The sequence below is a fragment of the Candoia aspera genome, chromosome 4 (genome assembly GCF_035149785.1).
Source record: "Candoia aspera isolate rCanAsp1 chromosome 4, rCanAsp1.hap2, whole genome shotgun sequence".
Classification (NCBI taxonomy): domain Eukaryota; kingdom Metazoa; phylum Chordata; class Lepidosauria; order Squamata; family Boidae; genus Candoia; species Candoia aspera.
Genome location: NC_086156.1, coordinates 72,016,287 through 72,138,182, shown reverse-complemented (window position 1 = coordinate 72,138,182; position 121,896 = coordinate 72,016,287). Strand labels below are relative to the sequence as shown.

Here is a 121,896-nt window from a genome sequence, read left to right as displayed (position 1 = left end):
GGAGCCGTTCGGGATGGCTGGTTTAAACCAGACCAGGCCATCCTGAGCGCAACTGCAGCTGGACTCTGCTCTCCTCTCGGAAGGAAGTTCAAAAGCGGAGCGAGAATCGAAGGTCCCCCAAAGGTAAAATCCAGCCACCCCTTCGAAAGAACCGACATTCTGAAACCCACAAGAAAAACATTTAAATAAATGTTATAAATTTAACTCTCGCTCGTGAAACATTTACCCCTGCCCTTACTTTCAAAAATGATTATTTGGGAGTCCCCCAGCAGACTTCCAGAATCCGAAGTCCTTTACTCCGGACTGAAAAGCAAACTACCTTCAGTATCCTCCCGGCCTCGCTAGGCACTTGGCAGTTTGGTTTTAAAGTCGTCTGTTCACAACACCCATCTGGAATGGTACCCGGCTGTCGCTAGATTTCAGCTGGATCATTTCTCACTGCCAAGAAAGACAATCCGCAACATTCCCCTGTTCCGTTTCCATTTTGTATTTTATTTTATTTTCGTTATTTCTTTCATGATCATGGATCCTTAAGCCACCAAGGGTAGAAAAACTGGATCTTATGGATTTAGATTTTTAGAAAACTATTTACTATAGGTAAAGCGTATGGTGTCTAAACACGTCCTGAGACCAAGAACACAGACACCTGGGGAAAATAATACAGTAGACTGCTACTTTGTCATTCAGTTACTATTCCTCCCTCGCGTTTTTTTCTTACATTCGTAAGCCGTCAGTTCTGATAACTGCTTTGACCTATGGAGCGAAATTGTCGCGAAATGCTATTTAGATTTTTTTTTGCATATTTCATTCACGAGGCAATTGTTCAGATTTCAAGTCAAGGTCCTGGAATTCAATACAGCTGGAACCAGGGAGAGCCCACTGTCGATAAATTAACCGGAGGCGCGCACGTTTGTGTATTCAGCATCCAAAGACTACACGGTTTTTATTGCAATTTAGCGGATTTTCCTACACGTCTTGTCGCCGTCTCCTTTCTTCCTCGCCTTCGCCGGCACCTCTCTCCAGCCGACGCGAGGGTTTGACTGGGGGAGGGGAGGGAGGAGGGGAGGAGGGGGGGAGGGGAGGGCGCACGAACGCCGCGGCTTTTGTTTCTGTTGGCTTCATCCCCGTACAGCTGAGCTATGGCTGCTCGTTCCGGTTCGGTTTTGTTTCGGCTGGGCAGAGAAACTTCGCGCCTCTGCAGCCTGGCTGTAGCTTGGGGGGCATGGACGGGTGGGTTGCTTTTTGTCTTGTCTGGCTGCGAAGTCTCTCTGTCTGTCGGCGGCGGAGAGAGAAACCCACCGATTCCTCTCCCGCCGCTCGCCGCTTCTATTTATTATTTTTTTAAAGGGACTTGGCTCTTTGGCAAACACCCTAAAGGAATGGAATCACGTGGGCCCCAAAGGGGGCGGGGCTTTCTGTCCGGAGGACGGGGGGGAGGGCCCTTTTGTCGATTTCCCTGCCCTCCCTCCCGTAGCCCAGCCGCAAGAGGAGGGGCGGCTGCTCCGAGGAGCCCTGCTTGGATCTATTATATACATATGTATATATTTAAATTGGAGATTGAGCAGTATAAACGGGGCGGGGGGTGTCCTTTTTTCCCTCTCTCTCTCCTTTCTTCCGTCCCATATTTTGCTGCCTCGGTGCGCCCCTAGAAAGGATCCGGGATCAGGTAGGGCTTGAACACTTTCCGCTCCCAAACCAACTCCCCTTTCGCCCGGGAGAGCTCTCTCTGCCCCCCGGCGGCGCCTTTCCTCTTCCCCTTCCCCTCTCCCTTTGTCACTCCGTCGCTCCTGGTCGCCGTTTTCTTCCTCTTTCCCCCTCCTCACTTCTCGGTCTTCCTTTCAAGATGGCCGATCTCTCGCTCGAAATTTGTTAGCCCTTCTCGGCTTTCTTTGTTGTGGTGGTGGTTGTCGGCGGGGGGATTATTCGCTGTTGGGAGGGAAGCTGCGGAGGATTTCCAAACTGGCTTCTTCGGATTTCCCGATCTTGGGATCTTAGGGCCCCCGTCCCCTCGCCGCCCTCCCCCGCCCCGCTTTGCAGCTAGGGCGCCCGGCGGCAGCTCCAGTTCTCTTCCGCCGGTCCCTTTCGGCGGCAGCCGGGGCTTTCACCGCCTTTGAACTCGAGAGGCCTTCTCGCCGAGGGCCGGAGCGGCGGGAACCGAGCTCGCCTGCTACAGAGCCGAACGTGCTGTGGGGGCTAGAAAGCCCATTGGACGGGGAATAAGCTTTGACAGCCAGCAGCCTGTAGTCGGCGAGCTGGAATCAAAGGCTCGGCCAGGGATCTCTCCTCTCCCGCAAGAGGAGAGGAGCAGCTTGCGAGATCCAAACGTCAGGCGCTCGGTGAGCAAGTATGCGCGCAGTTTCTCCTAGGCCCGAGTGACGTTCGGGTGTCTGTGTGTGTGGTGTGTGTGTGCGCGCGTGCGTATGTGCGGGGAGGGGGAATAGGGGGAAATACAATCAACTCTTTTAAAAAGACTGGTTTCCAAAATTCGGGCCTTCCAGACCAATAGGACTACAATCCCCCTCATCCTAGGCCACCTCCATGGCTGGGGGGCGTGTAGTCCTGCGCGCTTGGAAGTGCCAGGCTTTGGTGGGCTGGATTTGATAAGCGGGAGGGGGGCTACAGCCACAATATGGCGCATTATGTCGAGAAAAGTGGGGAACGGGGGAGAGAAGGAAGAGTATAATAGTTCGCTTCGTGTTGAAGCAGCATGATTTTATATGTTTGCCTCTCTGTCTTTCGCCTCAGGCCGCAGCGGGTTAAAAGTCTGGAAAATCTAGACTGGAGCGAGAAAGGGGTGTGTGTCTGTCATTCCCAAATCACGTGGGAATACATTTTTCGGGGTGGGGGGTAAATTAGCCGGGGCCGGGGCCCCGGCCGGGTTGCGGTGGGGGTTGAAGGAAACTTCCTGGGGATTTTATGGGAGGAGGCTTGAAAGAAGCGGGAGAAGGCAGAGCAGGAGTGGGGCTTTACTGTCGCGAGGTTTGTCGGATGAAGGTAGGATGGAAAGTAGGGGCTGGGAGGGAGAAGCCCCGCCGCGTCCCTGCCCGGAAGCCCGGTTGAAAGGAATGGAACAGACGCGGCTCAAGGAGAGTTTTAATGGGGATTTTTCAAGGGCACCGGCTGCTTAATCTGGGTCCGACCGCCGCGCACTGCTGTACTCACCCCTCCACCTGGTTCCCTCCAGACGCTGTTTGGGTTACAGCTGCATTCGCCCTGGGCCTTATGGCCAGATGTGGCTGGGCGTCCTGGTCAATCCCACCTCAGGGAAACGCCGGATGGAGAAACAGAAGTAACATTACCAGATATGTGGAAACAGAAATAATTTGCCTTCCTTTCTCAGTGAATGTCGGTTGTCCATTCCTCCTCACAAAATTCGCCTTCCTGTCTCGGATTCCAATCCTATTTTTTTCTAAAGCGATAATTTCTGCTTTGTCGAGGAGAGCAGAGATTTTGTTTGTTGCAACAAGTTAACTTTCGGTACTAAAAAGGAGTAGAAATATATTTTGTTTTCTAGAATTCGAGAAAGAAACCATATTTCTCGCATTGAAAGGGGGCATACGCGCCCATATTTCATATCCATTGAATGAAATAATGGTTACCATCTTTTGAATTTCCTTTGAAAAGTTAGGAGGGGGAGGAGGGAGAGTTGTTAAGCAGCTTTAGAATTAAACAAGGAATTGCGTGCCCGCAACATCATCAGCCAATTATTCGCCCTTCACCTGGAGGAGGGGATATACCTGGAGTGAGTTTCCTTAGGTCTGGGGTGCCTGGAACAAATCGGCCCCCTTCTAAACTTTCGAGGGAAACGTTTTGATTAGTTTTCACGTCTTTTTGCCCTAGAGTTCAAAGCAAGGATTTTCTAAAAAGCCTTTTTAGAAATTCTCCTCTGTTAGAAAGAGCCCCAGAAATGAAAAAAGCATCCGAAATTCCAGCTGCCATGAATAAATCACAGCCCAAAGTTCTGTGCTCCTTAACGACGATTAACTTATGTTCTTGTGTCTCCATCAACGTTCCCTCAGCATTTTCTCAAGTTTATCTTCTTTCAGCTTTGAAAAACAGGCCTTTTTAACAGCCCCCCTCCCCCTCTGCTTTGTTGCCGAGCAGTGCAAGCCCCTCGCATTGCCTTGAAGTATCAGCTCCCTGGGACTTTCCTGCCGTTCGACTTGGATAGGGTCCCACAGTTGAAGTGCCGTCTGAAAACTGAGGGAGAAGAGTAGACGAAGCCGGTGCTCCCGATTGATAGATGGCTTATTCGTTTGTCTGTTATTGGGGGCTCCTCCTCTCCTGCTCTGTTTCCCCCTCCCTTCCGTCATTCAGTCCGCGGGCAGGAATGGACTGCAGCTCTCGCCCCGCAGTTGTACCGCGTAACTTCTCGGCAGTGTTTACCTTGTGTCGAGGTTTGGGGGAGATGGAGAGAGGAGATCGTTTCAGACCTGGGGGGAAACTACGGAAATCTTTTCTTGCTGGGCTGTGTTCTGGGGTGGGGGAAAAAACCCCTCGATCAACCCTTCCCCTCTACAGGTGTTTGAACTACCCCTCCCGATGGCCGGGAAGCAGGGCCGTGATGGGAACTTTAGCCCGACACCTATGGAGATCGATAGGTCAGGGCGGTGAGCAGGTGTTTAGGGTTTGATGGGGAGAATTTGACTGAGGCAGTGAGGCTGCCTACCCCCCTCAGGCTGCTTGCCCTCCCGGAGACAACAGGTGGTTTGTTTAAACCAGCTTCCTCCAACCTGGCATCCTCCAGGTGTGTTGGACTACACCGTCCATAAGTCCCAGGTCGCGGGGCATTGGAGGGCACCAGATTCAGAAAGGCCGCATTGAGCTCTTCCAGAGGAATGAATGAGGTGGCGGATGACTTATCCGCGGCGGGGGATTGATTTCCCCGCTGGCGCAGTGCACATGTTGCGCAGCCAGAAATGCTCGGACGGGGGGCTTCGAGACCGAGAGATCCGTCCACACGGAGGTGAACGGGAGGAACAGTCGGAGTAGAAGGTGGCGCTCCACCGGCCCGCGCCAATAGAGCTAGTCGCGCATTATTGGAGCTGGCTCGCTGGCCAGGCTAGATGGCTCTGGTTCCGGCTGCGGGCCATTCCTCCCCTGACGCGCTGGTCGACCGATTCTACTCTCCCCACTTGGCTGGGAGAAATAGCGGAGAGGATGGGCATCATGCCACGCGGCATCGGGAGCCCACCAGGGTTGCGGAAAGAAGGCGGTACCTGTGAGGGTCAGGCACCGGATCCCACGCAGGGAGAAAGAATTGCTGCTCCCTCTTCCCCAAAGGGTTTCGCCGATCGCCTTCCGGCCGCAAGTCTCCGGGGAACAGCTGCCCAAGAAAGAGGGAGTCCCGCCCGCCTCTTAGAGGGGGCATTCCGGCTCCAGGCCCCCATCTTTCGGCGCCGGGTGTGTCTGTGTCGGGGGGGGCACCCAGTTCCACAGGGAGATGTCCCACGGAGCTCCAAGAATCGGAGCTCAGGCGGCAGCTCCGGCTCTCTCGGTTGCCTTTTCCCCCAAGAAAATCAGTCGTGGCCGCTTTTCCAAGCCCTCTTCTCCCCGCCGGAGGAAATTGCCGCGATTTTTTAACCGGGTGGAATTCCCAGTAGAGGCGGCTCGAGGACCTGAGGTCTCCGCTTCTTTGAACAATGCTCCCACTGTAAGGGCGGCAGGGCCGGGCAACCGGGTGCCTTCAAACAGGCTGGGCTGCAGCTCTCACCATCCTGGTGGGGACTGGCGGGGAAGGAGGCCAGGGGTTTGGAGAGCTCCAACTTTCCTGCCCCTGAGCTGAAGGCTTGCGCGGCGTCCCTTTGGCCCTGACCCAGCCCAGACGGCCCCGCCCCCTCGTCCCGCCCCGATACACTTTTGTTTCCACGGGCTGGGAGTGGGTCGTTTTTGTTTGCTGATTTTGACAAGCTGCGCTTCGCCTTTCAATCCGGTGGCTCTCCAGGTGGTTCAGGGCAGAAGGCTGAACCCGGAATCGCAATCGCTGGTTTCCCAGGACGTAAATCCAACGAATTCCTTTTAATTCAACGGGCTTTAAGAATGGCGCCCCCTGTCTTCTTGCGGACATGTGTATTTGGGGGAGTGTGTCTGTGTGTGAGAGAGAAAGAGTATGCACCCCCTTGGGCTGAAGATCTCGGACTTTGGCTGGGTCGAAAGTCTGTTCTCAAGTCGCGATTCTGGGCAGTGACCGTCGTTTTGTGCAGATACCTTCGCGCCATCCGGTGCTGAACCTGGTTTACAATTCTCCAAAAAAGCGGATGGAAACTGCGGAGGCTGATGACCAAGGATGGGACTACGAAGCCTCACCGTTTTTCTTCTTTGTCAATGATACTGCATTGGGAAAGGAGGTTCTCTGCCTTTCGAAAGAATACTAGAAAACCGACCTTTTCGCTTTCTGAGGGCTGAAAAAGAGGCGAACCGAGAACTCTGCGAATTCTCGGTGGCATTTCGAAGGTTCTAGATTGAATTCCTCTGTTCTAAAGAAAACATTTTCTGCTGGGAGGAGAAAAACACTCTGCATCCCACATTCGGCTGTGAATGAGGACATACACTGTTTTGTCCAACTTGGCAAGAATCATACTTCTGAGATAGCAAAGCAAATTCAGCCGGGTGGTCGCAGCAACGTGACATCACACCCCTCAGATCAGAACATCCCGCAGCCTCGGTCCCAACAAATCGGTCTCAGTGAAGATAAAATCCAGCAACAAAAACACCAGAAGGCGTGGACGAATCACCGGAGCCTTCCCTTTCTTGCAGGCAGCCTTCTTTAACTGGATAGGGGACTCAACCGCCCGTCCTTCCCAGCCACTCTGGAGACGAGATGAAGCTTGCAAGCTTCCCTCCGGGCAAGCTCTCGTGCTGCGATCTCTTCACTGCCTACTCCGTAATCAGCCCTTGGGAGTTTACTCCCGAGTAAAGGGGTCAGGTAGGAAAACGGCAACTTCGTCGTTTTCTTTCGTTTGCTTCCTCCGAGGAAAGAAAAAAACTGTCCCGCTCTGATCTCGGTTCTAACCACATGCATTTATTTGGAAGTAAATGGCCCCGGACTGGGCTGCGTATTTAAGAAGGCCTTTTGAAGCAGTTCCTCGAAAAATTACATTTTTAATTTTTAGATGAGAATAAGGGTCTGGCAGGTGCGGCGAAAGAGACAGAAACTGAACGAACAACTGAGTGAAAATAACTCCAACCCAAGAAGGGTATAAACTGCGAATTCCTACCAGATCTGCTGGCTGGGTTTCCTGCAGTTGCCCATTTCCTTGAGAAGCTGGCAGTGGCTGGGTAGGCAAATATCTTCCCCAATCTAAGGCCTCCAGATGGGTCAGACTACAATGCACATCACCCACAGCCTCCTATTGATCCTGCTGGCAGATTGTGGTAATCACAATCTGGCTTCTTCAAATAACTCAGGTTGGGGGAAAGTGTCAGGGTATTAGCAACTGGTATAAGGAAGAATCCTGTGGCAACCTGAAAACTAACTTTCATTGTCCCCTAAACTTTGGTGGTTTACAGCCTTTTCATCAAACCTGGAAATCTAGTCTAGAAAGCTCCTATTATATATACATACATGCAACTCCTTGGTGGGGTGTGTGTGTGTTTGGAAAAGAGGAATAGGAAATGGAAAATGGAAAAAAAAATATTTTTTTCTATTTTGTAGTTGTTTAAGTTTTACTTGTATAATATAATCTTTAATAAAAATTATTGGGGGGAAAAAAGGAAATGGCAAAAGGAAAAAGGAGAGTGAAAATTACCCAGAGTGGCTTTAAACAAGCATTATGAGAACAGGTCTTCTTGTCTCCGTGTACAAATGTGGTGTGATAAGAAACTTCAGTCTTGGTTTAATCTATGAAGAATGGGTCAATTCTCTGTATGAATTCTAGCACAGCTGTTTTGCAAAGCAGGCTGCCTTTATTATTTCTTTGCTCAGTCCTTGAAAACTGAAATATTCTTCCGTTTGTTTTGTTCGAAGTTGGGGATGTTATTATTTCTGATGCTAAATTAGCCATTACTTCGTCTGAGTTTGTAGAAGGTAGATGATGGCTTATAGCAGCTGAGAGGATGGGAAATGGTCTGTTTTCCAAAAAACATGCAGGGTAAAAATATTTTCTGTATCAAATCAGTTCCTGATATTTTCGTAGCTGGCAACAGGAGGGTTCTGGTTGATTGGAAATCTAACTCCAACAAAAGGCCAACATACAGCAAATGCCTGGGCCAGAATCCTTTACAGGAGAGGAGGGAGGGCCATGTCTCTTTCAAAGCTGAGATGTGCAGTATGAAGCTCCCAGCTAGCTGCCCCAATATACTCTTTCTAGCCCCCCTCCCCCAGCTTAACCTTAACTTTGTTTTCAGCATTGGGCACAGGAAGCAATAGAGTAGGGCTGAGTACCTGTGAAAGCCCTTTTCACACATGAAGGACTGGGATGGCTCCTAAACCAGATAGGTAACTCTGGTAAATCTGGGTCCTCCTTTCTTTCAAGATTAAAAAGAAAACTATTAATCGTGTAATCATTTATTTCTATCCCAGGTGTCATGCCCACTTTTGCTATGTACTTAAACAGTTTAGAAAGGTTGTTTCTTCCTCAATTTCTAAATGTCTTTGCCGAAGGTTTAAATTTGTAGTATTTGTTTTCTATATATTTTCTATAAAAAGATATACCCCACTTCAGTACTTATTCCAGGACAGCAATTAAGATTGATTGACTGTATTTGCAAAATGTGTAAGTTAAACAAAGAATTGTATTGATTCTGTCCTCTTACATTAATCCTGGAAATTTATACCACCCCTTACCTGGGAGTAAGCCAGTGAACTCAGGGCCAGGAGAGGGTCCCCATGTGGTGAAGAGGTGAAGATGTTGGTCTAGGATGCGGAAACCCAGGTTCCACTCCACCTCAGCCAGTGGAGGGCTTTGGGCTGGTCACTCTCTCTCAACCCAACCTACCTTACAAGGCTGTTCTTGTGAAGTAAAATAGGAGAAGGAATCCTATGAGGGCTGCCTTGAGTTATTTATTTGTTTAATTTCTATAGCCATCCATCTCAACAAGTGACTCTGGGCAGCTTACAATCATAAAAGCCATAAAACAATTAAACAATTAAAAACAATTAAAAGTACAAAATAGATATACAGTATATGGTCACCAAATAAACAATGCATAGATGTTTGTATAGCCAAAAAACGGGGCCCTTAACACACTCTAATGCAGTTCCTGGATGAATGGCAGGATATAAATCAAATAAGTAAGGCTGTGCTGTAGCTAAGTAATTTTAGATCCCAAACTAATAGATTTACTGATATGGGGACTTCACATAGCCATATGCTTAGCAAATACTTCTAGAAGCAAAAATAATGAGATGAACCTATAACATGTTTTTGGAAAACAAGCATGTTGTGAGCAGTAGCACCTCTAACAGCCTGCAATTTCCGATGCCAAGCCAAGGACTGGTACTGAACTCATCTGAGATGTCTTGCCTTTCTCACCTGCCACTCTGGAGAGGTATCTTTTGGGGATCCCTTGACTACAGGCCTCATGGATTTCTGCCATAGGTGCACCATTAATTCAAGGGGGGAAATGATTGCAGAATATCTAGAAAGTTAATACCCACATCCATTTCATCCACAAAGCCTAAATATTTCATCCTCAAAGCAAACTTTCAAACTTTGCTTAGAAGATGCAGGAAAGAGAGCTGTCCTTTTCTGTGGTTTCAGACCGCCTTCCTAGCTATGCCTCTTTGGAGACTGCCTTGAGATCAAAGGGCCACTTGCCTCTGAGTAGACTTGCATTGAATTGCCCCTTAAGTATTGTGTGTATTGTGCTCAACCCCCCTGCCTAATTAGGGGACTACTAGGAAGGAAGAGGTGCATCCTGGCTTTCTTTGATTGCCTGTGTGGGAGTGTGGCCTATAGCTGTGATTCTGTTCTTTAAAGGCTAAATTTTGTGACGGACAAAAAAGTGGTGGTCACAGTTCTGAACACTTTTCAGTCCCCTTTATTAGGTAAAGCTTTCACCCACTAGATTTAGAGGCAGGAGAATTTTAGGCATGTTTACTCAGTAGTAAACAGTAAACAGAAGTCAATGGGACTATTGAGTTGAGTGGGACTTCCTTGCAAGAAAGAACTTTGGGGACATGGTCTCCTCTGGTTGCCCCAGGCTGGGACAAGAGACAGCACAAGTTGCGTTTCTGCAGGGCTTTTTAGCAGCCAATCCAGATTGGGCTATAGTTTCTTCCTCTTCCCCCAAATTGATCAAAAAGTTGTCCTCCTCCAGCTTATCTTGAGGGTATCCTTCTTTACAAGCCCCCAGCAAGAAGCAAACCAACGGGCTAAACCTCAAAGCACCTGGAGCCTGAGGTGGTGAGGGCTAACATGTCCTTTTCCAGGGCAAAACCCTGTTTAGGATTGGAGGGATCTCCACTTCTGTTGGACTGGATGTGTTCTGAGGGCCTATATTGAATTGGATAGCTGCTGTTCCAGCTTCAGCCCTTGTCATAGCCAGCCACAGACATGGTTCAGCCAGCATGCCAACAATAATGTGGGTGATAAGCACTGCACTCCATGGAACAGGACGGGAGACTCTGCCACCCATGATGCAAAAGTTCACTGGTCACCTAGAACTAGAGCAAGCAGAATGCTTGAGTATTATATAAGCTGGAAGGGTATATATTCCAAAATAATTCAGCACAATTTCTTTGCAGCCAAAGAAAAGAAGCAATTATTAGATTTTGTGATGCTAAGGATGCTCAGTTACTAGGGAGTAAATTCTGTTCAAGCCCATGGGATTATATATATTTATATGTAAAATAGAAATCTGTAGAATTGAAGAATAAGATCTGAACATTATTTTTGTTCGGAGAATGGCTTCTGGTTAGGTGTGTGTGTGTGCCTCTTTCAATATTTACTATAAACTGAAAAGTTACAATCCTATGCATACCTATCTTAGTTCTTGGGATCTTACTTCTGAGTAACATATAGGAGTGATAGTAAATCAAAAGGTGATAGGTTCCCTAGCTTTCCAAGGTTTTTAAGAAGCTATAGTTAGTTATTCCTCTCCTCCATGCAGGTATTGCTACTAGAACTTTTAAAAAAATAAAAGTGAAACAAACAATAGGACTTTTAGGATCCATTTGCAATTTTTACACATTCTAGAGAGTGATTTTAGGTATGACTCTAATGAGGATGCTTTCTCCAAGTCTACTCAGATGTAATCCTATAAAGCGCAGTGCCACTCAGACCTAGGCAACTGTGTTTTATTGGGTTAGAAGCTTAAATTGAAAACACTTTGGGGAATTGTGCAAAAAGCTGACAAATGGTTTGGGAGGTTTGGCCACACATCTGTGCAAATATTTTTCCTGGTATCTACAAAAGCTGGGTAAGGATAAGGGCTTCTACTGCTTTAAGTGACAGGAAAATAAAATCCAGGAAGGGGGTAGGGGGTAGGGGGTGGGGAGGAGGGGAAGCAGAAATGGAGAAGTGGGAATGCCCCCATCTATGGCACGTTGCTTTACAGGTCATTGCTATGTCTAGAGGGAAAAGCTGTTTGATCTCTCCACCTCTGGCCTGAAGGTTGGTCCTGAGTTGGCTGAAACACATCTGAAAACCATACAAAATTGGCAGGCTGAGGAAGTAGGAAATCTTTATTTTCTAATTTGTGCACTATAGGTGGGGAAGTGATTCTTAAAAATTTCAGCCAAGTTTTTGTGAGATACCTTCCTATTTTAATCTGTGCAGTTGTCCATCCATATTGGCATTGTTCCTCTATTTTTCACTTTTTCAAATCTTTCACTGTATACTTTTCTGTAAATACAGTATATGCTATTCCTTGGTTGATAGAGGAAGATTCTTTATAGCATCTTTCCTTAGCTTATTGCCTAGGACTACAACTCCCATCAACTGATGAAAACTTTAGTTTAAACTATTTCAAGTCTTGCAACTTTGGGGATAGATAGATAGATAGATAGATAGATAGATAGATAGATAGATAGATAGATAGATAGATAGATAGATAGATAAGCAAGCTAAGGCCTTTTTAAAATACAAGAATATCTAACAGACTGAACCATCCACTAATCATCTGGGCTAGGTTTGCATAACATGCTGGCTAAGTGTGTGGCTAAACAATCATTTGTAGGGCATCACAGTGCAAATACTGTGACTTAAGTACTTAAATCAGACACTGGGCCAGGACATAAGGGTGGGCTTTGCATCAGGATGTCATAATATACATATAATTCTTGTATTATCCTTTGCTACAGGCACCGATTACCTGTCCTGTATTTCAACCATGCCTTGTAGACCCAGCCCTTCTGTGTGCATCCATGGAGAATAGATGAATTTCCACTTTCCATGGATAAGGAAAATGGAGGCATTATCTCCTCCTGTCTCAAGTGCCATAGTTAAACCACAGCGCTGGGGGCAGGGAACCAACTTTAAATCCCTGCTTTACCATAAAACTCACTGGAGGACTTCTACCTTCTTTCCCAGAGGTATAAATGCTGCTTGGAACTGACCAAAGGAAATATAAATTTGATAAACTTATCAAAAGGTACATTCCACAGAGGTAACATAGTATCTAAATGTATCGTAAAAGACTTTTGCAAATCCTGACTGCTATGAGTGTCCTTTAAAAAAATTGGTTCTTCAGAATTAACTTAAGGATTTAATAAGTTACAGTTACTATTTAAAAAAAAGTTTGAAGGATCAAATTAACTTTTATTAGATAACTCCCCCTCCCCCAAATTTAAATTGAAAAGAGGTGCCCTGTGTTACTATACCCAATCATCACAGAGACTGGAGGAAAAAACCCACATTTCTGCTAGTGCATTATTTTCCAAATTGCCATGATTAGCATTATTTGAAACTTCTAAGTGAGTGACAGCATGGGTACATGTGCATAACTGGTTGAGCATAGCATAGATGTTTCCCATGAAACAATCATGCAATTTTAAAGCATATAAAAGCATACAGCATTTCTGGATTAGTACAGAGTGATGACTGAAGTAGTTTGAGAATGGTATAACATAGTGACTCATAATTTTTTATGTAATGTTCAATTTATATCTTATTTAATAGTTAGTTGTAAAAGATAGATGATATTGCTATTCTTAATAATTTTCTTAGAAATGTGGAAAATAAATTTTTTGGCTACATTTTCAAAACAAACACACTTAATCAATATTGTGGAAGATCCAAGTTTAAAGATATAATATTTATTTGACCTATAATCTATTGCTATGGTTTTTATTGGTAATGGTTGCCCTCTGAACTGTAAATTATTCCTATCTTCTGCATTCAAACTGGCTACTTCTTTTCATCAAATGAGGCACAGGAAGAGAAAGGTCAAAGTACTTAGATGTTGATTTGTCTTTGGTCCTGCTCCTTAATTTGCAATTAAAACTTTGATTGTTAAACCAATTAAAAGCTGCAGAGGCGTGCTGATCCTTAAAACATGGGAGAAATCTGATATCCTCTGAGATTTTTAATCCCAGATATGAGGAAATGACCTGTATCTCAGCAGCATAATATGGAATAAATTCTGTTTATATACTTTTGTTTTTAAAATATTATTTTGAAATATTTTTATTTAGAGCCACTAGTAATAAATTCAAGGGGTACACACAGCTGAATATAGAGTGTATATATGTAATGAGGGTAGTGGTTGTGCTTCCTATCAAACGGAAAAGTTATTAAAAACAGTTTTGATTTCATGCATGATTTGTTTTTAGTGAGAACAAACATGTACTTTTTGGGAGGAAATGTTAGAGAAGAATGAATATGTTTTGGAAAAAGCTGATTATATGTTTATATGTGTGCCAGTGGGGGGAGGGTGCAGGAAGAGATTAAGAGCAATCCACTCTCCCTTGATGGCTGTTTTCTAGAGTGAGAAATTTACAAGTGTTCTGTGTGTGCTGTGAATGAGATTCTGAGTTTTTGGCATCAGGATTTTATTAAAACCAGCTTGTTCACAGGTTGCTTTTTCAGCTCATTTCATTTGGCTTAATTTTTATTTTAAAAAGGAAAAAGTTAGAATGGTGCTCAAACCACATGCTTTGAATTGAAAGCCTATTCCCTAATTACAAATGTGTCAAGGCTGAGGAAATATGGTCTGTCCTGTATACTTAGTGGAAGGCCCCCCTCCCCATGATGCAAAATATAAACATTAATAGTCTCAGGCTAGGGTCAGCTCATATTTCAACCCATGTCTTCCTCAGATGTGCGTGGGAGACTGACTGGGGTTGTTCAGTGGTGAGAGACAATCTGTACATGTTCAGAGACACTTTTTAATGTAGCATATTTGTGTTATTCTCGGCACCGAGGTGCTAAATGTTAAAGAATGAAGGTGTTTGAGTTCTTTAAATTGAAAGGTTAGGAACAATCCCCCTCCCCATTTTTTTGTCTGCTACATTCACAAACATTTGCAGATGGAAGGAGTTAAATTCTTACCAAGAAGGGAGGGGTGGTGGTGAAATTGATTATAAAAGCAGGCCTCTCTAGACTTAAACAGGAGAAAAGCTGTCCACAAGCTGGGGAAACAGCAGACTACATGGAAAGGGCCAGGGAGAGGATGGAGTTTCAGGAGGACAAAGCTGAGATGTAAGAGAGGGCTGGGCTGGCTTCTGTTTTGGTGTTGGCCCTGTGCCACCAGGATCAAGCACGTCTATAGAAACCAGATCACTTTCTTACACCAGCCAGGAAATGTAACATCACCTGAGAGCAAAGTCATGAGAGAGCTACTTTGTAGATGCTGTAGAGGAGGGATGGGAGGAAGACCCCTACCAGGTCTTCAACTCTTTTGGTGCCCATTAAGTGAGAGTAGGAAGAAGGGGGGATAATTACAAGGTGGAGGTAGGGGAGCCTCTGTCCCTGTCATTTTGATCTTTGATGAGAACAAATCCTGCATTAAGGCCAGCCTTCCATTAAGCAGAGTGAGGTGGATGCATTAGGTTGTTTTGTGTTCTGGATGTCATGAAGGAGTGGCACACGATTCAGTGTGTGCTTATTGCTTGCCAGACTAGGGAAGAGATATTTTTGAGCTTTTCTGCTACAGATACTACAACAAAATTTCTGGCCCTGTAGTTGCATGTGCTCAGGTAGCAAAATGTAGGGGGCTGGTTCTGAGAAAGCTAGAAAGATTTCTTTTACCCCCCCCCCCCCATTATTCATAGTTGTTTATTCCCCAGTATGCTGGCTGGGGAATTCTGGGAATTGAAGTCCACACATCTTAAAGTTGCCAAGGTTGAGAAACACCCCTCTAAAGAAAATTAGAAAATGAAAGAGGTCAAAGTAATTGCGTAATAGAATTTTGGCCTTTTCCACTGGAAAAGTCACCTTTTTCTTCTCCCTGCTGTGGAACCTCTTTTTTTTTTTTTAAAGGTGGACTTTCCCAAGGATCAATATCAGTTTTTGGCTTCTGAGTTTTTTGGCCATGGCATCCTTGGAGAATTCCCAAACCCAGAAGAGGTAGAACGTGCAAACTCTCTCTCCCTGCTTCTGTTCCTCACCCCTTCTCGAAGTAGCCATGCAAGGAGCAATATTATGGTCTTCTGTAAGAGAAATGCATGGGAGTGAAAGAATTAGCAGCAAAAGTTCAGGAATGAGAGCATCTCTTTGGAGTTTGGACTTCCAAGGCACTGAGGCTGTTGTGGGGAAAACTGAGGCTGGACGAGGCTAGTAAATATAGATATGAGGGGTGTCCGGTTATGAAATGAAGCAAAATCCATGTCATCTTTTCCCTCATCTTTTCCCATTCTCCAGAGGCTATTTCCTCACTAGTAACTTACAGCATCAGCCAGCCATTTTCAAAGTTATATAAAGCCTGTCCTCATTATAGTTATTTTGGCACAACGGTAGTTGGATTACTCTAGAAGATAAGTTGCTAGTGGAGAAATGAGTTCTTCCAAAACAAGATGTGCATATAGGCTGATGCCTATACTGACAGTTGAAAGAAACCAATAGCTTGACCTCATAGGAGATACTGGGCGAATGTTTTATTTTTTTATGTTTGTTTTTTTAAAAAAAACAAAAGCTTTTCTCATTGAAGAACTGGGAGACAGCTTGAATGTGGAGATTTTCCTGTCAAAACAAATCCAAATACTTCCTCCCTATCTTAATAGGGTTATGTCTCTCTGAATTTGTTTTCCTTTCTAATAATCCTGCCTTTGGGATTTGCCCCCTCCCTATAGAGAGAACATGCTCTCCATCATTACTTTTTCCCAGAGCTTTTTTGCATCAACAAAAATAATAAATCAACCTTCAGGGGTGTTTCTTGGAAGACAGTGATGGGGAACCCATACAGTATGTGTTCTTAAATAGGGGCCTTCCTTTGTTTCTGTCTGACAGTGTTAAGATGGAATCAATCACCCTCAGAAAATGTGCAGATCTCAGATCAATTTGCTAACACTAAAGATATTGCAATTTTTTAGCTGTTTTCCCTCATTCTCCCCCTCCCCCCATTTTCCTTTTTTTTCCACCTTGGCAAGTTGTAATAATATTCTGGCTCCTTGCCAAGTATAGAAGTTACTATGGAAACAGTAAAGCTGCCTGAGAGAGCCAGAAAGGGTTGTGGCTTCTAATGTCTCCTCTTGTATGTATTCAAGTGTGTGTGAGATAGACAGACATACACACACACATGCGTGCATGCATGCATACATATGCAGTTATAGAATTTACACCATCCTGCATTTAATTTTATCAAATGAAGGGTGCATTTCTCACAAGAAAGAGAGGAAGGAGGGGAAGGAAAAACACACCTCATTCTCCCACCACACCTCCTTGAAAACACCTGACATTCAACTAAATTTATCAATTCTGAAAGGGAAATAACTTTCTTTCCTTCTTTCTATTATGAGAGGAAAACTTTTGGAGCAGTCTCCCACCACATGTACTTTGTCCTGGGGTTTTGTAAACCAATGGTCTAGAACCAGGGAATTGTTGCTTTTCTTCAATGTATTTGTGTAGAAGTAGCACCTAGTTGCAAGGTTCCCTGCATTGTGGGGGCAATCTATGAGACAATTTTTTTATTAAGGTGGCTACAGATACCAGGGGCCACAAAAAAAAAAAAAAGGGCAGCCTTTTGCTCTCAGGCTATACATGCTTTAGGGCCCCCTCCTTTCTACCATAAGCCAGACCTTGTCCTTGTACTGAAACCCTCTCAAATCTGATACTTCTCAGATACATTGAAAGTATACCATTGTAGCTCCCAGAATTCCCACCCCAACAGAATCAGAGAACCCCAGGATGGAGAAATGTGTTTCCATACAAATAACACAGGTTGGATTTAGATTCAGTTTTTGCTAGCCTGAATCTTGAAAATCATTACAGTGGAATCTTTCTTTCCTTCTTTTTATATGCAAAATAATGTTTTATCTCACAAATCCTTATCATCCTTGCAAATAGAATTAATAAATGGGTGAAAAATACAGGGAGAACTGAGGCAGTTCCTCTCAACCAATGGTTCTTAAGAGGAAAATATATATTGTTCTCAGTCCAGAGACTTAGGAACAGTGGAAGGTTTGAAGGACAGGAAAACTGGATATGTGCAGTAGAAGGGGGAACATCCCGAATTGGAGTCAGATGAGAGTAAGGGCAAATGCAGACATGTTAACTGTAGCGGTTGAAACTGAGTACATGTAAGGTAGTAGGAACAGCTAACTGCAAACACATAAGGGATACCCATACCTAGCCCACCTTTAAAAAAAAAATCATAACTCCAAGGCGAGGCAAACTGTAACTAGGCATCCTGCGATGTGTCTATATCTTGCAACCAATCACCTTATGACATGTGTATACCTTATAACCAACCATCTTGCAGAGCAGGAGGACTTTATAGCCAATCAAGTTAGAGCGTGCCAAAAGTTAGGTATAAAAGCTGGAAATCTGTTCAGGGCTCACCTTCTTTTCATTAGGGATTCCTCCTTTGTTGTAGGCCTTCAATAAGTGAGTTCCTTTGAATTCTCCTGTCTCATGTGGTGATTGGCCCGGCCAAACTGGACAAACAAATCAAACCCCATTTTGGGGACAACAGCTTGCATGATTGTTTCTGTGCTTGACATACAAATGTGCAAATGGCTGCCTGAGACTGCATGTTTTAAAGGGGTGGGTGTTATATTGCTATCCTTATGTGGATGAGAGAATTGAAGGCCGCATAGATACCCGAGATTTCCCTACAAAATGGCAAAGGTTAACTGGAGAGCTTCTTTGCCCTTAGGGATACAGAGGCAGACCTGGCATAATACTGAAAGAGTGCTTAAATGTGTGCGCTTAGCAACATTTTCAGCAGTGCAACAATGAGGTTTGAGTGCTTTGATTGGCAGTTTGCCCCTCCTCAGAACTAGCAGCTGAAGATTAAACTATGTAAATTGATGGCACTCTATGGAAATCTGCAGTTTCTGTAGGTCACAGAAGTCAGCTTTTCTTAATCTAGAATTATGACACCTAGTTTCATGTTTGGTACACTGTATTTATAGTTATATATTTGGTGGGGGTGGGGAGAGGCCCAATATGTAGGCTTTTATATATACAGTAATATACTTGTTATTGTTGGAATTATCAGGGATCAACTCAGCATTGTCTCATAAGCATAAAGGGGTCGCTCTAGCAAATTGCATCTCTATTGTGCTTGTGGGATGTCATGTGAGTCACCTGATTTCCACTTCCTCCTCCTTCTTGGGCTTGGGGATTAACAATCTCCATTACCCTTCTGGCAGACATGCAAGCAGGAGGTGCTGCTGTGTGCAGCCCCTCCCCCTACCATCTCGCCTGCACACAGACCTTCTATTCCACATAGAAAGTATCTACAAAGAACCAGTGATGATTAAATGCTTTCTACTATGAACCTACCTGTATCCAGATCTACTGAATAAAAGTAAGCTATCTCTATTTTCTTCATCTAACTACAGTGTGAAGACTGAATTTATTTCTGAACGTAATTAAGCTTAATGTGCAAGTTCTCTTTTGGTTCATGTTTCTACTCTGCAAGATTGCTGTTACCTGCTTGGAGTTCTTTTACTAACCTTTAAAAACTCCATCAAGGGTTATGGGCACAGTACAGACCAGTGCAACCCAGCAGAGTCCAGTATACTGACCAAGAACTGATTTTTGAAAAGGCTTTGGCCTCACAGCCAAAAAAGAAAGCCACTTGCACATTTAAAAGGCAAAGTTCAGAAAGTTTTTTTTTCTTTTCTCTGAACAATGGAGAGAGAGGAGGGAGTTCTCCCCATACCAAGATTGACTGAGGATAATTACTCAGCATGGCTATTCAGATTGAGGATGCAGCTAGATTTTGAAGATTGTTTAGATGCTCTGGATTTACCTGAACCTAAACCAGAGGATGGGGAGGAAGCCAAAAACCAATGGAAGAAAAAGGATAAGAGAGCTAAAATTCTTATTGCCAGATCCCTTCCAGATCACAGATTAGCAGAGATTAAAAATATTGCTACTGCTAAGGAAATAATTGGAAATTTATGCACCCTATACTCAGAAGCTGATGATCAGAAAGTGATCTCTTTGTTACGAGAACTGCATGCATGCAATTTGGAAGACAATGGAAATGTAAATGACCACCTGAACAGGCTATAGGCAATCTTTGATTAGCTGAGCACAGTCTAGAATCTCATGAACAAAAAACTTAAGATGTCTTTCATGTTGAGTACTTTACCAAATACATTTTTTCCATTTGTTGCTGGTCTGAATATAGAAGGGACAAATCTCTCTCAAATTTTTGGATTGATCAGATCCAAATTTTGTTTGAAGACAAAATTTGCATAGAGAGGCTAACAGAGACATTGGTTACCTAGCAACGAAGGGTAGGCATGAGCCAGAGCAATCAGTGACACATCAGAGGAACAGAGGAACAGAAAAAAGAGCCATTGTGTGTAATTCACATGAAAAGCTAGGACATATTGCAAGGCTCTGCAGAAATAAAAATAAAATATTTTCCAAGGATAAATCCAAGGAAAAATCTTTTAAAGGTGAAAAGACTTTACACACTGCTTATGAAGCTGGTACCAATAAATGTCCTAGATGATGGGTAATTGATTCGGGGGCCAGCAGGCAAAAAGTGACGTTTGTGAGCTAAATGAAACCACAGAAGGAAGCATAACATTAGCAGATGGCAATTCAACTTCGATTCAAGGAAAAGGAAGTGTGCCATTATGATGCATCAATGGAAGTGAATACAAAGATCTCTGTCAGGACCAGGCCTGCCTCTGACTCGGATTTAGTTTCTCTTTCTGAGTTAGAGGATGAATCAGAAACTTATTGTGCTGGAGTTGGAGAAACAAAACTCCAGCATGACTCAGCAGAGTGGGAAGAATCCACAACACTGATTGGGCAAGATCCAGAGTGGGATTTGAAAACACCAATCAGCATGCGCCAGAAACAAGCTGAAAAGCATGCGGAGGAAAAGGCAGCCTGATTGGCTGCAAGAGACTCCAAGCACGCCAAGGAACAGGATAAAAGGCAGCAGCGCAGACAGCATGCTGTCGGAGACAACTGCTCCTTAGGACCTGCAGTGTCAGAAGAAGACTCCTTACCAGCTTCAGAAGCGGTGTCTGAGCTTGAAGAGGAAGCAGCACACAGCTTGACTTCTGAGGAAGGAATCTTCACACCCACTGCACTTGAGGAATCGGCATCACCGGAGCACGGCAGCAAGCGCCTAGCGTCTAGTTTGGAGAGTTCCTGTTTCTCTCAGCCGCGCAACCAAGCCGAGGGTTTCCCACACCATCACCCATCAGCAGCTTATTGTACTTGCGCTTCACAAACCCCTGCAGAATTCAGAGATTGTCACTCACCTTGCTCAGGATCTGAGTTCGTGGCACACACAGTGCCTCCAGCTGAGTCCAGCGATATTCCGAGTCCCAAGCCTTGTTCCAAGTCTTCTGCCCAGCAAATCCAGCCCAGTCCGGGGTTTCCAGCCAAGCTCAGCAGTATTCCATGTTTCAAGCCTTGTCCCAAGTCTCCTGCCCAGTGAATCCAGCCTAGTCCGGGGCTTCCAGCTGAATTAAACAGTATTCAGAGTTCCAAGCCTTGTTCCCAGTCTCTTGCCCAGCGAATCCAGCACAGTCCGAGACTTCCAGCCAAGTCAAGCCAAATTCAGAGTTCTAAGCCTTGTTCCAGGTCTCCCATCCAGCGAATCCAGTCCAGTCCAGGGCTTCCAGCCAAGTCCAGCCCAGTATCCAGTTCCAAGCTTTGCTCCAGTTCATCTTCTGAGGAGATCCAGTCTAGTCTGGTGATTCCAGCTGAGTCCAGCCTTGTCCTGAGTTCAAATTTCATGCCCAAGGTTCAGTGTATTCCTGTTTGTTGATCATAGCCTTGCCTCCAGATTCCTTGAGCCAGCCTTCCAGTGTCATGTTGTACCAGATTGATTCCAGTTTGAGATCTTCTGTCTCCAGTGCTTGTACCCCAAGTGGTTCAGCCTTCTTCCAGTTAATATCTAGAGTGGTCTTGCTACATTGCTTAATCTTGATTATTCCAGTCTCATTATTCTAAGGACATACTGATTGTAAATAGTTCTTAATAAAGAGCTTAATTGAGAACTGGGTTGGTGCGTGGTCTGAACAGGACAATCTCATAGCAGAAGACGTTTTCTATGTGCCAGACTTAGAAGTTAATTTACTAAGTGTTTCAACATTGAATAACAAAGGCTTTGATGTGACTTTTAATGCAAATGAAGAATTCACCAGTGGAGAAAAGATTTATGTTACAGGTTTTCAAAAGGATGGCGTCTACCAGGTGCACTACAAACAACCACCACCAGATGTCAGCCTTGCCTGTCAGCAGCAAAAGGAGGACAACAGCACCACCACCTGGCACAGACATTTTGCACACTGTGATTTTAACACAATCTTCAGAATAAAAACTGAAGGCATGGTAAGAGACTTTGAAATAAGCAACCATGATAAATGCCAATCAAAATGTGTGATAAGCATCAAAGGAAAGGCAACAAGACCAGCTATACTCAAACAAAGGGAAAGGCGGGCAACCAAGCCACTTGAACTTATCCATGCTGATTTGTGTGGACCTCTTCAAGCATCAGCGGGCAGAAAAAAATATGTTTTATGCTTTATAGATGATTTTTCCAGATACTGTGTGGCCTACCTAATGAAGGAAAAATCCCAAACAGCGGACATGCTCAAAGCGTATGTAGCCATGGTGACCAACAAATTCAACAGAACCCTCAAGCCCTCCAAAGCAACCGTGGAGGTGAGTTTATTTCACAAACCATGCAAACATACCTAACACAACTAGGTATAGAACACAGACTAACTACTCCATACACACCTGAACAAAATGGAGTTGCAGAAAGGAAAAAACGCTCACTAATGGACATGGTAAGATGTATGCTTTTAGAAGCAGATCTGCCTGACAAATACTGGGCAGATGCTGTTTTAACAGCTACATACTTACAGAATAGACTGCCAACCAAAGCCAACAAGGCAACACCTTTTGAGCTATGGCATGAACGCAAACCAAGCGTGAAGCATCTGAGAGTATTTGGATCCAAGGCTTATGCACACATACCAAAAGAGAAGAGATCCAAACTAGACCCCAGAGCTGAAGAAGGTATCATGATCGGGTATGCTCCAGGAAGCAAGGGATACAGAACCCTGAACCCGAAGACAGGAAAAGTAAGTACATGCAGAGTGGTGTACTTCGATGAACAAGAGAGAGGCCGCCATAGTCATGCTGATGATGACTGCGCAGAAACCAACAGTGGCAGTTACCAGCTTGAGATGTTTAGCCCAACATTCGAAGATATAACCACCACACCGACCCAGAGGGAGATAGAAGCCCAGGCAGAAACTCCACCAGAGTCAGATGATGAGGCCACAGATGCAGAAGGGGTTGAACCACCAAGTGCCACCCCTGAACCTGCTCCAAGATGCTCATCATGACCCAACAAAGGAGTTCCAGCCAAGAGACTCACCTACCTCGCAAGGTCGTCGTTACCAAAAGAACCTGCATCGTGGAACCAAGTCCAGCAAATGCCACCAGATGAAGCAAGCAAGTGGAAGAAAGCAGCACAGGAAGAGCTAGAGGCTCTACACAAGAACAAAACATGGACTTTGACAAAACTACCAACAGGCAAGAAAGCCATAGGATGCGAATGGGTTTTCAAGGCCAAACAAGATGAAAATGGAGAAGTACAAAGATACAAAGCTAGACTAGTCGCAAAAGGCTATTCACAAGAGTATGGACTTGATTATGATGAATGTTTTGCTCCTGTTGTAAAACATACCACAATCAGAATGCTCCTGAGTCTAGCAGCTTCCAGGAACATGAGTGGAAGATGTAAAGACTACATTTCTACATGGAGAGAGAGAGGAAGAACTGTACATGCTACAACCTCCAGGCTTCACCAATCCCAAGACACAGCAACTCATTTGCAAACTTCAGAAGGGGATTTATGGCCTGAAGCAAGCAGCAAGAGCATGGAATAAGAAGTTGAACCAAGTGCTTCTTAAGCAAGGTTTTGTTCAAGGCAAAGTTGATCCCTGTCTCTAAACAAGACCCAGAAATGACAGAGAGGTGTACATTCTTTGATATGTGGATGATTTGATGATTTGCCATAATAGCAAAAGAGACTTTAATGAAATTGTGCCCAACTTGAACAAAGAAGTAGAAGTCAAGCATCTGGACAATGCCAGCTACTACGTGGGGATACAGATTGAAAAAGAAGAAGATGGAAGCTTTCTTCTGAGCCAGAAGCAAAAGATCCTAGTACTGCTGGAGAATTTAGGACTGCAAAATGCCAATCCTATGCCAACACCAATGGAAACAGGTTTCCACAAGCAACAGGAACCTAGTGAACTTTTACCTGAGAACAATGGCTATAAAAGTGCCATAGGTAAGCTATTGTATCTAGCTACCACCACTAGGCCAGACATAGCAGCTGCAGTAAATGTTCTATGCAGAAAAACTAGCGCACCCACACAGAGAGACTGGACTGGTGTTAAGCAGGTGGGAAGGTCCCTAAAGGGCACTATAGACCTAAAACTAAAGCTACTAGCCACTGACAATCCTCAACTAGTGGGGTTTATAGATGCAGATTGGGCAGAAGACATTACTGACCGTAAATCCACTAGTGGCTATGTATTTTTCTATGGGGGTGGAACAGTAAGCTGGGGAAGCCATAAGCAAGCTACAGTGGCACATTCATCCATAGAGGTGGACTATGTGTCAGCAGCAGAAGCATGCGAAGAGGTTTCATGGCTCAAGCTACTGCTTGAAGACATGGGAATAGAGGAATCTACCCCTATTCAGGTCTATGAAGACAACCAAAGTGTCATGGACACAAAGTTGCATTAGACTCTCACAGTCAGGCAAGATTAATGGGAGAACTAAACACATTGATGTTAAGTATCATGTAGTAAAGGACATGCAAGAGCAAGGCATAGTCAGACTAGACTGTTGTCCCACAAGGAACATGACTGCAGACATTCTCACGAAGCTGTTGCTGAGAAGCAGTTACCAAGAACTGCAGAAGAAGTTGGATCTTGTGGACTCTGAGACATACTAACGTGAGAAGGGGTGTTGGAATTATCAGGGATCAACTCAGCATTGTCTCATAAGCATGAGGGGGTCTTTCTAGTAAACACATCTCTATTGTACTTGTAGGATGTCACATGGGTCACCTGATTTCCACTTCCTCCTCCTCCTTGGGCTTGGGGATTAACAATCTCCATTACCCTTCTGGCAGATATGCAAGCAGGAGGTGCTGCTGCGTGCAGCCCCTCCCCCTACCATCTTGCCTGCACACAGACCTTCTATTCCACATAGAAAGTGTCTACAAAGAACCAGTGATGATTAAATGCTTTCTACTATGAACCTCTTCAGCAAAGGATCGTTACCTTGTCGTGGTACTGGAGCTTGAGCACCTCAATGATGCCATGAGCTAAACCGTGAAGGGCCACCCAAGACGGGAAGGTCATGACAGAGAGGTCAGACTAAATGCGATCCCTGGGGAAGGTAATGGCAACCCACCCCAGTATTCTTGCCATGAAAACTAAATGGATCAGTACAACCAGACATATGTCGGTATACCATCGGAAGATGAGACTCCCAGGTCGGAAGATGGTCAAAATGCTACCGGGGAGGAACAGAGGATGAGTTCAACTAGCCCCAGACATGATGACACAGCTAGCTCAAAGCCGAAAGGATGGCTAGCGGCCGATGGTGCTGGTGGTGAATGGCGAATCCGATGTTCTAAGGATCGACACACCGTTGGAACCTGGAATGTAAGATCTATGAGCCAGGGCAAATTGGATGTGGTTATTGGTGAGATGTCAAGATTAAAGATAGACATTTTGGGCGTCGGTGAACTGAAATGGACTGGAATGGGCCACTTCACATCAAATGACCACCAGATCTACTACTGTGGACAAGAGGACCACAGAAAAATGGAGTAGCCTTCATAATTAATAGTCAAGTGGCTAAAGCAGTGCTTGGATACAATCCAAAAAATGATAGAATGATCTCAATTCGAATTCAAGGCAAGCCATCTAACATCACAGTGATCCAAATATACACCCCAACCACAGATGCTGAAGAAGCTGAAGTAGAGCAGTTCTATGAGGATCTGCAGCACCTACTGGACAGCACGCCTAAAAGAGATGTTATTTTCATCACAGGAGACTGAAATGCTAAGGTGGGTGGTCAAATGACACCTGGAATTACAGGTAAGCATGGCCTGGGAGAACAAAATGAAGCAGGACATAGGCTGATAGAATTTTGCCAAGACAACTCACTCTGCATAACAAACACTCTCTTCCAACAACCTAAGAGATGGCTTTATACATGGACTTCCCCAGATGGACAACACCAAAATCAGATTGACTACATCCTTTGCAGCCAAAGGTGGTGGACATCTATACAGTCGGTAAAAACAAGACCTGGACCTGACTGTAGTTCAGATCATGAACTTCTTATTGCACAATTTAGGATCAGACTAAAGAGATTAGGAAAGACCCACAGATCAGCTAGATATGAGCTCACTAATATTCCTAAGGAATATGCAGTGGAGGTGAAGAATAGATTTAAGGGACTGGACTTAGTAGATAGGGTCCCGGAAGAACTATGGACAGAATTTCACAACATTGTTCAGGAGGCGGCAACAAAATACATCCCAAAGAAAGAGAAAACCAAGAAGGCAAAATGGCTGTCTGCTGAGACACTAGAAGTAGCCCAAGAAAGAAGGAAAGCAAAAGGCAACAGTGATAGGGGTAGATATGCCCAATTAAATGCAAAATTCCAGAGGTTAGCCAGAAGAGATAAGGAATTATTTTTAAACAAGCAATGCGTGGAAGTGGAAGAAGACAATAGAATAGGAAGGACAAGAGACCTCTTCCAGAAAATTAGAAACATTGGAGGTAAACTCAAGGCAAAAATGGGTATGATCAAAAACAAAGATGGCAAGGACCTAACAGAAGAAGAAGAGATCAAGAAAAGGTGGCAAGAATATACAGAAGACCTGTATAGGAAGGATAACAATATTGGGGATAGCTTTGACAGTGTGGTCAGTGAGCTAGAGCCAGACATCCTGAAGAGTGAGGTTGAATGGGCCTTAAGAAGCATTGCTAATAACAAGGCAGCAGGAGATGACGGCATCCCAGCTGAACTGTTCAAAATCTTGCGAGATGATGCTGTCAAGGTAATGCATGCTATATGCCAGCAAATTTGGAAAACACAAGAATGGCCATCAGATTGGAAAAAATCAACTTATATCCCCATACCAAAAAAGGGAAACACTAAAGAATGTTCAAAACTATCGAACAGTGGCACTCATTTCACATGCCAGTAAGGTAATGCTCAAGATCCTGCAAGGTAGACTTCAGCAATTCATGGAGCGAGAATTGCCAGATGTACAAGCTGGGTTTAGAAAAGGCAGAGGAACTGGGGACCAAATTGCCAATATCCGCTGGATGATGGAAAAAGCCAGGGAGTTTCAGAAAAACATCTATTTCTGTTTTATTGACTATTCTAAAGCCTTTGACTGTGTGGACCATAACAAACTGTGGCAAGCTCTTAGCGGTATGGGGATACCAAGTCATCTTGTCTGCCTCCTGAAGAATCTGTATAACGACCAAGTAGCAACAGTAAGAACAGACCACAGAACAACAGACTGGTTTAAGATTGGGAAAGGAGTACAACAGGGCTGTATACTCTCACCCTACCTATTCAACTTATACGCAGAACACATCATGCGACATGCTGGGCTTGAGGAATCCAAGGCTGGAGTTAAAATCGCTGGAAGAAACATTAACAATCTCAGATATGCAGATGATACCACTTTGATGGCTGAAAGCGAAGAGGAACTGAGGAGCCTTATGATGAAGGTGAAAGAAGAAAGTGCAAAAGCTGGCTTGCAGCTAAACCTCAAAAAAACCAAGATTATGGCAACCAGCTTGATTGATAACTGGCAAATAGAGGGAGAAAACGTAGAGGCAGTGAAAGACTTTGTATTTCTAGGTGCAAAGATTACTGCAGATGCTGACTGCAGTCAGGAAATCAGAAGATGCTTAATCCTTGGGAGAAGAGCAATGACAAATCTCGATAAAATAGTTAAGAGCAGAGACATCACACTGACAACAAAAGTCCGCATAGTTAAAGCAATGGTGTTCCCAGTAGAAACCTATGCCTGCGAGAGCTGAACCGTAAGGAAGGCTGAGCGAAGGAAGATAGATGCTTTTGAACTGTGGTGTTGGAGGAAAATTCTGAGAGTGCCTTGGACTGCAAGAAGATCAAACCAGTCCATACTCCAGGAAATAAAGCCAGACTGCTCACTTGAGGGAATGATATTAAAGGCAAAACTGAAATACTTTGGCCACATAATGAGAAGACAGGGCACCCTGGAGAAGATGCTGATGCTAGGGAGAGTAGAAGGCAAAAGGAAGAGGGGCCGACCAAGGGCACGCTGGATAGATGATATTCTAGAGGTGATGGATTCGTCCTGGGGGAGCTGGGGGTGTTGACAACCGACAGGAAGCTCTGGCGTGGGCTGGTCCATGAAGTCACAAAGAGTCGGAAGCGACTAAATGAATAAATAACACACACTATGAACCTACCTGTATCCAGATCTACTGAATAAAAGTAAGCTATCTCTGTTTTCTTGATCTAACTACAGTATGAAGACTGAATTTATTTCTGAACGTAATTAAGCTTAATGTGCAAGTTCCCTTTTTGGTTCACGCTTCTACTCTGCAAGACTGCTGTTAGGTGCTTGGAGTTATTTTACTAACCTTTAAAAACTCCATCAGTTATGTATTACTAATGTAGTGTGGCCAGTTAATTTCTATGCATTGATTGTCCCATTATCCTTTTTTTGTGTCATATTGGTAGAATATGATCCCTATTTTATCTAGATCTTTAAAAAACATATCTCTGTATAGCATTAATAAATGAATTTTGAAAATTAGAGAGCCATGGAAACAGCCTGTATACTGCTTCCCTCAAATGTTACCCAATAAATAATTGCTTAATTGTTTTTTAAAGATAATTTAAATAATTTTTTAAAAATAATTGCTGAATTGCTTGTGTGGCAGTTATGTTGTAACAGGAACAGCTACATTCATTGTGGAACTATTATTAAGAAAAACTTTCAGTAGATTCAGGTTACTCAGGTACCTTGAGTGTGACATCTATCCTTGGTGTGAAAATCTGGTATATTTCATTGTACACAAGCATCCTTGGGCTCAGCTGTGGAACGTCAGTGGGGAAGAGCCTTTTCTGGACATAAACTTTGTGTGATGAAACTAATTTCTGCAAATGGAGGGTACAGATAGGTGGGAAAAATCCACACATCAAAATAAAGCAATAAAGCTTTTTTATGGATTTTACTACTTCAAGTGGCAAAGGGGGAGTTTGCATGTTTTCTACGTTTCTGCATATGAAGACATAATAGAAGGAAGCCCACATGTAATGGAAGAGTTCACCCTAGATTTTTCTCTAACATTGCTATTTTTTAATGCTCAGGATATTTCTTATATTTCCCCTAAGTATAGGAGCAATAGCATGTGCAATACAATTGTCTCCATGTTCATTTAGAAGTATGTCTCACTGTTTTTTATTCAGCTCGGAGTAAATCCTTGGGAGTGAATCACAAAAGACATGGAACCTTCCATTGCAGCCTGAAGTATTTTCATGTAGGAGAAACTAAATCCCTTGTTTAGTTTTGTTGTGATGGTTAATGTGAAAGTAATATACACATGCATGCAAACATGGAATAGATGTTTGCAGAAATGTACTCATAACTCTGTTACATATGTCTGTGTTGATGTTCTGTTTGGTTTTTTTCTGCTGAAATTTCAAAAACTTAAACAAGAATATCAGAATAGAATATGATGCCTATAAATTGTGCATGTGTGGGCCTATACAGACAATGTGCATGTATTCAGGAATATTTGTGTGACTTTGTACAAGAGTTGTGAAAGAAGGGACTGTACAGATGGTTGTGGTTGGCTATGTATGTTTGGGCAGAAATTATGTTTGTGCACACCCAGTGGCATTCATATATGGTCAGTTAATGCTGTACAGAAATTGGGAATAGCCAGGCAGGTGTTTACAAAGACTGTAACATCTGTATGCATTGTGTGGGTGGGTGTACATATAACTAGAGGGGAATGTGGGCACATTCTGTTGATGTGTTTGTATCTCAGAGGCAGAAGAGTTTGAGGCATACACATTCAGATTCTGATACTGCTTTTTTTTTTTTTCCCCTGTGCATGATATCAAAAACATTGCACACAGGAATTCAGGTAAATGTAAGGACTGATTGGTTTCCAGTGGTGCTGTTCGTTATAAATACTTCCAGATGTGCTAGAATAGTAATTGCTAAACAAGCAGTGCACTGGGGCAAGGGCAGATTAATATGTTCTTCTGCAATGAGAAGTAAATAAAATACTTAAAGCTACTATGAGGGTTCATGCTGCATCTCTGTTGGCTTTTTTCCAATCAGCTTCTGCTGCAAGCAGATGATTCTACCATGGCCTCTGTAGCAGGTATAAATTACCTATTTTTCAAAGTCATTGCTCACAGCATACACACATGAATTGTTACTCTTCATCCATTTGGAAGGGGCGCTTGTATCTCCAGGCAGTGCAACTTTGCCAATTCATACCTTTTAGCAATAAGATAGAGGTAGACTTCAACTTTCATGTCAGGATTCATGTGTCTCAGCTCATCTGAAATATGAAGCCCTTCTGCTGCCTTGCCTTGTTTAACCAAGATTCAATATTGTTTCAGGGTCCTTTCTTGGAGAAAATCTTAGTATCCAAATATCCTGACTTTCAGGAAGGAAGCTTTTGTTTCTTCTTCCTTTCATTCCATTCCTGCCCCTTGCTTTCTACATACTCATGGTATTAGAGCCCAGAATAGAAACTTTAAATGAAAAGATTTTATACATTGCCTATATAATTAATTCCCACTTACTTATACAGACATATACACAAAATAAGCCCCAAGTTGTTGAATACTCTGTAGGTTTATGATATAAGGCAACAAAGAAAGTGGCAAAATGCATTGTTTTTGAACAGCTTTACTGACTTTTTCAGTAAAAGTAAAGCTTTCTCTCTTCTTAGGGGAAGAAGCTGTAACAAAAACTGAAGAGGGGTGAAAGGCAAAGGGAATTTAGGAAGAAAAGTGTTTCTTTGCTGCCTTACATTGAAACTACTATATTTTAAATGGAAAATCTCTTACTCGGGAACTTTCCTTTTTAATTGCTGGAAAAGGGCAGTGAAGAAACAGTTATAAAAGGAAGGGATTGTTGCCCCTGAAGAGGCTGCATTCCCCCCACCCCACCCCAGCAAAAGTAGGCAGGCCAAGTCAAAGAAATAGGCACAGCCATAGGAAAAACTAAATTTAATTAAACTTAGTTTGTATGATTACTTCCTGTGCATTTAATATATTTCTCCTTCTGTCACATTCAAAAGTATAGTTTAACAACAACTTTTGGAAGAGGTTGTATATTAATTTATACTTTAGCTCTTATACTAAAAATCTTGCTCAAGCATGTATTCAGAAGCAATTCTACGGGGTAGACAGGAGAGACGCTGTCATTACTTAATAGAGAGGGGGAAAGGTTTTGCACGTGCTTACAAGAATTTTGCCCTGTCCTTGCAAATAGACTCTTAAACTGAGTTCTGATGAAGTGAAATGGGGAAGAGACAAGGAGACCTTGAACACAGAAGAAAAGAGGGCCTTGAGAAAAACAAACCCACTTTCCCCTCCCCTATTTCTCTTAAAATTTGGGGGAGTGAATTATTTTTGCAGCAGAGAAGAGGAACAGTGCTTTTTTTTAAAAAAAAAAAATAGAGGCCCTGTGTAGGAATCCAAGGCATGGGTTTTAATTATGTATATGGATTTGAACACAGGGAACTTGATACAAGTTGTATCCAGTATATCTGAGCACTACTAGGGTTGGGGAAGCCTGGTCTAGCTAGATAAAGCCAAATAATTTTAGATTTGTAAAATCACTTAGGTTGGAAAACCAAATGTACAGTAACCTTGATAGATGGAGATGTTACCTAGATGCAATTGACCCAGAACCTAAACCGCAGTTGTGATCTACAGAACTGGGCAGTTCTTCACAGACAAATTGCTCATGCCTATTCTACGTACTAGTTTAGAAATTTCTGACAAGGTAATGGACTACATATTTTCCCACCAGAAGGTCCACATCTCCAGACTCCCTGCCCCCCATTATCTTTTTCTCCCTCCAATCTTCTTTAAATAATCTTTATACAAATTCTGAGTTATGGTATTACTTAATTTCTGTCACACCACTGTTTTCCTGGATTGTAGGTGGGGAAAACGGGATAGCTGGAAAAGGTGAAGCACAGGATAAGAAAGAAGTTTGAGCTTCCTCAGTGCTGCTCTTTTGACACCCAAAATCCTTCTCAAGCATGTAATTAGCCACTTGCCTGGTGTGCATTTGTTCTTGTATCAGACAGCTCTTCCATTCTCTCTTCTGACCTTAGAGAGAGAGAAGGGCTCTGTTACATTAGCAGGTTTAGTCAGGGCTGTAACCTGGAAGTTGCACACTAAGCTGTCTTGGAAGTGCCACTGATCCATGAATAGCAAAAGCCGCTCCTTGCAGCCAATTTAAGTGATGTCGTTTGACATTTTAAAGTGGAAAAGGAGGCAGGATCAGGAAAATGGAGCAGGAGGTAGGAATCGGCCCCCACTCCATTCCTGCTGAAGGACTAATGATCCAAACTTTCACCCCGTTCAGTTTGACTTCTGAAAAATTGGCTAAGGAAACAAAACTCATTATTTTTAAACAGAAATTGAAAATCAGAGTATTTTGTGGTGATTAAGTTTTGCAAAAGTGGACAAACTTTAGTTTTTATCTGGTCCTTGGCAAAGCAGTGGGTCTAGCAAGTTCCCTTTTTCAGGGAAGAATTGTTGATTAGCTGAAGCAAGTGAGTAGCTACCAAAGTGTTTTTTCTCAGCTCAGGTTGGTGCACCAACAACTCTCCCTGTCCCTTGAGGAGTGTGATATGATAGCTGAGTGACAGTCACATGTCTTGGTTGTTTGAATGACTGCAGATCGCTATGGCAGGCTACCTTCTGAAGCCAGCTCAGAGTGTTGCTGACAGGCTGTAGACCTGGGTTAATGATTTGGCAGCATCTGACTTCTGTAAGAGCTACACTGGTTGCTAGTGTGTGCTTCTAGAGAGAATTTGCAGCATCTTTATTACCTATAAAGTCTTAATTTGCTTCAGGCAAATTTTCCTGAAAGATGACCTTCTCCCATCTGGCCCTGTGCAGGTATTGAGATCTTCTGCAGAGACATTTTTTCTCTTTCCTGAATTTGATGGGAATAAAATGAAATAAACCTCTATACTGTGGTTCTGTCCAAATTTGGGAACACAGTACTGAGTGAGACTTGCCTAGCACTGCACCCATTGCTGATTTTTGGCCTGCAAGTAAACAGGTCTTATATAAACACAACTTTATGTCTTAGAACTGATTTGTCTTCTTCATGGCACTGTCTTTTCACCTTTATTGATATTTTAACTGGTTATTTTCATGCAGAATATATAATTACATATTTTTAAATTTTGTTCAGATTATATCCTGCCATTCTACTCATGTGGGTTCTTTAAGTAGCTAACAAAACAATAACAAAATTATAATAAATAAATAAATAAATCACAGCTATTTCTATGCATTTTTGTTTTGAGTGTTATCTGGTATTGAATTGTTTATGTTGCTGTTTCTATTTAAACATTATATTGAAATGTTTATTGTAGCTAGCCTAACTACAATGTTTATTGTTTTTAGGGTCTATTTTATTAAACAACAAGGTACATGTAGCTAAATAAAATAAGTAATAACTAATAGATACAGGTAGTTAATAAAATATTGTAAGTAAATAAGTTCAGTCTGTTATGTTAGAGCTTCAAAATAATCACCAATGTTTATAAATGTTTATAAATGCTGTGTGTGTGAATAGCAGTTTGGCTTTACAGTATGAATTTTGTTAGCCACCTTGGATTTCCTTCTTGTGAAGAAAAGTGGGATGTTTTTAATTGAAAAAGAATTTGGACTTGAGGATACCTGACAGAACTTCTGAACTTTTTTTTAATAAGAATTTTATTAGATTTAAAGCAAAGATAAAAGCTACCAAAAAAATTCAAAAAAAAGAAAACTAAAAAGATGTGAAAACACAAGAAGAATTTTTTTTTTAAAGATTACATAAAGAGGTGACTTTCAACTTTTAACAGCAAGAATATACAGCAATTTCCATAATCAATCACTCTATATCAAACCAAAATCACATTATTTCTATAAATCATTCCATAAGCACATTATAAAAACCACTAAATACAATTGCTCCCTCCCCTTATATTAAAAGAAAAGAAAATATATAATCAACTTCTCCCCCAAAGACAACATTTATTTATTTTCTTCCTATCACTATTCTATACACTTCTGTCCACTATAATAAAGATCAGACTAAAAAGCATATAAATTGTCTGCTCTTATAATTAATAATACTACAATTATGGCAATCTTAATTATATTAAACCTAAAACCAAGCATTTATTGTTATACCTTATTAATCTTAATCCAAATCATTAAAAAGAAATGAAGTCAAACAAACCCTAAAAGCAATCCAGATGAACGTTCTTAAACCCTTACCCCACTTCAAAATAAACCAAAGCATTTACATATCTCCACAGTACACACAAAGCATTTTTCATAAAAAAATCCAACAGCCCAACTGCCCCACTTAAAAACTCTGACTTCTCAGCAGAAAATCTCCCATAGATAATGACCCCTTCCTTTCCATAACATTCCATCAAAAAGTCAATCTCACTCATGGCTTGCAATTCGTTCTGTCCCTTTAATTTCTTCAACTCTACTAATCCCAAAAATAATGATAAGCACCAAGAGAGATAGCTTCTCCTTGCTGTAGAAAGCTTCTGTTAGGGTACATAAACTTTAAAATATATATATAAATTGAGTGATTTAGAAATGGGGTGACTGGTCTTAATGTCCCCTTAAGGCTACAGAACTTCTGTATTTGTCTTATGGGAATAGCGTGACAGAAGAGGCCCTCTGGATCCTGGGAATGACTGTGTCCTTTCACGTTTTATAGCACCAGTCAAAGATTATGTGGGAAAGATAAAAGCCTTTTTTTAGAGCCTTTTTTTTAGAGCAATATCAGATAATCCTTGCCTATGAGATAATCTTGTCATAGCAGATAATCACTGTCTATGGGATTCCAAAGTATACAGTTGTCATCTTCAATATTGCAGCCTGCTGTTGGCTATTAGTTTGTAAAGTGAGACGTCTGCCAAGTCATTATCCTCTCAGGATGAGTGAGGCTGTTTGATTTACTCCTGTGTTATTCTTCCTTTTTTTCCAGAGACAATTTGCTGAGTTCATCAGGATGCATAGAACCACCAGGATAAAAATCACAGAGCTGAACCCCCACTTAATGTGTGCCTTATGTGGAGGCTACTTTATAGATGCCACAACTATTGTGGAATGCTTACATTCATGTAAGTTTCAAACAAAATCTGGAAGCTCCCAGTTTGAACTTGAAAGAATCCTTGGACTCTCTTGTTGATGTTGGTCCATTTCAAAATATGCAGAATAATCATGTTGTCCATTCAGAACATGCATTTCCTTCACTGCTAGATATGTAAGCTCCCATTCCTCAAATTGTCCTGACAAACTTGATTTTCCTGATTTTCAAAATATTCTTCCTCTCTACTGCCCAATGAAGAGTTTGTTAGCGAGTCTGGACATCAGTGAGAGTTAAAACAGCATATCTGAGCAAGATATTACGTTGATACAATGAAGGATGAGATAGGCTAAAGATTCCTATTGAGAAAATGCTCATACTTAAAATAAAGAGGCAAGATTTAGTTGAGCTTGAGCTCTCATCTTATCCATTTAGCACTACTTGCCAGTTAATCACCTGTGAATGAGAAGGGAAAAAATGTAATCACTTAGCACAATCTCAGAGACCCTTGTATCTTTATTGTTATTTAATGCTTTACATATTTGGCAATATATATGATGTATGTCTGAATACAGTTAAACATCAGTTATAGATATAAACCTCTATGTTATGAAGAGCAAGTAGTCTAAGGATGCCTTTGAAAACTCTTGAGATGTGAGGTTACTACTATACACTCACCCATTGGAGTACAATTTCTCATTCAGATTTATAGCAAATGTGTCTTATAATCTTAGCAAAAGGGACCGTGTGATTTTGGGAAGGCTGGTAAAATCATAGTTTCAAAGGTGAGAAATGTTGCAATTATTGGCAAGAAGACAGTAGAGCCTGGGGCTAATTCACTGGCATCTCAGAAGGAAAATCGTACCTTCTCCACATTTATGTTCTATACATCATTAAATCACTGACAGTTCTGTTGTCACGGCATCTCACCATCTGCCATCCAGCTTGGCCCAAGGCTACTTGCTGTCCTGAACTTTTCTGTCCTGTTTGTAAATGATTAGGATTTTACCAGGATGTTATTTTCTCAACTTTATTTTTAATGTGTCTCTCCTTTTTACTTCTTTCTTTTTATAACTGAGACTGCATCCTGAGCATTTGATAGAGAGCAAAATTTTTTCATTCCTACCCTATAATGCATGGCAAGTTCATATCTTTGTTGCTATGCAGTTTTTCAAAAAAATCAGGCAAAGGTTTTCTTTCCACCACTATTCATGTCTATTGCTGACATGGCTGAAGCAGCAGCCCTAGAAGAATCTTGACTCCAGATGGTTTTCTAGCTCGCTAGCTTGAGTGACCACTGTCTTGCTTCATAGTAAGGCCAGATTTGAACTAAGTTTGAGGTATCTCTTCATTTCATAAATTCAGACACCTTTTCCTGTGTGGCTCCCCTTTTCTACCCATTGTTTTTTCTTTTTTAGTTTGTAAAACCTGCATTGTCCGTTACCTGGAGACCAACAAATACTGCCCAATGTGTGATGTTCAAGTTCATAAAACAAGGCCTCTTCTCAGTATCAGGTATTATACATTGTTTTATACTTCAATTTAAGGCTACTTGTATTTACCAAGGATGGTGTCAGACAGAGCCATATAGTGGCAGCTGAAAAATTTGCCGTATGGCATGCACAGCTGTGGAGAGATTGCTGTCTATAGTTACCATGCCGAAGTCCAATAGTACCAGTTCTTCACTTTCCTGCATTTCTGTGTTTGGAGTTGGGAAATAACTCAGGGTTGAACTACACGCTGTTTCTTCCTACCTCCCCTGGTCCAAGCTTAAGACCCAAGCTTTCTTCAGGCATCCTTATATTTGGTGAAAAGGTCTGAAGGGGACTTGTTATTACATTTGTTTGAAGACTTCAGCTCTCTATACAATCTTGAACATTTTTTTGTGGCAGGGAGTTTTCCTTGTGCACAAACCAATGTGAATACTGTTCCCATTCAGGATTCTCAAGTAAAGGTTGGGGGCTTCATGCAGCTCTATTTCTGTCCAGTTTCAAGCTTTCATGTGGTCAGGCAAATATGAAGGGGCTCCACTTTGCGTTGTACTTTGTTTTCAGAAAAATCTTCCCAGCATGACATGCTATGACACCTCTACCATGTAGGATGTTCGTTATTTAGAAATGATAGATATTGCCCCTGCTCTGGCTATGGCTACATCTGCCTTGATCAGTCCAAAAACTCTGCATTCCAGATGTCCAATTTCTCAAAGGGGCTTAACACAGGCAGAGGATAACTATGTTGTGGGATATTTCCCCCTCTAAGCTGATTTGCTGCAACTGTATAAATGTCCTCTATTCAAAAGACAATGTTTCTGGATCTGCAGTCTTGCAGATATGTAAAATCCATGCAGATCCTTCAGGTAGAAATGGACAGGGATATTGAGAGAGGAGCCATTTGTATAACCTTGCTGTGTTTTTCTATAGTTGGCAGCCTCTCTATGATAAGGTAAAGCTGGAATACTAATTAAAGAGTTCTGTAAATTATACTCCAGGCAGGGCTCTTAAAGCAGTCTTTAGCTCTCACATGAGCAACGTACCTGAAGAAGCTACAATAACTATTTAACCTGAGTAGAGTTGTGGTTTTTGGTGTATTGATCTATTTGACTTGGACTTTTACATTAACTTCCTGCCAGAGGCATGCTTACAGCTTTGTATTCTCTTTCCTAAGAAATAAAAATCCCAGGACTGAAGTTTGAATAAATTATTCAAATACAAAATATTTGTATAGCTGTATCCATTTATGATAATTTATTTTCTTTTGCTAATCTTATGGAGGGAGCTAGGTCACCAGATGGCTTTGTCCCTAAGGCAGGACTAGAACTCACAGTCTCCCAGGTTCTAGCCTGATGCCTTAACCACTACACCACACTGGCTCTCCTCCCTGCTACTAGATCAGACTGAATATTCCACTAGTGTTTTGATCTTTACAGCATGGCTAGAAACTTGCTGAATGCAAGTAGTAGTAGTAGTAGTAATAATAATAATAATAATAATAATAATAATGCTGTAAACCGCCCAGAGTCCCTCCGTTCGGAGGAGATGGGCGGTGACAAATTTGATAAATAAATAAAATAAAATAATAATATGGTTTTTAACTCTTGGGATGATTGTAAAACTTTTCTTTGTGGTATGAGCTTTGTTGTTTCCTAGTAAACTATCTCTCTGCATATGCACACAACAGTTGAATCAAGCGAGCACCTCTTCCTCTTCTGGCTTTGAATGGCAATCTTACCGCTTCCCTCTTAGGCTGGCTTTGGGGGAAGCCAGATGCACCTTAATGAACTCTACTTATGGTTGGCATAGAAACCAAGCAAGCAGCCTGCCAGAGATACATCTCTCTGGATGTATTTTTAGCTCGTGGTCTGCGTAAATTAATTTATCTAGTAACACTTGAGTCTCTCTGAGAAATATTTACTAGCCTCACTCTGACTGGTCTTTCATCAGAGGTGCCCCAAACATTTTCATGTTCAGACTTAAACTCCAAACAGACATGAGTTGCCAATATGTAGAAACAAGTAAGAAGGAAAAATCAACAAGTAGGTTAAAAGTGCAGCAAAATGTCAGTGGGATTTAGTGATCAAGAGGAGAAAAATACCCAAGGAAAAGATGCAGTATCTGATTAATTTTATATGTGTCACTAGAGCAGCCTTCTTTCCTCCAGTACACCTTGCAGTGTTGAGATAACAACCCTCAGAATTTCCAGCCAGTAAAGTTGCACAGAAGAACTGTTAAACCTCTTTCTCACTGCATATGTGAAAGAAAAAAACACACTTTTAAATGTGCATGCAAGGAAGTGAGTTGACAGTTGCATCTCAGTTTTCCTGCAGTTTACATATGTGATTACCAGTTTTGAGCCGTGTCCTATCTGAATCAGTTTCTCTACCCATTGTTTTCTCATATAGTAGCACAGATATGAGAATAGTTTTAAAAAAAATACTTTCCTCTGGTTTCTTTGATCACTACATTTTAAAAAGTTACCATCACAGTTTCAACTGTATTTGTGATCATGGAGGCAAACATTTTTCATCTGCTGTTATTTACATTATAGGAAGACAGATTCTAGCTGGTTCTTAGAAAAAAGATCCTAACAATAATGGAAGTTCACCAGAGGAACCAGGTATCAGAGAGGTGATGTGATCCCCCTCACTGGATATACTGAAGCAGAGGCTAGGCAGTCTCTTGTCACAGATGCTTTAATTTAGATTTCTATCCTGAGTAGGGGCTTGGATTCTGCAGCCTAAATCCCCCCTTCTAACTCTGCTATTCTAACTTTTCCCCCTCAGCTTCTCTTGGCATGCCCTCCATCTCCAAGCATTTTCTTTGGGTGGAGGGAGAAGTCTTCCTTCCTCCCTCCCTCCCTTCCTTCCTCTGTGTGAGGGCAACCTGGTTGCTGGAGAACATAACAATTTTTTACTTTTAAAGAAAACTGACAAGAATATATGTGTACTTCCTTGCTTTACTGCAGTGCTAAGAGCAAAAAACTAGATGGGTAGATAAGACAGAAATGTGGGATGCTTCACTGTCTTATGAATCTGCCTCTGAGCCCTGAGCTAGTCATGGAGTGCTATGAACCAGCCTTCCCCTGCACTTTCTAGAGGAGTGTGTGAACTGGAATAACCATAATCTGTGAATCTTATTTGAAGTGCATAGAAATTACTTTTTTGTACTGCTTATTTGCAGACTCTGGTCTTTTCTCTTCACTCCCATTTGCTCTATAGATTAGAAGTTAAATTGGGCATTGGCTTTAACTCCTAAGTTTTTTTAAGAAGTAAAAAATTGGGAATTGGCTATAAAGAAACACTATTCAATAGGGCCATATCTTTTTTTGCATAAAAGATGAGTAAGTTTGAGATTAGGGATACAGGCTTGCAGGTAAGCCTTCTGCAGGCACATTTTAGTCTTTGACCCCTTTTTAAAGAAATATATTAGTGAAAGGCACTATAGCTGTTCCCATATATTACACTGATCCAATATTTTTCTATACCCTGATTTGTGGAATATGTCATGATGTCCTGATTTGTACATAATTCTGAGCTGTAATTGCTGGCTTTGCCTATCCCACTAAGCCAGCATTTCTCAACCTTTTGACCCTGGAGGAACCCTTGAAATATTTTTCAGGCCTTGGGGAACCCCTGCACATTCAGGCTCAAATATAGGCCAGAAGTTACACAATTATTATATTCTACAATTATTATATTTTTTTCTTGTGTAGGCCTGTATATATGCATTGACAGTGTTATTAAACTCAACATAAAGAATGAAAATTACCCCTTTAATGTGAAGCTGCCCGAATTTGCAATAATTTTTTAAATAAATTGTGATCTCCCAGGGAACCCCTAATGACCTCTTGCGGAACCCTGGTTGAGAAATCCGCATTAAGCCAATGGAGGGTAACTTGAAAAAGCTTCAGGAGGCCTTCAATAACAATGCGAGTGTCTCAAAAGTGGTAGAGCCTGAATTGTTTGATCTGCTTTGAGGGGATTGGGGAAATTTTAAGGATGGCAATAGGATAGGGACACCTCTGAAGACAAACTACTTTTGCCTGTACCAAAATGGGCCAAAATAAAAAATGAAAACATGTCACTGAATTTCTCAGATACTGCCTCCCATTGGGTACCTGTTCCTATTCTTATTTTAAAAAAGGAAAGGAAAGGATCATGGTACTGAAATATAGCCATTTTGCTACCAGATTTCCACAACGCTATTTTGTGGTGCTGGGGAACACAAGTGGGAGCTGGTGGGCTTGGGTTACCCATCTTTCACATAGCATAGTCCCTCAAACCACATTATGGCTTAGTATCTGTGAACCCATTCTTATATGGCCCGTTTTCTCACAACATTAATGTAGGATGGATGGTTTTATCATGCAGTGACTATTTCAGGGTTTGGGGAGGTCTTTAGAATGGGAATGGAATAGAGTTAGTTAAGTGAGTTATTTGGGTTAGTTAAGTGAGTTATTTGTCTAGGGTTAGTTAAGTGAGTTATTTGTCTAGGTTAGAGAGAAAGTGAGGAGAAGCTGAGGGGAAAAAGAACAGCAGGAGATCAGAGGTTTTGATGAACAAGTCAGTTCTGAGAACTGAATCAGTTTGAACTAGTTGGTATGGAGAAAATATTGAACAGAGAGAGAAAACGTTTTCTTTAAAAATGGGGTAGGTTAGTGGGAAGCGGCCTGTAATAAGCTGCAATGTATTGGTCCAGGTTGCTGAGAACTGCTACTAACTGCTACTAAAATGATGGGAGAGTGTTCTTTCCTGTATTCAGTACATTGAACACACAGTCACATGCTTGATTATAAACTACCAATGGCTGAGTTCACAGAGTGTGCTGGGCAACACCAAATAAACAAAATGATGACTTAGTGTGACATGTAAACCAGGTCAAGAAGCTGTTGAAGACTGAGTTCCAAGCCAATGATTCATTACACATTGCTACACCTTAGGAATAATTGTGCATCCTAGACACTCTGCTTAAAGCACATTAAGTGAGTTATTGACTCAAGCAAATCTAATGGCTCTCCTTATAATCTAGTTGCCAGTCATGCAGTCCTTTGACCAAACTTACTTTTGTTACTGTGCCATAAATTATAAAACAAAGTCAATATATACATGTAGTAAATAGCATTACAAAATTAGATGGGGTGGATGGGATTGCCAAATGGTGCTAATATGATGGCATTAAGAGGGAGTAGGAATACTGCTGGCCTAAATAAAAAGTGCCCATTAAATCAAATATTCAGTGCTGTTCAACAGAAATTATTTTTGTTTGCTTTCAGTCCCTCTCTAAATCTACATGCAGAAGCCAGGAGCCTTCATGTGATTTAGACCCCTACAAGATAATAATTCTAAATCCTCCAAGATGGCATGCATACATAATGCTGGGCTCCTAAGGGCAAAGCTAACAACCATGGTCCTCCATCCTTCCTCTATGCAGTCTTAGTTTTACAGCAAGAAATAATGGAAACTTAGGGCTCATCCACACATCCTCCTAAGCACAGTATGAACATGCTGTGGTAATAGTTTCTTATGCAATGTCCTCAATGATGTTGCTTTGTTTCATCCCCAGCCCATTGCCAAGGCAGCTTTTATATTATTTTATAAGTCATTTTTAGTTTTTCCAGTTTAAGTAGTATTTTTGCTCTTCTCCTGATACAATTTTGCCATGGACACAATTTAGGGTGCTTAATCAAGAATGTGGTTGATGGAGTGGTCGTGGGAGGAATTTGCCCAGCTCCTATTGACCACTTTAGGCTATTAGCACTCACTCTTCCCTTCACTTGTTGGAAACTGCCCTTCACGGCTATTTGTGCTTGGACTACAGCACACACCTAGCTTTATACAGAGGCATCTGCCCACATAAATGCCTGACCAGAGTTTCCTAAAGGCTTCTTACAAGCAGGTATTTAGCGCTCTTTTGAAAGAATGATAGACTCATCTTTTAAAACCAGGTTCAGTATTTTTAAGAAGCCAGCAGATGATGCAGATAGGGAGGGGAAAGAAAGCCAGGAAAATTCATCAGTGACTTTCTTTAATTTGTCCCATTTTAAAACAGTAGAGATAGCAGTAGTCACTATTAGTTTTTAGAGGATACTGGAAGGAAGGAAGGAAGGAAGGAAGGAAGGAAGGAAGGGAGGAAGGGAGGAAGGGAGGGAGGGAGGGAGGAAGGAAGGAAGGAAGGAAGGAAGGAAGGAAGGAAGGAAGGAAGGAAGGAAGGAAGTCCACTCAAGCAAGTTCGAAGTAATTTCCTGCAACCTCACAGGAGAGGCCAGTAGGAACAGGAGGGAGGAAGAAGGATCATATAACTGGGGCACTGGGACAGTGACAGCCACCACTTGTAACACTAGGAGGTTTATTGTCAATTATGCTTTTTCTGTAAGCTGCTTAGAGTCTTACTGATTGAAGCAATATAAAAGCACTTGAAATAAACAACAAGCTTTATTTATTTATTTATTTATTTATTATTCAACTTTCTGTCACCGCCATCTCCCCCCAAAAAGGGGAGTAGGGAAAACATTTGGAATAAAGAAATTTAGTAGGGAAAACATTTGGAATAAAGAAATTTGGACTCTGAACAATCAAAGAAATATGGGAGATGATGTGCTGATATTACTGAGCAGGCCAGACTTAAATTTGTGACTCTTTTTTGTAGGGTTTTTTTTAAGTGGAGAATATTTTAAATAGGAACGTTAAACCTATTGGAAGCTTAATCTACCTGTTTTAGCACCTGGCTTTAGAGTTATGCTACTAAAAATCAGTAATTGCTGAATTCTCATGATACAATCTTGTTTATTATTGCATTTATAATCCACTTTTCTGCTGAGTCCTGCTATAAATATAAATTGCACAGCCAGAAATGTAAGAAACTTGTATAAAGAGGCTTAAATACATTCAACCCTCACGTTGTTTGTCAGTTTTCCAAACTGGAAAGTGATTGTGAGGTTGTTTCTCAGCTCTGCTTCTGACCACCAGAAATCTAGATGATCTCCCAAATCCAAATCTTTTTAAAGAAATAAAAAAGTAGATTTTTAAAGTGAGTTTTAAAGTTTTTAGTGTATTTTATGCATAGCCTTGCATAAAATAGTTTTGGTTGAGGATCTTTCTCATAACAACTTAAAATGATATATGAGTATGAGTGCTAATTTGCCAAACAGGAGGTACAGGCGGAACACAGGGTTGCTTTCTAAAGGTAGATGGAGTGAGTGGTTATAGTTACTCAGAAGGGAGGAAAGTGCATTTTTCTGCTTGTACAAAAGTAAAACAGTTCTTAAATTTCCAGTTCCTTTGCCTTTCGGAGGAATTTAAATAGTTTTGTATTTCTATTTACTCTCAATGAACATTTCTGTTAACAGCCTGCTTGTCTTATTTCAGATCAGATAAAACTCTACAAGATATAGTGTATAAGCTGGTGCCAGGACTCTTCAAAGGTATGGGTATGTGGGTGATGAGGGTTGTGAGAACAGAATTTGGGACAGAGCTTTCTAGCTGACATTGTAAAATGCAGCAAGCTGGTTGCCTGATTTTGAGGTTGGGCTGATAAATAATAATTATTAGGTGGTATAGAAGAATTTTGAAAAATATCTCAGGACTTAATGCAAAGCAGATTCCATTTCTTTTTTATCTGTGCATAATTGTTTCTGAATAGTAATACATGTATTTGTATACATGTATTTGTAGAATGACTGGAAGAGAAGGATGCCCCTAAATGAATTAACTTTGCTTTCATTTGCAGATGAAATGAAGAGGCGACGTGATTTCTACGCAGCATATCCTCTGGCAGATGGTATGTCTGCCTGATCTGTCTTTTGCTGTATGTCAACAGTGTTACATATTTTAAAAAACAGGTGTGATTTTTATTCACTTTCTTTACTTGTCTAGTTCCTAATGGATCCAATGAAGACCGGGGAGAAGTTTCAGAACAGGAAAAAGGGAACCTGACTGATGATGAAATTGTCAGCTTATCCATAGAATTTTATGAAGGAATCAGGTAACAATTTAGGGAATATAAAAGGAATGATATTTTACTGATATTTCTCCTGTTGTTCTGACTTTAAATCATTGCAGTTTTAATGGGTTTATCTGTTTCTCCATTACTTGAAAAATGATTTAGTATCATTTATCTGCCCAAATCATTTTTGGTATATCTTCTTTGTGTATATTCATCTCAAAATGTGACAAGTATGTGCAACTTAGAACTAAACAAAGGCATACCCAGGAGAGAGATTTAATTTGTACATTGAGTTCTTACTTTTGCTGGATGTTTCTGCGAATTGTTGAAGCAATTAGTTTCATCAAAAAAGGAAGTGCCAAAGTAAGAGGAATACACTTCTTTTTATATTTATCATATCTTTTCCCTACCCCATTCCCCAGCTAATAGTGCAATTAGAAAATGTCAGACTCTGGACTTAATGGACATATGGGGTGCAGGAGGAGAGGGAGAGGGCCCTTTCCGTAGTAATGCCAGCCCTGCTAATTTCCCTACTCTTCCTGCCCCCTGGATTTATACGTCTGAACACCTGCTTAAAGGCCAGCTAAGCATATCCTCAAACAAATGGGACAGTTTTCTGCAGCCACATCTTCTTTGCCCCATCAGGAATCACAGCCTGAAATCCGGTGCATGTCTCAGTATGGCTTCCAAGGCAATATAACACTTTTTAAAATATAAATAGCACACAAAAAGTAAAGCCAAAGTCTTCCTGAAGCTGGACTCAACTCCTGGTGACTTCATGAAAACATCCATTTAGCTTTCTTGGCAACAGCATGGAAGTGGTTTGCCATGGTTTGGTTTTAAGAAACTCGTTTGACTTTTGGACTTCAGTTTTGGCATCCTTGGTTTTCCATCCCATATTAAGGAGGTCTGACCTTAGCTTTTTAAGATCAGCCAAGGTCATTTAGGTGCTGCCACCTCACTGAGCCAAATCCATATCTACATCCACAGATCTGTCTCTCCACTACAATCTTGGGGAAAGGCAGGCTTGAAGAATATCGGCTGCACGTTCCTTTTCCACTCCCAAATTTCTAATGATAAAGCAGCAGTGTCACAATCTGAATAATTTTTAAAGAGGGAAAAATGGAGCTCAGAGAATATGTTCCTAAGAGTAAAGTGTAATTCCCTTCCCACGTCCTTTGAGGACCCAGGATCATGGGAAGCAAAGGACAAACCAGGTTTCAGATTACTGAGGGTTTGCTCCTGTACAACAGGGGAAGCTCTCATTTCCCACCTCAAACCATCAGTCCGTTTAGTTCAGTATTGTCAGTGCTGACTAGCAACAGCTCTCTGGGGTTTCAAGGAGGAGATTTTTCATTTATTTTGGAGATTTTGGTGACTGGACCAAGTATCTTCTGTATATAAAGTAGAGGCTCTTCTAATCGTGTGTATAAGCTATCCATCTTCCACAATTAGCAATCTTTATTTCTGTTTTAAAGCAGGATTTTTCTGCATTTGTTTTTATCCTTTTTTACTCTTTTGTGCCTAATTCCTTTGTATGTGGGCACCCAGCATGCAAATGGTGGGGAAGTGCTTTGGGAAAATGAGCTAGTTCTGCCCAAAATCTGCAATCAATTCACATTTATATTTACCAGATACAGTGATGCTTAAAAGTTTGTGAACCCTTTTGAATTTTCAATATTTCTGCATATGTATGACATATAAAACATGATGTTTTCCACACAAGTCTTAAAACTAGATAAAGAGAACCCAATTAAACAAATGAGTCAAAAACATTATACTTGTTCATTTATTTATTGAGGGAAATGATCCAAAGCTCCATATTTGTGTGTGGCAAAGTATGTGAACTTTTGCTTTCAGTTACTGGTGTGCCCCCCCCCAGCCCCCCCAGCAGCAATAAGTGCAACTAAATGTTTCTGATAACCATTGATCAGTCCTGCACATTGGAGGAATTTCAGCCCATTCCTTCTTACAGAACAGCTTCAACTGAGGGATGTTGGTGGGCTTCCTTGCATGAACTGCCTGCTTCAGGACCTTCCACAACATTTCTACAGTATTAAGGCCAAGGCTTTGACTTGGCCATTCCAAAACATTAACTTTCTTCCAGGCCACAACTGGGGGTGGGGGGCAAGCGGGGCATGTGCCCCAGGCGCCACACTGGGGGGGCGCCCAAATGAGCGCAGAATGTTGCATTGCCTCCATTTGTACACAGTCTGCCTGACAGTGGACTGGTGGAGTCCAAATTCTTTGGAAATAGTTTTGTAACTTTTTCCAGCCTGGTGAGTATCAACAACTGTTTTTTGGAAGTCTTCAGAAATCTCCTTTGTTCAAGCCATGACACACTTCCACATACCTGTATTGTGAAGATCAGACTTTGATACTGAATCCCCAGAATTCTGTTCTTTAAATAAGGCAGGACCTCCCACACTCACACCTGATTACCATCCCATTGATTGAAACACCTGACTCTAATTTCCCCTTCAAATGAACTGATAATCCTAGAAGTTCAAATACTTTTGCTGCACACAGAAATGTAGCTTTGGATCATTTTCCTCAATAAATAAATGAACAAGTATCATGTTTTCGACCCATTTGTTTAATTGGGTTCTCTTTATCTAGTTTTAGGACTTGTATGGAGAACAGATCATGTTTTAGGTTATATTGATGCAGAAATATTGAAAATTCAAAAGGGTTCACAAACTTTTAAGCACCACTGTAAAAAGCTGTATCCTTTCTCAGTGCAGTTCTGGCCCCTTCCTAATTCCTATTATGCCCTGTTCCCTATCTTCAATTTGCACTGGGAGCTGGCTAATTTTTATCCCCTTCATTAATCCAACAGAAAATTACATAGCTTCTCTCTTAGGCTGCATCTGGTAATCAGTGATTTGTACATGTATAACTTTGGCTGGCTCTTAATGAAAAACAGAGGTACTGACTGGGATGGAAGGACAATATTGATGGAATGGCCATCAATAGCATATGTTCCATTGGTTTCTTTTTCTAAAGACGGGTCCCTATTTTCTGAGAATGCTTCTTGTAAAACACTACTGTATGCCATTTAAGGCTGAATGAAGATATTTTGCTGCATAAGGCAGAATAGCAAATGGTGCTCCCCTCCAAATCAAAGTGCATAGTATTTAATCCTGATAGCTAACACTGGTTCCACAATTTCCTCACTTTGGAAGTAAAAATACATTGTTGTTGTTGTTGTTGTCGTCATCATGATCATCATCATGCTATTTGCAACCTTTTGCAGCCCCAAAATAGATATTTTGTTCTGCCTAATAGTACTTTATTATAGGGAAGATTTTCACATACTGTTAGAAAAAAAATTATATACCATATAACTTATATAGCTAAAATGCATGCAGAAATAATCACATTTCTGGATTCGGGGTGGCCTAGGTATGTTTTATGTAGTGAATGAATTAACTTCCTAGATATCCCTTTATCTCTATCTGTATTTGTATGCATATTTAATTGATTTCTCTTCTTACTTCTTCCCTCTCAGAGAAGAAAATAAAGGGACTGTTGAAAATGGAAACATGGAAAAAGATAAGGTGAGTTACATTATAGTGTGGATTCTGTATCAAATTTCAGTAGCTACATGTTCTAAAGTGGTTTGGATAGGCAGGAAATATATAGATCTTCTGCAATCCCATTAATTGTTCATGTGTTATGACAGCAATAATTTTTAATTTGGGGGACTTGTCTAAAACCCCTCTGAGCTGGAATCCTACTTGTGTGCCATAGTGGTTGTTTTATGTGGAGGTTCAAGCTGGCTGTCTTCTGACTACAAAGGCCCTTTCTCTTAATATTTCTAAAGGCTGCCGTATCTCGCCTGCAGAAAAGTTGACAACCATTATGGCAGCAAACAGCTAGAGTTTTCTGTGTATATTTGTTACTATCTAACTGCAATTTGTGTTTTTGCACCCTCAGATTGGGTAGCCTTAGTATTTTATTATTTGGAAGCAGGTTGTAGGATATGGGGTAGATGCCAAGGGGAACTCTAATATTTATATGCAATCTAAGCTTGAATCATGTTACTAAAAAGAACTCTGAACCTGGGCTTGAATGAGCAACTAGGCATACTGATGTCAGCATTGATTGCTTTTGCTTCCACTGTTTTCTTTTCCATCAATATAACTTTCATATTTCTTTTCTTTTTCTGTTTTGCTTCCTTTATGTTTTGCTTTGCCCTTCCCTTCCCTTCCCTTCCCTTCCCTTCCCTTCCCTTCCCAGCTCCAGGCTCTTTCTCCCCTTCTTCCAAGCTCAGGCTTGATCTTTTCCCTTTGCTCTACACCACAATGGCATCTACATTGCATGGATGGCTTTTGCCTGTGACCTGAGAACCTCTTGCACTCCTCCCCCAACCTTCACCCCCTGACATCCTAGTCCTTTGGCAGATTTACAGTTGCTTCCATACATATTTCAACTTCAATCTCCTGCTGTGCAGCCCAGCCCCCTCCAATTAAAACCATCTCTCTCCTCTCTCTCATTCCTCTGTAGAAGAACAGCATGAGATTCCTCCGCTGTCCTGCTGCTATGACTATCATGCACCTGGCCAAGTTCCTCCGGAACAAGATGGATGTTCCCAGCAAATACAAAGTGAGTTTCAGGCAAGCACTCCTCCATTCTCCTGGTCCAAGGGCCAAGATTGTTGCTGGCTTTTTGTATATTCAGAATTCTTCATAGGTGAGGGTGAAAAAAACATAATCTGCAGCTCTTCCTACTAGCTTCTTTGAATACAGAGTTGGTTAAACTCAGAAATCCAGGATGCCAGAGTTGTACTTTGTATGTTCACTACCTCTACCCTTGTTCAAAATTGAGAAGGCAGAGTGAAATTTGTTATTTTAATGATTTATTTTTTAACAAAAAAAATTAATACAAGAGCATAATCATCTTCCTAATTATTTGTTAAAACAATGCAGTTGAATATTTCCATGCACATGGAATCAACCAGAATTTGTGTGTTGTCCAGATGGATCAATATTTTTGGATCCCATTGACTCTGAAAACAGTTACTTATATACACAAACATTTGTGCCGTCATAAACTAGGTCCATTGTCTGGATAATTATGGCATGGACAAGGTATGTATATTATTTCTTTTTTTCTTTATTTAGGACTGATAATAGGGAAAGACTGTATGGTGAGATTCCACATTAAACATTATCAAATAAAGGGGAATTTCCTTAATATGTGGTATTGCATGTTCCATGCGCATATTACCTAAAAGAGAAAAATCACCTGTCTTTCCCATATTAGAGGATATTTAGTTCCCTCTTGTGTCCAGTTTTGACATATGTTGGTATAAAGATCTTGACTCAGCTACTGTATATTCCTACCCTACTCCAAATCAATCTACAGTATTGTTTTTATGTCCTTCCCTTTTGCCTGCTCAATTCTAATGTTAACCCAACTAAGCAGAAACTATGCTCTGCAGCATACATTAAGGCTCAACCTTAACCTTTTTCCTCATTATTCATGAAAGTTCTCCTTCAAAAGAAGTTATTATGCAACATTTGGAATAAAATATACAGATGACAAAGTATGCAGATGCATCTGCATTTAATTTTTTTTAAACTCATCCTGCATTTCTTCCTTTGTATCCTCCCATATGAAATTAGGCTGAGAGCTACATGTGGCTTACAGATTTCCTTCTGTAGCTTTGCAGCTTGACAACCACTGGGGGAGGAGAAACAATAAAATATCTAAGTTACTGGACTTCCGGGGAAGAAATGGCAGACTGAAGGTGGCTCTGTGAAAAACGGCACTGACGACCGCGGCAGAATGAAGAGCCGGCAAGTAGACCGGTTCTTTGATCATTCTTCTCCAGACAAGGAGAGGACTTGAGATCACCCACAAGTACTCCAGACAGCTGCTCCTCATGAGGAGACTGCAAGACAGCTGTCTCCGGCAGGTTTAGAGCTCTGGGAGATGAGGGAATAACCATCTTGCTCAAACTGCAGTTGGTGCCTTTGAAAGAACACTAAGTTCGCATACTTCCTTTTCTAATCACTTTTGGAAATTGCTTGTTAACTGCTTTTCAGCTATTAGGAACCTCTGGATCAACAAGTTTTATAGCATCAGGTGAGTTTCCTTCAATCCTTAGTGAAAGAAGTTTTAAATACAAGTTTAAGGACTTAATTTTTTTTTTTGGAATAAACAGCAAAAGGGTGATTAGAACTTTGATTTTGGAAAGTTACAAATGGACTAAGGGCCCAAATAAATTTGAAATAAGATTTGGAATTAATTATAAAGAATTGTTCCCATGGTAAATGCTTTTGTTTTGAATTCTTAAAAAAAACCCGTAATAAGACTTTAAAAATTGGACACTAGAGGGAACTAGAAGGAACTAAAGATTATAATTAAAGGAGAAGAACACTCAAACTTGACTTACAAATACAGAATGAAGCAAAATATTTTAACCTTGGACATACTGAAGGATATTTTTGAACAATGGACCCAGAAGTTAATTTTAAGAGTGTCTCCCTCTATAGATAGACTGTGTTTAAAAGATGTTATGGAAGAACAAGTTTTACCTGACAAGACTGAGGCTGATCTGAAAGTGGATTTAAAAATGACAGGCTCCAAGAAAAAGATGTTACACGGAACATACAAAAGAAACCAGCTGATGTCATAATAATTAAAAGGGATATACAAATAACAAACCAAGAGAGTGACCTGGATAATTTTTCTATATTGGATTTACAAAAGAGGCTTGTTAAATCTCTGAAGAATTTTGTCAGAAGGCACAAAGAAAAAATGAAAAGAAATTAAGGTCTAGGACATTCTTTGAAGGGACTAAAGTTCAAGATTGTTAAAAGTAAAAGGAAGGAATATAAAGTTGGTTTATTTGATCAAGGTTAGGCTTATTGTTATTTCTGGTAATCCTTAATGGACTTTTGCTGACATCAGGACTGAAATAACAAGGCTTTAAGGGATGGGATATGGGAAGAAGAGATCATTTATTGTATTTTAAGAGCAGGTAATAAGTTACTAAGATTGTTTATACTTATTATGATGAAGGTGGGAAGTTACTTCTGTATATAGTTCTTTTCTTTTTCTTTACTATATTCTTATTTTTCTTTTTGTTTTGTTTTTTCTATATTTTCTTTTCTGCACCTATTTTTTCTTTTTATTCTTTTCTTTTTTTTAGTTTGTATTAGCTTGTATTGTTTTCATTGTAATTTTTAATAAAATTACTACCAAAAAAAAAAGATATCCAGGTTATTGAAATCTGTACCCAGTAGTTATATCTATGCCTGTGTCATATAATTCAGTATGTCTTTAAACTTTGTTTATTAGGTGGAAGTTCTATATGAAGATGAACCTCTAAAGGAATATTACACACTCATGGACATAACTTATATCTATCCTTGGCGAAGGGTGAGTAAGGAAGGAAATCCTCTATTTGAAAAAGACAGCCTGCATCATCTTAATGAGGTTTAATTTTCACACTAATGAGCAAATTTGGATATATTTTCCAAATTTCTGCCTATCAAGATGAGAACTAGAAACTTTACACTTTTTAGTAACATCTGGGATTGTATTAAAACATGTTCATGCAATGGAGAAAAGGGAAAGATAAATAACATCTTAGTGACCCTCTTGAATGTTGGCAAGTGTATCTCCCTATTCTACCCATGATTTTAGTTATCTTCCTATACACATAATGTACCATAGGGCTAATAAAAGTTTTGAGCTACTCCATAAGATTAAATTTTGCAATACTATATACCATTGTCAAGCCCTCTGAGGCTGGGAAACTCAAGAAACAAGAACCACTTGGATTTCTGGAACGACTTTTATTGCTGGTAGGGTAATGTAACAGAATCTTGGAAGCCTGCCAAAGCAGTTCTCCGGATCAACTTACACCCAATGTGACCAAGCTGGAGTTACTCCAAGTTTCTTTTTCACACTTTGCCCCTCCTCTAGACTGAGGAATCTGTTTTGTAATGGACCTACTCCATCCTCTGTGTCCCCAGGGTCTGTTAGAGATTCCATCACAACTGTAGTAAAATACAATAATATTTCAGTAAATTGTTTTTAGAGTGATGTTTGTCTTGTGAAGAACATATCCCACTTTTTTTTTAAAACAAAACAAAACAAAACAAAGCCAATCCATATGTTTGGCTCATCTTTAGTCAGAACAGAAAAATAAAGTGCAGGAAATTGATTTTTTTGAAAAAGCTTTTTTTTTTTAAAAAAGCCCTCAAGTCCTAGCTTTATTTGGAATGAAACTAGGAATTCTTGGAATTGAAGGTATGAGGGATGCCAGATTCAAGAAGCTGATTTAATACATACCTAAAAAACCAGGTATGGGATAATATGCACTTCCTTCTCCATTCAAAGAGAGATCCTGAGATGGGAAAGAGGAGAAAGAAAATTAAGGTTCAACTGATTTTATTTTTTATTTTTATTTTTTTGTGCCTTCAAGTCAGTGCTGACTCCTGGCAACTGCCTGGACAAGTCCCTGCAGTTTTCTTGGCAAGATTTCAGAAGTGGTTTGCCATTGCCTTGTTCCTAGGGCTGAGAGAGAGTGACTGGCCCAAGGGCACTCAGCTGGCTTTGTGCCTAAGGCAGGAATAGAACTCATGGTCTCCCAGTTTCTAGCCTGGTGCCTTCATGACTACACCAAACTGGCTCTCTCCAACTAAAATACTTATAACTTAATAGTAGGCTGTTTTAAAATTTTATATACATAGAAGAGCAGCCAATACTCCCGAACCATATACTAAAATTAGCTGGGGAAGGCCTGTGTATGACCATACAATAAGTTTGGCTTAGTATGTGGTGATTCTGAGTAGGTGTGGGAGCACCATTTAAATTAGGCAACAGCTGGTTTCTGAGCAGGTTTGTTACACATGCCATACATCAGGAGGTGGGGCTGGTGGGACCCATAGACTCAGAGACAGATTCTCACTGGGATGACCTCTTCTCTGCTTGTCTTTCTGGGGAACGGGGGGCAAATGCCTCATACTTAGTCCTAGCCACTTCTCGGCAGGAATTGCCAGGCATCTTTTGTGGAGCTGTGCTGCTGCCGCTTTGCCCTATAAAGTGTGCTGCCCACCATATCTTGCCAAAGGCATCCTATCATTTGTGGGGAGCCTGCTTGTGGGCTGTGAAAGATACCAGGTTACTTAGTTTAGTTCCTCAGCTTGATACTTAGAAAAAAAATAACCTGGCTGCATGAACTGGACCAAACTGGCTAAATAGCTTCTTTGGAGATGTGTCTTCTTAGTGGTGATGACCTGATTATGGGACTCTCTCCCAGGACAAATACAGCCAACCTCAGACTGCCTGGTTTTAAATCAAAGCTTAAGACATTTATCTATCTGTCTGTTTATCCGTCAACCAACCAACTGACCAAATAACATTTATATATTACCCCAATCCAGTATATGAACTGGGCAGTGTATAAGATCATGATATTTTATATACTGCTGATATTTGACCCTAAGGGGCCAAAGGCCCGCTTGACTCAAAACTGTTTCCAGTGCCTTCCAAAAATCAACAGAGGAGGGTCCAGGTATACCTTTGCAGACAGTGGATTGCATAAGGGACCACCACAGAGAAAGCCTGCCTTTTGGATCTGTTATCTCCCACAGGGTGGGATCTTGAACAGGCCTTCTCTATGTCTGGACTGGGCAAGCAGAATCATATTTAGAAAGGTGGTCCCTGATATGTGCTTATTTACAGGATAATAACTGCCTGAGGACCGTTTACGTTGGCAGAGTGCTAGGAAAGCATTTGGCCCCAGAGAGATCAGAAAAGTCACACAACAGGCATTTCTATAAAAATAATTTTATTTACAGAAAGCAAACATATTTAAAAGGCTGTTTGTTGAGAGGAGAGATTTCTCTCAGCTGCATATTCTCTGCAAGCCTACACAGAAGGGAAACTGAAACTAAAACAAGTTCAGGCAAGTTCCTCCCTTAGGCAATGCAACCATTAACACGTGAAAAGGGAACAATTAAATTCAACCTCTTTACCCTGCCAAAATGATTAGTTACCATAGTAACCTTAATCTGTAGTAGAAAACAATATATTAACAGTTTATTAGGTCAGTTTATATATTTCAGTATTGACAAATGGCTTTAACCGTTGTACAGCTGCACTTTTATGGTCTTTTTGTTTTTATAGTTTTTAAAATAATGTCTGATGTTTTACTGTGATTCTTTGCTGTTGTTTTCTTTTGGAGGAAGAGCAATATGCAAGTTATTAATTCATCCTCTTTCTTTCCTTCCATAGAATGGCCCTCTCCCATTGAAGTACCGTGTCCAACCAGCCTGCAAGAGGTTAAAACTCTCCTCTCAGCCTCCCAACTCTGAGTGCACCAACACCAGCGGGGCTTCAGAGTGTGAATCTGTCAGCGACAAAGCTCATAGCCCAGCCACCTTGCCAGCTACCACCTCCTCCTCGTTGCCAAGTCCTGCCACACCTTCCCATGGCTCCCCAAGCTCCAACACCACCACCGTAAGCATTCCAGCCAACCCTGCATCTGGTGCCATGCTCAATGGCACCTCGAACTGCCACCAGATGCAACCTTTGGCCAGTAGGGGGCGCAAAACCATGGTGAATGGTAGCCCAGCCATGTCAGCCTTGACTTAAAAGGAGCACTGTTTTTGTTGGAACCGGAGTTTTATAAATAAGTATATTATGTGTAGATAAGGGCAATGGTGGATGGGGTGGGGAAATTATACATACTTATTTTCTATCAACTGACTTGTTTTAATTTAAGAAAAATGCAAAAAGTAAAAAAAATCCAATGTGTCACTTTTTTAATTTTTGAAAAGCAAAAATGTGCTCATGTAACTGCATGGTGGCATCTGTGTAAAAACTGCAGCCCTTTCTGGATGATGATTCTTCTTTTCTATTATTATTTCTGTCCTTGATTTGTAGTGAGATTTGATGCACAGTCTTGGAGAGAAAAAATGCACAGTCCCAAATCAACCAGGCTTTCATAGAAGCACATATAGCTTTCCTGGGTCCTTTTTGTCAGATGACTGTAGCTCACTTCCTTCCTCGCCTCCGCCCCCCTGTCCCTTTTATACATTCCCATTCCATTGTGCAGCTTTTAGTCCTATGTTTGTACCTTTCTCTCTTAAGGACCTTGGGTCCAACCACTTGTCAAGCCAAGCTGCTGCTGAAGGGTCAGAAGGGAGGAGTGGACATTTTTGTGCATGGAAAGGGGTGACAGTGTGCTCATTCTCTATGATGTGAAGGTTGCTAGTCACTGTAGACATGCACAGTGCCAGAACAATAACATGGCCCCTGGAGAAAGAGGGTTAACAGCTACTGTAAGCAGCAGAGAAAGGAGTCAGAGCAGGAAGCGAGGCCAGATGTTAGTGGTTGGAATGTGGATGAGGATGAGGATGAGGATGTGGATGTGGATCTGCCCTAAGTCTTGTTCCTGTAATGATAGTGATTACTTGTTCTTTTCCTATAGAAATAGCCTAGAAATAGATTCTAAAGCTGTCTCTTTGGTGGCAGCAGGTTCCCCACTAATGACTTGAAACAGTGTCTTCTAGAATCATCCACTGATCCTGTGCTGAAATAACAGTATTGAGGACAAGCTTTACATCTCCACAGCAATGGTGAGATGATGCTGGAAGACACAATAAGTTACAAGAGGGGATTCTGTCGATGTCTCAAAAGGACTTGGACTAGGGATTAATTGATTCTTATGTTCCACCATTTCTCTGTTCAGAAAATGCAGTGTTGCAGCTGGAAGGTGAATGGATACAGTGCCTTCCACTGGCATACCATCACCAGCCCTATGGCTGGAGCAGTTTACACCATTAACCACAGTATGGTGGCCTTGGCGCCTTGTACTAAGCACTTAGTTGTTGGAATAATATGCCTTGAAGCTTCATCTTTTATTTATATTCCCCTTGTTACACTTGTTCATGATGTCTCTATCTTCAGAGCACATCTTTGCTCTTGTTTTAAATAACTTCAGCCATATATTTCTCTACCAATGGATGTGGGAATAGTTTGCATACTAACAATTCTTTCTCGGAGATCTCTTGGTTGTTTGCAGACATACAGTTTGCAGGACCTGGCTAGAAATGGGCTGGGGACAACTGGAGAAAGTCAACCACCTGCATGTGACCTTCCTAAGCACACTTGGCTGACTACTGTCACAGGCAGATGATTCATCTATACAAATCTTTGACCCTTATTAGAAAAGCAGCTTTTTAATCCTTATGATTCTTGCTCTGAGAGCTATGATGCTTGATAGTGGTTTAAATTTGTAGTGTAGATGTGTGCTTTTGAGAGTGATTCTAACAAGTAGAACCACAGTATTAATTTCCGCAGTCTTGAATTCATGGAATTCCTGCTGCAATTCTCAGGCTTTCAGTTCATAATATAAGGATTTCCACCAGGGTTCTCAAACTCTGTGGTGCTGTGACTGTCTAAAATAATAAATTAATTCATGTGATTTCCCCTCCTCCACAATAATATTGATGGTGGTGGAAGGAGCTGACAAAGTATGTCATTTTTATCAGCAGCTACCTAAAATGGTGAGCTTAGTGCTGTACTCTCTTTCTGGCTCGAAGGAGGGCCCTGAGCCTGCGTGTCTCCTCATCAGCCATGCGCTGTACATGATGTGGTTCCTCCCTTCCTGCTTTCCCTAGTAGTTGGAGCTCTGCAGTCTCTGCATTCCCAACCCTCCTACTTTTCCACCTTTCTGGCTACCCAGAAATGTGTGACACCCCCCCTTCTAATTCACTTATGAGCCCCTTGGGGGTCACAGCTTCAGAACCCTTGATTCAGCAAGCAAATTTGTTTGGGGGAAAGCCAGAGTCACCTTATCCCAAGTCCTTGGAATGAGAAATATTTTTGTAGCCTTTATAGAACCCTATTCTGCATTTTATTAAAGACCTTGTTTGTTTAATCTTCTTGTAAATTTGATTTAGAAAAATAAATACAGTGCCTTTGCAAAGGAAACTATTAATGTGCTGAGGTAGTGAACAGGGGTTTGTGATTTAAATGGCCAGGTATGGGGGGATCTTTTCTTCTGCTAATTTGTGCTTCAAGACTGCCAGATGGAAACGCACAACTTCCAAAGGGAAGAGTTTTCTTCTTCCATCACTTTCAATCCTTTCCCCTTAGAGAAGAAAATAGTACCTAGAATTACTCCTCCCGATTTCCTTTCCTTTCCTTCCCTTTCCTTCCCTTTCCTTTCCTTCCCTTCCCTTTCCTTTTTCCTTCCCTTCCCTTCCCTTCCCTTCCCTTTCCTTCCCTTTCCATAGGAAGGGCTAACTAGACACAAGCACATTTTGTACTCCTGGAAGTCAAATCCCAGAGATTTTGTTTGTTTTTCCTCTGGTTGATTCTCTGGAAGGCAGTTGTTCTCACAAGTGCAAACCATGTTTGGAAATAAATTTCCACAGGTGACTTGGTTGTACCAGGAGTGCAGAAACCAGCTGGACACGGGGGCAAAGAGATGCAATGGGCAGTGGAGAAAGTGTGTGTTAGCAACCTGTGGTGCTCTCCTGTCAGGCCTTCCCTCACCCACCCTACGCTTGTGAGCCAGATCAACTGCCAGCACAATAAGAGGGGTATTAAGCCTGCTCCTGTCCTCCAGCTGCTGTCTATTCTAGGGGTCTGGTGGACCTTGCACAAGGTTTGAAGAGTAGTGTATTCTTTCCCTTGCGCCTACCTTTTTATGTGTGCTCACAGAATGAGGAGGAAGAATCATTGCCCTGAGAAGAACCTCCCAAATTCTCTCTTTTATGCCTGACCCATCCAGAGGCAAGGCCATAGGACTGCCTTGCTGGATCAGGCCAAAGGTCAAGCTGCCTCACCTAGCACTTTGACTGCGATCCAAAGAGCTGATTACCCTGGAGGAATGGGACTTTGGGCCATTTTTGTTCTCAACAGCCAGCCCCTCTATTCCCTTCTTCCTATTCATTAATCACTTTGGAGTTTCCCCCTTGGATTCAAAAGCACTTGGCCATCCTGCATGGAAGGCTTCTGTAGGAAAACCACATGAAAACTAGTTCATGCTTCTTTGGAGGGCTGCCTCTGTGGTCTGCAGCATCAGTATCTGGAGATATGCGGCCTTTGAGTAGTTTGGCTACCAAAGATATCCCACCCTTCCACAGCCTACATTTAGAGCAGCCGTCCCAGAAAACCTGCCTTCACAAAGGTAGATTGTTTCTCTGCTGAACTGCTCTTGGAATTTAAAAAAAAACAAACTCTTTCCAAACTTGCTTCTCTTAATTGCTGTCTTTGTTGCTTGTTCTGTCTTCCAAGTAAGGCTGAGCAGTAGCTGTTCCTGAATTAATTTCCCTGATTATTTTTTAAAAAACAACCTTATGTCTAAAGAAAGGGGGGGGCTTGAAGTTTTGTGCTTTCAGCATCATTTGTGGTAGTGCCATAATGTCAAGGATGTAAGTGTATGCAGAGGGAAACCTGATAACAATGCCAGGCATAAGTACTCTGTTACTGTGGAAGTTGCAATTCCCATGTGGTATTTCGGGAAGTGATTTTAGTGCAGGACTACCTGCACTGTTCCAATGTGATTCTGTTCGCCAGTCCAGTCCTCTTTTTAAAAAGAAAAGAACCACCTTCTGTTACCCTAACACAACTTGCTGGCAAATTGTGTTTGCATCTCTTGCCTCTGAGTTGGTAAGCTGGAAAAGGCAGTGTCTCTCATTGGGCTGGATTTGGCCTGGGGCCTCCAGTTGCTGTCCTATACATTCATCAGTGTTTTGTCCTGAAGACCTAGAAGGGGTGAGATGGTACTACAGCGGTTTTCCTGAACCCAATGGATTGGATGATATCACCCATTGTCCCCAGCCAACACTGTGCTCATTCTAGCAATCGTTTCTTCTTATCCTGTTGGCTGAGACTGAGTTTGATCCTGCCAATGGCATTAAGCCATGCTAAAAAGTTGCTGGACTTGGAAATTAGGAAAGTCTTTCTGTCTGTTCATTATCTTTGTATATACTGAATAAACTGACCAAGGCAATTAAGGAGCCTGATGTTTTTCTTCTCCTTTACCCCCCCCTTTTTTGTATATTTTTTTTAATATGGTACAAACGAAATTGCTCTGTATGTTTGCAAACCTGTATGATGTTTTAATGTGCTGTAATATATTCTGATATTCATATATTGTTATTGGTTAAAACATTTGTATCAATAATGCAGTTTGTAAATGGTAATAAATGCTACAATTTTGTCCTTCAGTCTGTTGTCTGGAATATTCTGATAGGCTTGTTGCGTCTTGCAAAGTCTGCCTTCCCCCTTTCCCCAGGTTCCCAGTTGTGCAAAAGGAACATAAATTGCTGCACATAGAGAGAAAGAGAGAAGAAAGGACCCTGTTAGCTCATTAAAGGTAATCTGGTGATAGATGGGTATTATTCCAGGATTGGTGGTGGAATCTGAAATACTCACCATTGTATCATGCATGGCCCTCCAATTTGGTGCTCTTCTGTCAGGGTGAGACTGCAATTCCCAGAATTCCTTGCCAGCATAGAAGTTGCAGTCCCATTAAATCTGAAGGGTACTAGGTTGGGGAAGGTGATGTAGAAAGTAGCAATTTATACCATGATTTGGCTACTTAGCATTGCCATGTTCTGATATCCTCTGTTTAACATTCACACACTTTCCTAATAATCCCTGGGACCTGAATGTGACTTTTTTATGTGCTACTTGCATAACATGGACGTTTTCTATGAAAGCTGAATTAGACATGGTGATAAATGCATCTTTTTATTTCAGATGCACATTTTAAAAATATTGCATGTGGCTGCTGTGGAGGATGATGGACCTTCTCAGGATTGCAGGCAGGCAGGGGTGGGTAGCCCAACACTTTGAATGGGAGGAGAACACACATTGGCAGCAAGAGGCACCTCCCCCGAGGCAAATAGTCTTCAAAGGAGGGCTCTTCCTCCACAGCACAGAAGGCAGGTTTAAATCCCCCACTTCCTAACTAATGGGATGCAGATTTAAAACATCAGACATATCCTCTAGTATCTGATATATGTATTTTTTTAAAGGTGACTATAAAAATACAACAGCCTCAAGTAAACCTTAAGGTCTACTGTGGCCTTGGGTATACTTTCCAAGCCCTGTTTACCCTAGGAACTTTTTCAGCTACTGTATAGCCCTTCATAATGAGAATTTTGAAGCCATCAGTGGACAGCTAGAACCACTGAATGGAGCAGAGCTTAATACAGCGAAAAGATGTGCACAGGAAAGAATATTATCTAAAATAGCATTAATAAGCATGTTAGAGAAATATAGGTTATTGATCTTACACACTTAGCCTACCCAAGCATAAAGAATTACTTAGACAAAGTAGGTTCAAAAGTAAGCAAAAAGAAAGGTCTTATTCATTTATTTGGTCCAGTTACATCCATTCAGGAAAAATGATTATTGTTCTTCTTTCTTTCTCTAAACTGAATTAACCCTTAGCCCTTATTGCTGCTAAAGGCTGCATGCAGAAAGGGGGAACCTCCTTACTCGAGGCCCATGCATGACCCTCAGATGGAAGGAGCAGCACCAACATGCTTCCTTCTCAGATGGTAGAAGAAGGTACAACTAAGGAATGTGGGAGGGACAACAAACAGCCTCCTCCAGAAGCACATAGAGAATTGCATCCTAGAACGAACTCATCCACATGCTAATGAGGCATGCTGATTTGCTGGGACCCCCAACAAATTTAAGGCTGTCTATAACTAGTACCTCTTAACAAAATTGAAATCTTCTGTCAAGGAGAGTTGAACATTTGCAAACTGATAGCATTTCTCCTTTTGCAAAACTTAATGTGAGGGGTGGAGATGTCAATTCAGCAGCCTTGAATTTAAAGGCCTTCTTCATAACCAGGAGAACTGGATAACTTAAACTGAGATGTTCCCACATGCTCCAGCACCTTACCCAGGAATGGAATAGTGGGAGACCAGTTAGAGATCATCCCAAAATGAGGAATTCAGGAAAGGGTTCTTTAAGCAAGTTCTCACTGCTGTCTCTTTGAGGCGTAAGAGATTCACACTTTGGCCTCAAGAAACATTCACCTCCCTTTGCCACTAAGTGGCTGCTCTTTCCTTTCCTTTAGAAAGACAAGGGCCCAGCACATATGAGGTCTATCTAATTTGTCCAAGGTTCTGTCTGCATCCTCAGGTTGTACAGATAGAAAAACAGCCATTATGATACCATAAGCAAAGGCCAACATTGTATCCACCAGGAGAGGCAGATTAGTACTGATATAAGCAATTATCTCTGCAAAACACAATAACATGCAAATTGGTGGCTCAATGCCAATCTCAAATGGTCTATATTTTCTTGTGACTAAAAAGCTCCATTGGGTGATTGTGGCAACACAATGGCTGCATAACAGAATTTCTTTTTCACCATTGCTGACATAGCACAGGCTTTAGTCAAGGTCTGTTTCATGTTTTCCACCAATGTTGCTTTAGTTACTATCCAGATTGTTTCTTGCCAGCAGCTTTGGGGAAGAACAGGGAGCTCATTTGTCACAATACTGGAAGAGAAGGTGCTCTGCATCAATCATATTCACTATTTAGGACACTTCCTCATTCCAGAAGTCATCTCTGATAAAACCACTTGTCAAGATTATAGAAGACCAACCCTCCCATCTCCTGCCAAAAACTGTGAGAAAACATTCAGATCCATCACTCTCTTGGGCAAAAACATATTTATCAGCCCTTGTTCCTCCTCTAGTAAGTCTAAATCCCAGCAGACAGTGGGATATAGCAAGTTCTTCCCTGTTTATCCCAGTCAACCTGGAAAGCCAGATCCAACATCTGTCCTGATGAGTGTGTGGGACCAAACTGAGTTTAGATGGCAAAGAGAACAGCAATGGATCCACATGACACATTCTCTGGGAGCAGGATTTCCTAAGGAGAGTGTAGCAAGACTGCTTTTGCCTAACCCTGAAGAGAAGATGGTTAAGAGAATTATTGTAGCAAAAGTATTAAAATGCAGAAAGATTATTTCAGATTTGTTTATTCATTTATTAAATAAATTTATATAGTTGCCCACAACCAGAAGGAACTTTCAGCGGCTAACAAAATAAAAACACAATACAATAAAATGACCATGTAAAACAATAAACAATGTTGGGACCCAAATAAAACTCACATCCATGCACCAGCCACCCTGTGCCACCTCTATCAACTTCTGGGCCCCAGTGCCTGGGGAAAAGCCATGTCGTCACCGATTTCTGAAGGCCAGCAGAGTCAGGGACATCCATATCTCTGAGGGGAGGCTGTTCCATAAGACAGGCACCATGACAGAGAAGGCACGCTTCCAAGGTCCCACCAGGTGACTCTGCTTCACCAAGGGCCTGTCAGATTATTATATCCGCTAAGCCATGGCAAAAAAATAAAGGACCCCACAGGATTAGGGGTCTCTGCAGAGGAAGGGGGAGTCAAGATGGCAGTTGAGACTGCATGATCAGAGCCCCACCCCTTTTCTATGTGCAATGCCATTTACTTTCTCTAATTCCTGCTCACTAAACCATTCATCCATCTAACTTAAGTTTTAGTGAAGGGAAGACAGTTGGCTTAATGGCCGCCGCCTCGCTTTTGCTAATACCTTGTGCAAGGAAGAAGTGGGGCGGGGGGGGGGGGGGGAAGCACCGGAAGTAATGAAATGCACCAGAAACAATGAAATGTACCAGGAACTATGAAATGTATAAGTTGCCAATACAAGGTAATGTCCAGTGTTGACCCCAGGTGATTGGTTTATTCAAATGTAAGCTATTGTATGAAGGATGTATAAAAACTGAAAACCTTTGTCTCTGGGTGTGGCTTCCTCCGAGCACGTTGCTGCCTGAGCCGTTGGATCATCCACCCGGCTGCTTTACTTGGCCAAATAAAGAGCTGTTAGTTTTCTGAAGCCTCTGCCTGGAGTCTTTATTTTTGGCGTTAAGAGTGTCCAGTTTAGTTTAGGGTTTGCTGGAACCTTACATTTTTCTGGTGCCCAACGTGGGGCTCGAAGGCAACGTTCCTTCAGGATGGGTCTCCACTGACCCCCTCACGGAAGAGCCCTTTTCCGGCTCTCGCCTTTGGACACGGCTCCCGGGGAAAACCAGCTTTGACCAGCGGCGACGTCAAGAGCACTCCCAAAGAACATTTTCTTTTGGTGACTTCGCACTGATCGACAGCCGGGAGACCCCGTTGAGAGTCTGGACCCGAACAACCAAAAGAGGCTTCACTAGGGAACGTAGGAACGGGAAACGACGGGAACAGGAAATCCTAGGTAAGTGACATCTGCAGTGGGGAGATCTGGTTTGGGGAGTGCTGTGTGAGTGAGTGAGTGTCTGAGATGTGGGAAATTTTCACTAGGAACTTGCCCGCAAAGTGATTGTGGGGGTCTGCTCCGCGGTTCCGTTTTCTCGCAAGAGGAATGGCCGGAAACGACCAAAGCGAAAAGTTGAGTGACTGTTGAGGTTTGGGAGAAAGCACTCACTTGGGGTTCCAAAGACGGGAGAGGGTGACTGGCCACACCGCAAACCAACAGAAAGGTCCAAGAAATCTCCCAGGAACCATAGGTCTACTCCTGTGTTTGGCCTTTTTGCCCTTCCAATCTCGGGAGACGGTCTTTAAAGGTGCCCGCGATTGCTGGTAGACCGCCCCAGTCTCGATTGTCCTACCTCTTGTCTTTAAATCCTTTCAGGCCCAGAGCCTGCTGGGAGCTGGGAGGAATTGGACCAGGCTTTGGGGATCAGGAGGTCGGAAAATGCCTAACGCAGGATAGTGGTGGGTCCTCAACAGGAACGAGGATCATGGGCAACGGAAAGAGTAGTTTGCCTGTGGCAAATGAAAATCCACAAAGGAAGAATAAGCCATGTACCCCATTGGATTGTGTTCTAATCCATTGGGATACGTTGAAACCGGTATTGGCAGTAAGAGTGAATTTTAAAAAGACCAAACTTCGGGCTTTGTGCTCTAAGATCTGACTAACTTACTTTCTGGGCTTCCAACAACTGCCCTGGCCCGCAGAAGGGACTGTGGACCCCGAAATTATTAGTAATCTCTCCACCTTTTGTGCTTTCCACGACCGAGACAAGGAGGAGTCATATAGCCAATTTTTCTTTAATCTGGCCATCCAGCTGGATCTCCAGAAATCCTGTGGACTGAAACCCCTTAATTTGTGTCCCTTGATTAAGAAATCCGATGTGTCAGTCAAACATGACACTGAGGAGGAATTCCCACCTCCCTATTTGGACACCAGTAAGAGAAACCCCCCGGTTCATGAGGAACTAGATGAACGGGGTCCGTCCGCACCTCGCCTCCACCCAAACCTTCCAGATCAACAAATTTTGAGCCCATCCCATACTCGAATGGGACAAGCTTATGGTTTCCTTAAGAGGGTTCCCTCAGCCCCATCATTGCTTGCACCTCTCCATCAAGTTCCTATGGGAACTCGATTTGCTTACGTCCCTATCCCATTTACCACAAGTGACCTTTTTAATTGGAAAGAAGGACTGCCCCCTTATAGGGAGGCCCCACAGCAATATGTGGATTTGGTCCAGCGGATCATTGCCACCCACCAGCCCACTGTGCCTGATCTTTTTACTCTTTTGTCTGCATTTTTGGGCGCCGAAGATCATAGGCAAGTGCTAAACGCTGCAACTACCTCTTATATTGCCGCTCACACCCAGGAACTCCAAGATGGCGGAGCAGCAGAAGCATGGCCGGATCCCAATATTCTTTTGGTCCCCACTTTTGAGTCAGACCACAACACGGAGAATGAAATGGCTGCCCTCCATCATGGTCAACAAGCCATTCTGCACGGGCTCCAAACTGGAGTCCCCAAGACTGTGAATTTTCACCAGGTCCATCAGATCCTACAAGAACCCAAAGAATCACCCACCGATTTTCTGAATCGTCTCAAGGATGGATTCAGACGATACACGGATCTTGACCCTGACCTCCCAACTAATGAAATCATGCTAAAAATGATATTCATAGGGCAAAGTGCCCCTGACATTAGGAGGAAGTTACAAAGATTAGAAGCCCCTACCACCCAAAATTTTGAAACCCTGATCCAGACGGCGTTCACTGTATTCACCCAAAGAGAGGAAGAGGAGGAGAAGAGGGAGGATAGGAAAATGAGAAAGCAGGCCTCCCTGTTAGCACTGGCCTTACAACCTCATAACCAAAGGGATGGTGTGAGGCATCAGGGAGCTGCTGGGAGGAAACTAGTGTGCTCGATGTAAGAAGTTGGGACATTGGAAGAATGAATGCCCACTTCAAGTACAACACCAGCAGGGAAGGAGGCCTTTTTCCTCTAGGTCCCCTAGGAGTCCTCAACCAGAGCGACCACAGCTTTGCACTAACGTTATGAGTGCGAATGCCCCTGAATTTTATCCTGAAACTTATTGACTGGGCTCCAGAGGACTTCATGTAACCCCTGATTCTCTGGTGGAGTTGGACATTGGGGGAAAAACATACCCCTTCCTGGTGGACACGGGAGCAACCTATAGTGTCCTCACGGACCCCTCCATCCCAGCCCCAGGATCCCACACAATCCCGGTTGTGGGAATAGAGGGAAGGGAAGAGAGTGCTCGCCAGAGTCAACCCCTAACAGTTCAATCCCCTCTGTGCCCCAAAGTTGAACATTCCTTCTTGTTATTGCCCCAATGCCCCTTAAATCTTTTGGGAAGAGATCTCCTGGGTAAATTGGGGGCCACAATAAACTGCTCCCCCCAGGGAGTCTCACTCTTGGTTCCCCCAGAAATGGCCTATGTTTGTTTTTTGGATTACATCCCATGTGCTCCAATCCAGCTTGACCATGAAATTGATCCTCGAGTTTGGTATACAGGAACTCCAGGGTTTGCCCTATATGCCATCCCACACCAGGCTCAACTGTTACCTCAGGCCCAGCCAATTTCTGTCAGGCTCTGCCTGAGACCCAGTAAAAACACAAACGCTAGAGTAGACTTTAGGTTCTGGTTTTATTTGGGAATAGAATGCATGCCCTTAGAAAGCTGAGAGTGAGGGGAGCGCGCCGGAACGGGATTTAAATAGCCCGCGCTGGTCAGCGTTCCACCCCACCTTACCCCAGGTGCGCCCCACAAGTCCCATCAGTTTGTCTTTGCCAGGTGAGAGGTCGTCCAGCCCCCTGCGCCCTGGGCATCGCCTCGATCGCCTTCCTGTGCGGTGATGATCCATTGCCGGGTGATCAGGCTTCTAATTCCTCGAAAGCCTGGGCGCACCCTTCCGAACCTCGCCTGTTCAGTTGTTATTCAATTTCTTGCCAGTTACCTTTTATTGTTGCTTCCTGGGTTGCCGGCCTCGGTCGTTACATTGTTTCTTTAGACCCATTACTGCTTTTTGTGTTTCTCTATTGCCCTTGCCTTATCAGCCAGGGACCCATATTCTTGTATTGTCATGCGAGCTGTTGTGATGTCACAAACATCGCAACGGCGATCATGACATACTGCCCCCCCTGAGAAAAATCAAGCCGAGGGTTTGGAGGGATATGCAGTATGGAAGTTGCGGATTAGCTCGGGAGCCTGGAAGTTGCGGGCAGCAACCCACTCAGGGTGTGGAAAGTGTTTCCATTGTACCAGGTATTGGAGGGAGCCCCGCAGCTTGCGGGACTCGAGTACCTCCTTGACCTCGAAATGTTGCTGTCCGTCTATCATAACTGGTGGGGGGGGGAGTGCATGGGTGCCACCAGGAGGAGTCTCTTGCCGGCTTGAGTAAGCTGCAGTGGAACACCGGGTGCAGCCGCTTTAAATTATGGAGCAGGTCCAAGCGCACCGTGACTGGGTTCATGATTTGTGTCACCTGGAATGGCCCAATAAATTTGGGGGCCAGTTTCTTAGACGGTTGCGGTGATTTAATGAATTTGGTGGATAGGTAAACCAGGTCCCCTACCCGAAAAGTTGGTTGTTGGCGCCGGTGTTTATCCGCCTGCAGTTTGTATGCGGCTTGTGCCTCCATAAGCGCGTCCTTGATGACGGGCCAGGAGTCTGCGAGTTTTGAACCCCAGTCACAGGTGGCCACTGCTGGGGACGGGGGCTGAGGGAGCTCTGGGATGGGGATGAATTCCCAACCCGACACCACCCCAAAGGGGGTTTGTCCCGTGCTTTGATGTATCGCGTTATTGTATGCGACCTCTGCAAATGGGAGTAAGTCCACCCAGTCGTCCTGGTGGTAATTTATATAGGAGCGGAGGAATTGTTCCAGTGTGGCATTAAGGATCTCTGTAGATCCATCCGTCTGGGGATGCCAGGAGGTTGACAGGGCCTGCTGGGTACCTATTAGTTTCAAAAAAGCCCGCCAAAACCTCGAGGTAAATTGTGTGCCCCTATTGGTCACCAAGCGGGAGGGGCAGCCATGGAGGCGGTACACGTGTACCAGGAAGAGTTTCGCCAGCTGTTGTGCTGACGGGATCGAGGCACAGGGGATAAAATGGGCTTGTTTTGAGAAGTAGTCTTTGACTACCCAGATTACCGTTTTCTTTTGGCTGGGCGGCAAATCCACGATGAAATCCATCGAGATTTCATCCCAAGGGCGTGAAGGTTCAGCCACGGACTGCAGCAGCCCTTGGGGTTTCCCGGCTGGTCGCTTGGCCATTGCACACACAGGGCAGGACGCCACATACGTTTTGACGTCCTTCCTCAGCGAGGGCCACCAAAATTGGCGTCGAGTTAGGTGGAGGGATTTTAGGAATCCAAAGTGACCAGCCTGTTTGCTATCATGTGACCTGCTGAGGATAGTCGGTCTTTGTGAGTCAGGGACATATAACCTTCCCTCCACCCAGGCGAGGTCCTGTTCCATAGTCACTTTGTTAGGGTTGGCGAGGAGCCAGGGGTCAGATTTTAATGCTGTTATAAAATCTGTACATAACCCACCTGGCATCTGTGGTTGCCTGCGGCTCGGGGCAGGCTGCACCGGAGTCATTTGCAAGGGGGGGGAAGGCTGTCCCCGAGCGCGGCTCCAGGTGACAGCTGCTAAACCCAATTGGGAGTCAGAAAGCACAGTCCCTATGACGTTGGAGATAGGCTCTGCGTCCTGGGGTAGTCAGGAGAGTGCATCTGCCAGGAAATTCTTTTTTCCTGGGATGAACTTCAGCTGGAATTTGAACCGGCTGAAAAACTGAACCCAGCGTATCTGCTTGGGACTGAGGCGCCGGGGCGTACGGAGCGCCTCGAGGTTGCGGTGGTCTGTCCAGACCTCAAAAGGGCAAGTCGCCCCTTCCAAAAGGTGCCGCCAAGCCTCCAGTGCTGCTTTAACCACAAATGCCTCTTTTTCCCACACGTGCCAGCGCCTCTCTGTCTCGGAAAATTTCTGGGAGAGATAGGCGCAGGGCTTCAGGATTCTGGCGGAATCCTTTTGCAGTAGGATAGCCCCAATTGAAAAGTCGGAGGCGTCAGCCTGCACAACAAAAGGCCATTCGGGGTCGGGGTGGGACAGGATTGGCTCCGCTGTGAACAGAGCTTTCAGCCTGTTGAAAGCAGTTTGACAGTCGGGAGTCCAATTAAGTATGGCCCCTGGGTTTTTGACCTTGCGCGTCTCCCCGACGCCTTTGGCCTTCAATAAATCGGTCAAGGGCAGGGCAATTTCAGCAAACCCTTTTGCAAAGGACCTATAGAAATTTGCGAACCCAAGGAAACTTTGAAGCTGGCACCGGGTGCGTGGGCGCTCCCAGCTCAAAACAGCCTGAACCTTCGCAGGGTCCATTTCTATGCCCTTGTCTGAGATTCTGTACCCTAAGTAATGCAAGTGCGACTTGTGAAATTTGCACTTGGAGAGCTTGGCGTAGAGTTTGGCTTTCCAGAGCTTAGTGAGAACTTGTCTCACTAATCTCTCATGTTCCCTCTGAGTCTTGGGGTAAATTTTGGGCTTGGGTAGTGGGACATTCGGGAGCAGTTCAATTGCACAGTCTGTCTTGCGATGGGGGGGTAATTGGTCTGCCTCCTCCTCCCCAAAGACATCGGTGAAGTCCGAGTATTGCTCCGGCGGTTCTTCGGGGGGGGGGAGTGTGGCAAACCCCCCAACTTGCAAGACCCCCACCTGTGGGTGGCTAGGGATGACCCCCACTGGAATGGGACCACGGGGCCCTGAGAAAGAGTCCTGTGCTTGGCCCCTTCCTCTCGGGGTTGTCGATAGGGTGGGTGGAGTGCCACGATCCCCCCCTACCCCCTTTGCAGTAGTAGACTTTGTGAGCTCGCTCATCACCGATGCCATGGACTGGAGCATGTGTTCCAGGGCTTGTACCTTGGACTCCAGGGCTCTGAACCTGTCGGGTGTGACAGGGTCATCCATCTTCGGTGCTGCCGGTTGCTGCCCTATCGGCAGTCCTTCGACTTCCCTCTCGGGCGTTTGGAGGTAGTGGAGTCTCCAGGAGGTGTAGGATGCCCCCGGCCAGGGTCCCATTACGCCGTCCCAAGTGAAGAGTTGCTGGCTCCCGATTTCCTCTTCCATCAGGGCTCTCCACTCCGGGCTGGAGCTCCAGGTTTGGAGCTGGGGTGCTGTGTGGACAGGGAGGGAGCCCATGTCCCATCTCGGGCGCGCCGACTCCAGAAGCTGTCTGGTCATCTCTCCCACTTGCGTTGCATCTTTCACGCCTCCGGTCTGAAGCGCCGACTCCATGGCTGTCCCTGGTTCCATCGTCGCCGGTGTTCTCTCCCGCAGACAAAAAATTTTCCGGTGGAGACCGGCAAGGTTCGTTTTAAATGACTCTCAGCTTCATGTCAGGCTCTGCCTGAGACCCAATAAAACACAGACGCTAGAGTAGACTTAGGTTCTGGTTTTATTTGGGAATAGAATGCATGCCCTTAGAAAGCTGAGAGTGAGGGGAGCGCGCCAGAACGGGATTTAAATAGCCCGCGCCGGTCAGCGCTCCACCCCACCTTACCCCAGGTGTGCCCCATGAGTCCCATCAGTTCGTCCTTGCCAGGTGAGAGGTCGTCCAGCCCCCTGCGCCCTGGGCATCGCCTCGATCACCTTCCTGTGCGGTGATGATCCATTGCCGGGTGATCAGGCTTCTAATTCCTCGAAAGCCTGGGCGCACCCTTCCGAACCTCTCCTGTTCAGTTGTTATTCAATTTCTTGTTAGTTACCTTTTATTGTTGCTTCCTGGGTTGCCGGCCTCGGTCGTTACATTGTTTCTTTAGACCCATTACTGCTTTTTGTGTTTCTCTATTGCCCTTGCCTTATCAGCCAGGGACCCATATTCTTGTATTGTCATGCGAACCGTTGCAATGTCACAAACATCGCAACGGCAATCATGACAATTTCAATCCGTCAGTATGCCATAAAGAGAGAGGTGAGGCTAGGTATCAAATCGCAAATAGAAATTTTTTCTGAAAAATGGCCTCCTGTGACCAATCCAGTCCCCTTGGTCAACACCCATTTTTCCGGTCCCTAAGCCAGATGGCTCATGGCGATTTGTCCACAACCTCCGTGAGGTCAACGCCCAAATTCAGGCGTTGCACCCAGTGGTCGCCAACCCCTACACTCTTCTTACCACCCTGTCTAGTGATCAAGTCTGGTACACTGTTATAGATCTAAAAGATGCTTTCTTCTGCTTCCCACTGGCTCAGGAAAGTCAGCCTTATTTTGCCTTTGAATGGGAAGACCCTGAAACAGGTTTGCAAGGCCAACTCACCTGGACCAGGCTGCCCCAGGGTTACGGCAACAGCCCAACGGCCTTTGCGGCCGCCCTTGCCAGAGACCTGGAAGATTTTGACCCTAAACAGGTCACTCTATTGCAGTATGTTGATGTAATGGTTGCCTATTCTAAAACACCATCAGACTCATGAGTAGGAATTCAAAGATATCTGATTTATTAAAGAATAGTATGCAGGATCACAGAGAAAGCTGAGAATGATGAAAGCGCACCAAATTCAAACTAAAAACCCTCGGTGCAAATGAAATCCCTCTCCCTGTAGAATCTTCTCAAGTTCACAATCCCAGGTGCTCCTAACAGTTTCTGATGGTCTGCAGGAAAAGTCCTTGAACAGAGAAAATAACCCAAACACATTCCATTGTACTGATTTCACATACAGAGCTTGGTACAAGGTCTCCCAGCAGCTCCCTCCCAAACAGAAACGTGCGTCAGCACCATGGCATGTGAAACGTTACAATGTATAAACTACATTGAATCAGTGAACATGACACTTAATAGCATGAAAGTCTCAGGAGGACACTGAGGAGTCCTCAGTTGCCCTTCTCAACCACCTTGCGATGAAAGGCTACACTGTGTCTCGGAAGAAGGTCCAGTGGGCCCGACAAGAAGTCCAGTATTTGGGCCCTGTTTTGAGAGAAGGGAAACGCCTTCTTCATGCCAGTAGACTCAAGGTGATTGAGGCTCTTAAGGCACCCACCAATGAAACACAGTTAAGGTCATTTCTGGGAATAACGGGGTATGCCTGACTGTGGATTCCCATGTATTCCCTGATTGCCAAGCCTTTGTACCAACTCACATGGAAAAACACTGCCTGGGAATGGACAGGTGAACACCAACAGGCCTGGGCATCCTTAAAGGAAGCTCTGGGAAGGGCAGCTGCCTTGGCTCTCCCTGACCAGAGCAGACGGTTTGAACTATTTTTGACTGAGCAGAAAGGATGCGTGCTGGGCGTCCTGTTGCAGAAATTGGGCCCTGAGAAGGTGCCCGTGGCCTACTTGTCCAAAAACCTTGACCGGGTTGTCAGTGGTTGGCCCTCCTGCCTTTGGGTCATGGCTGCCACTGCCCTGTTGATTCAGGAAACTCAGAAGATTATTCTAGGAGCCCCATTGACTGTTTTTGCCCCCCACGCAGTCCAGACTTTGTTGGAGCAGAAGCTACCGGCTTGGGCCACCACCAGCTGAGTTTCTAAATATGCTAGTCTCATCTTGGAGCAAGACAATGTCCAGCTCCATCACTGTGAACGCCTTAACCCTCCCACGCTTCTGCCTATTTCCCTCCAGGGGAAGCAGGAACCCCACAATTGCCTCCAAGTCTTGGAAACAGTCACAGGGTGAGACCAGATCTCAAGGCTGAGCCATTCAATGATTTTGACCTCCAGCTCTGGACGGATGGATCCTCCTTTGTTAAAGATGGCAAGCGATACACTGGCTTTGCTGTCATTACAGAGGATGGTCCCCTGTACATGGAAATATTGCCTTCCCACCTTTCAGCCCAGGCTGCTGAACTCAGGGCCTTGATCCAGGCTTGCCATTTGGCCAAAGGATTAAGAGCCAACATCTTTACAGACAGCCAATATGCCTTTTTAGCTGCGCATACCCACACTGCCCTTTGGAAAGCTAGGGGTTTCTCGGGAGCTGATGGAAAGACCCTAAAGATGAAACCCCTGTTGGAAGAACTTACGGAGGTCCTGCATCTCCCTAAGGCCCTTGCTATAGTCCATTGCCATGGCCACCAAACTGACTCCAGCGAAATCTCTAGGGGAAACCGAGCTGCCGACCACTGGGCCAGGCAAGCTGCTGTGTTGGGAGCATCCAAGCCTGTCCCTGCCTTGGCCTTCATTCCTTTTGACCCCACTGACTCCATGCCACCCTTGTATGACCAAAGAGATTCTCTGCACCCCAAGGGGAAGTGGGAATCTGGGTGGTGGGTGGTTAAGGGAAGAGTCCAACTTCCAGCACAACTTTTGTGGAAGGTTGTGGTCCAAACTCATCAGGCCACCCATTCAGGCCTGAGGGCTCTCCTGAAATGGCTCCAGGAGAGATACAGTAACCTGCACCTCAGGAAAATGTGTAAACAAGTTCTGGCTTCTTGTGAGGTTTGCCAATGACACAACCCCAGGGGAGGAAAGGCTATTCCCCCTGGACATCTCAGGGTGGCCCGCTACCCGGGAGAAGCTTGGCAGGTGGACTTCACTGAGAGGCCAAAGAGAGGTGCTAAGACTAATCTGTTGGTTTTCGTTGACTTGTATACCGGATGGCCAGAAGCAATTCCGACCACAACCCAAAAGGCAAAAGAAGTGATCCAGACCCTGATCGATCTCATTATCCCAAGGTTCAGTATGCCTTTGGGATTGGAATCTGATAATGGCCCAAATTTTACCTCACAGGTGACCCAGGATGTGAGTAGATTCTTGGGAATCCCATGGCATTTACATTCCAGTTATAGGCCCCAAGCCTCCGCTAAGGTGGAACATATGAATCGCACATTAAAAACCCAAGTGGCCAAGTTGTGTCAGGAGACAGGATTCCATTGGCCTAAGGTTCTCCCCCTTGCTTTGACCCGAGTTCGGGCCCAACCTAGAGGAACTCTTGCATTGTCTCCCTTTGAAATGTTGTATGGTAGACCTTTTGTTGCACACAAGATCAAGAATGTTGATGAGGGAGAAAAGAATGTGACTCAGTATTTGCATAACCTGGTGCAGATTTTGTCCTCCATTTCCGACCAGGCACGAGCTGCTTTGCCACCAGTTTCTGAACAACCACGCTTGCCCAATCAGGAGAGTGGGTTCGAGTCAAGGAACTGTCGCCTTCCAGTACTGATCCGAAGTGGTCCCAACCTCACCAAGTTCTCCTCAGCACCCCTACTGCAGTGAAGGTTGAAGGAATCAAGGCGTGGGTCCACGGCACCAGGATCAAGAAGGTACCACCACCCTCTGAACACTGGCAAGCTACACAACTGGACGGCCTAAAAGTCAAGTTCAACAGGACAACTGCATCTCCAAAAGATCTATTCCCTCCGGATAGACTGGACTCAACTTGAAGTTGTCGGCCTCGTCTCCTTGGTAACTTTGAGAATTGCAGTGTTGTGTCACTGCTTTCCCAGGTTTTTCTGTGGGGAAGATGAAGATGGCTCTGATCTCTATTTTGGTCCTACCACTTGTTTTGATCCTTTTGACCCCAGAGACGGTTCACTGTACACCACCCCAGTCATGTGACAAGTGCATAGTTTCCACCCACCAGGGACACGTTACCATCCGCACCCTTGTGTATCACACATTGTACGAATGCAGCGGGAACATCACCACCTGTGTGCACAATGAAACTAGGTACTCTGTTTGCACCACCTTTGACAAGGTCACTTGTTATCAGCCCTCTGGTGTCAAATACATCTCGCATGCCTACATATATGCCTACAAGGGCCTCGACACTAAAGGGTTGTACATCCCCCAACAAAGGTACCTATGGGAAAACGCAAAGGACTACGAATTAGACCATAAAGGGCCCCACAGCAATGGAGCATATGTCTATTGGTACACTTGGCGCCAAAACAAACCGGTCCCCAGGCCCTCTGTAGATGGAAAGCCCTGGTTTAATATGAGCAGGGGGATTACCATGTCTAGTTGCAAGGAATATACATGTACACCCTTATGCCTTTCCTTTCTTGATCCTCCCTCTTACACATGGAATATGGGTATAGGAGTAGATGGTTCCTCCCGAGACCCTTATGGGCAGATAGTTGTCCATACCATGAGAGAGAACTTGAAGGCCAAAGAGGAAAAAGTGTTTTATTCATTTTATAAAGAAATGGGGACAGAAATAGAAATTCCACATGTCGCCAAAAATTTGTTTATTGACCTTGCAGAGAGGATTGCTGAATCCCTTAATGTCACTAACTGCTTTGTGTGTGGAGGTACCAATATGGGAGAGCAATGGCCCTGGGAAGCCAGGGAAATGAACCTCTCCTCCTTGGTAAATCTTACCTGGTCTACCCCTAATAGACCCAATGTTTGGGCTCTGTCCACTTCCATTATCGGATATATTTGCTTTAGCAGGGATACTTCCATTGCGCATTATAATATAACCTTAGGAGATCTAAGATGTGAAAACATGCTCCAAACAAATTATACCTACATTAAGTGGTGGAGCAATACGAATCTGACTCAACCTAATAATCCCTTTTCAAATGCTAATTTGTCTACCCTATGGATTCATCTTAACAATACATCCATTGCCTGGACAGCACCTGATGGTCTTTATTGGATTTGTGGTAAAAGGGCATACATTGTCCTTCCTCCTTCTTGGGGAGGATCCTGTGTCCTTGGAACTATCAAACCTAGTTTTTTCCTCCTACCCATTAAGAGAGGAGAAAAATTGGGAATCCCAGTTTATGATGAGATAGGCCCAAGATCTAAAAGAGACCTGCCATCATTTAAGATTGGAAACTGGAAAGACGTGGAGTGGCCCCAAGAGAATCATTCAGGTGTATGGTCCCGCTACAGGACAGAAGATGGTTCTTGGGGATACTGAACCCCTATTTATATGCTGAACCGTATTATTAGGCTCCAGGCAGTAGTTGAAATTTTGACAAATGAAACTTCACTTGCCTTGAATTTGCTTGCTAAATGCAATACACAATTCAAGACTGCCATTTATCAAAACCACCTGGCTCTTGATTATCTTTTAGCCAAGGAAGGAGGAGTTTGTGGAAAATTTAATCTGACTAACTGCTGCCTCGAGATAGATGATGGAAAGGCCGTTGAAGAGATTACACTCAGAATGAGAAAAATAGCCCATGTCCCCGTTCAGACATGGACTGGCGTTCTCAACACTGGAATGTCTGAATGGTTTTGGGGAATTTTCACCAACTGGAAAAAGATTGGTTTTCTTGTCCTCTTGGCTATAGGAGGTCTGTTGTTTCTCCCCTGTCTTACCCCTTTAATTCAGAGAATGGTCACATCCACCATCTCGGGAATGACAGTCATCGCCTCATCTTCAAACCCAGTTAAACCAGCCAAGGTGATGACCTTGCAACCCGTTCCAAAACAATATACCTCCCTGCTTAACAGATGACAGTAAGCATACTGTCCTATAACAAAAGGGAGGAATGAAGGGAAGACAGTTGGCTTAATGGCCACCACCTTGCTTTTGCTAATACCTTGTGCAAGGAAGAAGTGGGGCAGGGGGGGGGGGGAAGCACTGGAAGTAATGAAATGCACCGGAAACAATGAAATGTACCAGGAACTATGAAATGTATAAGTTGCCCATACAAGGTAATGTCCAGTGTTGACCCCAGGTGATTGGTTTATTCAAATGTAAGCTATTATATGAAGGATGTATAAAAACTGAAAACCTTTGACTCTGGGTGTGGCTTCCTCCGAGCACGTTGCTACCTGTGCCATTTGATCGTCCACCCGGCTGCTTTACTTGGCCAAATAAAGAGCTGTTAGTTTTCTGAAGCCTCTGCCTGGAGTCTTTATTTTCGGCGTTAAGAGTGTCCAGTTTAGTTTAGGGTTTGCTGGAACCTTACATTAGTTGCTTGCCATGTTAGACGGTTGGTGATCAGTAGCCTCATGAAATTATACAGTGAATGGTGATGACCTTTTGGTTTCTATCAGGGACTGAATAATACATTTTTCTTAAACATAAATTGGATATAAATGAGCCTTCTGATTTGATATGTTATAACCTTATCAAGGTTAAATTGACTATCACACTAATTGCTTTCAGAAGATCATGGCAATGAGAAACATACTGTTTGCATCCTAAATTTTAGGATTTAGGTTTAGGCCATCTTCAAAAGAATCTCAACACAGAAAGCTGACCGAGCTTGAAAACTATGCACAGTAAGCTCTTGGAATATTAGTACAAAGAGCTACAATTGTTTATATCAGGTTGTGGCCACATGATGGCAACAAAGCCCCACGCTTCAAAGCATTCCTGAGGTTTGAAACAACAGGAGGTGGAGAACCTGATTCTTCCAGATGTTGTTAATATAAAGGCCCCAGCAATCCTAGCCTGCCTGAACAACGATCAGAGATGCTGGGAACTGGTCTTCAGACACATCTGAAGGGCCACAAAGTTCCCATCCCTGTTATAAATGTCTTTTCCTGGGAGCAGCAGGGCTTAATTTGGGTAAGTGACCCACTTTTGAAATGATTTTGTTTGTTTGTTTTCAGTTCCAGACATCAATTAAACTGAATACTTCCTTTGATTCTTCAGATATGCTTGAGATGATTGCACAGGAGCATCTAAACCTTGAGGCTTCAAGCTATCTCAGTGGTTCTGCACAGTGAGGGTGCAGGCTCCATGCTCTGGCAAACTCTAGCTATGCAACGTCTGCAGATCCCCACGTTCCCACTAGCATGGCCGTTTCCGACACTGATATAAGCAATGCGATGGATATAGGGATTAGGTGTGCATGACAAAGTCTTTTTACACTTTTTTTTAAGTAGTTGCCAAATCGGTCAACATTGCTCCCTTTTATTAAGGGTAATAAAATTGAGCCACAATTAAAATTCTGCTCCCCCCCTCCCATTAAATCTTGGCTAGCCAAGCTAGCAAAACTAGCTTTACATCCTGCATCTCCCTGTCATTCAAAATAAGGACTATACAAGCAGAAACAAATATTGGTTCAATACAATAGTTTCCAACATAATTCACAAATGCTTTTGCTCAAGTGGAACACCCCAAAATATCATTTGATCCGATCAGGTGCTTATAGCCATAATCAATGTACTAATATTTTCTGCCTCCCAAGGCTGTTTCCTCCAGAATCAAAAAGGACAGCTCTCATCCCAACATCTTTTGTAATGCGCTAGCCGAAATCCTCTGTTTACTGGCTGATTTAACAGTTTCAGAATTATCCTATTTTTAACCTCTTTAGCCGTCCTTCGTTGGATTGCCTACCAGAGGCTAGCTGTTTTTTTCCTTTGAAATATGCACTGCTGACATTCTTCTACCATGCTACTTCTGCAACCCATGAAGGGCACCATTTTCCTGGGCAAGGATTTCCCACCACTACTACCCTCTGCCTTCCAGATCATGCATTCAGCATCAGCACTGTACATTATTTCTGTCCGAAGTCAGGGACGATACTGCATCTTCACTCTCTCTCCCCCTTCCCCCTGAGGTTTAGCATCTCATAAAGGAAGTGAACTGCTCTGTTGCTCAATTTACTTATGCACTTCTAAGCAGATTTTCTGCTGCTGGCACTATATTCTAAAAGGCTTTTGAATGCAGGTTTACTGTCATGTCGTCACAATCACAGTCACTCTCAGCAAAGCTCTTGAATGTTGGTTTACCTGCTGCCAGTTTCAGAGAGACAACCTTTCAGAAGCAATTATTATTTGCAAACAAAATCACAAAGATAGATAAATGCATATAGAAAAAACATGGACTGTGGAGAAAGAAATATTAGGAAGTTATTTTTTACATTTTTCATGTGGAGGAAGGAATGGAGAGATTTGTGCTTGTCTGTAATCCAATCCCTGGGCTGGGGAGGAGGGTTAGGCCCTGCAGGCAGGCTCTGAGGCTACTCAGCTATTGGCAGCTGGGGGATAGTTGGTTAGCTGATGCATTTTCCTGTGCATATGAAAAGAATAGATATGCCAATAATTGTAGCATGAAGAGCACATCATAGTAAGTCTTACCAGGATCTTCCTTGCAAGGATGTATGACAGGGGCACACTTCCCAAGCTGGGCATGTACATAGTTTGAGGCTCCTTGTGGACTCCTGGTTCCCACTCAATGTGCAGGTGGCAACCATGGCCAGGAGGGCCTTTGCATAAGTCCATCTTGTGTGGCAATTACATCCTTTCTTGGATTAGAGGTTCTTCTCACAGTCACTCGTGCCCTAGTCATCTTTTTTCTATATGGGCTACCCTTAAAAGCCACATAGAGGCTACAATTGGTCCAAAACGTGGCCATCTGAGCAATTATCTGTGTTCTTTGCTTTGCCTGCATAACACCTCTGCTCTATGAGCTGCACTGGTTACCAGTGAGATTCTGGGTACAATTCAAGGTGTTGGTTATCACCTATATAGCCCAACATGGCTTAGATTCTGATTACCTTTGGGACTGTCTTTTTCCTGTTGGTTGTGCCCAACTAGTAAGATCTGGTAGAGTTAATGCAGGTCCCATCTGTAAAGCATGGTCATCTTGTGAGGGCTCACCTTCTTTGTAAAAGAGAGCCAGTTTGGTCTAGTGGCTAAGGTGCTGGGCTAGAAACCAGGAGTCTGTGAGTTCTAGTCCTGCCTTAGATGTGAAAGCTGGCTGGGTGACCTTGGGTCAGTCACCTTCTCTCAGCCCAGCTCGGTGCAATGTAGACTAGCCTCCTTGTGGTGCACCCGGGCAACATGACTTGTCACGGCTAAATAGTCTACACATCTGGCTGCTGGACCTCGCAAGGATTTCCCAGCAAGAAAAAGCAGCATGAACACCAAACTGCTTTGCCATACGATTAAAAAACAACAACAACCTTCTCTGTAGCTGCACCTGCCAAGTGGACCACCATCCCATCTGAGTGTGAATGGCCCCGGTCATAGTCAGCTTTCATAACACTGTGAAAACCTGACTCTTAGATGTAATGATTTATTCCCAGGCAGCTTATTCTGATGGTTTAAATCCTTTTGAGTTGGTTATCCTACCTAATGTATTATTATTTGTTCGTAATTTTTACTGCTTTCTTTTAATCCAAGTATGTAAGCTGCCTAGAGTTACTTTGGTGACTGAGGTGGCAAATAAATAAATAAATAAATTCTCACAATACCACTCTTGTTGTGTGACTTAAGACCCACCCCAATCCCTAACTCAACAAACAGTTGGTACTGAAAACCGTACCTGTTTACAAAAAGGGTAGCAATCGTCAGGCCTTATTTGGGCTGATGCCTCTGCTGAATTCAGATGCCTGGTCCCCCCTGCAGTCCAAGCCATAATTGCCTTGGAAGACAGTGTCCAGTAACCAGAAGGGAGGATGTGCCTGCAGCAGCAGCCTAAAATGGCCAGTAGGAACTGGGCTGATCCCAACCCCTGACCACATGAGCAACCGAATGGTTGGTGAAGCATGCCAGATTATATCCATAATCAAAGTGTGCAGAGCAAGAGGGGAAACACTACTTAAAACTGGAACAACTAAGGACAAGTCTACCTTTGCAATGGGCTGGGAATCAGATTAAGGTGATATCATGAGGCCACATACAAAAGAGGTTGCCTCGACATATTTGTGCCACAGGTAGGTGCAAGTTAGGAAAGGCCCTAAGTTTGGTGTTACTCGGCTTCCAACTCTGAAACACAGAAAATCATACTTGGTCCATTAAAATAATCTCATATCCAGGGTGGGGTAATACTTTAGTTATACCAACTGAAGTGACACAAAATTTGTACACAATTCTGACTTCTCCAAAAGTTTTTCTGCATGCACAGTGCCACAAAAGCAAAAAAGGGTGAATTGAAATAAATGAGGTCAGATCTGATGGCCATGTGGACTATAGTTCAAATTCAGTCTAATGACACCTCCTCACAGCCATGTTAATGTGCATTCCTCCACTCTGAGTTGTTGCAAAAATATGCTGACATAATTTGTGCTGTCTTGATGGCTGACATCTAATCTCTTTAGGAGACGGTTTATGAGCCCTTAATGTTTTACTGTGGGACAATTTAAGGGCAGCTACTGGTAGTTTCTCCTGCATAAGATCACCAGCCAGTGAGAAAAAACTACCACAAATCACTCTCCTTAAAGTGTGGTGGGCTGGCTTGGTGAATATAGGCAGGTACCTGGGATGGAGGCTTAAATCAACTTTCAACTTTCAATATGTCTGAGTGACATACTGCTGGTGTAGATGTGCTTCAGATGGTAACCTATCACTTGGGCTATTTCTAATCATGGGTATACTGGTCTTTTGGAAGACTGGTAGACCTGCATCCAAAAATACCCCAGCTGACAGGAAGGGTACAGAGTAAAGAGGGAGCTTGCAGAGAGTTGGACAGCTCCCACCTGATTCATCCTGTCCTCCTCAGATGGATTACTTTTGAAGAAGGCTTATCAGTCTTCTAGAAGATGGATGGACCAATTTACAGGTCTTCTTGTCACTCAGGTTAGAAGGGGAAAATGACAAAGCTCTGACAAGTTTCATCCCAGCTCCCCAATATCCCAGATAGTTAAAAGCTGCAAAGGAATGGCAGTGCCCACAGTCAGCAACTTCTGTATGTATTCCATGGAGTACTCAGAATAATGTTAGCATGGGAAACTGGCATTGCTTCAGTCCCAAATTAATAAAATAGTAGAAAGTACAATTATTTTTAAAAATTGTTGGTAGAAACAGCTATAAAACCCTTAATGTACTCATTTGGGATAGAACAGGCAATACATCTCTTTCTCAGTTTAATTGGACTGGGAGCCTCCGTTTGTATTACAGATAGATCCACTGGTGTTTTGAAAGACCACTGTACAAGTGTTTAATTACAGATCTAGGTCTTCTCCAGAATACTGGTATATCAGGTTACACAAAGACCCCACGTAATGCCTAAAGACTGTTTTGTGAAGCATAGGCAGATGCTTGTGGAAATCAGTTCCAGTTTCTCCTGCAGATGAAACCAAAATGGTGATAGGAGGCACTGCCCAGCAACATCATGGAAGGGCATGCCCACAGAAGCCTCAACTGGCTGATACAAGCTTGGCATATGCCAGCCTCGGACTGTATCATCACTAAGATCATGACTGAGGTGTTGTAGATAATTTATGTAGGGAGACTTGTGCTGGGAGAAGACAAAGAACACTTAACAATCAGAAAAACTAAGGGTGAATTTGGGCTGCCACTACAGTGGGCTGTGGGCAGACATGTGCCATTAGGGAGGCCTGTACAATTTGTAGAGGGGAAAGAACCGCATTGATACCTTAAAAATAATCGCATGCCACATAGAAATATCTGGCATGCCAATCAGCTGTTCAGCAGATAGTGGCACAGCACAGTGGCAGCAATGGAGTTGGCAATGAGGCCTGGAGGTGTTGGAGGAACTTCGCAGTGTGCCTTTTGGGGTGGAGGTGGTTGTGAAAAGGTATCTAGGCAGCAGTGGTAGCATTTGGCAGCAATAGGTTTGTTAAGTTTTCAAAGAACGCCAATGCAGGCCGGCATTATGGCATATCCTCTAGAAATAGCTAATAGTGGACTCTCTTTGTGCTGTGGTTAGTCAGTCATGAAGAACATTATTAAATCTGTACAGTATTGGGTAATAAGGACATTAAAGCTTCAGCTATTTGCCCTCAGACTGATTTTGAGAATTTAATACTTAACTATTTAGATAGCCAAAAGGAACAGTTTAAAAAATGTATAGGCTACTATTTCAGTGAAAAATAGGAGATCCACTTCTTGGTTTAAAGGATGCCTGGGAAACTGATTTTGGTAAAGCTATACAAGAGACAGAACATTAGGCATTATGAAAGTCTGGTGGATTCACCTCAGCTTCAATGCAAGAGTTTCATTGGAAGATTATACAGTGCTGACTTCCAGGGGAGGTATGGCAAACTGAAGATGGTTCTGCAAAAGTGGAACTGATGACCGTGGCAAAGACCCTTGGAACCTCTCTGGGTAAGGAGAAGATGGGAATTTGCCCACATGTGCTCTGGATGGCTGCTTCTTGTGAGGTGGCCACAGGACAGTGGTTTTCCGCAGGTTTGAGTACCGTGAGATGACAGGATTAGCCATCTTGAAACAGTGGACACTTTTAAAGGACACTATATTCACAAACCTCACTTTCTAATCACTTTCTGAAATTGCTTATTTACTACTACTAAGTTTTTAGAGATCTTTGGAACAAGAAGTTTAAAAATGCTGGGTAAGTCTACCTTCAATCCTGAAGGAAAGAAAATGTTAATAATACGCTAAGGTTTTAAGAATCTGAAACAGCAAAAAGCTAAGTAAGATATTGATTTTAGAAAGTTATAAACGGACTAAGGGTCCAGATAAAATTGGAATATTGAAACATTTAGAATAAGATTTTGGAATTAATTATAAAGAACAAACAGCTTCTTGTGGGAAATAGATTCTGTTTTGGTTTTTGCAAGACATAACAAAGATTAGGAGTTTAATGGTTTCAAAAACTGGATATTAGAGGGAACTAAAGTTTTTTGGTAGAGGAAAGATTTACAAGCCTGTAAAATGTTCCCCAAAAAATGTTTATTTATAACAATAAAACTACTGAGGGAGACTTTTGAAGAATGGAATCACAAAATAGTAGTCACAATATCAACAATGTCAGTAACGACGTCTGCTTCTATGGATAGACTATGTCCAGAAGATGTTATTGAAGAAATGACAGATGAGAAACAAATTTTATCTGACAAGATAGAGATGGCATTGAAAGTGGATTTACAATGGACAGGCCAAGAGAATGACTTAGAAAAGGATGTTTTACTGGATCTACAAAAGAAGCTGGCTGAGGTTTTAAAATTTAAAAGGGAAATACAAATGACAAACCAAGAGAGTGACCTGGATAATTTTTTCCTATTGGATTTACAAAAGAGGCTTGTAAAGCCTTGAAGAACTCTGTGCAATGGGACAAAGAAGAAATGAAGAGAAATCAAATATTTGAATGAACTAAATTTTAAAACTCTTAGAAGTAAAAAGAAGGAATAAAAAGTAGGTTTATTTCATCAAGGTTAAAACCAGATATCTCTTTATGGACTTTCTGCTGAAACCAGGACTGAAAAGATGACGTTTTATGGATTTGTTTATAGATAAGAGATGGGATGTGGGATGAAGAGATAAATGTTTGTAACCTTAGAGGGGGTGAAGAGTCACTAAAGTTGTTTATACTTGTTGTGATGAAGGTTGGAAGTAAATTCTTTATATATTTATTTTTTCCTTCTTTATTATATTCTTAATTTTCTTTCTTTTTTCTTGCACTTTTTACTCCTTCTTTCTATTCTCTTTTCTTTCTTTAAGTTTAGTTTGTATTCAGTTTTACTATTATAATAAAAAATTCTTAATAAAAATTATATATATATGTGTGTGTGTATGTATATATTATACATTGCTGGCACTTGACTCCAGTCAGATTGACATATATACATACATACATACATACATACATTATTCTTCCAAATGCTGGAGAAGATGTCTACAAAAATGGTATGTCTCTCATATGTGGTGGTCCTGTGATGAAGTTATATGGTATCCTTTTGGCATAAAATTTTGGAGCGATACGTGTTGCAGTATTACTAAACAAAGACTGGAATGCTCCCAGAGCTCGGATTACTACATTTATTTATGGGATCAGTTCTTAACCTTAAAAACAAGGAACTTATAGTATTATCTACTGAATTTAGCAGCTAAAATAATAATATTCAACACTGGAAAACCTTAGACAATTTAATAACTGAGATGTGGATTAACAAGGCCTCTTCATTCGACATGTTAGGAAAAATTACTGATAAGGTTAAAATAATGAAACATCAGAAGTAATCACAATTCTATTCAACTTTGGCAGATTTTATATTCAATCTGAACTGCAACAGACCTACTATTGGCAATAATTTTGATATATGGTAAATATCAACATGTATATTATCTGTCTCTCTACTTATTGTTTGGCAGATTCTTTTCTCTCCCTCTATGCATCATAGATTTATCTTACTGTTACTTGATAATGTTTGTTAATCATAGTTCAGTAAAAATACTTTTTTAAAAAGAAGGTGGGAAGAAAGTATGCGTCTTTCTAAAGTACTGCCCTGATAACAGTCCTTTGACCACACCTCTGCAGTGATGAGACCATCACGTTGTTGCCTGGACAGAAAGTGATGCAGATTTATTTTGGTCCTTTCTGCTTATCCTCCAGCTCTGTTAAAAATACTCCGTCTATGTAGTTACGTAAAAGAATCTAGTGAATAAATCAGATTCATTTATCTAATTCTTCTAAAGATGGCTCTAAAAGAAGTACCAGAGTGCAAAGTAAAAAAAAAAGCAAGCAAATCCTGAAAGTATTTTAGAGAAATAAACTTTTGTCACTTTTTTTTCTTTTTGGGGGTATCTCTGAAGGATGCAGAGCTGAGCCCAGTTATTTTGTTGCTTGAGTGAAAGACAAGATAGGGTTCCCCCCCACTACAAAAGGCAACTTGGCTGCCTAATGAATTTTACACAAATAGGCTAACATCCTCTGCTGTAGAGATGTTCAAACTGCGTCCCCTCTAAAGTCTTGGGTGCACCCTAGAATACTTCCTGGCAAATTGTAACTCTGAAGTATGACTTACACCCAGAGGAATCCTATTAACCGTGTTTTAATACATACAATATAATTTAATGCACCTAAATTAATGTAAGGGTTAGTTCTGGCCCTGCCTGCTTTGGGAGGTATTACCCTCAAGGTGCTACTCAAAGGCCAAATGTGGCCTTCGGTCTGAAAAACTTGCTGCCTCCAGACAGGAGAGAGCAGCCCTCTTGGGCAGAAGGGCAGATCACACAGCCAGCTCAGCTCTGCCCACTCTGTGCCCTTCAGCTTTGGCTGCAGCAGCTGCCAAATATCAGGTCAGCCTTAGAAGGGTGAAGAAAGAATGAAGTAAGGTAGGGTGAATCTCCCCCAAAGTGATAAAATGTGCCAGATGTAAAAGATAAGGTGGCCATTAGTAGAGGCCATTTTAGCATTTTACAAATCTAAATAGGTAGGTTTCTTGCCCAAACATTCTAAGGTAGAAATACTTTTATGGATTTAAAATAACCAGTGAAGATTCCAGACCTTCACAAAAGTTCAAACTGTTTATGGGTTGTAGTATGTATTTTTGCATTACAATATCACTCACATGAACAAATTAGAAAGGAAATTATCCTTACAACATTTCATTAAATTATGTAAAACATATATAAAGCTGAAACTTTAAAGTAACTTTAAAGGGACGCGGTGGCGCTGCGGGTTAAACCGCTGAGCTGTCGATCGGAAGGTCGGCGGTTCGAAACCGCACGGTGGGGTGAGCTCCCGTTGCTCGTCCCAGCTTCTGCACACCAAGCAGTTCGAAAACATGCAAATGTGAGTAGATTAATTGGTACCGCTTCGGCGGGAAGGTAACGGCGTTCCGTGAGTCATGCTGGCCACATGACCCGGAAGTGTCCTATGGACAACGCCGGCTCCAAGGCTTTGAAACGGAGATGAGCACCGCCCCCTAGAGTCGGACACGACTGGACTTTATGTCAAGGGAAACCTTTACCTTTACCTTAAAGTTATGACACTTTAAATCTTGATACCCATACCAGGGTTGGTCTCCAAATCAAAAGCCCGGGTAAATTCCTATGATTTCTCTAACTTTTGGATAGATTTTAACCTACCACAAAGGAGGGAAAAATGGAGGCAAGGAAGTTGTGCGAATAGCAGTCACGCACACACCTTCTCCCTTTTTGGCATTAGGCACCTGCCCCATTTATTGCCCAGACTTTGTTTCTGAAGTTCTTTTTCTAGCTCTCACCTCCCCACCCTAACACAGTTTTAACACCAGCTTCTCTCCAGGTTTCCACTGTGACAGAGGAGACGAGAGCAGATCTCCATTATTTCATGGGGGAAAGAGAGGAGGTGTGTTTTGCTTGTTTGTCACTTTCTCTGGATTTGTCAGTTTCCATCACTTTCTTTCACTCTGTCTGAAGTAAGAGCAGTAGCTTCCTGCAACTAAGGTTCAAAACTCACCGGCTTAAGAAAAGCAAATTATGATCCGCCTTCTGATGAACATGACTGTTTGTTTATTTGCTTCAACTTCAACCTCTCCTTATGAGGCAATTCATATTCAGTCCTGAAGTCACCCTGTTGCTGGTCTGTTTGGTAATAGCTGTGTGTCCTTGCTTTGTGTTTGATTCTCTAGTTTACCTTAAAGCTTTCCATCTTTGCTTCTTCTTCCTGCTCCATGCTATCAATTCTTGATTCCCCACCTCTTGCTCCTGTAAGATTGCAACTTTTGTTCTTTGAGATTTGACATATTGTATGTCCAGTTTTGACTGGAATTTAGAGAAAACTATAAAAGTTTTGCTTTCCATTGTTCTTGCTGTTGACAACTCACAGGCCTAGCAGAGGAAGCTCACAACCTTTGTGACCAGTGCCTACATGGTCTTGTGGCAATGGGTCACATCCTGAGCATGTTCCAGCTGTCCCTGGGAACCAGTCCTATCGCTTCATTCCTTCTAGTTGCTTTCTACGCTCCACTTTAGGTTAGAACGAAATTAGGCTTCTAGCTTTATATGGATTCTATCATAATGCACATTAGCCTACATTTTACCCAGCAAAATTTTATTTCTCATTTTATTTTATATGCTTTGGTAGTATTTATAGTAACTTGAACCTAAAAAAAATATACCTGAAGTTCTGTGTTTCCTCTTTTCTTCTAACCTACTGGCAGTTTCCTAGGTGGGAAGAGGTTTAGGTCAATGAGTCCTGTTCATTTGCAAAGAGGAACTGATTCTCCTATGTTTGTATCAGCCTAATAATAATCATTATTAATCTTGACCTACCATGTACTTTGTCACTTCATAATCATATGTAACCAAAGGTTGGGAGGCTATAATTCAATATGCCCTTATCAGTATATTTTTATATGGACATGTACTGCTGGGGACTAATAGAATGTACTTTATATGGGGCTGCTTTTGGAGATACCTGAAAACTGCAGCTGATACAAAATATGGTAATTAGATGGTTGGTGGGGCAACCCAGCCAGTGTAACTTTGATCTTAAAGTTGATGCACTGATTACCAGTAGGCTTCTTGGCCCAATTCAAAGTATTGGTCTTTATCTTTGATGCCCTACACAGCATAGCACCAGGACATTTAGGCAACATCTTTCCAGAATTGAATCTGCCCATCCAGTCAAGTAATCTAAAGAGGTTCATAGGCTTGGACCAACCCACAGGCCTTCCTGGAGTTCTTTCTCCATAAACACTCTTTCCCCAAAGTTCATGCAGCCCTACCTCCTTGCTTTTCAAAAACTAGTGCAATCGCTAATATTCCAGCATGGTGCCTTCAGTCCTGGCTAATCATGGAAGGTCATAGGTATTGCTTATTGTATTGTTGCTTTTTTGTTTTTTGTTTTGTATATGTATATGTTCCAGCTGTCTGTGGGAACCAGTATATGTATAAGTGTTTGTGTGTGTGTGTGTGTATACTGTATATATACTGTATATACACACACAGTATATCCTTAATCTCCACACCCTTCTGTAGTTCCACCAGCTGACTAACATCTCTTCAGGTTGCCTTGATCTTAGCCTCCAACCTCATTTTCCATCTTAGCCTCCAACCTCATATGTACTCCTGTTCTTCTTGATCATGTAGCCAAGTATCTCCAGGATTACAGCGGCTGTAGCATATACTAGTTCATTGGTTTGAGTTATACTGGTAGTAGGGATTGTCGCAAGGGCTCTATTGGCATCTTCTAGCATACTATCTGATGGTACTTCTCCACTGAGCCTTGGTAATCAGTCTCGAGAGTTGACTCTAGCTAGTTTATCCATGATCTTTTGCCTCATATCAGCTGCTGTGCTCTGTAATGGAGGGGGTGGCAGTGATGTTCTAGCTTCAGGTGTTGGCTACACCTCCAGTTGTTCTTCTGGGTCTTCTTGAGTCTGGGATATAATGTGTAGTTGGTCTATTGCAAGTTGTGAGAGCAGCTTCCTCTTTGCTATGTTGAAGCGTTGGGTAACTAGCTGTTTCTCAGTCAGTGTGGATGCAGGTCTTCTGTCCATCCATAGTTCCCTCATGTGTTTCATATATCCCCTCTCATTAGGTCTGCTGCTGTAGTAGCATTCCATCAATTCCAGGTTCTCTTGTCTCATACATGTATGGTTTGTTCCAGTAGCCCATTTATCATCAGATTGTCCTGGTTCCCCAACTTCTGACGTGGACCTTGTTAATCTGGGCAACGTCCTAGCCGGCATGACTCTTTTAGTTCGTGTCACTCTCATATTTGAGGTAGGTAGGTGAAGTGTTAGGGGGTCTTTGCCCAAGGGCCCCTACTGGTAAGGTAGGTACAGCAGGGATTTGAACCCCAGTCTCCCATTCCAAAGGCAGCATTTTAACCACTGTGATATCCAGCTGCTCCACACATACTGGCTAAAGAAACTGACAGCAGTGCATGAATGCCTAGCAACACAGATGAACCAACTGCTAGCAGCAGGCTCCCACCCAGACTGGCTAACACAAGGTAGGACAGTGCTAATCATGAAAGACCCCAACAAGAGAACAACACCATCCAACTACTGGGCAATAACCTGCCTCCCCACAACATGGAAAGTCCTATCAGGCATCATAGCCGCCAAGCTGCAGGACCATATAGGCCAGTACATGAGCACAGCTCAGAAGGGCATTGGGAACAACACCAGAGGCTCCAAACACCAGTTGCTCATAGATAGAACAGTTGCCCGAGACTCAAGGTCTAGACAGACCAATCTGAGTGCAGCCTGGATTGACTACAGGAAAGCTTATGACTCAATGCCACATACATGGATCTGTGAATGCCTGGCACTATACAAAGTGAACAGGACCTTCCTCAAGAACTCAGTGGGACTGTGGAAGACAACACTGGAAGTCAACTCAAGGCAGCTTGCACAAGTGGCCATCAAGTGCGGCATATATCAAAGTGATGTACTGTCCTTACTGCTGTTCTGCATGGGCTTGAACCCCCTCAGCCAGATTATCACAAGAACTGGATATGGATACAAGTTCAAGAGTAGAACTACCATCAGCCACCTCCTCTACATGGATGGCATCAAGCTGTATGCTAAGGGTGAATGAGACATCGACTCACTGATCCACCTGACACGGATGGGTCTACAGTGAGGACACTGGGATGTCATTCAGAGTAGAGAAGTGTGGCCAGATGGTAGTAAAGAGAGGGAAGGTAGTTAAGACTGATGGGTGGAACTACCAGAAAGCCACAGAGCAGACATACAGACCAGCTACAAGTACCTTGGTATCCGACAGACACATGGTAATCACAATGAGGAGGCAAGGAAGACAGCAACATCCAAGTACCACCAAAGGATAAGACAGGTCCTGAAGAGCCAGCTCAATGGGAAGAACAAGATCCACACCATCAACATGTATGCCCTGCCAGTCATCAGATAGCCTGCTGGTATAGTGAGCCGGCCAAAGGAGGACATGGAGGCTGCTGGTGTGAAGACCTAGAAGCTCCTCACAATGTACGGAGGCTTCCACCCCAAGTCCAACACTCAGAGACTGTATACCAGGTGGAAGGAAGAAGGGCGGGGTCTGGTGAGTGTCAAAGCCACTGTCCTGGATGAGACCCAGAGCATCCAGGAGTATATCAGTAAGATGGCACCTAAAGATGAGCTGTTGAGAGAATGCCTGAGGCAGCAGCAGACATGGAAGGAAGATCAAGCAGAGGAAGTGCCATGGCAAGACAAGACCCTGCATGGGATGTACCATCGACAGATAGTGGAGGTGGCTGACTTTGGGATATCCTACCAGTGGCTGGAAAGGGCTGGACTAAAAGATAGCACTGAGGCACTGACCATAGCACAAGAACAGGCACTAAGCACCAGATCCATAGAAGCAGAGGTCTACCACAGTAGACAGGATCCGAGGTGCAGACTGTGCAGAGAGGCCTCAGAGACCGTCCAACACATAGTGGCAGGGTGTAAGATGCAGGCAGGAACAGCATACACTGAACGGCACACCAACCATTGTGTACAGGAACATCTGCACAGTGTATGGGCTAGACCCTCCCAAGTCCAGATGGGAGATTCCACAGAAGGTTGTGGAGAATGACAGAGCTAAGATCCTGTGGGACTTCCAGATCCAGACAGGCAGGCAGGTACTGGCCAATCAACCAGACATCATGGTAATAGGCAAGGACCAGAAGACAGTGATGGTGATAGATGTAGCAGTGCCAAGTGAAAGCAACATCAGGTAAGAAGGAGTATGAGAAGGTGGAGAAGTACCAGGGCCTGAAGGAAGAACCAGAGAGGATGTGGAAAATGAAGGCCAAAGCAGTCCCAGTGGTGATAGGGGCACTTGGGGCTGTGACCCCCAAACTGGGTGAGTGGTTCCAACAGATCCCAGGAACAACATCAGAGCTCTCTGTCCAGAAGAGTGCAGTGCTAGGAACAGCTAAGATACTGCACAGAACCTTCAAACTCCCAGGACTCTGGTAGAGGACCTGAGGTTGAAGAAGACACATACCACCCATATGGGAGACAAGGGATTATATATATATGAATGAATGAATGAATGTTGGGTCAGGTTTTGACTATTGTTGAATATGTAAGCCCCTCTTTATGGGGCTTGTCTCGCCTGGTCCTGATTGTAAGAGTTATCCTCAGTGTGCATTACCTACATGTTTTTTGCGGTAACTATTTTTAAACAAGAAATGTATCTGTCTGCATAAAATGTAAGTCCTTAATATAAATTTTTCTACACTGTTAATCAATATAGTGTTAATAAAATGACATGCATGGTTTATTTTTGTATCTATCTTGTTAAGCATATCAGACATAGATTGGACTCACCCTTACCTCCTGAAGTCTTGGTTTCTGGCCAAAACTGCCACTGATTGTTTGAATTCTCCTACTTTACTTTAGTTGCAGTGTTATGGTAGGGTCTGCCTCCCTCCATTCTGAAGCTAATTTTGCTGCAATGTTTCCAAATTATATCTCTATTTCACATTAACTTGGGAGATGCCTAAATGGGCGTGGGAGGAAGGGCAGTCAAATCAACTGAGAGAAGCTCAAGCAGGGGCCTGAAGTCAGACCCATTCCTGCAGTACTGCCCTAGTTGGTGGCTTGCAAAAGGGGAAAAGCATTTAGTTTCCATATACAGCAATGGGTGTTATAACTGATCAGAACGGAGCCGCTGACCATTTTTTAAAATAGATGTAACAGAAGCAGGACCAGGATTAAAATAGGATAGCAATTTTTTTGCCAGTGCTATTTTGTGTTTACTCCAGAATGGGTGGATTACATTTTAACTCAGCAGTATTTAAGTGGAGAAAGGCCTATAATTTTTAGTAGGATTTTCTGCCTACAAATTCCTTGGGTGTAACAAAGATTGAGGGTTCCCTCCTCTCTTCTTGGTCTATTATTTGATCCATTTATTTGTTCTCTGTTTCCCAAACACAGGTAAAACCATCCTAATAGTGTGTGTGTGTGTGTGTGTATACTGTATGTATGTATGTATGTGTTTATGTATATGTATATCTATATTATTGATTAGTCATTAGGCCATTTCAAAGTACAGGATATAAAACATAAAACATCAATAAGACTGTATGTAAAAATAGAATAAAAGAAACAAATTAGATAAGAAAAAGAATAAAAATACAAATCATATTTCTGAATTACCCCTACAGTTTACCCCAGTCAGGCTCACATATGCAGATCTCAACTGAACAGTTTTATTCAAATAAAGGACCATATTGTATGTAATTTTTGGTTTCTGTCTGCATACAAAATACGTTGTTTTAATATAAAGATCCCAAAAGGCCGTTCGTCTAATGTGTGCTCCTAGATAACGATCTCTGTCTTTCTTATACAAATAATGTGTGCGCTATGTCTTCTACCTCTGGAGCTCCACAAATACAAGTACGTTCATTATAGGGCACTTGGTTAAATCTTCCATATTTAACCCTTGTGTCCAGCTGCTCGAATCTTGCTCGAGTAAATACCTCCCTAAGATGTTTAGGCATTTCTGTGTTTAGATGCTTAGCAGTTTGGAAGATACGTTGGTAGCGGCTCATCCATTTCAATGTGCCGACCTTGCTAAGGATGGCTGTATCTTTCTGTGCTTCTATATTCAAGATTCTTTGTGCAAAACCATCCTAATATTTGTTGGGTTAGGATCAGAAGAAAAAAATTGGTTTTTGAGGGAAAATCGTATCAGGAAGGCAGGTTGGAGCATATGCTCTTTGTTCTGTGAGTGAGACAGTTAACACCACTGCTTTGGATCAGTCCATCAGAATCATTTTTATGTTGTCCTACAGCTAAAGTTAAGCTCCTTCTTATTTAAAGCTAAACAACAACAACAATAAATTGAGAAATACATTATAAATACATGGCAGGTTAATCCAAAAAAGATTTCTCTTATTACTCTCAGTTTAATCCTGATGACAATGTTTCTGTAAAAAAAAACAATCTAAAAGTCATAATGGTTCAATATCTTTATTAGGTCCCAAAAAGTCACAAAATGATGAACCAATTTTCAAGTACTCCAGAAGTCTTAGCTGGACAAGATGGTTTTAAAAAAAGGGCGGGGGGATAAGAGATATATCACTATTTCCCCAGCCAGATATATTGGAGTTGCAGGTCCCACAATTCCCTGCCATTCTGGCTGGGAACTTTGGGAATTGTAACCTGAATATATATGTGCAAGGCACTAAGTTAAAGGACCCACTTTGATGTGGTAGGAAGGCTCAATAGCTTCAGTGAGAATTATGATAGCAGGAGCTCTTGATAGGGTTATCCTGGTTAAAGTTGAAAGGGGAGGAGTGAAAGATTAGAAAACCAACACCAGACTGATAATGCAGAAAGCAAGATAATACAATCCTCTTATGTTTAGAGGAAGGGTTTTCATTGTGTAGATTCTGCCAGAATATGTATATTAAGGCTAATGGAGGCACCAGAAAACATGAGGAACCCTTACAATGAACCAGAATCCATGATAAGAACTGAATTTAGAGAAAGAGTATGGGTAAGAAGAGGAAAAAAGGGAGACAAGGATGCATCTCTATATCCCCATATCTGCTTAGCTTATACAGTGAACATATGATAAAAATGACAGCATTGGAAGAAAAGACAGATTCAGAATAGGAATGTGAGAACATTTGAAATGTATAGATGATACCACTTTGGGAAAGTAAAGATGACTTTGAAGAATTTATGAAAATAAAAAAAATGGAAAATGAAAAAGCTGGGTTAATGTCAAACAATAGGAAGACATAGATTATATCAACTGGCAGGCTCAGAACATTTAGAGCTGATGACGAAGAAGTGAAAGCAGTAAACATTTTGTTTTCTCAGCTCAAAGTCAGATAAAGATGGACAATGTGCAGGAGAAATAACCATGAACTGATGTGAGAATGGGGTGAGGTCTGAGGATAGTGCTCATTTCTATTGATCAAGACTAAGCCCTGGGGAGTGAACAGAATCATGAAGGGAGCTGAATCATGGACACACACAATTGCATGAAAATACAAACAACACCAAATGCTAGTTCCAGGGCTGAGAGTGTGGTAAGGCAGGAGAGTCTGCCCTGCACCAGACTTTCACAAGCAGGAAGTTGTTTTTTTTAATGGAAAAACAGAGTCTGCGCCATTTCTGCACCTCCCAAAGTGTAAAAATTCAAGACTGGAGGATAAGAGAGAAGGCAACGCAGTCTGTCTTCCGTTCCTTGCACTGCCACTGCCACTGCCCAGAATGGTGGCAGAGGGAGAGTCCTAGGAGCCAGAGGTGAGCAGCAAGCCCGCATCAGCTTGAAACGGCCAGTAAGCAGCCTGTCAAGCCCCAGGTAGCTGGCAAATCCAGGAAACAAGAACCACGTGGATTTCAATAAGGCATCTTTAATGCTTTTGTTGTTGTTGTTGTTTAATCCGTTCAATCATATCCAATTCTCAGAGACTGCTGGGACAAGTCCCTGCAGTTTTCTTGGCAAGGTTTTTTGGAAGTGGTTTGCCATTGCCTTTGTCCTAGGGCTGAGAGAAAGTGACTGGCCCAAGGTCACCCAGCTGGCTTCGTGCCTAAGGCAGGACGAGAATTCACGGCCTCCCGGTTTGTAGTCTGATGCTTTAACCACTACACCAAACTGGCTCTCTTTAATGCTAGTCATGGGTAAAAACATTGTCTTGAAGACTGTCAGAGTAAATTCCCTCTTCAGACCATTTCCTTTCCACAGCCTCTGCAGGGGAGTTTTGCTGCCTCTTCTCACACCAGCTGCACCCTTTCTCCCCTGCCTGCTTCCTGGAATATCAGACAACCAGGGTGTGGAAGAAAGATGGACTGTCACCAGGGATAGGTTGAGATGGTGAACCTGTGTCCATGTAGCCACAGTGAGTTGGGCCTAACTCTATGGCACCTATCTAACTGGTAGTGATTGGAAATACCTAAAATGGTTTTTCATATATGTGACTGAATTCATTATAGTAATTTCCAGAAAAATCTTAGCTCTAAAATGCCTCAGATTTATTTTGACTCTTTCTCACAATGTTTAGACAAAGAAGGCAGAAGAAGACAGAAAAAATGGTCCTGGATGTTGGAAACATTGTCTTCTAGTACATCTTATTGTTGCTGTTGTTCTTATTACACATCTTTCCTTGCCAAAAAAACTGCCTGTCTTTAGAAAGATGGATTAGCTTATTCTTTAATTATAAAGGCATTTCAAAATGATTGCCAATTAAAAAAAAGTCCCTCAACATATGTTATTTGCACCCTCACTCCCTCTGCAGTGCCCACTGAAATGAAAATCAAATGTCAGTCACACACACAAAATAATATTTTGGGGGTAAGTTTGTATTGTTCAAGAAGTAAACTTAACACAGCAACTACTACTGAAAATGGTGTGGCAAGAGAAGAATGTAACATCTGGATTAAAGTAGGAGAATGTGCTGGAAACTGGTTTTTCTCCCTCCCCAAATTCTTTTCATATGCAATTATTTTCTGCATTTTTTGTGTGTCCTCAAAGCGGATGGGCTCTCCCCCACTCCACCCTTTGCTTCACTATCACACCATTCCAGGGAAGGCCAGTTTGGCATGTCTTTTTCCCCTCTGACTCCAGCATGATTGGGTGGCTAATTAGAAAGGTTTTATCTCAAGGCATGCTCCAGGACTGTAATTCGGGGTGTGAGATCACAGCAATGTCTTATGGACAAACCCAGTCATTTGGGAGGTGTGGGGAAGGTAACAGAGCCCTGTCATTTCCTGAGGCAGCTGCATACATCCATTGTTATGAGCTGAGCCTCCTCCCCTCAACATTTGTCCTTCCTGTCTTGGTAACTCCCTAGATAGGAAGTGGTTTTAAACACACTTTCCCATCAGTTTTGGTTTTTTTTCTTTCCCCCCTTCAGGCCAGATTTCTTTCTGTCTCTTTCTGTCTCTACCCCCAATATAGCAGCCCCACCAGAATATCACAAACTGCTATTGGCACTGTGGTGTTAAAACCATTGTCAGTACCTACAGAGCCTTTTGATTTCAATGGTCCTTTTAACATTGGATGCCAAGGATGAAACTCAGGCAGGGCAAGAGGGGAATATTGTCAGACCCAGGCATTTGGCAATTGGAGATGATCGTGTTTGCTTCAAGCAAGGGAGCTCTCCTTTGGAGCATTAAGTTCCTAAGCACCCCAATGGTGTATTACCATTCCTTTTAATACCCATTCAGCTTCTCCATGTTTGGGCAAGATTGAGAGTTGGGTAATCTCAACAATTTGCCCTGATACAAAACAAATCTTAGTTTTTTTTTAAAAAGCCCTAACCTCCTTCCTCCCCAAATTACCTTAATTCTAACTGATGTCACCTAATTTTGGCACTCTAACTGGGAGAGGACCCTGTAGGGTAATGGAATGAAATGACAGGATAAGGAGGAGGGAGGAAGAGAAACATTAAGACAATTGTAGTTATAATCTCCTGTTGTCAGAATAGAGTAGATCAGTTCCTGATTCATGCTGAAAAGCTTTTTAAAAATGTTTCCAAGAGCAGAAATGAGAGTTGGCTATAAACTTCAGTGGAGAAAGAAATCAAAGATTTTAAAGTTATTGGGCCTGAGGATACGTACACTTTCCCCTCCCAACAGGAACAGTTCCCTAAAACAGTGCTTCTCGTTTTGCTATCATGGACCTCTAAATAATTGTTCTGAAAATGCAGAGACTGCCAGTTAAGTAAACACTCCCTTTCTATGTTCCTCTCCTTAAGAGCTGGGGAACGCACATTTTTCAGCAAATAAGATAATGATTATAGTTGAATTTCAGTATGCTTTCCCATTCCTTCCATTTTAAAAGAATTTTTTAAACTAGACTTTCAACCAAAAAAAAAATGATAATAAATCCAATGTTAAACATGTATTTATCACTTGAATTATTTTATGTACCTCATGCCATATGATAACGACAGCTCATAGCCCCAACTTGCTGGTTACAAGAGATCGCAATTCTACAGCACAGGTGGACTCATGGTTGATAACTGCCCTGAAATCTGCCATAGGAGCAACAAGCAGTGGAGATTCAAATGAGAGATGGAGATGATTTGGAGGAGAATGAAAGGCTGGGAATTAGAGAAAATAGAAAGAATCAGAATCAGGAAAAAAAATGTAAAAGAGCAAGCAGTTCCTATAACCTTCTGTCTTCACAGAGCAAATCTATGCTTTACACACCAAAGACAAATCTAAAAGATTTTGTACATTCAGCTGTTCACTTGTATACTTCCCCATATCTTGTTTTTGCCTAATCTAATAAACTGCCCACTGGTTGTTTCTCCTACCCTCTTTGATGAAGTGTAACAGCTGGGTCCACACCCACCACAAACACCTTGGGTGCCATGGCATTGGTTCCCCTCTCCCTTATTACACAATTGATTGAACAGAGATCACAGCTTCCTGGAGTTGATTTTCCTTAAAAAAAAGGGTAGACTTCCTCAAATTGAACTCAACTCCTGTGACTTCCAGGATACCCTTACATACTTTTCTTGATAAAAATGCAGAAGTGGGCTACTGTACTGCTGTCTTCTTGGGTACATTTTTAAAACTTTCCCACCTAGTCTATGGCCCTAGGATTTCCTGGTAGTCTCCCATTCACGTACTAACTACCTCTGACCATACAGTATTAAGCTTTTTCAAGGTCAGCCATAGAAGCCATGTTAAGATATTGTCCCATAAATTTGCATATACAAAATTCAGACCATATTCAGAGCTCTGACTGTGCACAGTAGTTCTGTATAGAAACTATTCAAGAAAAGGCTTGATCTAAGCATGAACTGATATTTCAAACTGTTTGAAGGGCAGGAGAAAACAAGGGACTGCTATTTGGGAAATATGTGTCTAAGACCCATGTTGGGCTCATCAAACTAACCCCACAGTAGTTTCAGTCTGGACCAAATGTCATGTTTATTTATCAAATTTCTCTGCCGCCCATCTCATACACAATGACTCTGGGCAGCTACACAATGACTCTGGGCTTTTTAAACATTTTTTGCAGCATCTTATTTTGCCAGGGCGAGGAGGTTGCAAGGCACAGATTAAACACAAAGATTGAGGCTCATCATAAACAATTCAGCATTTTATTCAGCAAACCATAAACTATTCAGCAATGTATTCAGCAAATAAAGCTAACCATCAATCACTGTCAATGTTGGCAAGGAATGCAAAGTTGCAGGATTTGCTAGCTCAGAAGGACAAAAGGGGCCAGCAGTTCCACTGGGGCTCACTATATGTGAGGTTTAAAGGATAATTAGCATAATATGTCAACTTCAACCAAAGGATGCAGAAAAGGGCAGCTGTGTCTATCTTTGTCTCGGCTTGCATCAAAATGAGATTAGGTTTGCCGCTTCCACCTTACAGTTCTGTAAAATTGCCCAGGCTTTGCTTTTTCTTAGTCATAGGTATCTGAAGGAGTTTTTCAAGCGTGTGTGGGGGTAGGAAGCGATTGTAATTTGTATGTGTAGCATGCACTACTGCAACCCACTTGCCCATTTATCTTTTCGGTATCTTTGGAATATCTTTTGACAATGCCACCTTTTTCACAAATTTGTCAACTCACATGACTTGCGGGAGCCTCTGCTTTAAAAAAGCTGCCTTGAACTGAGTCATGCCAAGAGTTGTGTATGAGTGGGCACTGTAGAAATGGAAATTATACATTAATAAATATCCAACCTAATATAGCCTACAGTGATCAGCAGGTAGTTCTTTCCAGCGCTTCCTGGAGAAGCTAAGAAATGTACCTGACACTTTGCGTGTGCAAAGCAGAGATTCTGCCACTGAACTTCATCTCTTCCCTTCATTTTGGGAACTTTGGTGAGCATTCAAATACCATTAGTAGTGGAACCCGTGGGGAACACCTTTTGCTGTGGGGAGGGGGGGAGTATATACTTGGTCAGGGTGTAAAGCTTATTTTATTTTTTTATATTATTGGCCATTTATTTTTTTCATCAATTTGCATGATACAGCTTTGGCATTACTTGAATTTGATATTGCACAATGCTCTTGGAACTGCATGCTTGTTCCTAGAACTGCAAATATGTACCTGGTTCCACATTTAATAATAATTTTAAAAGCTTGATAGCATCACGGAACAGGTCATCAGTTTCTATTAGCTCCAGTGACCTAGCTGTCTGAGCAGCAAATCGATCAGGATAGATATGTCTGACCTTGAGAAGTCAGCATTCGAGGTCTGGCCCTTTCTTTAGCGGATATATTTGGTATCCAGACAATTTTTTTCCTATCACTGGTTAAAACCCTCATGGGCTGAAAAGCCAAGGCTGCTGTTGCCTAAAACAACGCAACACTGGTTGAGTTGGACAAATTAGGGAAAAAATTACTTAGTCGAAATGAGTTTGAAATACTGCTGTTCAGTAGGGTAGCCAGACATCCAGATTTATTTACTTGTTTGTTTACTAAGTGCCTGTAAGCTCTAAGCAGCTTACAAAATGCCACAGTAAGGGTTAAAAAAAAATCCAACCTCTAAACACCCCACAGACCATGACAGTGCCATTCCTGATGGTAGGCTAAACCTCCACACCCCCAAATCTTTTCTTATACAGCAAAGTGGGTAACAGTCCTTCAGAATCGCAGTAAGGTAGAGGAAGACCAGGTCTATTCCACACTGTTCCAAAGAATAGGCTATCACCAAAAAGGCTGACCATGGGTTCCCTATGAAAGGCCTTCTCTATAATAAGATAACTTCAGCAAACCCTCTCTTCCCTACCTCACTGGGCAGCAGATTCAATTATGTCAGAGAGTCTGGATTTTTGAAAATGTTGCTCTCTGCTACCTCCCCTCTCTGGCAAATTCTGCCTTTCTTTCAGCTCTGTTTCCGTCTCCTTTCCAGTAACATAACTGGGTTGCAAAAATCTAGACAATTGTGAGATGGCAGCAAAGGTTTAGCCTTTTCTGTATCTCCTTGCTGCGATCTAGTGGGTACCCATGTTTTTGCAGCCTGAATATGATAGCTGTACCATAGGAAGAATTGGGAATCAGTGAGCGTACACAGGTGTAAAACTGTCAGCCTTATCAGGTAGACCAGATGGGAAACATGACCGGATGAGCTAATTCTACTTTATTGTAACAGAATTAACAGAATCTTGCAAGTCTGAAAGTACAATTCTCCCCCGTCTCCTTTGCACCCTGAGAAATTAGGGAGGGTCTCTTCTGAGCCTCTTGCACTGCCCACTATCCAGTTGTGGACTGTGCTGTCTCTTATCTGACCGACCAGCATCTCTGGGCCCAGTCTCCCAAGGTCATTCCCACATACCATTACAAAGACTGACTTGGCCGGCCTTGAAAAAGTCTATATGCTGGTAAGGTAATATGGTCTGGGTGGGTAAGAAGTTTGCAGGCAAGGCAAAATGAGTGGCTGAGCCATGAGGCACAGAAAGTTGCTAGTGCAAAATTTTAGAAGTTTCCAACCAGGGCAGTTGATTCTCTCAAAAACCATGCGTATAAGGGAGGGGATGAGGAAGTGAAAGAAAAAAAGAGAATACATTATGACATATATGCGAAGGGAGGGGGGCAGAGTCTGCATAAGTTTTGTGAATATAATCTGTATAGGTTGTATCTTTATACTCGAATATTGGTTTGATGAGTACACATCTAACATTACTCTTTATTCTTAAAGGGTGTTTTTTAGTTGGATATGCATTTAGTTCTTTTTTTAAAAAGCCCTGCTCATTATTTTCCTTCTTTCTTTCATCACATCCCCCTTTGTTAGAGTGCCCTTTCTAGGATATTTAATCAACACCCTACTCAAAAAACAGATCAAGGAATAACTGCCTTTAGCATCATTTTGGAAGTAAAGCTATAAATCAAATCAATGTATACGTTTCCTAGCTTCCTTCATCTATTTAACACCACGTGATTTGACTTACAGTCTCCTCCAGTCTCCACTCACTAACTAACATGCAAGATCAGCCGTTTTCATATAAAGGTCTTTATATTTATAAAAGGTCTCAGCATGCTGGCTGTGGAATTTGGGGAGTTGAAGTCCACACACCTTAAAGTTGCCAAGCTTGAAAAAAAAAGGTGCTATAGCCATAGTCCCTAACCTGTTGTAAATCTTTGGTTCTTTCAGCCTTGTAGAATCAGTGGCTTCTGTTCCATGTTGCCAGTTCAGAAAGAGGAAGGGCCATGGCAAGTCAGGAGTGACTTGCACATGCGTACTGAGAAGGCATGATCTGAGGGGAAAGTGCCAAGTCAGACTTGCACGTTGTTCTGCCACACACATTTACCCATTTCTCTTTGTAGGAAAAGAGCAGAATAATTTGTTTAAATGGAGGGCAAACTCTGAAGACATAAAATAAAAGACACCAAAGCCACAAATTTAATAGGAGCGTAGGATTTAATTAATTTCTGAGACAAGAACTGCCAATGCCAGAGGCCACAATTTTCTCATTACCTCTGTTTTCCTCGACTTCGTCCTGGCAAGGAAAGTTCAGATTAAGCTTCAGTTGGCTCTGAAGCATAACAAACAGTTCAGAATTTTGGACAAATTCAAACTTGAAACAATACATACTTTTGAAAGGTGATGGTTTAAATGCCTCTCTACTAATGCCAACTTTAGAACTTCTTAAGCCTTGCTTAAGTTCATGCCTTCTTCCTAAACACTAGCACACCCAAACAAATAAAGATGCCAGGGGAAAAAAAGGGGGGGGGGAGAGAAGAAAACCGTAAATATACATAAACAAATTCATATCATGCACCATTTGGGTGCTTAATAATTGAATCAATTTTAAACATTGTGACCAAGGCCTCCAAAAGTAAAGACATATTATTGTTCTATATGATAGTGACAATCAGGATGCCACATATTGGGAATACAAACATAATCTCAGGATTAAGGGAGTGATGTATGAGGTGATGGGGTTTGGCTGTACTGATGACATTGATACAGTCCACTTGGATCACCCCAAGGGTTTAGAGAATGAAGAAGATGGAAGAAGAAGAGAGGTATTATAATTCATTTTGGAACACTCAAAAAAACATTTGCCATGTTCCAGGATTATTTGGCATAATAGTCTTATTTATGTATGGATTTGTTTTCCTGATGGTATTTTAATGCTTCACAATGGGATTTATGGATGTAGCTTTCCTCTCCTAGAGAGGAATAGGGGCAGCAGAAGTGACAGCTGGCAGCAGGACCAACAACCCCCTCCCCGCTGCCCTCTCCCTTCCCTTCCCCCAGCATCCCAGTTTGATGCAGCTTTAATTGATCCTTGCTACACAGCAGGGAGCTTGCTTCAAATTGTATTCATCAACAAATTGCAGCAATTAAAAGAGGGGAGTGAGCTATAGATGCAAGTGGGCTATGAGCAAATGGCAGCAATTTAGTAGTAATTAGACTTTTGGGGAAGAAAGTAAGGGACAGGGAGGAAATTGGCATATTAAAATAATACCCCTCTGCATATCTTTGAAGCGGGGTCAGACCCAAAATTGATTATTATTGATCTTGAAAGTGAGCAGGGATGATGAAGTACCCATGAGTATATAGGCCTTCAGAACCTAATTTCAGTGGTGTTTGACTGCCTCTTGCTCCATAATTTGTTTTCAATCTCAAAAACTCAGTTCTGAACCATATAAATGACAACAATGAAAAGCACAGATCATGGCTGTCCACAGTAGGGTGGTGGGGCAGGCAGGGGAGGAGGCAACTAACTAAAAGATGGAAGGATGAAGCTTGTGTAGTGACACTGCAATACAGATTTTGTCATTTTGGCTTCATTGTAGTTCAGGGTTTCTCAACCAGAGTTCTGCAAGAGGTCACTAGGGGTTCCCTGGGAGATCACGATTTATTTAAAAAATTATTTCAAACTCGGGCAACTTCACATTAAAGAGGTAAGTTTCCCTCTTTATTTTTAGTTTAAGAACACTATTAATGCCTATATACAGCTCTACACATGAAACGAATATATTAATTTTGTAACTTCTGGCCTATATTTGAGCCTGAATGTTCAGGGGTTCCCTGAGGCCTGAAAAATATTTCAAGGGTTCCTCCAGGGTCAGAAGATCAAGAAAGGCTGTGGTAGTTAGCAAGGAGACCACGGAACAACGGACTGGCTTAAGATTGGAAAAGGAGTACGGCAGGGCTGTATACTCTCACCCTACCTATTCAACTTGTACGCAGAACACATCATGCGACATGCTGGGCTTGAGGAATCCAAGGCTGGAGTTAAAATCGCTGGAAGAAACATTAACAATCTCAGATATGCAGATGATGCCACTTTGATGGCTGAAAGCGAAGAGGAACTGAGGAGCCTTATGATGAAGGTGAAAGAAGAAAGTGCAAGAGCTGGGTTGCAGTTAAACCTCAAAAAAACCAAGATTATGGCAACCAGCTTGATTGATAACTGGCAAATAGAGGGAGAAAATGTAGAGGCAGTGAAAGACTTTGTATTTCTAGGTGCGAAGATTACTGCAGATGCTGACTGCAGTCAGGAAATCAGAAGATGCTTAATCCTTGGGAGAAGAGCAATGACAAATCTCGATAAAATAATTAAGAGCAGAGACATCACACTGACAACAAAGGTCCGCATAGTTAAAGCAATGGTGTTCCCCGTAGTAACATACGGCTGTGAGAGCTGGACCATAGGGAAGGCTGAGAGAAGGAAGATCGATGCTTTTGAACTGTGGTGTTGGAGGAAAATTCTGAGAGTGCCTTGGACTGCCAGAAGATCAAACCAGTCCATCCTCCAGGAAATAAAGCCAGACTGCTCACTTGAGGGAACAATATTAAAGGCAAAACTGAAATACTTTGGCTACATAATGAGAAGACAGGACACCCTGGAGAAGATGATGATGCTAGGGAGAGTGGAGGGCAAAAGGAAGAGGGGCCGACCAAGGGCAAGGTGGATGGATGGTATTCTAGAGGTGACGGACTCGTCCCTGGGGGAGCTGGGGGTGTTGACGACCGACAGGAAGCTCTGGCGTGGGCTGGTCCATGAGGTCACGAAGAGTCGGAAGCAACTAAACGAATAAACAACAAGTTAGCAAGGACTCCTACGAATACAGTGCTTCGGTACATGTGCAAAGGGGCTCATCTTTTCAATTGAATAAGCGGCCCATCTGTGCATGCATCTTGGATCAAGGCAAACAGCTACCATATGTCATAAGAACTCAAAAGATGTTCCTACATTAGAGCATCTTTCTGCTTATACCTCAAAGGGTACAGCTGTAAAGGCAAAGGAAGCAGAAGCTTTTACCCCTCAGTTTAACAAAATTAGAGGTTAAATCACCTGAAGCAAAACTAGACTTCTTCAGAAAAACAAGCTGGAGAGGAGATTGCCATTTCTTGCTGCATTAGCAACGGTACATCTTCAAGCACAGTAATTCTATTCTTTCTCCTTAAACATTGCCTTTCCTGATGAGGAGACGAAAACTGGAGAGAACAAAGTGGGAGAGGGGGGAGGGGGAGAACCAGAGGCATACTATAAAGAAATTGTCTGGACAGGTTGCAAGGTCGAGGTTTCCCCCAGACACTGCAGCAGCTGTCAAGAGCATCTGTTCCTCCACCCTTCCCACATGACCTTTGGTAACCTGGTGAGTTGGAAGAAGCACAGAAGGAACCCAGACTTTTGTTTTGCCAGCACCCACTTCAGACAGACAGCTGGGAAGGCATAAGAAGAGGAGGGAGGGGAGGGGAGGGCAAGGCAAGGCAAGGCAAGGGTTGCGGGGTGGGGGGGAGATGAAAGCCCGTGGCTGATCCCTGAGTTGAAAGCAGCCTGATGCAAGTGACACTTCCAATTAATCTCTCCGTAATCACTGTTCTGAAAGCCCGTGAGGCCCTCAGCCAATCTTCTTCCACCCTTCATGGGAGGAACAAATTATTCTTTCGCTAATCTTTTTTTTCAAGTTTCAGCTTAGACCTTTGGGGCATGTAGTTAAACAACTCTGTGCTGAACATGTGTAGATTTTTATATTTTTCTGTTTACTATTTGTTTATTTATTATTAGATTTTTATCCCACCTTTATTCTTGGTTATCTCAAGGAGGAGTACATACCTAATGCTTCTGCTTCCTGTTTTCTGCACCACAACAACCTGTGAGGTGGGTTGAGCTGACACAGAGTGATTGACCCAAAGTCACCCAGCCAGGTTGATTTGTTAACTGATATGTGTTGGGGTGGGTCTCTTTAGGGTAACTGGAACCCACAATGCAGTTTCAAGGAGCCATTTTGTCAGGGCTTCAAAAGTGTTCAGTTCTCAGCTGGATTCACAGATCATACAAAGCCTTAATGTCATTACATCTTGGCCTAGTGTGTTATGTGAATCCACTAATGGGATTTATAAACCATGGTTTATGGCTTAGGGCAGAGGTGTATCATTTCAGGCCCTAGAGCAGTGTTTCTCAACCTTGGCAGCTTGGTGTCTGGGGGAAACCTCGACCTTGCAACTTGTCCAGACAATATAGTATGCCTCTGGTTCTCAGAATTCCCCAGCCAGCCTGGGGAATGTCACATATAATGTCACATATTGTTTGGCCCTCAGATTCCTAAACGCCATCATATTCTTAGGTGCCCAAGAGATTTTGTGTTTGGGATTTTCCTACCCCATTTTTTAAAAGCATCTGAATATTCAGCTACATGCCCTGAGTCTTCAGAGGAGAGCAAAATAGGAAACTAAAAAGAGAGGAACCTGCTGAGGGCCAGTTATCGAGTGAAAGAACAGCGTGGTCAGGCTCACACCCTGGGTATTTAAGAGAAGACACTCAGGTCCAAGGAAAAAGGCAACTGATTTCTTGGGAAATAACAGGGAGCAACCACTCCCTTATTGGTTTGCAAAGGCCAAATTTGAAACAGTACAGTTAACAACTGTGTGAACCAGGCCATTACTTCTATCTTGCAAATGCTTTATGTTAATGAATCAGATAACAGAAGTATGTTATCTTATTTATAAGATGGCCCCATTAAAAAAAAAAACTAAGTATCACATGAAGACCTAGTTCTCTGGAGAAGACTCTAATGCTGGGAAAAGTGGAAGGAAAGAGAAGAAGAGGACAAGCAGCAACAAGGTGGATGGACTCAGTTACAGTAGTGATGGGTACACCATTGGAAAAGCTGAAGAACCAGGTTAGGGACATATCACCATGAAGAAAATCTATCTACTGTATATGGTCACTATGAGTCAATAATGACTTGATGGCACATAATCAATCAAGTAATTGTAACATGTAAACCAAAGAAAACACAATTCTTTGTTCCTTAAGTTCAAGTGCTTGTGCAATAGGGCCCAAAACTTTCTCCACATCTTTGTCTTTTTTGTTAAACCCATTTATTTACAATGCACATATGCCCTATTCCCATAACACTTTGAATTCAGTCAACCAGGAATCCACTCAAATCTTCTTACTGGCAGCACACAATTATCTAACTGGATTAAAAATCATATCTTGGGAATAGAAAGTTCCCACCCTTTTTTCAGTCAGTGCCTAGTATCTCACGGCACAAGGAGAATCCTGGCAAGGTTTCATTCCATCCCTTGTTCCTTCCCATCAACCAAGCAGGCAGCTGTGGATGTGACGTCGTTGCTTCAGCCAATCTATATTTGGGAGGCATCTTCTGTGCTGCCAGCCTTCACAGTGAGTTTTGCAGTAGAGACTCGCTTTTTCAGCTGCACTTTCTCTGTAACTCTTCTTCTCTGAAGGACTGATGTGCAAAGTAGATCATTTATATATTAGGTGTGCTTTTAGCTATTGCTTAATGGGTAGCTGTGTGACGTGTTTAGTGTGGGTGTGAAGACTGCATCTGGGCCTTACAATTGGAACAGTGATAGGATTGCTTCCCTATACAAAGGAAGAATAGAAAACAAAAACTACAAGGGGATTAGTTTGTTCAGTGCACCTGGCAGAACTTGAATTGAAAAGGTTGAGGGGTGACAATATGGAATTTGAATTTCCATGACTTTTTTCCAACTGTTTATCCATCAGTCCAAGATGAAAAGCTCTGGTTTCAGCTGTACATTAATCTTTAAAATCCTCTGAATCAGTGTATGCATTTGAACCCAAAATCTTCCAGCTTTTTTGCATGTCCACCAAGCATGGTTAAAATGACCCTTCTTGTTGTTCACATTTCCAACACAGATTTGAAGTATCTTTATACATTCTAGATAATTTTTCTGGTGTCATATACCAATGGTACCTCATTTTATAAAAGTTCTCTTTAAGATTGTAATATAATGTAAATTTCAATCCTTTCAATGACATATTTTCCCACTGTTCTATCTGTATATTATAACCAAAAATTCTGGTCCACTTTATCATACATTCTATCACTTGTTCTACTTCTGTTTCGAATTTCAATAAAAAGTTTATACATTTTAGCAATCACATGTTCATCATTTGTACTCAATTCTGTTTCAAAGTCGGTCTTAGAATATTCAATACCATATGTTTTTGTTTACTTTGAATCTTTCTGATAACTGTAAATAGGAAAACCATTCCCAATTATGTCCCTCTGCCATCAGTTGTTCTCTTGATTTTATTTTGTATTCCCCTTGACAGAATTCTTGTGTCTCATGGTATGTTAACCATTTGCATTTGCCTATTATTTTTCATCTATAAAATGCTTCTTGTGTGCTGAGAGCCACAAAGGTGTTTTCAGGCACAACCTGGATTTGTATCTATTCCATATTCTCAATATGGCACATCTAACATAGTGATTTTTAAAATCTACATTAACCTTAACTTTATTGTACCACAAATATCCATGCCACCCACATCTCAGGTCATGTTCTTCTAACTCCAAAAGTCTTCTATTTCTCAGCAAAACCCATTCTTTCATCCAAACCAAAACAGCAAGCTGTAAAATACAATTTCAAATCAGTTGTCAAAACCGGTGTTGTCTGAAACAAAAATATCATTCTAGGCAAAACATTCAAATTCTCCGCAACAATGCCAATTGTAATTTCTCCCATCTTAACATATCTTTTTAAACTTCATTCCATGTTTTAACATAATTATTTTGAAATAACATACAATTCATATTAATCATGGTGAGACCCAGACATTTCACTTTTTTCTCAATCTTAAAACCCATTTTCTTCATCAATTCTGTTAGATCCTCTATTTTCGTTTCTGCCAGTGTACTAAATAATATAAGAAATGTGTTGGACATTTTGGAATACTTGGAGCAACATAATGAAAAACAAGTTGCATTGATTTTCTTAGACACAGAGAAGGCCTTTGACAATTTGAACTGGGCCTTCCTGTTTAAAGTTTTGGAAGATATGACTTTTGGAGAGAATGTTACTAAATGGGTAAGATTGATTTAGAGTTCACAGAAAGCACATTTAATTGTCAATGGAGATCTAACAAAACTCTGTGAGATACAAAAAGGGACAAGACAAGGATGCCTGTTGTCTCCTCTCCTGTTCATTTTAGTTCTTGAAATATTGAATACAGTAGAGAAATAAGACAAGATGAGAGAATTGTGGGAGTAAAGATTAAAAAAGAAATGTACAGTATAAGTTAAGGGCATTTAATGATGACTTGGTGTTGACTCTGGAGGATCCACTAAAGGGAATAGAGACGTTAATAGGGGGGTTCAAAAAGTCAAGATGGCAGCCACAACTGAGCAATTGAAGCTCTGCCCCCTTTGTTACATGCAATGTGAAGCACATAAAAAAGGGGCAAGGCTTTGCTCACATGGTCATGGCTGCCATCTTGACTTTTTTGCCCCCTCCTATTGATGTCCCTGATATAGGAGTAGGGGTCAGGTGAAAACATGGCAATCTTAGTAAGCAATCCATATTCAGAATTAACTGACTAAGAAATCAGGACACCCAACCATTGCTTCCTCTCTGAAAGGAGAGCTCAAGCTTGGTATTTTTATTCTTCAACAGGAAAGCTTTCGTAATTATCCAAGTCATCAATGCCCTGTTTGTAGTTGAGAGTCTGACAGTGCACATCGCATATAGCATTTTCATGTTACTTATTTATTATATTTACGTGTATGTTTATTATGCTTTTCCTCTGAGAGCTTAAGGTAGCATGTAGAACTTGCCCTTCCTTTACCTTGTCACAATAACTAGAGTTGAGTTGAGAGCTAAGTTGACTTCACACAATACATTTAAGCTGAAATGTGTTTGACTAGTTTGTGACCCAGCCAGTATGAGTATGAGTCAATGTGTTGTGCTATCCAGAAAATTGAATTAATTTAATAAACCATGCCTCAGTTATGCCAACCCAGTGTGTTGTGCAAATACCTATTGTAACTGGCCCCAAATTATCCAGGGAGTTTGATTTTCCCAAGTCGAAGTTCAACAGCTTAACCATACATCACATTGTCTGTGTTGCTATATGCCATGCTTGGCTGCTTCATAAAACCCACTTGTACATGATTACCTAAATCAGGATTTATTCAATTAACTCAATTTTCTGGGTTCACTTAACATCCAGAACCATAAACAATCCATATGGGTTGAAAACACACAAGACATTAGGCTAAGATGTGGTTGGCTAGTTAGTGATTGTGTTACGAGAACACAGCCCGTGCATTAATGCTACACTTATTCTGGTCAATACTTTATGACTTGCCCTGCGTAATGCATGTGATCACACTTCAAATATGCAGCAAGTGGCTTCTATGGTGACTCTGTGGGTGCAGATTTTCTTCCTTGCAAGTGGGAAGGCCGCTGGCAGTGGCACGCAAAACTGCTTCCAACTGGCCCCACCTTGTAATTAAAGCGTGCTGCTGCATTCCTGCACCTTGCTCATCTTTCTCCATCTCTGACACAGGAGCACGCATCTCTCTCATCCCCCCCAGCCATTCTTGCATGAGCAGCTTCCATCTGATAGCATCTCACTAATTAAGCCTCTACTTTGACACTGATGCAAGGAAGTCCCTTTGGAAATGTCGTGTGCCAATTAAGGGTTAGGCCAGGAGCAGGGCCAGGAAGTAGCTAGTATAAAGGTGCAGATCCAGTTGGTTTCTGAGACTCTGCAGTGCTTCCACGCACAGCTTTGAAACTAGGCTGTGTGTGAGAAGTTGTGTGTGGATGTAGCAGCTGATCATTCTCTTGCCAGAAGGTTTTGAACATGATTTTGCTGTTTCTAAGGCTGGGATCTGGAAAGACTTGGCTTTTCTGGTCTGATGAATCATCAAATACTTCAGGGGGGGGGGGGGAACAGGCATATCACTAACAGAGGATGGCAGATGCCTTCCATCCTCCCTTCCTAGTTAGCTGCACATTTGCAAAAGAGGCATTTCCTATGACAGGTCTCCTGAATTCATGATAGATGCCAAGCCTACTTGGACCCATGTCTGCCCTTGGAGAGACACAGTTGAGAACGCTTTGCAGGCAACACCTACAGCTCATCTCAAGATCCAGGTTTCAACCACACACGTACGCACACTCCCTGAGAGGAGATGCAAGTCTGATATAAGCAAATCTGAAGGTTGCTGGAAATCACCACCTTCTCAACAGGAAGCCTTGCGCTTCTTGCATGCCAAGAGTGTGTGTTGGCAGTTTACTATTATTACCAAATTTGATGCTCAGAGGCACTCTCTCCTCTTCACTGCAACCTTCCCAAAGCTGGTGCCATCAGATGCACTGGGCTCGCAAGTTGCAGAATTCCCAACCGCCTGGACAACACAGGCTGAGGAAGCTGCTTTACTGTTAGTTCATATGGGCTATAGTATCTTCAGTATTAGTCTTTCAGTCGTTATGCTAGGTGCTGATCAAAACAGGAAGTCAACAGCTTCTGCCTATCACTCCCAGCTACAAGCTCTTTTTGTTACAGGTCAAGGATGTTGGCGGTAAGTTACAAAGGTGGTGTATGTGCATCATTGACTTTGGCAACAGAAGTCACTTTAGCCATATTTTGAACATGACTTTTGAGATTTTGAGAAACTGAGACTTTTAACCAAGGAAGGTTACAAGTCCCAGTTCCAGAAAAGTAAAATGACAGCTGTTTCAGATTTTTAAAATATTGCAAGCCACAAAAGTTGGCTAAAGTGGAGCATGTGACACATGCCCATTATACAGCAAGCGTTTTAGCTTAGCAGGTCTTGTGAACATAGCCAATCTCTTCCCTCCCCTCCCCCACTTTCTAATAGCAGCGATACACAATTCTCTATACAATTTCTGTGGAGAATTTTCCAAGCAAAGTGCCATAGCTGACAATCCTAAATTTGCCCTTCCCCCATAAAATCTTTCCATTTTTATCAGTCACTGTTTTTCAGATCTTGTATCATAGCTTTAGGGGAATCATCTGAGGCCCAGAACAGCACACTGCCATTGCTCAAAATGGGCATTTGTGGTACTGGTGTTTTACATTGCCGCAGTGTGGCTTTTGATGTGGTTGGTGACAGTGTACAAACCTCACCTTTTCCCCTGACTTGCCTGCTCCTCCACCCTTGACTCATTGGTTTAGAAGCAGTATTCAGGTCCTAGCTGGGCTCTTCTATTTTGTTTGTTTTTAGAGATCCCTGTTTTATGTATTCAAGCATAAATACAGAAGATCCATTTTCAAAAAAAGGGGAGATAACTGCCTGCCAGCCCAAGGTACAGGAAATGTATATATAAACAGCAGAATATATTCTGTACCAGACTTCCTCAAATGGGTGTTCATGCTTGCTAGGAATTATGGGATCTGTAGTCCAATATGGCTGGAAGATACCTAATTACAGAAAGTAGTGCTATGCAGCGTTGCATATACTTCCATATACAACAGACACATGGCCTGGGTTAACGCAAAATAGTTAACTCTAAACCTGGGTTAACAAAGCCTAATTGCTGTATTTATATAACATGCTATGCCCAGGTAAACCACGCTTTAATATGATAGCTCAGTTCGTATAACATGTTAAGACAATAACTGAGTTTTCCACAATACAGTGAACCACAAACTGCCCAACTCCATTGTGGCCTAGTCTGGCATGTTGTATGAAGGTACCAGCCACATGTGGCATATTGGAATGTTCAGCATTACCAAGCACTAAAAGGGGACGGAAAGTAGGAGTGCAAACTAGTTTGTGGTTCCCCTAGTCATAACTTTGTCACCAGAAAAATGGTCCGCAATTTCTCCTTACAGATTCACTGTCCACATTTTTCCAGCTTGCTGAGGAATTATCCTGGTTGGACAACCTGGTCTTTAAACTGGTCTTCAGGCTCTATGAAACAGAAGTCTATTTTAGTGCATGTGTAAGCACATTAGAAGACAATCCTTTTCTGATAATTTGACATCATGTGTTGTTGAATTGTCCCTAATGATCCAAAGCCGACAGCTTCATCATCATGTATGTTTGACTGCTATCCAGAAAAGCTTCTTCCACTTGGTAAATTAAAAAAAATCCCTTTGAAGCAATTTGTACAATTTGGGAATTGTTTTAAAATATTGTGATTAGTGGATTTTGCATACGCGGTCTTAAATCTTGAGAGAGAAGATCATGAGTCACTATTGATGAGACATTTTTAAAGGGTTTTAGTTTTAAACACTTGTGTCTGAACTTTCACTGAAGAAGACTGTAGCTCAAAGCACGACAGGTTGGATTTTAGAAGTTCAAGCTATGCATTGGATGTTCCAGCATTTGAGAATTAGTCACATTTGGCCATCATGAAAATTCATCACAACTTACGCTTCTGGGTTCACTAATCTGTTCACTGTTTCACTAATATGAACAACATCCATCTGGACCGCATTGTTTCCATGACTGAGTGTTCCTCCTTCCAAAAAGAAAACTAGCAGATGGAGTAAAGTGTTCCACCCTAGCCTTTCTCCCTGACATGCTACTTTTCTGTAATCACTGATGGAATGTTGTTGGGTTTGGCATGATGTTTACGATAAGGAGGAAAAAATCAGTCACCAGTGCCTCCACCTTCAGTCTTACTTAGTACATTCCACATACAGGTGTATAATTTCACTTCTAGTTAGAAATTACCTCCGCTTCTACTCTGAAGAAGCAGTTTCACTCATGGAGCAGGCTGCCCTGGAGCCCCCTTCCCATTACTGCGAGTATTGAAAGGGGCCCCAGGACAGCATGGATGTAGGTGGAGGTTGAGGATGGAAGGCAGCTGCTTTCAGATTGTCCCGGCCTAAGAAATTAATTAAGAAACTACTTTGTAGTTAATCCTCTCTCCACACAGCTGAAGTCAGCATTCCTTTCTGCCCTACAGAAGCTACCTGGGGCTTCCTTTCACCAGGATTCAATATCCAGACCAGTTTTTTTTTGGGGGGGGGGGTATGCCAGAGCCCACATTGCTAAGATTGAGAAGTCACTTGAGTATAGAGCAGAGCACGCTAGAGCCCATGCAAAATATTCTCAATTGCTAAGTAGCAGGTATAGCCATTTCCCTCCCACATCCATTAAAAATATGCCCCCCACCCCACCACGCTCAGAGATCAGAACCTGGACTGCTAGGCAATACTGACCCCCAGTAACTCTGATTTAAGAAATCTGAGGCTGATGAGATTAAATAGTGAATATGGCCTGGCACTTAAAAAACAAAGCACAACTTACTCTGCTTCCCTATATGGCCAGAGATTTCAAAGCTATTTTTCAAGACGCGTCTGTTTCTCTGCCTGCACTATAAAGCATGTAAAGGCAGCACCTTGGCATTGAACCGATTGCGTTCCAGGGACTGAACAGCTGCACAGGAGGATCATGAGTCAACAGGGCTAATCCTGGGAGTGGTGCAAGAGCAGGCTGGATTTGGAAAGCCTTTATATAAGCATTCTGGGGCCGAGTTAAACCCATTGCCCTCAATTCTCTTAAGTTCCAGCTACAGCTTCCCATCCACCCCCCCAAACCCATTTGAGGGCTGACTCAAGTATTGCAAGGCAGTACCTGGCTTTGCAATCACCTGAAATGTGCTTTCTCTCCTACATTTCTGCCAGGCATCTGCTGACTAAAGGATAGAGCATCTATGCTGTGGGAGGATGCTACCAGGTTCAAGAACCAAGCTCTTGACCATTTGAGAGCAGATCTCTCAGGGACTCCGTTTTGAAAACTTGAGGGTTTTTTTAAAAAAGTGTACTGCACAAAGCTAGGTACCGTCTTCTCCCTCCTCAAGCACTATTCTTCATAAATAATCTCTCATCTCCACAGAATATGCTCTCTAGGCAAACCCAGGACAAAAAATCTTTTTGGTTTAGAAATCAAACGGTTGTGAACAGAAGAGTTGCTCTAGGCTGTCTTTGAATTAGACCTGAAACCACTTCTTAGCTATTGGTGTGGTGCAGTATCAGAAAGACAGGTGTAACACAGTTTCTTGAATCATGCCCTCCAGAAGTGATGCACTGTACTATCACTCCCATCTGTCTACATGGCATCAACTATGTTGCTGGGAGATGCAAACTTCAGCCCAAAATGGTCTGAGGATGCTGGTTTGGAAAAGTCAGGGAATCACTAGCAAAAGGGGCTTCATTTGAGCTGGGGATTTCTTTGACTTAGAATCTGTTTTAGTGCTAAAATATAGTCCTCCAGTAAAAAAAAAATGTACACACATAACAAAAACAGAAAACCAAAAGCAGAGTAGCTCTCACTTCACCATTGAACAGTCACACTTCCTTTTTCTCACAGAACTGGAACTGAGGGTCAAGTTACTAATTTTTCAGTGAATGTACCATTAGCCCTCTTAATGTTGTTGTTATTATTATTATTATTTTAGCTTCAAGCTAGGAGCATAGAACTTCTGTTGGCTCAAGGGCATACCAGATTTTGCACAGCATGTTGATGTCCCCACTCCAAAATGAGGTGGCCTAAGACCAATTTGGGGTGGAGATTTCTGGGGCAAAAGGGGTAAAATGGGGCTGTAAGCCTCTGCCAAGATAAAAGTACCCCTTTTACCCCTTAACCCTCCCCCAAGGTTTAAGAGGAAAAACACCTTAGCCAAGTGTGGGGCGTTGTGGAGCACCGGAGGGATGCTCTTGGTTTGTGGTGGGTCTTGGGCCATACTTTTTGCATCCCTGCTTTAATTCAGCACCACACTGGCCTTACCATGAGGGAGAATTTAGGCAACATGTTTATCTGGAGATGTCGTTAAAGATCCACCAAGTAGGCTAAACATTCAGGACTCCTGAATTTCAGGCTGTGGCTTCTAAGAATACCAAAACTTTTATCTCATTTTGGAAGTCCAGCATCTTCACATCTAGCATTCTGAAATTCATTGGAAAAAGAATCTCTTCCTGCATTGTCCTCCTCTCCCCTGTTCACAAATGAAGGCTTTAAAAGCAGATGGGTAAGGTGTGTATAATTTTGGAGGGCAGAATTAAGTATTTAAAAATATACATTCATGAGTCCTCATAGATTTCATTCCAGCAGGAATATAATGAAAAAGATGTTTACTGAAAGGTTTCTCCCACCCTCTAGTCTTTTCCAAGTTGATGCCATCTTAGATACGTTAAGCTAAAACATGTATAATTTCCAGCCTACACGGATGTTATCCAGCAGATTTGAGAGGGCACCAGCTTAGAAAAACCTGATCTAAACTAGGCAATAATTTCAGCTGAAGCCAAAAGGATAGCCCAGCAAGAGTCTGATTGCAGGAGAGAATTGGGAGCATGGGGCTTCAGTCTTCCTTCTTGTCGCCTAGAAGTGCCCCTCCCCCAACACCCTTCTCAAGGTTGCTTAACCTGCTACTGCAGACTGTAAAACTGTACAAGATCTGCCCAATTTAAAGTGAAGCAAGCACAAATTTAACTCAGCATCCATCAGCAAAGCAACTTCTCCTTTTGGTAATGTGAAAGCACTTAACATAAATTATGAATTAACACTATCTTCACTCTAAACATACATGTTTTTGCAAATGCATCTAGAAAGATGTTTTTACCAACTGCATTTGCCAAGCTAATAGATGTTACACTTCTTTTGGTCTCAAAGCTGATCCAGTGTAAAATTTTCTTTGATCCAACTGATGGAAGCTAGAAGTGCTGGGAGCACAATTCTGTGTAAGAGCCTTGTTCTCTATGCCCTTCAGCCTAGATACTAGTTGTCTGGCTGGAATGATCATGTGCTAAGAAAAGCACATTATGTGTATGTTCCATTTTGCCTATAGAAACTAAGGAGATTTATAGAGGATATATGGGAAAATAGTTTTTTTTAAAAAAACCTCTCAGCATAAAATTACACTGAAAACAGTTCATTAATCATACGCAGCTGCATTTTATTCTTGCAACAACCTGTTTTTTAAATTACATTTTACTGTGCAAGCTGAACCTCGTCCTTGATAAGTTAATTTGGGGGCTCTACCTCAATTCAAACTCGTCAAAGCATAAGCCAAGCGCCAGATCTAGACCTCTGATAGTTGCGCTTGGGAAGTAGTCAGAAAAGAAGCATCTGCAATTTTACAGCCATTCATAGTCCTTTCGCTGCATGAACCACTCTGTCCCTTTACCTTTCTCTCCAAACATTCAAAGCAGATTCATCCTCTTTGGCAAAGCTGCATCCAACACTTTGTTTCTAAAATGAACTGTGCCAAAGCTTCAGCCTATCTGGGAATAAGCAGTACTCCACTCTTAAGGAGATGCGGAGCTGGCTGTGGAATACATTAAAAAAAAAAAAGGAAAAACAAGTAGCAACTGCTGTCACTAGAACAAGTGAAGGGGTCAAGAGCATTAAAAACAGCTGCAGCCGCCTTTTCCTCATTGTTCCTGTTCATGCAATCTGCAAACGTGTGAGAAGAGTATGTGATGATATCTGTAGTGCCTGGAGGTCCAGCAGGGCTTTGCTGGAGGTTAAATGCTGCTGGTCTTTCCAGGAAAAACCATCTTATGCTTGCTCTTTCCTAAAGAAGCCGGCAGGCTCCCTCACACTCCAGTTGCCCCACCAATATATCGAAGAAGACAAAAATGCTTTGCTCAGGTCTGCAGACAACCTGTTTAATAATTTAAGTTTTGTTTGCTGCAAAAAGACAAGAGCCTCTGGAAAGAGCCCAAGAAGATATTTTTTTAAAAAGATAAACTAAACGTGAAGCGATTGCTGATCCCATGGAGCCCAACCCACTACTTTGAAACACATTTCTCCCTCCCCAATCTGGACAGATTCCCATCCTCTTTAGGGTAACAGGAGAGTAGCCATGATAAACATGTACATGCTCAACAATCGACAAGTCCAACAATTAAAACCACCAAGTGTTGGTCCATAAGTTGCCATGAATCATGCTTGGAATGGTCACTGACTTTTCTCCAGTTGGAAACATTATCTCTCAGCGCTTCTTCTTACCATGGCGAAGGAGTTTTTTGCGTTTGAGAATCATTTCGTACAGTTTTTCCAGGCCTGGCTGGAGGCCTAGGCCACTGATGGCACTGCAACCTTGGATATGGCTCAAGGTAGAAGTGTACAGTTCACGTAAGCCAAGGCGTTTCTCCACCTCAGCTACAGAGAGTGCCTGGGCCACATCCTGTTTATTGGCCAGCACTAATACAGGGACTCCCTGGTTGTCTGAGGAGTGGGCAATTCTGTGCAACTCAACTCGAGCCTCTTCCAAACGTTCAACCTCTGCTGAGTCCACCACAAAAACAACCCCATCTGTACGGCGCATGTAGGATTTCCAGAGAGGACGCAGCTTTTCCTGTCCACCCACATCCCATACTTGGAAAGTGATGATGCGAGAGCCTCCCAGTGGCACCCGGATCTTCTCCATGTTGAAGCCCTTGGTGGGTGCGCTCTTGACAAACTCCTGAAACTTCAGGCGGTAAAGCAGTGATGTTTTGCCAGCTGCATCTAATCCAACTATGACCACATGCAGGGCCTGCAAATGGGGCAGGAAAGGAGGTACAGGTGCCAGCTGGTTCCCCATAGTCATTGAATTGGCACCAAATCTTGAAAAGCACCAGTGGATGGATGATCACTACTCACGGCAGCTAAGAAATATTGTCAACAAGACAGAGTTAGAGTTAACACTTGGTTAAACCCACGAAAGCATACAGTATTGGTATTGCTCTAGCTATGCATGGATCATGCTTAGAGATGCAATCTGTTCTCAGATATTAAGAACAAAACTGAAGTATGTAGTGTTTTCTTCAGGACCTATATGTGATCTTACTCTTCATAAGCGTTTTGGCACTTTAAATTCTAACAAATGCGTTACCACATCAGCTTAAGTCCATTCTGATCAAGTGGACTGGAATTTATGAAAAATGTTATTACAATATAAAGCTTCATGGATCTTAATCCATTTAACCCAAATGGGCTTCAGTATATGTAGTAAAATATCATTAGGATACCAGAACGTATTTTTGTTTTGTCTGCTTACTATTCTAAAGGACTAACAAACAAAACCCCCAAAATCTATATAAAGGCCAGAAAACAGTTAATGATCAAACAAACTTAAGTGTCCACCCCCCACCCTAATTTTGGACAACTCATAAAAAAGAAAAGGTATTTCTTGGCACATACTGAGGCGTGTCTGATGGAAGCTAACCTGGTTAATCATGGGTAGAATTCAAAGCAAGTCTTTACGAGAAAAGCTCAGTGTTGGATGAGGAGAATTATTTTCTCCCCTATATCTTCAGATTACTTGACAAGGATAAATATAAATAGGCATCATGGCTTAGCTAAGATCTGCTGCCAAGGATTCCCTGAAAACAGGAATCAATTTTCACTAAGAGGAATTTCTCTGTCAGTCTTCAAAGTGCTAATGATTATAGAAAGACAGGCACAAAATTTACTACAAATCCAAAGTTTGTCATGCTTTCTACTATGACAGCCACTGCATTATTGCTCTTAACAGAAAGCAGTGACCATCACATATAGGAGGAAAGTATACTTGCATACTATCAGAAGAGTAATCTCCCCCTTCCTTCTTAAACCCAGCAGGACTTGGACATTAGAACCAGATTTAGGTATGCATGTTCAATGCCCCACGGCTAAAATCAGCCCCTTGGGCTCCCCCATCAAGTGTACAAGGAAAGAGCAAGGCTTGCTCCCAAGAGCAGGCTAGGAAGCAGACAGATTTTAGACTTCCTGAATCTATTTGATTCCTTGATACAGTAGAATACTTAGCTCTGCCAGCTGAGGCGTGCAAGACAGTGACTTAAAAACGCGGACCGGCAAATATTCAACCCACAAATGCATCAGAGATGGAGCCTGCACACAGTTAGTCCAATTTTCCCTGAAGCTTTTTATTTATTTTTGGCTTTCTTCCTATGATGCCAGAAAAAAAAGGGGGGGGGTCGTTTTGTTGCCTCTATAATTAAACTATTGAAAACTAACTTTGCCGAAAATCTCGCGGAGCGGCTTCTAGCACGCCAGGCAGGCGACCAGGGACAGCGCGCGCGGTGCAAATCTTTTATCTCGGAGCCACCCATTTCCTTCAGAGAATCTGAACAGCCGAAAAGAGTTAAGCCCGTTTACAAACACCCACTCTTGACCTGGATCCCAATCACGGGGCGGGGGGAAGGGGTGTATTGCTCTGTAATCACTCCACGAAGAGAGAGAAATAACTCCTCGCACACTCGGCGAGCTTTTCACTTACTCGGTCTTCAGATTTCTAACATCAAATTAATTTACAACTGAAAACAGGCGCCGAGAACCAGAGCAAACTCAGATCTGCCTAAGGGGAACTACCGGGAATTTTACCTCCATCAGGGATCCAAGCCGGCAACTGAGCGACCGCAACCCGCGAACTCGCAACCGGCACTGCAGAAGCTCTCCGTACGCCCGACCGCCGCCTACCGAAGGGGAAGCTGCGGTCGCCGAAAGGGAGGAGCGGCTCCTTCGGCACCAGTCAGCGCTCGCCTGGAGTGTGGAGGGCCGCAAAGGGGCGGAACCTTGGCGGAGGCGGGAGCAGGAGAGGACCAACCAAAGGCTCGCGAGAGTTCCCGCGTCTACTTGCGCTCCTCAAAGCTCACTCCGGGTCTGGTTTGAAAGGACAGTGAGGGCTCAGTGCGTGTGTGGAGCAGGGTTTATTTTCTTGGTCCCCAGTTCTGTACCTTAACCCGGGGTTGTGTGAAAGAACAAAATGAACAACAGCGCGCCCCGGGACAGGTGCGCAAAATCTATTTTGTCCATCAGCCACATACTTAGGACATTCACTGCCCGTTTTACTTCAACATGAAGAGTCCTGGTTCTGGGGCAGGCTGAGCTCCTGAGCCCTACTCGCCTCTGAAAGACATGAAATCAGGATGGAGACAGCACTCCAGAGCACAGACAGGCTTCCCCCCTGGGAAATCGCTCTCCCAAACCTGAAATTAGGGGGCCAGCTATTCTAAGTCAAAAGGATGTGTTCGCATAACAATTGAGCCATAAACCACGATTTACAGCCTAATAGGCTGGTTCGCACAAATGCTAAACTAGAAAAGCCCACGGGGCTCTGTTTTTGTATGAAGAAGTTCATAAGCAAATTTAGGTCTACATTTTTCTATTTCGCAACGAATTGTCATCGGAGGCACCCCAGGGCTTCCATAACTGCTACCATTATTTGGGGACGGGCTCACAAGCCTTCATACGACCAGGCAAAGGAGGAATTACGATCCACTCTAGTGCTCCAAAAAAATGGTCCTTGTTCTGGATATGGGCAAAATACCTTATTCTTCTTAGCAACCGTAGTCGTTGCTCCTTCCCAAGCAAAGTGGGTCGGAAGTTTAAAGCTCCTTACTTGACCCATGCTTTTAAAGGGGTAGTGATGCTACACCCTGCGCACCGTTGTTAACTCCAGAGTAGAGACTTGCAACTAGGCAGAACCTTCGGAAGAGGAGCTTGCTCTGCCGATAAACGCGCGCTCGCTCCTCGAATTCGATCGGGACTTTAAGATCTCACTGCCCGCTGGAGGGAGGCAGCGAGTGTTTCCAAAATGCTCCCTCTCCTCCCACGCCCCGCTTTACAGTGCAAGGAAAATCCAGAGAGCAGCCCTTGCTTTTCGCTGCCCTCTGGTGGCCAATAGTGCCACGTGCAGGAGGGAGCGGCTGGCGTCTCTTGAGTTGACGGGCATCGGGGCATTGTGAGTCTTCACCCGACGGGCCTCTCTGACGGCACGGCTGCGGTTTCTTGTCGCCGAGCCGCCCAGTAGCGGGCGGCAGAATGGCTGCCCACCATTGGGAAGCGCGCCGCCGGCAGATGCTGATGGAGCACCGGCTGCGGCTGATGCAGGTGGTCGGAGAGGGAGAAAGTCCGGTGCAGATAAAGGGGCAGCTAACGCGGTGGCGGGAGGGTGGGTTAGGTAGATGCGAAGTAAAATGGAGGGGCCGACGGTTAGCAAAAGTGAGAGAAAATGGAGGCCGGCATGGAATAGAGATTAGGATGGCACTGGAAAGACCTGCAGAGTCCTCTCCTGAAGAAAGAGTAGTAACTTAAAGGCTAACACATTTAGTGAAGTAGCAATTTGCATGAATTATAGTCTAAAAAAATCGACCCACGCTGGAACTCCTGATCGTTGGAGGCCATACATCTTTTTAAACGCGGTGACTTCCAAATGTGTTGGACTGTAACTCCCGAAGTTTATAAGCTAAGGTTCCTGGAAGGTGCTAAGATAGGTGATGAACCATAATAAATTTCTTCAACTTTAAGAAGAAACAAGCAGGAGGACTGCCTCCATAGAAACTTCTCTGTCTTAAGACTGGGTGCTTCTGGTCAAGGCTTTTCCTGTATTTTGCAATTGCCTGACCTCAAGACACCCAGAAAAGAACAACTTTCTCATCTTTTCCTACCACCTATGCTGTTGTTCTTTAATCAGAAAGTATGTTTATGAAGAAAAAGACAATATCTGCATAAAGTGTTTTGACTAATAAGACTAAGAGCTCACTAACCCTCCCCCCATCCCATAGAGTGC

At 42.7% G+C, this 121,896-nt stretch overlaps 2 protein-coding genes and 1 pseudogene across 4 annotated transcripts; 2 read left to right on the top strand and 1 right to left on the bottom strand.

Annotated features, from left to right (window-relative positions):
• Nucleotides 1-1,435: 1,435 nt before the first annotated feature.
• PCGF2 (polycomb group ring finger 2) lies at nucleotides 1,436-57,587 on the top strand. 2 transcript variants are annotated; one of them, XM_063300487.1, is made up of 10 exons: nucleotides 1,436-1,666; nucleotides 34,861-34,996; nucleotides 36,381-36,477; nucleotides 43,823-43,878; nucleotides 44,184-44,234; nucleotides 44,330-44,438; nucleotides 47,911-47,959; nucleotides 48,909-49,007; nucleotides 51,711-51,791; nucleotides 54,657-57,587. In XM_063300487.1, the coding sequence occupies exons 2-10, from the start codon at nucleotides 34,885-34,887 to the stop codon at nucleotides 55,014-55,016; spliced, it is 1,014 nt and encodes a 337-aa protein (XP_063156557.1). In that variant the 5' UTR covers nucleotides 1,436-1,666; nucleotides 34,861-34,884; the 3' UTR covers nucleotides 55,017-57,587. The 2 variants fall into 2 exon arrangements, with proteins under 2 accessions (XP_063156557.1, XP_063156556.1); XM_063300486.1 differs by having other exon boundaries at nucleotides 1,437-2,336.
• Nucleotides 57,588-71,590: 14,003 nt separating this feature from the next.
• LOC134496318 (uncharacterized) lies at nucleotides 71,591-72,214 on the top strand (annotated as a pseudogene).
• Nucleotides 72,215-116,455: 44,241 nt separating this feature from the next.
• Nucleotides 116,456-119,872, bottom strand: ARL4D (ADP ribosylation factor like GTPase 4D). Of its 2 annotated transcripts, none has more exons than XM_063300484.1 (2): nucleotides 119,709-119,872; nucleotides 116,456-117,991 (listed from the first exon to the last, which is right to left on the bottom strand). In XM_063300484.1, exon 2 carries the CDS (start codon nucleotides 117,931-117,933, stop codon nucleotides 117,334-117,336), a length of 600 nt encoding a protein of 199 aa, XP_063156554.1. In that variant the 5' UTR covers nucleotides 117,934-117,991; nucleotides 119,709-119,872; the 3' UTR covers nucleotides 116,456-117,333. The 2 variants fall into 2 exon arrangements, with proteins under 2 accessions (XP_063156554.1, XP_063156555.1); XM_063300485.1 differs by lacking the exon at nucleotides 119,709-119,872 and adding an exon at nucleotides 118,552-118,578.
• Nucleotides 119,873-121,896: the final 2,024 nt, after the last annotated feature.

Excerpts from the sequence above, each read along its gene's own strand:
- PCGF2 (XM_063300487.1), top strand. The coding sequence starts at position 34,885 with ATGCATAGAACCACCAGGATAAAAATCACAGAGCTGAACCCCCACTTA. Across the intron at positions 43,879-44,183 it reads GGTGCCAGGACTCTTCAAAG|ATGAAATGAAGAGGCGACGT; the intron begins GTATGGGTATGT and ends TTTCATTTGCAG. Across the intron at positions 51,792-54,656 it reads ATATCTATCCTTGGCGAAGG|AATGGCCCTCTCCCATTGAA; the intron begins GTGAGTAAGGAA and ends TTCCTTCCATAG.
- ARL4D (XM_063300484.1), bottom strand. The coding sequence starts at position 117,933 with ATGACTATGGGGAACCAGCTGGCACCTGTACCTCCTTTCCTGCCCCAT.